This window comes from Lynx rufus, unplaced genomic scaffold (genome assembly GCF_022079265.1).
Source record: "Lynx rufus isolate CCGP_SWC_20201006 ecotype Redwood Valley unplaced genomic scaffold, mLynRuf1.p SCAF_9, whole genome shotgun sequence".
NCBI lineage: Eukaryota > Metazoa > Chordata > Mammalia > Carnivora > Felidae > Lynx > Lynx rufus.
The window spans coordinates 25,387,943-25,531,626 of record NW_025814897.1 but is presented as its reverse complement, the minus strand read 5'-3'; the positions used below and the strand labels follow the sequence as shown (position 1 = coordinate 25,531,626).

The following is a 143,684-nucleotide window of genomic DNA, read 5'->3' as shown; positions in this document are numbered from 1 at the left end:
GATTTCCTACTGCTGTGGCCTGGCCTGGTGCACCCCTCTCACTCCCCAGCCTCTCTGTCCTCTAGGCATCATGCACACCCCTGCCCCAAAGGGATATGGGTGAAAGGCAGTGTCAGCCTGCAGGGCTGGCCCTGTCACTGGGCTTGCGGAGGGTGGAAAGCTCCAGAAGCAGTCAGTAGCATGCTTTACGAAGAACAGAGCTCTCCCCAGAGTCCCGCAGAAAACTGTTCAAAATCCATTATCAGACTGAGATACACCCACATAAACCAAATGGCTATCCTTTTTTTTTTTTTTTTGTCCTCCGCAGAGACTGAGCATTTTTCTCTGGAAACTTCTGGGCTAGTGAGGAGAGAGAAGCCCAGGAGAAGGTGGCTGAAGACCCAGGGTCAGAGCTCAGCCTGACCAGTTTACAGGGTTGCCTGCGTCTTCCTCCTTATCTGTAAAACAGGGGCTTAAGTCGGTTAAAGGGCCAGTACGAGCTTTCTAATCTGTGTGTCCGTCTCCTACCAGCAGTGGCACGGAGGCCAGGGGGACGGACTGAAGGGTGGACAAAATCCTTGCGCTTCTGTGAGAAGGTGACATTAGCGGCCCACGCTTAGGGATGGGGTCACGCAACAAACCTGATGATTTCAAGCAGATCTTCATCCAGATCTGCAATCTATTCAGCTTCTCTGAGTTGAAAATCCAATGTACATCTGATCTGCTTTATAGTTTCGGCCTTGTGAGAGCAATTCATTCTTTCATTCGCCAATTCAACAACGACAACAACAACAAAAACGAATTCTCTGATGCCCCCTAGTCCGTCTTCCATTCTGGAGACACAAAGGTGAAAAAGCATAGTGCCTACCTTCAAACAGCTCCGAGTTTAGGGCGAGAGGCAAATGGAAACAGATGTTTATAAAACGGTGTGTTACGCCCAGTGATGGCGGGGAACACAGAGAAAGGGGGACACCCCTGGCTGCGGTGAAGGGTGGTGCAGGAAGGGTTCCTGGCAGCCAGAACTTCTTGAGATGAGCCTTAAAGCCGGAGGAGAAGCGGGTTGATAGCTGGGGAGCAGGAGAGCAGAAGGGCATTTCTATCAGATGTGATCATAGGAGAAATGGGGGGAAGCGAGAACTGGCACCAGGAGCTTATGGGAACAGCAGAGATTCCATCTTGGGGGAGCAGAGGTGCAGTGGTGTGTGGGGGCCATGAGGCCTAAGAGGTTGGGAGCGCCGCTTGTGGAAGCCAGGGCAGTGTCCTGAGGATAAAGCCACTTCAGACCCATTTATCCGCTGCTCTGGAGTAGCTGGTCCCCTTCAAGAAAAATGAACACAGGGGCGCCTGGGTGGCTCAGTCGGTTAAGCGTCCGATCTCGGCTCAGGTCATGATCTTGCGGTTGGTGAGTTCGAGCCCCGCATCGGGCTCTGTGCTGACAGCTCAGGGCCTGGAGCCTGCTTTGGATTCTGTGTCTCCCTCTCACTCTCTGCCCCTCCCCCGCCTCACACTCTGTCTCACTCTCTCTCAAAAATAAATAAACATAAAAAAATCAAAAAAAGAAAGAAAGAAAAATGAACTCAGGTCTTCAAAAGTCTGTTCTCAACCGTTCACATTATTTCTACATTCTGACAGGCCCGTGGCTGCTTCTAGGCTGGGTAGTAAATCTTAAGTCACACAGTTGTTTTGTATTTAGGTAATAAACATTTATAATGCCAAGACCAAAAAAAAAAAAAAAAAGTTGGTCCAGCTGATGTTTAATGTTACGTGGGAGGGAATTCTCTTTGGCCAACAAGTCAAAAAAAAAAAAAAAAAGTATCACGCAGACACTCCTCTTTCTTTTTCTGAAAGGGTTTATGTCCTAAGCAGCTGTTCTGTGTCACAATCTACAAGTGGAAAAAGGGTGAGTTCTTTTTTTCTTTCTCCAAAAAATAATACAGCAGTAATCCATTTCTGTCCCGGAGTTATTTCCTGAGATGAGGGCCCTCGAGTGCCCTGGCAACTCCCTCTTTTCAGCTTCCTCCCTGGGTGAAGGGCTTTTCCCCAAGGGAAGTGTCATTCATATAACGTAGCTGCAGGAACACAATCCCGCACAGAATGCACCATATGTGGGGCCGTAGGTTTCCTCCCTCACTCCGTCAATTGGAAAGAGAACACATATTTCCACTGAACCTTTCCCCAGGCTATGTTGCTGCGAGGGGTGTTGTCCGGCTGGCCTTCAGGACAAGGCTGCCACTTCCAAAAATCCCTTTTCTTACAAATAGGTAAAGAAAATGGGAATTCAGAAGAGTAAAGGTCTTTCTGCTGCTTGTGGGAGTATAGGGGTGACTCATAGGGCCGTGGGGTCACACATCACACTGTGCAATCTTCCACGATTTCCCACTCCCCACACCCAGAAGAACTGACTGCTTTTCTTTTTCTTCCATATTGTTGGTAAACTACTCATCACATGATATTATAGCCATAGGTAAGTCTGTCTTCTCTACTGCCTGAAGATAGAGACTGTCTTTCTCAGCTTTATTCTGAGTCGGAGAGAATGTGAGGTCCATGATGAGATCGGAGGTCTTTGTTTGCCCGTGGGTCCAAAATGCCCAGAAGAATGTCTAGCACATAGCGGGTACATAGTAGCTATTTGCTGAATGAATAAACAAGTTCCTAGCAAAGGAAGTCTTCATTGTGCTTGTTGAATGAATGGTGGAAGTCCGTGATATCTCCGGGGATCCGCGAGACTTTTTTTTGGAGGACCCTGGAGGGCTGAATGGCTGACACAAACGGTGACCCCATACCTAGACATTCCCCAAAGGTATAGGTTGCCCTGCAGGGCTGGAGGGATGGCCAGCTTTTCCCTAGGGAATCTGACCATGGTTAATCCATTCGAGGTATGACATACTCCATATTGTTAACTTGTAAATCTCATCTGGGAGTAGATCAAAAGTGGGGATGAATAGACTGATGATGTTTCATTGGGACCTTTGCACCAGATTTCAAGGTTAAAATAAGGGATGTTTCAGTAGGAAGGGAACAATGAGCTCGTTGAGATAATCTTCAGAACGTATGGTCAGGACCCGTCCATGTTGAGCTATGTTGTATGGACCTTATTTCATGGTCAGTGGCCAGCGTGCTCTGATACATAGCAGCTGCTCATTATTCTGAGGAATGAGCACTGAATAGGTGACCATTGATAACAGATATTAACAATGTCCTTGGACTAGCACACTTGGATCTTTTTCCGTTCTTCAATGTCACCACTGGGCGTTCTTCTGGGGGCCATCTTGCTGCAGTGGAGATCAATCCCCCTAAAAACAAGGGAACAAAATTTTGATTAATGTAGCCTAACTACCCGTAGTTGTTTAATTTTTTAAAATTAATATTATCTCGCCTGCATTTTTTTTTTTTTTTTTTTGGAGAAAACGCATCGTAAGAGAAGTAAAGTTTTAGTTAAAAGCAAATAAGCAAAGTCCTGGGGTAAGTTATGTCTTTAGAAGGTTTCTAGCTTACGAATCTCAACCATATGATATTAGTTGCTCTGTGATTTAGCCCTTCGTGGGTATAATTTTCTATTGCTGAGCCCGTTTACCTATTATCGTTTAAATACATTTCATATGAAGGAAGACCTGCTCACTGGCTGTCACCTGAATGCAGACGGTGAACCAACACCACAAACTGAACATAGGACAGGTAGTACTCTATTTTTCTTGAAATGTGCCAGTGGCTTTACATATTAGCAGGAGTAAAGGAAAAGACAAAGATGAACTGGAAAGCAGTGGAGTTGAAGCTAAAATGTCATTTCTTAAACAATGGGAATTTGGCCTTCGGATGATGTGCCTAGAAACTTCATCTCGTGTACATCATTCAAGAAAGACTTTTTTAAAGTATATAATGTTGAGTTTATGAAAGTGTGCGAACTAATGCACTCTAGAAAGCATTGAGATCAACAGAATATTTGATACATAAATGATTTTCCTGATGACCGACAGCCAGCTGGAAAATCCCTTCAGCCAGAACATTCCTCAAGCGTTCTTGACATCCAGATTTTCAATGTAGATAACAGCTCTGGACAAGAATTATTTAAAAGCATTTCTCCTCCCTCCGCCCCCCCCAGATGAATAATGTTCAATCCCTTTTTCAGGGCTTCTCTCTGTTTATCTGTGTCTTGAGGTCCTGGTTGATGTGTCTCTTAGATAGGGCTTTTCCGTCCTTCTTCCCCTCAGACCTTTCTTTCTTTACTCCTTTATCAATTAATTCACACCACACCTGTGTGCTGAGCTCCTGCTATGTGGCAGACCTAGTTGGGGTGGAGGGAAGGTGATATATGGATGGGGCTGTTACCAAAAATGACACTAAGACCTGGTGCTTGCCCAGAAACCCTACAAGAGGGTCTTTTTGTAGATGCTGTGACTGCTTCTTGTCTACAGCTCACGGAAGCTATCCCTGCTGCCTTGTGGTCAAGAGGGGTCCCGGTCTGGGGCCTGCTCATTCTCTGTGTGCCAGGGGTCCATGTACTTTATCTTTCTGAATTTTAGTTTCCTTCTCTGTAGCATAAAGAGGTGAACTCTATGGTTCCTTGGGAGACATCCCGTTGTAAGATTCGAACCCGCTGTGGTTCTAGCACACACGTTGGTGCTTCAGTGAAGACTTTCTCCCATGCAGGTGCTGAAAGCCTGAGGATGAGCTACTTTGTGGATTCCACAGCCAGTGGCCCTGCCCCTTATTCAGCAGTGCGTCCTGCGGTGGCGGTAAGTGGACCCCTCCCTGCTCTTCCTTTGCCCACCTGCCTCTCCTGTCTTCCCCTTCCTTCCTGCATCCTAACCCCTCCTGGACAGAGAAGCCGGGGACCCACCCCCAAAGTTGGAATCAGCCTTGAATCTTTTGGAGGAGCTAAAGTGTGAGATTATCTGTCTTTTTCTCAGCATATAAAATAAAAATCCAAGACTGATGTACTTGCTTACAAAGGTTTTATTTTAAAAAATATGTTTGTGTTTCAGAGAATGTAACTCAACCATGATCAATGGTGAAAGCCAGGTGATTTTTCATTACTCAGTTCATTTGGTGAAGATTTTTCACATATCGATAGAGCTAAATAACCCAAGCCATCTAATCACAGAATTTAAAACTAGGGAATGTGAGAGTAACTTTATAGGAAAATGTCATGTATCTCAGAATAAGAGAGGTAAAAGGAACTTTAAAATAGGACTGGATAAAATTTCTTTCCCTTAGGAAAGAAGACCAACCCAAGCTATGTGGTCATCAGTAGAATGTTTAGATGAATTTCTTTTTTTTATTTAAAAAATTTTTTTAACGTTTATTTATTTTTGAGAGAAAGAGACAGAACATGAGGGGGAGAGGACAGAGAGAGAAAGACACAGAATTGGAAGCAGGCTCCAGGCTCTGAGCTGTCAGCACAGAGTCCGATGTGGGGCTCGAACTCATGAAGCAAACCGTGAGATCATGACCTGAGCTGAAGTCGGACACTCAACCGACTGAGCCACCCAGGCACCCCTAGATGAATTTCTTATAAGTGTATTGTGAGAGCAATCCCATAATGCTATCATTGATCCACCCCAATGTTCAATGAATCTTTAATATTAGCTGATGTATTATTAACTATTCCTTCCTAATTGTGTATGTTTTCATGCAAAGACAGCCAACAGAAATGTTGAACTCTTTTCACTTCCTCTGGAAATGGACAGATACGTTTACTGTTAATTCTTTGCACTACATTTATGGGTCTAAAGAGACACCAGTAGACCAGAGCTCTTTTCTGACTCCAGTCCTAGACTGTCCTGTGTGTGGTTCTGAAGAATTTTTAACACTGGTAACCTGAAGTTAACCATGGCCTCTCGTTGTAATTGTCTATTGAAAGATGTTATGTACTTGAAAATGATTCTCTGTGTCACTGAAAAAAATAAGTGCTCAAAAGCTGTTCTGTGTTCAAGGAGTGATTATCACATTTCTCTTTCCTGGCTATTCTGAAACACCTGTTTGGGTGTTTTGTTTTGTTTTGTTTTCTGTTTTAAATGGCTTCGGTTTTCATAGAAACACCATTCACTTTTCTAAAAAATTAGAATCAGGACAAAGTTTAGAGTATAATGACCACCGGAAATTTGTTTAGAAACACGCACTCACACAAGTCCAGACCAGTGGTCTCTCAGTTCTGCTTCGTAGGAGTTGCCAAGAGCCTTAACTTGCAGGTCACATAAGGGGCTGGAAAAATCTCCGGGGGAGGGGTCCTCTTGTTTCTCACACAGAGGTTATCATCTGAGGTTGGCGCAAATTACACTAACTTATTCTTAAAGATGATATTGTAGAGATTTGTTAAAACAGATAAAGCATGCTGCGGTTGCAGGGCAAAATGTATCATTGGCTTTGGAAGAAGAGATTTAAACACCAGCCTATGTTAACTCTCTTTAGCGGTCCTGTAACCAAACGAAGCAAGATGAATAACTTCTCTTAAAAAGCAGTGCTATGAAAATTTTGTATTTGTTTTATTATGTTTTTGACACCAAAATGCATTTTTATGTTAAGGATTCAAGCCACAGGTATAAGAGTAAATTTTCCTTGACAAGGTATCTGGAAATTGTATGAAATTAGAAAACCAAAACCCAACTCTGGGTACATGTTTTCAACAAATGACCCCACCCCCAACTGCATACACTGGCTAGTTTTAATGCATTTTAAGTGGTTTCCACTGGTTTCAAAACAAAGAACGCATTTACCCCCAGCCCCAACAGCCATATCTGAAAAGCATTATCAGCGTGTGGGATCCTTTTCGCTGTGAATTTCAGAATTGCTTGGGCAAAAGCAGAAGGTTGCATAAGAGAACTGCTAAGTTACTGCCCTAGCACTTTCACGCATAACTTCTCTCTGGGCCTTAGTTTCTCCATCACTGGGACTAGTTAGGCAACCTTTCAGAACCATATAGCAAGCAGAGAAGTCCTGAAACTCCTTTGCGTATACTCTCCCTAATACAAACGAATGAATAAACAAACAAATAACATCGCTCAGTACACACTCAGGTTCAATAAACCAGCTCCTACAGATGACCCCCAACCTTAGCCTGCGTTATAAGAAACAGTTGAAGAATCTGTAAATTGCCTGCAGACTATAGCCTTGGGGCACTGGCATTAGCGACACTAACAGATCTCACACCCTCGATCCCAATCTAAGATTTCGTGAAGGAGTGAGCACAGATTCATTAACTTTCCCAGACAAGAACGTCAAAGCCGCAGGCGCCCGGGTCTAGTCAGTTCTGTTGGAGCCTCTCTATCTACAGGTCAACCAAAGGTACTTAATCCAATAATCCATATCCTCCTGCCTGGTGCCCTCGGCTCCAATTTGGTTAGGCTGGGCCACCAAGAAAAGAAACTCTGTCTCAGGTATGGGAAGCTGAGGGTGGAAGGAAAACTGTAGAGAAGTGAGTTTTTAATAGGGTTGCTTTAGCCGCCCCCCCGGGGACTATTTGGTGATATTTTTATTTTTTAAATTTTTAAAAATGTTTTTATTTATTTTTGAGAGAGAGAGAGAGAGAGACAGACAGACAGAGCATGAGCTGGGAAGGGGTTAGAGAGAGAGCAAGACACAGAATCCAAAGCAGGCTCTAGGCTCTGAGCTGTCAGCACAGAGCCCGACACGGGGACTCGAACTCAAAACTGCGAGATCGTGACCTGAGCTGAAGTCAGGCGCTTAACTGACTGAGCCACCCAGGTGCCCTGATTCGGTGATGTTTTTAACTGTCAGAACTTGGTGGTGGCATCTCCTGGCATTTAGGGCGTAGAGGACAGCGATGCAGCTAGCCAGCCCCACAATCCACAGTGCAGTCTCCCACGACCGAGAATTAGTCAGCCCCAAATGTCAGTAGTGCTGAGGTTGAGAGGCCCTGCTTGCAGCCGCCCCAGGATCAAGTTTGAAGGGAGGATGGTGTTACGTGTACAGGTTGGTCTGAGCAGGTCTTTGCCACTTGTAAACGATTGCTCTAGAAAGGGAAATCTCAGAAAAGAAAAACAAGTGAGGATATATTCGTGTTATGAGGGCTTCTGCTTAACACGCTGCTTTAACTGTTCGATCTAGAGTCGGCTTCGATCTAAATCAGAATCCGAATACTTGCCAGTCCCCGAAGCCTGCTAATTCTGATTCATTATTCATAAATGAGAGGTAGCATTAGCATTATTTGATCATGCCCTGTACCAGAAGAAGCCTTACAATAATCACAGCAACAGTTAGAAACTTCATGCCACGGTCAGGGAATAATCATTGTAGGGGGAACTCACAATATCTGCCTCAGGGTCCCTTTGTCCAAACCAGGATACATGCTTTCCTCCTTGTAAGGTCAGTCCTTCAGGAGACCATGGTAACGAATGAGGTGATGTCATACCCGGGGGATAGAGCGGCAGCGCTTTTGGGAGTTGTCTGGCCATTGTGTGGGAGGGGGTGACGTTTTTCAGGTACGAATATGGGTTGTGTGTCAGGGACCCTTTCATCCAAGGGGAGGAAGCGCTCCTTCCTGTTATGCTACCTCAGCAAGCCTATGGTGAGCCCTGGAAGTCCCCAGCAGTGCTGGTCCCTTTATCCTCTCCTGCGTCATCCTCTCAGGCCACCAGGGCTGCAGAGCTGGGGGAGGGCAGGAATGGGAGGGATGAGTCGCTCCTGGTTTTGACCAAACATGTCACAGTCTTTGGCCACCTTGAAAGCGAGGAGGATGTGTGGAGGAGGTCCACGGGGATTAATGACCCCTGGGCCATGCAAACTTTAGGAAGCACCTTGAACTATTCAGAGGAAAGGAACAGTCCTGCCCACTCAGCTCCTGTCAGAGCTCAGTCCTTTGGGGGTAGAGCAATCTGCTGGGGCGAGAGTGGCTTCCCGGAGGGCCAGATCCCCCAGGAAAACCCAATACCCAAGAGGGTGGTCTAAGATGCCAGAACTTCCTAGGCTAAGGCTCTGGGTTTGGGGAACATCCCATGCAGCCCTAGGTGGGGTAATTGCATTAAAAACCTGGCATTCTTTCACTCTTTCTGGATCCAATGTTCTCTTACTAATATGGCAACTATATTTCCTGAGTGAAAAGAAGTGTTTCAGAAACTGCCCAGCAAAAGACTTTTGACTCGTGACTTTATTATTTTTTAATGTTTATTTATTTATTTTGAGGGAAAGAGTGCACCAGCAGGGGAGGGGCAAAGAGAGAGGATGCCAAGCAGGCTCCGCACTGTCAGCCTGGAGCCCAACTCAGGGCTCCACCTCATGAACCGTGAGATCATGACCTGACCCCAAATCAAGAGACAGACGCTCTGCCGACTGAGCCATCCAGGCGCCCCCGACTTGTGACTTTATGATATGAGTGGTATGAATGCAATCATACCTACTGGACACTTGGTTGCTATAACTGTGTAGAATAACATGGTATGAAGCCAGGGGTATGTCAGAGACAGGATCACTGAATGGACTGATGGACATATGCCAGAGTCCGGGTCGAATACCAGCTTTCTAAGGGACAGAGGAAGGCTGCCAGCCACTGGCTGGTTTTAGGCATTGGCCTCTGTCCTTCCTGGGCTTTTCCAGAGGAACTTTCGGCGCTGGCCAGCCTTCTTGAGTCTCCACGGCGGTGCCTGCAAGCGGGAGTGGCATGGCCATGGGGCTTAGCTAAGCACATTGCAGAGATGAGCTCCACGCCGTGCCCTCGGACACAGCTGCCCGGCACAGAGACCTCTGAGGCTGAATCTTTGCCAATCACTTCGTGGCATGAGTGACTCCCTTTTGTACACGTTCTTTCTTCCTTTCATCATTGATTGATTGATGGATTTTTTTTTTTTTTTCGCCACGTAACTCTATTTCTACCTTCTGACACTTGGTGAGGCAGAAGGGCGACCCCACCCCCCTTGTTCCCGCCTCTTTTACAGGAGCCTCAGACAGAGCCTTCAGTCCTGGGCCAGGCAGCTGTGGAATGCAGCCCAGCCAATTATAATGGAAAGCACTTCAAGGAGTCAGAGAGATCTGGGTTCAGTTCTGGTCTGTTACTCCTTGGCCATGTGACCTTGGACAAGTTACTTAACCTCTCTGTGCTTCAGCGTCCTCTTCTCTTTAAAAGGCAGAGCATAACTTGCCATGTGAGGCTTTCATGATCGTTACATGAGAAAATGCGTGTCGAGAGCCTCCCACAAAGATGACCTCAGCTAAGCCTCTCTCCCTTATGCCTTTCTCTGGACTTTTCGATTGTGTTGGATGGAAGCATGGAGGGAGGAGTGGAGATGATTCCACTTATTGTCCGTGCAAGGGTGTTGCCACAACAAGACGGGGCTTCTGGGGTAAAGATGGAGACATTCTTATTGAGTAAACTCCTTGCTTCATCACTCCCCTGCCCTAGAAACAGCTCCCTTGCCACCAGATCAAAGTTCTCTTGTAATGGGCTGGTGGTTTACAACCCCATTGTGTAAACAGACCTGGTTCTCTTATCTTGAGTAATTGCAGTTTAATTGGGCCTCCTTGGGAAGCAATTCCCTCCTTAGCCAGGGCTGTTCGCACACTCTTCACCTCCACCCTACAGGCCTCAGGATTCCAGCCTTTGAGTGGTCATCAGGGAGTCTGTGCTGTCCCTGCCCTTCTTGGGAAGGGCGCGTGCTTGTCACTGACTGTGGAGCCCAGCACCGACGCCCTTTCCTTCTCTCTGCAAATCCCAGAGGACAATGGATGAAGCATTTTGGGATTAGAGAAAATGTGCGAAAGAAATTTGGAATATAAATGGATACTTAGGGCCGCTCAGAAAAATGGAAGGAAAGACCGATAATGTCTGTATTTTCCAGCATCTGAAAAAGTGGGGCTTTTCTAAGGTCCCGGGTTCAGTGGGCACAATCTCGAGGAGTTCAGAGCCAGGACACGGCCGAGAGGCCATCTCCCAATATCAGGAAATTAAGATCCTGAGAGATTAAAGGAGATGCCTGAGTTTACAGAGCTGGCGAGAGACCCAGATCCCCTGACTCCGGGCTAAGGACACTCCTTACTGCGGAATTCATCTTAATCACTGTTTAGATGTGTGGTAGTGTAAAAGAACTTCTAATAGACTCTCGTTCCTGCATCTCTATGCCTAATGAATGAGGAAGTGGGTCTTCCCCGAGTTAGGGGAAAAAAAAAAAAAACCCAAAACCCCAGCTTGTAGCGGACCACTGGGCACATCGGAATTACTGCCCCGTCTTTCTGCCAAGGCGAGAGTTTTCTATCCACCACCCAGCATCTCCTAACGAGGCTCTGAGTCACCACACCTGCTCTCCCTGCACCGTGGGATGCCTGGGGCTGTCCCCTCTGGAGCCACTGGGAGTCTGCAGGCTTCACATCGAGGGAGTAGAAGCCGACCAGTAACCCGTGTCTCACCGCTGGTCTCTCAACAGGAAAGTGTCCAGTCTAGGAGCTCGGACTAGTGGCAAGGTTCAGAGGCCCCTGGACCCTCAGCTATGTGACTAAGTGCTCGCTGTGGGTGGAGGGGGCGGTGGTCTCAGGCTGCCACGAGCAGGGCCGGTCACATCTCGGGGCAGCCTCAGCCACAGTCCCCAGAGGAGTTCTACGGGACCGTCTCACGTTTCTCCCTCAGGAACCTGCCGTGGGTCAGGCCTGCCCTTTCACCCAGCCCCAAGCCCAGTGCTCTTATTGTTTTAAAAAGAATTTCCTGGCCTTGAGTCTAAAATTAAACTGCCCTTTGAGAGTTTCCTATTTTGTCTGTTCCCGCCTCTCCTGTGGCGGCACCACCCTCCCCTCCCTCCTCCTTGAGAGTAGGCTGAGGAAAGCTAAATGGACGCGAAGGAGTATTTCTGTCTGCGTCCTTCCCTCTGCCTCTCAAGGGAGCAGGACACATGTGCCCTCCCAAAGCAGGTCTGCCCCAGCGTCCTGAAGGCCAGACGCCGTCTGCCCAGAACACCCCCCTTGGCTTCTTGTGGAGAGAGCTTCTCCATGACCCGCTGGACAGTGAGTGAAAGAAGACACTGGTTTGTCTGGCATCTTCTGAGGAGGAGGAGGAGGCCCAGACCTGATTAAAAGCTGCAGGGTTCAGCAGCACCCCCCCCCCCTTTGGAAAGGCACCTGCACGCAGTGATGCAATGGGCTGAGAGGGTCTAAGCTGAGGATTCGTCTCTTGGTCACACAACCTTTCCTGAGTATCTACTGTGCCAGAGCCCCTAGAGCTATTCCAGAGGTAGGCACTTCCTCCGCCTCCCTGTTCTCTACTGAAAAATGGGGGACGTGGGGTCAAAGCAGTGTTTGAGCATGGCTTTAAGAAAGAACGAGGACAACGCTGTGAAGGCTTTCAGAAATTTAGGGGGGACATCGTATGCCGTGAATCCAAACTATGACTACGAGCGACGTTTGGCTCTACAGGCTTCTCTACTCATGGGGGCGGTTGGTCACAGGTCAGGAGAAAGGATGCGGACAGGGTGGCAGAAGGCGAGAACGGAGTCGGAAAGGAGGCCGGAGATCAGTGCGGCTAGCCTCCTTAGGAAACAAAAGCTAAAGAGGTTAAGTGACAGGCTGGCGGTTACACAGCTCCTTAGGAGCAGAGCGGGACTTGAATCCAGGCTTCCTGGTTCCCAGTCTTCAGTCTGCCTACTAGAGCGCATGAGCATCTGTGACACGCCTAGAAAAACACAGTTATCTCCGCAGAAGCAGACATCCAGGGCTCACTTAGCTTCGCTTCTGGGCGTAAAATGTCTTTTGTTGTTGTTTTAATTTATTTTTGTAAACAGCAGCATCTAGAAATAGTTCTTGGGTCTCATATGCTCGTGGCCTCATACTAAGGCTAACGCCTAGGAGTCAGAAGTCGATCCAAGAAAAGACAGGTTTGCTTCCACAGAGATTGTGTGCTGAGCCCACATACAGAAGAGAAAGGAGGGAATTAGTAGGCAAACACTAGGACATTCAAGGTTGCTTGGCTAACGACAGAAATGGACTTGAAGAATGGATCACACATACTCTTCTTTTTTTTTTTAATTTTTTTAATGTTTATTATTTTTGAGAGAGACAGAGACAGAGACAGAGACCAAGCGGGGAGGGGTGGGGCAGAGAGTCAGAGACACACAGAATCCGAAGCAGGCTCCAGGCTCTGAGCTGTCAGCACAGAGCCCGACGCCGGGCTCGAACTCACAGACCGCGAGATCATGACCTGAGCCGCAGTCGGCCGCCCAACTGACTGAGCCACCCAGGCGCCCCTCACATACCCTTCTAAACATGAGAACTCCATATGTTTGTGATTTTGTGTTGTAAAAGTATTCCCCTATTCCCTCTTTTCCAATTTTGGGGGGCAGGGAGAAGGCAGACAACAGACAAAAGCTGTGAGGTCTGGCAGGGTTGGGTGGGGAAGGGTGAGGAGGCGGCGGTTGTGAAGAAGAAGCAGCAGGGAGATGTGGGCGGGGGAAGACAGAGGCTTCAGTCTCTGAAACTTTGAGAGGTGGAGCTCAGGAGAGGTCATAAAGTACATGAGACCTTGACCGGAGGGCTAATGGAGGTGGTCAGCTGCTGTGCTGGCCATTAGAGCTGGCTCACCACCGTCAGAGTAGAGCAGGGAGAGCGTGTGTCCATCGTCCTGGTAGTTTCTGCGTTTCCTGGTTTTTGTTTTATCTGTTCGCATTATCATAAAGGTGAAGCATGTAGGCTTGGCTATGTCCTCTGACAGCCCCCGAGAGGCCAGGGAGGAGTGCTGTTCCCCAGGCAGCTCGTCACCTTGTGTGTGGTAGAGCAGGGCAAAATGTGTGCTTTCCCTGAGACGCCTGGGGGAGGGGCCCCAATCCTTCCAAGGCTGTGTGGCTGCCATCTTTCTCTTGGTGGCCACTGGCCAACCGCCCTTGGTCCTGAAGCTCTGCCCTTGGCTTCCACCACTCTGTACACTTTCTTGATTTTCTTCCTCTGTCTTCAACAGGCCCTTCTTTGCTGTTGTTTCCCCTTTCATGTCTTGTAAAACTATAGGCAATTTTACAGACCCATTTTTGATCTCTTTTCTGTTTTGTCTGAATAGCCATTTTTCTTGACTCTGTCCTCTCACTGGACGTTCCACGCCTCCAGAGCTAACTGTGCCTTTTCTTGTCCTCTCCTATCCTGCGTTCACCTTTGGGACCCCCCGCCCCACCAAGCTGTTCTGTCATCATTCCATCTAAACACAGCTAAAGGTGAAATTCTCTTCCTCTCTCCTTACTTATGTGCTTAAACTCACCTTTTGCATTATTATATTATAAAAGCAAGCATTCTGAGCCTTATCTGGGATTTCCCCTTTTTCTTCATCTCCTGATAGTTAGAAAATCATGTTGATTCTCCCTTTGAAACATACTTACGTTTCTTGTTTCCTCTTCGCCTCTGCCCTCGCAACCCTGATCTAACTCTGCCCTTGTACCTGGACCCCTGCTCAGCACAAGAAATAGCGGGACACCAGTGATGCACTCAGGTGGGGGACAAAACGTAAGGGGTGCCCCAGTGCTCAGTCATCAAGCTAAATGAGATCCTAATGCAATATTTTCTTTTGTTTACAATCTTTTTTGAGGCTGATTTATTTTGAGAAACAGAGAGAGCGAGTGATGGAGGGGCAGAGAGAGAGGGAGAGAGAGAATCCCATGCAGGCTCTGCACTATCAGCACAGAGCCCGATGCGGGGCCCGAACTCACAAACAGTGAGATCATGGCCTGAGCAGAAACCGAGAGCTGGATGCTTAACCCACTGAGCCCCCCACGTGCGCCTTAATGCAACATTTTCAAAAATCAAAATTAATGCAAAAATTAGTATAAAAAATAAAAACTTTAAACAGAGTTAGGATTAGTAGTGCTGCTTTTTTTCTTTCGGCCTGTCTCCAGGAGGGTCCTGGTGAGGTACTCTCGTGCCTGTGTCAGCTTCTTCACCTTCTCCTGCCCAACCCATCCTACCTGGCACAGTCAAATGAGTCTTCTAGAACATATTGATGCACATGTCACTACCTCTAATGCAACCTCCGAAGCCTTTCTCCTGGAGCCAGATTCCTGTCTGGTATTTATGGCCCTCAACAATGCGATCTTACCCTGTCCCACCAGCTTTACTTTTCACTAATTACCCTCCATGGCAAGCGTCCACATTGTTCAAGAGCACACTCTTCCCACATGCTTATCACCACCGAACAACACGGTCTTTATCTCTCTAGATCACCTCTCTGAATCTTTCTTATTTCTTCCTTAAACAGATTATATGTTCCTCTTCACTTTAAGGTAGTGTGATCGTCTTTTTTTTTTGCTCTCTAGGCCCTCCACCAAGTGTTCTAGGCTAAATCTTACTCAACCTTTCAGTTACCTTAATTTGCTTCCTCCAGGAAGTATTACCTGCTGCCACTCCCCTCCCCCTGCACATTGGTACTTAACCCTGTCATATCTCCTTGCTGTAATTTCCTGTTTACTTGTCTGTGTGCTCATGAGGGTGAAGTTCATTTCTTGTTCATACTGTGCTCTTAGCATCTAACATAAAACTTGGCATAGACCAGGTGCATGGTATAAATTTGTTCCATAAATGCATGTTGTCATAATTTGTCAAGTACCTAGCCCAGGACAACAGTTACCCTTCTTCAGAAATCTGTACAAGAGCCAATAAGCTTCATGTTGGGCAGGTAGAAGCAAAGACAGTCTGAAACCAAATAGAACTGGGTGTGAATTCTATATTTATTATTTTATTAGCTGTGTGGCCTTTGGACATTTACTTATTCTCTAAATGCCTCAGTTTGTTCTTCTGTAAAATGGGGATACAAATACTCATCTTGCGTGATTGTGGTAAGGATTCAACGTGACCATTTCTGCACTATGTTTAGCACACCAACTGGCATAGGGCAGGTGTGTGATGTGCGTTAGTTCCTTTCGATAATTGCCTGTGGGATGAATAAGCAAGGACCCGTCAGATGGTTTTCTTCAAACTGTGACGGGGGCTGCAAATGGCACCTTCATCGCATGAGTTCAACCTCCAGTTGCAGCCAGGAAAGGAAGGTGTCAGCGAAGAGACTCAAACTCATTTTGGGTGGCACTTTTTTAAGGCAATGAGGTGGGGGCTGGGCAGCCCAGATTTCTGACCTGTTAATAACCTGCTTCTTTCTCCTCAACTAAGACAGTTTCATAATGAATTGGAACTAGCTATGTGGTTCTTTTGAGTAAAAACGTCATTTTCATACTCTGTGAAATAGGTATGAAGTCAGTTTGTGAAATGTCTAATAAACAAGCAGGTGTGTAGATAACGAGAATCATGGTGCTTCCAGGAGCATCTGTTAGTAAAGATGTTTGTGGTTCACGGTAGGCTTGGTGCGTTATGTCCTCCTAATTCTTAAAAATAAGGTCCTCTGGTTCCACTGAGGGCAGCTCAAGAGGAAATAACGTCTTAAAAATAGATTTCCATTTATAAAATAATGGATGAACTATCCCTGACAACAAAGAGCCTGGTTTCGGGCAGGAGGGATTCCTAAAAAACAAGAAACAAAAAACAAAAGCCAACCGCATAAATTCAGTCTGATGCTGCGCATGGTTGTTAATCAGAGGCTGGGAGTTGACTCACCACACCGCTACATTGTTGTCATTGCCCGGGTCTGGAACCTCATTGCTTTATCCCTAACCCACTAAGTACTCCTTCTGCCTTCCATCTCTCTCCTGCACTTTGCATCTAGATCATTTTCCTTCAGCACTTCTTGGCACTGTATATCTTGCCATCAGTGGCCTTTCCTTAGCAGAGAAAATCTAAACTTTTAAACCTGAAAAATGTGTCTCTATCCTATTTGCTATTGCATCAAAAAGAATGAAATATTTAGGAATAGATTTAACCAAAGAGGTGAAACACCTGTACTCTGAAAACTGTAAGGCATTGATGGAAGTCTTTGAAGATGACAAAAACAAATGAAAAGACATACTATGCTCATGGATTGGAAGAATTAATATTGTTAAAATGTCCATATTACCCAAAGCAATCTACAGATTCAATGTAATCCCTATAAAAATACCAATAGCATTTTTCATATAACTATAACAAATCCTCCTAAAGTTTGTGTGAAACAACAAAAGACCTTGAATAGGCAAAGCGATACTGAGAAAGAACAAAGCTGGAGGTATCATAATCCCAGATTTCGAGATACACTACAAAACTATAGTAATCAAAACCGTATGGTACTGGCACAGTACTGAAAAATAGACATATAGATGAATGGAATGAGATAGAGAAACCAGAAATAAACCCACACTTACATGGTCGATTAATCTACAGCAAAAGAGGAAAAAATATCCAATGGGGGAAAGATAGTCTCTTCCACAAATGGTGCTGGGGAAACTGGACAGTGACATGCAAAACAATGAAACTGGACATTCTTACACCACACACAAAAATAAACTCAAAATGTATTAAAAACCCAAATGTGAGACACAAAACCATTAAATTCCTAGAAGAAAACATAAGCAATAATTTCTTTGACATAGCCTTTAGCAACATTTTCTAGATGTGTTTCCTCAGGCAAGGGAAACAAAAGCAATGATAAATTTTGGGGTCTACACTAAAATGAAAAGCTTTTGCACAGTGAAGGAAACCATCAACAAAACAAAAAGACAACCCACCCAACGGGAAAAGATATTTGCAAATGGTACATCCGATAAGGGCTTTATATCCTAAATAATAAAGAACTTATACAACTCAACACCAAAAAAACAAAGTGCAAATAATCCAGATTCTTCTGGGAAGAAGACATGAACAGACACTTGTTTAGAGAAGACATACAAATGGCCAACAGACACATAAAAGGATGCTCAATATCACTAATCTTCAGGGAAATGCAAATCAAAACCACAATGAGATATCACCTCACACCTAAAACACAAGCGACCACAAGCATGGGCAGGGATGTGGAGAAAAAGGAATTCTCATGCACTTTGGCAGGAATGCAGACTGTGTTACATAATCACTGGGTAAGACAGTATGGAGTTTCGTCCAAAAAAATTAAAAATAGAATTACCAAAGGATTCAATGATTCCGCTACTGGGTATTTATTTACTTAAAGAAAATAAAAACCATAATTTGAAAAGATACATGCACCCCTATGTTTATAGAATATATGTTTATGTTATTTACAATAGTCAAGATATGGAAGCAACACCGAGTGTTCATGGACAGATGAATGGACAAAGAAGATATGAGACACACACACACACACACACACACACACACACACACAGGAATATTGCTTAGCCATAAAAAAAAGAATGAAATCTTGTCTTTTGTGACAACGCAGATAGACCTAGAGGGTATTATGCTGAGTGAAATAAGTCTGACAGAGAAAGACGAATACCATATGATTTCACTGACATGTGGAATCTAAAAAGAAAAAAAAAAAACCAAATGAACAAACAGAAACAGTCTCGTAAATACAGAAAACAAGCTGATGGTTGCAAGAGGGGAGGAGGTTTGTGGGATGGACCAATGAAGTGAAGGGGATTAAGAATACAAACTACCAGTTATAAAATAAATATGTCCTGTGGAGATAAAAAGTACAGCATAGGGAATATATTCAGTAACGCTGTAATACCATTGTACGGTGACAGATGGAGGCTATATTTACCATGGTGAGCACAGTGTAATGTACAGAATTGTCTTGTCACTATGGTCTACACCTGAAACTAATATAACATTGTATGTCAACTCTACTTGAGTAATGAATGTAAAAAAAGAAATAAGTGATATCAAATGCAGAAACAAAATGTTATCCTTAGGTTTCTACTTACCTTCACAGGGCTTATAACAGACTACCCACTACCTATCTATACAGATTCTCTCTGTACTATTGACTGCTGTCTTAGAAGGGTCTTGCAAGAACGGTTTAGGCAAACCATACACACACTGTCCCAAAAGAAAACAGGGCTAGACAACTTAGATTTCTCCTTTATATAATTTAGAATCAAAATTTCCTCACTCAAGACCCTATTCCTACAGCTCTGGTACTTGACGTTGAATTTTGAGAAAGACTCTGGGGAAATATCAAAAGATGGGGACAGATATTAACAACACACAGGGAGTCCAGGGAATATGTTTCAAATGGATTCAGCTGCAAAGGATTATTGAAGACTTACCTATTCTTGGGGATTCAAAGGCAGTTGCCTCAAGAGCTCACAATATGAAAATACAATGTCCCCAAAGTGGTTTGAACCAGAATTCAGGAAATGTTTTCTGACTGAAGCTTAGGGGAGTGTTCTTGCCAATGATTTCCCTAAATTTCTTGGTCCCAAACCCAAATAGGTAGTAGAACACCATTGCTCCATTTATATTCTAGTGGTTCTCATCAGGGTCTGGGAGCAGAAGCCAAGGACGTTAGCCTTTGCTACTCAGCAACTCAAGGTGACTCTGTTCAGTCCCAAGGGTATCACTACATTCTCAGCACCATTGGCCCAGTTAGAAGTGGAACAGCCCCAAAGTAAACTTCATCCAGCTCTACTTTGAATGATTTTTTGAATATTATGGAGAATGTTGTCCCAATTAACGCACGCAAAATGTCCTTTGGGCCTCAATGGTCATTTTTGTCTGTGCCACTATACTCTCTTCGTTGTCTTTACTGAGCTTAAGTGAATGGACAGTTGAAAAATGGGAAGAGAGTGTAGATAGTGAATGCTGAATCTAAAAGAATAGGGCTGAGTTTTTGTCTGCAGCTCAAGGGGAACGAGGGCATAGGAGATTCTCGAATGAGAGAATCTTACTGGAGGTTAGCAAACTACCCTTCAGGGATGAGAATACCACCTGTGAAGCTACTTTTGTTAATTAGCCCCTTAACATCGATAGATTTAACCACATCAAATTCTAGCAGAGTTTGATTCTCTTAACTGAGATTTTTTTATGGAGGTAGAAGGACCATGAGAGAAGAGAGAAAGAATGAAAAAGAAAAAGGAAAATAAAGGTTGGGCCAGTGGAGATTAGACTCCTCAGGAAATCTTTCTATGAATCTGCTGCTTCTCCTTTTGTGTCTTATTTTTTAATCCTCTTGCTCAATCCCAGGAATGTTAAGGGCCTGTTACATTAAAATAATATCTACCTTATATTAGGATTCACATAGGCTACGACATGGATTATATATATTTAATTTTTTAAATTTATTTATTTTGAGAGAGAAAGAGAGCAGGGGAGGGGCAGAGAGAGAATCTCAGGCAGACTCCACGCCATCAGCATGGATGTGGGGCTGGAACCCCACAGATCACGACCTGAGCCAAAACCAAGAGTTGAACACTTAACCAACCGAGGCACCCAGATGCCCCAAATTGCATTTTATATTTTATTTTGTTTTATATATAATTTTCTTACACGTATTTTATTTAATCCTTCCTACATATGAGGTAGATATTATTCCCATCTTATAATGGAGTAGTAAACTGAGATTTAGATACGGGAACAGGCCTCGGCCCTTCACTAGTAAGCGGTACAGCCAAGATTTGAATCCAGGTAGACGCAGCTTCAAAGAATAGGGTTTAAACATCTCCAAGCGTGCCGCCTACACAGCCCATTTGCCTTCTTTAAGGAGTACTGGGTAGAGGCTATATTTTATGGATTTCCTAAAGCTGATGAAAGGACGGCACAAGTCCCCCCATACGTTGGGAGAAGCTGGAAATTTCAGTCTGGCAATCGCTATCATCAAAACTTCTGCACAATTGATTGACTGAAAAATGAGTGATTATTATTACGTAGGCCCACTTTTTGGTTTTCCCTTGGCATTTGTCCCCTACTGGTTCCATGATAATGGAATGTCTTGTAAGAACATCCGTTCGAGGTGTTTTTACAGAGTAAGATCACATAAAAATTCAAAAGCCAGGATTGTGTAAAGACGGCCAAGATTCTGCCTTGCTGTGAATCTTGGGTCTTTATTTGAAAATTAGGAGGGGCATCTGTGTGGCTCAGTGGCTTGAGTGTCTGCCTCTTGGTTTCGGCTCAGGGTCATGATCTCCTGGTTCTTGAGCTCGGGCCCCGCGTTGGGCTCTGTGCTGGCAGCACGGAGCCTGCTTGAGATTCTCTCTCCCTCTCTCTCTGCCCCTCCCTCTCCCTCTCTCAAAATAAATAAATAAACTTAAAAAAAAATAGGAAAGGTCGTTGTCCAATGCTTAAAGAAATGGATGAAAGGCAGTGCATGCACAGTCTGAGTAAGAGACCCTTCCTCCCTGTGTCTGTTTTGGGGGGAGGGGTGATCAAGAGTTGGTTCTATTTTGTTGTCATCTATGGATGATTCCTACTCACATGCGGCTGTTTGATAGGAGGTTATTGTCCCATTCAGGTTAGAGTATAGAGATTTTCCTGCTAATATATTTCCGTATTTTTTTCCTGGTCACAGAGGCAGGGACCCATCAACTCCTACGAAGATCCCCGAATGGCCTGTGGTTTCCAGTCCAGTTATCACCCGCAAAGAGCTTACTACCCCTTCTGGGATGAGATGGCCACTCAGGAAGTTCCCACTGGTCTGGAACACTGTGGCTCAGGTAGGAGCATGAACAGAGGCTCGGGGTGTGGATACAGATGAAGGACAGCGAAGTGTGATGAGGGCTGCATTCTCTGTAGCAACAACAGCTGCCGCGGCTTATGTGGGGACAAGATGCTATTGTTCTCCGGTGGAAAGTCCCCGGACTTCTCCATAATTCTGAGTTGCTTTCTTCTCCAACAACAGGAAGATGAAACTCTAGGAATGAGCCCAAGAGGGGTTGCTTCAGGTCTCCATTCTGTAAATAGTTCTGTCCACTGTGCATTTCCTGAGAGTTACCCCTTGCAGCCTCATTTTTGACAAAGGGCCTAGAAGGTCTGTGGTCCTGAAGGAAGAGCTGGATAAACAGTTGGCCTTCTTACAAAACATCATTTCTTTCATTCGTCTTCTTTCCCGCATTGTCCTCGGCCTCTTCGCCTGTGCCCACCTGCATCTGGCTTCTTTTTGGTCCGCCCCCTCTCTCCCTCCTCTCAGCTCTCCTTTGCAGACCTCCTTCCTCTCCTCCCAGCATTCTCTTCTCTCCCAGGCTTGCTGCTCACGGTGCTGCCCCCTGGTGATCAGGAATCAAACTCCTCCAGAGAGTTCTCCCCGGGTCTTGTCTCCCAAAGACCCGACCGACAGGCTTTGAGCGTCCTTACCCCCATTCTGTTTTGCCGAAGTCACCGTGTATCTCACAAATTCCATTAGTCTGTGCTTACCTGCTAGCGTTTTTGTTAGTTTCTTTTTACTGCAAAATGTAAACCTTGATTTGGGGATTCTGAAGTGGTGGGTTCTGCTATTCAGTTCAATGGATCATGAGACCAGATTGTGTATCCAAACACCAAAAAGCCAGTTCAAATCTGTATTTTCTTCCAGGATGAATTCTTAGCCTAAGAAATCTCATTACTCTCACAAATGGAAAACATATAATTCCGGGGGCGCCTGGGTGGCTCGGTGGGTGAAGTGTCCAACTCTTGGTTTCAGCTCAGGTCATAATCTCATGGTTTGTGGGTTCAAGCCCCATGTTGGGCTCAGGGCTGACAGGGCAGACCCTGCCTGGGATTCTCTCTTTCTTTCTCTCAGCCCCTCCCCTGCTCACACACTCTCTCTCGAAAGAAACAGATAAACTTAAAAAAAAAATAAAATAAAATACGTAATTCTGAGGCTAACATAGGGAGAAAGCCACTGGGGCACTAACTTAAATGCAACTTTTTGTTCAATGTTTCTTTACTCCACATAACAATATGGTATACTACTTTTTATAATAGTGGAGAGAGAGAACACAAGTGTTAGTTTTGTTGCCCATTCTTTGTCTTTGACCAGAAATACCAAGACACAAAGCAAGATGCTGTAGCATCTTGGTGGGAGTTGGAAGGAAGGCATGTGAGTTGCTTTCCAGTTGCCTGGCTCTTCTCTAGGGCAGAATGAAATCAATCCTTGTGTTCCCTAGTCTCTCAAGTCAATAGCCATTCATATTTGTCATATTCTTCGGGGCACTGCCCTTGGATTTCAGACATCAGACATTATGCTGTCACTTTCTGCTTGGTTCTCCCAAGCATAAATACAAGTGTCTCAGTAACTATGTACCCATTTAAACAGGAGACAGGGAGGATTTTGCACCTGTTCACAGGTTAGACTTAAGGACTTAAAATTCTAAGAGATGAACAAAGTCATCCTTTATGATTCTAAACAAATAGATCTTTTTAAATAATTTTTTTTTTTGAGAGAGAGAAACAGGGGGAGAGGGAGAGAGAGAATCTTAAGCAGGTGCAGAGCCTGATGCGGGGCTCAATCATGACCTGAGCTGACATCAGAATTGGACGCTCAACCACCTGAGCCACCCAGATGCCCCTAAACAAATAGGTCTCATTTGTATAAGCAGAGGGTCAGAACGGCTGTGCCTCTATTTGTATAATTCTTGAAATTTACCAATGCCGCTGGGCTTAAGTCTTGTGTCTTTGAATGCAATCCAGGTTAAAGTTACCTTGCCTTAACCCTCTCTGTTCTAGACGGTGCTTCTGTTTGCTGCAAGTTACGCCGTATTAATAGCCGAGGTTATTCCACACTAGCCTCAAGATTAGATGTCCCTTCTTCATAGCTAAAAGACATGGTCCTTTTTTTTTTTTTTTTCCCAGCTAAGAACTACATAAATTCCCAAGCAAAGATGGTTTTTCATTCTTTTCCTTGTCAAGGTCCTCAAAGGCAAAAGAGGTTTTTTTTCGGAGCCAATGACACAGTGTCTGTGATGCATGGGAAGACCCTCTCAGGGCGAAGCTGCTTTAAAATGCAAGGATTCATAGCCATATGATATAGTCGTTTTCCCCACTTCGTCCCTTTTATTGTTGCAAGAAGAAGGGAGCTGGGGTCACCCAGACTGGTGGCTTTTTAGTAGGATGGGAAGATGGGTCCTAAAAGGACCTGGGTTGTCAACAACCACAGCTCAGAAAATACTAGAAAGCCTCCATGGGGAGCTGTGCCTTGGTGGCAAATGTGAGGTCCGCAGTTCCCTCTGCCCTAGGCTCCCTCTGATGGAAGTATCTGGCAAGAACCCTGAGCTTTTGCAGCCCCTCCTTTGCCTTTTGAGCTGTCCAGACGAAGTAGTTGCAGCGATTATTTCTGGGCTGTGGTCCAGCCCTCCTCAGTGATGGGTGTCCTTTGGAAGGAGATTTGGGGTTATAGAGAAGGGAAATGAAGATGTGGACCAACCAATGATTTCTCCAGCTGCAGCACATTTCCTTGGAGATGTGTTGAGTAAGAAGAAAGAGAGAAAAAAAATACGCTACATTTTTTTTTCATCTCCTTTTATCCTATTTTTAACTTCAATTTCCTTCCCGTCCTCCGTCTCATGGCCACTCCCCACCCCCGCTCCTGTCTCACGTTTTGTGCTCGCAGAAGGGATGAATGAACTTCTTTTCCAAGGACTCCACATCTGTCAGTGACTGGAATACCCAGCAGGAGGGGCACTCCAGGAACATTAGGCCCTTTGCTAATAATGTGGCTCCTATTCAAGGAGGGGCAGAGGCTGAGGAGGAGGAAGGGGGTGAGGGAGGGAGAGGGAAGAGAGAGAATGAAGCGAAGAGAAGCCGTGAGTGGGAGAGAGCCTGCCAGGTGAGTGGGGAAGGGGGGGTGGGGGGGTGGAGAGGGGGAGAATACTCAGTAACCAAGAGAGTCAAGAATGGGTTGGACAGAAGAATAGACAGTAAAAGAAGCTGCTGAGGAAGACAGTGAAGGGTGGAAATAGACAGGAAATAAAGGTATTGGTAGAGAAGTGGAGGAGGATGGGAAGAGAAAACGAAAGCTGAATGGGAAGGCAGACGAAGGGGAGCCCGGAAAAAGACAAGGCGAGAAGGGGAGGGGAAGATGATATGATATGAAAGAGCACAACAGATGAATCTGAGGACATTAACTATACGGCTAAAAAGGGAAGCCACATTTGCATGCAATTGCCTGTGCAGCTGTACATTTCTTCATGACAATCTTGTAGTCATCATTTTCTTTTATTTCTACCTCCGCCTCCCGTCCGCCTCTTCCCCCTCCTCCCTATCAGCCTGGAGCCATTCGCAAGAGCCAATGGGGACGGCGAGCTGGTGTTCTGCATGAATGAATGGCCCTTTCTGTCTCAGCTCTTCGTCATCCCTCTGTCAGGGAGCCTTGTGAATCAATGGAGCCCCTTACACGAGACACGGCCGAAATGTCTGTTACTGTTTATAGTCTGACTGGAGTGGAGCCCACTGACCCTGCCTCCTCTCTGTTCCCGTCCTCTCTTGTGTCCCCAACATCAGCCCTTCCTCTCAATCATCATAGCTAGAATCACTTTTTCTGTCAGTCTCTGACTTCTTGTCCCTAAGAACTCATTGACATTTCACTGCCATTAACTATTATGACTAGTTCCTAACCGCAGCCCTGTTGAGAAGGGACGGAGTAGATGGCAAACCATTTTGGGATAGGGCCAGTGAGCTCAGAGTGGTGCCAGACCCAGCTGGAGCCATGCCGTGCCTGTTTTCCATTGGGAACTAGAAAACTGACATCGGAGACCCAACTGAGCACCCAGGCCACAAGACCACAGTCCATCCCTCTGATTAACACCCGTCCATATTTAATGTCAGTATTATGAATGACAAGAGTGCATATCAGAAAATACGATGCTTATGGAGCACCCTTCCAGAGTGATATCCTATCAAGTTATTTTTCATTTCACGGGTGGATTTGTCTTGAATTAGCCAAACTTATGGATATGATGCTGTAACCGGGGTTCACTTTTCCGAAATAACTGCTTAGGGCCGTCTGTAGCTGCAGAACACAGTATACCCAACTTATACCCTTATGGGAATGAACCTATAGTGTCATTACCATGGTCCTTGATTTCAGAAGTAAGACAACGCTCTTTTTCTTCTTGTAGAATGCACCTTGGCATGCTTTTGGTCATCAAACACGGTAAAAACGTCACCTGCTCACATTTACAGCATACTTTCCACTTCTTAATTCTTCACGAGAGAGGAAGTATATAGAGTATGTTGGTAAAGAATCCAGATTCTGGAGCCAGATTGCTTGGGTTTGCACACCAACTCTTCCTAACCGGGTGAGCTTAGGCAACTTACTTTGTCTCTGTACTTCCGTTTCCTCCTGTACACCAGGGGTTCTCAAAGTGTCAGCATCACCTGGAGGGCCTGTTGAAACGCAGGTTGTTGGGTTCTATCCCCAGGGTTTCTGATTCGGTGAGTCTAGGGTAAGGCTGAAGAATTTGCATTTTTCACAAAGTCTTAGGTGCTGTTGCTGCAGCTGCTGCTGGTGCAGAGACCACACTTTGAAAACCACTAACTTAATCTATGTAAAGCTCAAAGCAGTGCTGTCACTTAGTAAGCACGATATGAATGTTTGCGATCATCACTCCTTGCCCCGAAATGTCCAGAAATGTCTGAGCATCATTGAGTCATAAAGTGACCCCACTGATTGGTTGAACACTTTGGGTGGTCGAGTGCCATCCACTGGAAACAGAGACGCACGGAGAAGGGGAAGACTCACCCCTTGTCTCGAAGCAACGTTGTTCAAGCGTGTATGGGGGGGGGGTACGTTTACACGATAGAAGAAATGGTTCCTGTGTGAAATATTATACTTATTCATAAGATAATGTTTGGCAGCGTGTGCGACTTTGGATCTCACTCTTTAATATTTCCGCGATAAATTCACTAGTAAAATGGTAGAACGAAAGAATGTCTTTCTCAAATAAACTTTGGAAGTTCAAGTGGGAGATGTGCCGGGAGACTGAGTTTCTGGTCTCTCCTGGGGCTTTGTCGGAGGGCCGGGGCGGCTGGGAGAGATCAAACCCGGGCCAGTGTTTGGAAAGGGCTATTGACAACCAGGTGGGAAGTTTCAGCAGGAGAAACATGCCTCCAGTTTGGCTTTTAAGCGTTGAGAACATTGAGAGAATGCCAGGCACACTTGTTGAATGGACATTCACCTTGCTCTGAAATGTTTACTCTCATAGCAGGTTTGGCCTCTCAACCGACTATCTCAGATGGCCCTGCGGTTTTAAGGAACAGTATTTTAAACACTGTCTGTTACACATATCTGGTCTTTCCTCATTCGGGGTGTGTTTTCCTTCTCTGGAGGACCTGTTTCAGTTTCTTGGTTCTTTAAAAGCAGTTCTGATCCTGTGTGTGTATGTGGATTTCTGGGCTGTTGTGATGTGCATCATTCCTCTGGGGGAAAATTCTGACCTTCTCAGATGCTGACTTGATAGATGCCGCCTTTGGGAAGGAGGAAGGTCTAACCGTGTCTTAGGTTTTGGCCATTCGCAGAAGGCTCTGGCTGGGGCCCAGCTGCCCTGACAAGTCACATCCAGGGGACAGGGCTGAGGGAAGCTTGATGCAAAAGTACCGTCTCCCCACCTGCATCCCATCTCTGAGAGGACCAGAGAGGACTAGAGGTTGCCAGGAGGGAAAGAAGCAGGGCCTGCCTTGCCCATGTAGTGCATTAGGAAGAGACTCTATATGCAAAAAAACGACCCTCCACCCTTGCTATATTATTCTGGTCTTCCGGTAACGAGATGTCTACAAATGCCTGACCCTCTTCTCCATAAACGAAGGCTATCGCTCTGGCCATGGACTCAATTTGCTCCTACTCGCCAACGTCACATCGCCTCCTCCTTTCTACTCCCACCTCCTGACCCCTTGGCAGCTTTCGAGCCTGGGCTATCTCATCTTCAGATTACAAGAACTGATCGGAAGAAGTTTGAGTGTAAGCGGAAGGGTGTTGAGTCCAAACAAAGGGTTTAGCAGTGGCATAATGGAAAAAGAGCATCGACATGCCTGGAATCTTGTGACCTCACCTTTTACAGGTGGGCTACGTGTGCTGATTGCAACCAGAAGCAAGGCAGACCCTGCTTCTTTTCCTCCTTTTAAACGGGGGTAACACTTAAAAGGCCATGACCTATAGCAGGTGGTCAATAAATGTTACCCTCCTTCTTGTGCATTTCAGCATGAGTTCAGCATGAGTTCAGCATGAGCCAAAGTAACTAGGTGCCCCGCCCTTATCCAATGAATCTTGCCCACTCATCTTGCCCAAGGGCAATTTCCTGACACCCTCCCATTTTATCCTTTATGTGTCTCCTTTCACCAGTGAAGGGAGAAGGGAGCCTGGTAAGGACCAGAAAGAGAAGCTCCACCCCCACCAGGGCCCTGAGACTTCTCTCTCTCTCTCTCTCTCTCTCTCTCTCTCTCATGACTTCAGCAGCCCAGGGCGGTAAGCAGTGGAAAGGTCTTCACAGATGTGAATCATCTCTGTAGGTGCTTGGGGAGGAAGGACCCCCGGAAGAAGAACCCGTTCGCGGAGTTACAATCAGAATACAAGCATTCTGTTGGCTACCCTCTCTGCATTGCTTCTCAAAAATCCTAGGATGTAACAACATTGCACTGAAAATCCCAGGGGGCTGGGGAGGAGGAGGGGGGAAAAAAAAAGTTCTCTGAACTTTTTCAAACCACAAATATTTGGTCCGAGTTGGGAAAAGGTCCCCGGGGCACCGAGTTCTTATTTGATTCAAGCAGTTTGACCCCTCTTCTGGCACTCCTCGAGTGGGGGGTGGAGGGTGGCTGGGGACGGTGGATGCTGCGCCTGGCGTCGGCCCCCGCTTGGCTCAGCCGGCCCCGCTGCACTCTGTGAATGGAAAGCTCCGGCCGGGTGAATGGTGTGGGAGCTGGAGTCCGGCAGGGAGGAGAGGGCCGCGTGGGACCGTGCAGGGGTGGGGGGCTGGATGAGCAGAGACAGCCTGTTTTTCTCAGTGTCTGGCCGCGGAGAGACTCTTACTCTCTCTCTCCAGATGTTCTCTGTGTTTATAGCTGCTGAAGCAGGCGACCCAGCTCCCTCATTAATAAGTTTCTTTCTTGCACTGCGGCCAGGGGTCTGAGCCTGGAGCCCGCAGCTGGAGGAGGCTCGGTGGGGGAGGGCCGCCCGCAGGGGGAGGCGTCTCGCTCCCTCCCCCAGCCTCCGCGTCCCTAACCCCTACCCCGCCTCCCTCCTCTGCAATCCTCCCAAAATACACGAGCACACAAAAAGAAAAACACCAGCAGATTTTTTATTTCAGAGAGTAAACACTTGGGCCATGGGGGTCTGGAGGTTATGGGAAAAGAGGAAACCATCAGGCTAATCAGGCAGGCACACACTTCCCCTGCTGAAATAAAACAGAAATCATTGCTCCGCAGGGCTGGCGGGTTAACCCCCGCGCTGCCAGCGAAGCTGGCGCGGGCGGAGAGAGCCAGGAGGTAGGGTGCTGGAGGACGAGAGAGTTTTTAAATCTAGATCCAGACAGGGAGGAGAGGAGAGGGGAGTGACCTCCCTGGGCCTGAATGCCTTCCATTCAGTCTGTGGTAGCACATCTGCCCATGGCCTGGCTTTGGAAAGAGACGGTTGGAACAGAAGAGATTCTGCACTGAGATGCAGTGTTGCAAGAGGTCGGAGGGAGTTCTAGGTAGGTCAGGGAGATAGAGAGATAGGTAGGGGAGCCTAACGCTCTACCCAGAGCACACGTGTGGATTGTTACCGTTTAGAAACGAGCGCGAGGGTTTTCGGGGTCAAGGTTTTGGCCCTGCTGCCTACAAGCTCTGTACCCAGGGCCAAATCACTGAGCCCTTCTGAGCCTCAGTTTGCAGATTTATAAGACAATAGTGCCTCCCTCACAGAATTAGGGTGAGGAACAAAACACCACACTGAACATGGAAATGGCAAACACCAAAGTCAATTTCATAGATTGCTGTAAATTGATCAGGTTCCTGTCTCCTTCTGCCCCCTCCCTTCCATTCATTCCTTCCCTTCTCTCTTCTTTCTCTTCCTCCCTTCCCCCCTCCCTTCCTCCCTCCCTTCCTTCCCTCCTTCCTTCCTTCCTTCCTTCCTGCCTTCCTTCCTTCCTTCCTTCCTTCCTGTCCTCCCCTCCTTTCTTCCCTTCCCTCTTAAATGCCTTGCTTCAGCTTGGACCTTCACTCCCTCGCCCTGTTGCTCTCTGTCTGGACAGCATAAATATCTCTTGGGCCAGAGGTCAGAGGCCAAACATGAGTCCTAATTGCACTGTGAGAGAAATTACCTTTCCGCTGATGTATAGGGCCACCTTCGGCTCTCCGAGGCTGCCAGTGTGAGTGGTCCGGCAGCTTTCCGTTCAGACCCTGCCCCGGTGTGGCAATCTAGTCAGTTGACCACCCCCTGTCCCAGATCACTGGTTTATAAAAATAGGGGCGTGCGTCCCCCAGTGCATTCCTGAACACCCCAGTGAGATGCACTTCCCACCTCTGTGAAAATGAGTGGCTCTTTCGGACTCTCTGGCTGCTGAAGAAAATAGACCTGTGGGACCTCTCATCCTTGCAGGGTGGCATTAACCAAACAAGACAACAGGGCTGATTCCCCAGGCTGTTCTGCCTCTTTCCCACGTCTCCCTGGACTCGATGCAGTGGTGCTTGAGAAACGGAGGTGTGGGCGATTTGAACAGCCACAGAAGCAGGGTTCTGGTCACCTTTGCTGTTCTCTGGATTTCTTACCCGCTTCATACATCGTGTTAATCAACCCTGACAGCTTTCTGCCAAGTCTCAGACCTGCAGATTCTCATAGAGCAGGGGTGCTTGACCTGGCTGAGACTCAGAAAGGCGTGGTGCCGCCGCGATTGCGTGCAGGGAGTTTTCCAAAGGGTCTGTGGCTTTCCTCTGGTTCTCCAAGTGATCTGAGACCCCCAAGAAGTTAAGAACTACTGCTGTCCAAGAGAAAAGGTACTTTTGTACCCCCTGCAGCATTCAGCATGCTGTACGTGGAGAGTATGCAAGGCCTATTTTGATGAACTGGACTGAATTCTGCGGTGGAAGCTTCCTTCCTATCAATCCTTTGTCACCACTCTGGCCAGGCCCAAGAGAGTGTATTTAAATCTGGAAGCTGAGTCTATCCCATTGTGTCAGAGACACTGGGCATTGAAGTCTTGGCTGAAGTCCAGCCACATCTCTCCTTTTTCTTTTCCAACACTCCCTTTCATTTCATGCTCTTTTAGAATGATCTCTTCAGGGCCACCCAGGTGACTCAGTCGGTTAAGCGTCTGACTTGATTTCGGCTTAGGTCATGATCTCAGGGTCGTGGGATTGAGCCCCGCATCAGGCTCCGAGCTGAGGGTGGAGCCTGGTTGGGATTCTCTCTCTGTGTCCCTTCCCCGCTTGCACTCTGTCTCCCACTCTCTCAAAATAAATAAAATAAAATAAAATAAAATAAAATAAAATAAAATAAAATATCTCTTCAAAAGTCCATGAAGGTTATGGATTTGCGGCCTCTCTCCTGTGAGGTGGAGATGGGGGAGGGGCAGAGCACTCCAGGCCACTTCCGATGCCGCAGGAGAGTCACCCGGTGATCTGCTTCTCACAGACTTGCCTCTGGTGACAGACCAGCACCGCTATCCTCCGGGGGGTGGAAAGTGAGCCCTGGAAACACTGCCTCCGGAGGGGGCGGGAGTCCAGAGCTGACACCCCCACCAGCAACGTGGACAGAAACGATGAAGGCCCACAAAACTCCAGAAGCTGCATATTCCCAGCCAACCGCCTCCCACTCTGGGCATTCTTCAGGGTCTCAGCCCTCATTTCTGACCTTTGGCCTCTTGTGGAACCGTTGGCTGTTATATCCGCACCCACAAACTGGCTTGGCCAAATGGAGACCTTTTTCAGAAGTCTTCCATCTAGGGAGAGAGATTACCCCACCCTGGGTCGGCTACTTTGAACGGCCCAGTGACATCTCAGCATTTTCTTCTTTGGTCAGTACAGGTGGACGTTCTTAACTGAACAGGGCTTAGGGCTTACATCGCGTTGATAAGTTGAATGTTGGGTTTTATAATGAAAGTGGCTGACATGCCTGCGGCCCTGTTCGTGGACAGTTGAGTAAAGACTGGAAAGAACAGAAGAGTTGTGTCTGCTTCAGCCATACCTGAAATATTCAGGCATTTCATCAGTACTTTGTGCTTTGAAAATCTGAGGTTAAAGTTACTGAACAACAAAGCCAACCTATCGTGATGCAAAATTCCTTTGACTCTTAGTTTTTATTTTTTAATTTTTTTTCCCCAGCATGGTTCAGCTCCCTCAGAATTTCCAGTTAGATAGCTGTGCCTGTCTCTATTTCCTGTGGCTTCTCTCCTGATTAATTAAAAGAATTAAGAACACAGAGTAAAAAATAGTCCATATCCCATTCTTGTTTAATTTTAAATATTCTTATTGTGCAAGAGAAGGCCTGCCTTCTTTCTAGAACAGATTGAGAGGACGACTAATTGCCACTCATTAAATACTTTCTGTATGCTAAGAATCGCACATATGTGGTGATTTCACTCTTCAAACTTTCTTGTGAGGGTGATCTTATGACCCATTTTGCGGATGAGATGAATGAGGCCTGGAGAGGTAACTTTGCTTCCCCAAAGAAGTCTAGCTGTAACTCTGGGAGGTAGGGAGAAGGTCATTTCAACTGGGATCCTACCCCAAAGCCCATGCTCTGAACCATGAAGCAAACTTGACCTGCCCCCAAAACGTACTTAGGACTTCACTGTTGCCTTATGCCTAGTGGCTAATGCCTGCCCTAGGGGATAAGAGAATGTAAGTTTCCTAGTTTTTCCACAAACCAGAGACCCATGAAAATCTTGGGGCTGAATAGAGACAGTGAGCCTGGGTAGCCTATCTTTCCGGACCTACTTTCCGGTTCCTTTTAGTCTGACATTGGGCACGAAGGAGCACGGTCATCTGCGAGGCCTCTTGGGAGAATGTGTTTTTCTCTGCTGGGCATTCACCTAGGGTCTGTCACCTAAGCATCACACTCCCTTCGCCCCCTTTCTCTTTCTCCACCAACTAGCGTTTGGAGCAGACAGAGTCGCTGAGCAAGACTAAACCCTAAGAAGTTTGTGAAAGGTTATACCCTTGAAGCTATCCACAGTGAACACAGCACGTGCTGAAGTTTACACAGACTTCTCAGACCTCTGAATAGAGGGACTAATTGTGGGGAAGCTGCTTTTCAGCACACAGGATGGGCTGTTCTCTGTGGGTTTTACTATCAAAAGGCTTTTAAAAGTGCAGTGTAGCCATTGTTGAATATTTCACAATGAATTAAATACCATTTTTCTCCTCGCAGCTGTTCCGTGTGAGTGAGCGTAGAGTGCTTTTTTTTCCCCCTGGCAGAAGACGTCTGCTGTATAAACCCAAGCGCTGGGGTAATGAGATTATTTGTGTGCGAATTCTTTAGGAAAAGCATTTCTTTATTTTCAACTCAATGTGATTCGGGGCTGCTGCTCTGGAGACGGGAGAGGGGGAGCCTTGGAAAAGAATGGAATGGAAATGTCTCTAAGCAGAATTGGGAGCAGGCAGGGGTGAGGGGCTCAGAGATGGGGCTTCTGGCCTCAGTGTATTTATCCACATTTCCCCCCGGGGCTGCCTGCCTCTCCCAGCCCTACTGACTGGGCTACGGAGGAGGGAAATTCCGTATACAATATATAATATATTAAAATATATAATATGTAATTATATATTATATTCCACATATAATATATAATATATAATTCCGTATATAATATATTAGATGTTATATATAATATGTATAATATGTATGTTTAGTAAATAATCACTTTTCCATCTGCCTTTTCAAAATTTCTTCCTGCTCTCACAAGTTTTAGTGGAACTGAAGGAACCCCGGTTTTGCTCTCTACCTATTTTTACATCAAAGAGCACCTGAAAACTGTGTTGTGAAATATATAAGGAAAACTGCTTTCCTGTACCACTTAGGGTGGTTTCCACAATTAGGACATTTTCAACCTTACTGGTGCTGTGCCATCAAGTGCTATATCAAGCGAACACTCCTCTTCCCTTGCTTGAATTACTTTTCCTCTTCAAATTTTTCACTGCCTTTCATAGAAATCGGGCTTCAGGTAAGCAGTGAGTTGGAGCTGAGTATAAAATCAATTAAGATTAAAAAACTATGAGGACTTCTCTCTTCTTTGTAAAGTATTATCAGGGAGTTACCAGGATCCCTTCAGATCCACTGGAGACTGAGGGGAAAAAATGGGGAAAAAATGGGAAAAGAGGGATTTAGATGAGCTTTGGTGAAATTTAACTCTGAAATCCATTATTCCAGGAGTTTGTGAATTGTCTATCCTCTCAAATATCTTTCTGGTTATTTCTGAAGTAGGTTGAGTAATTTTTTATTATCCTTCCACTTCTATAATGTAAGACAAAAATTTTGAAACCTTTTAAGGGAACTTCAAGGGAATTTTTAAAAAAAATTTTTTTTAACATTTATTCATTTTTGAGAGTGAGAGAGACAGAGCATGAGCGGGGGGAGGGGCAGAGAGAGAGAGGGAGACACAGAATCCGAAGCAGGTTCCAGGCTCTGAGCTGCCAGCACACAGCCCGAAGCCGGGCTCGAACCCACAGACTGTGAGATCATGACCTTAGCTGAAGTCAGACGCTTAACTGACTGAGCCACCCAGGCACCCCTCAAGGGAATGTTTTAGGAAGCCATCAAGTGGGAAAGAGCAGGTCAGGCATGAAAAGAAAGCTATTGACTTTGAGAACAATCTTTTAGAGTTTCTTCAGTGAGTGAAGCAAAAAGGGGATGCAGCGAAGCATGCCCTTAGGAGAACTCACCCAGTAAGATTTGGGGGCAAAGGCAGAAGGTTTGAAATGTAATTCTGAATCTTTTCCCATTGCTATCAGTCACTTACATAATCTTTACGCTACCCAATTTGCCAATATCTATGGCAGGTGGGCAGATGGAAATTAATCATTCTTCCCTCCCTCTAACCAAAGTGAAAAGCAAGAGGAAAGCAAGGGAGGCTGTGTGCAGTTTGGGTTGCTTTAAAACACATAATCATTTCCCTCTTTCTGGTGTGTGCTACTATTTCGCCATGAACATATATGCCCTGCTTATTTTCTTTGCAGTAATTATTATAAAAATAATACATCCCTTTAAAGAAGATGTGTCAGTTAAAGAATACTTCGGGGGAAAGGGCACTTTGGTTTCATAAGTTAATGGTTACCGTTAAAGTCTATTCTCTGGATATTTTTTCCTATGAATAGTTCACCTGGATATCACACAGTTATCCACCTGAGTTCATCGCTTTCTCTCCTGCCTCTGTAACCTAACCTACACCCTTCATCCTGTCCGACCAAGTGATCTACCAATCACCAGCCTTGAAAACTAGCTATTATTGACACCCTCCGTTCTGGGACCCTTGTGTTGTTTAAGGCTCTTTTGGTTTGCCCGTGGCAGAAATCTGGCTCAACTAACTTAAATTTAAGAGGGAATTTCTTAATTTACAGAACTGAAAAGTCCAGAAGAGCCAGTCGGGGGAACCTACAGAATCAATGATCTTGTCAAGTCCTTTGCCCTCCTCTTTCTCTTTCTTTCTCCTTCTCCTCCTTCTCTCTTAGCTCCTGTCTTGTGTTTTCTAGAAGGGAAGTGGGAGGGGTCCTGTACCGGAAGAAGAGGGGAAAACTATTAGGGATACCAAAACAGCTGATGACCACTATATCCTAATATTAAGTTGGGTACAAGTCCTGTCAATCTTATCTTCTAAATTTATAAGGATTATTGTTATTATTATTATTATCATCGTCATCACTGTCAATCTCTTAGTTCAGGCCCCAGTTGCATTCCCCCAACAGTGGTGAGTATCTGAATTGTAGAGATTACCCGACTGTATTGAGATCACTGGTTTTTGCCTTTCCTGTTAGTCTATATGCACCCTGAGTGTAGGCTTTTGTCCTTGTCCTGTTCCTAGTACCTAGTAGAGTGCCTGAATTGTCACAGGCACTCAGTTAAGGTCTGTTGGATAAGTAAAACAGGGTTATGAGTTTCCTCTGTCAGGAAGATCGTGAAAACTACCCAGGATTTTAAAATCAGTTAAGAAGTTACTAAATTAAAAAAAACAAACAAACAATTAAACAAAACAAACAAATAACCCTCCAAGCTTTTCAGACAAAATCCAAAGATTGTTCCATAAGGCTCTTTGTATTCAGTGTCTCTCCCTGTAAGGCCGAGGGAATTTACCATTTATTTCCATCTCCTCAGTGCTTAGCCCCAGTACCTACCATAGAGCAGAGGATGTGATGAATACCCGTATCCTGGTTGTCCAAGCTCATCATAGTTCCTGGTGGGGTGGTTGGCGTCTTGGTCCTCAATTGGACCAGAGGTAATTCAAGGTTTTTGAGTGGTTTAGGGTCTTGGTTACATTAGAGAACTTTTATTCTGTCTCTATCAATCAACACATATTTGCCAAGCCCTTATTCTGCGTGAGGTATTGGGCACACAAAGTAGGGTGGTACACTTAACGCTCAAGGAGCATCAACGTAACCTTGATGGGAGGCTAAGACAGACGTGACCACGCTGGGCAGTCAAAGGAGCACCGGGAGTGTGGGAATTGTAAGGAGAATATTCTTGCTGTATACCAGAGTGAGGAGACACCAAGGCGACCTGGTTCCTCCTGTGGCCTCTTTGCACGTGACGTGAAAGTGAAGAAACAGTGTGTTTGCCTTGAACAGCACTCACTTGTCCAAACTTGGTCAGCGGAATGAGGATGGACAGTTTGATGTGAACGGGGGTTGTTTTACTGATGTTTAGAATAGTGGTCACTCTTGCTCTGCTTTATGTATCCTCCCTCACTGTTATTCTTTCCTTCTTCACCCTGTGTTGATTTTCACCTCCCTGGCCCTAATCTGGGCCTTCCTGACCGCCTTCGGAGATGAGTTTAGACTCTGCTCGGGCCTCCCAACCTGAATGAAATGTTCCATTCGTTAGGTCTGCTGCTCCTCACTTCATTAGCGTTCCTGATGTTTATAAAGCCAGGAGATAATATTTTTAGGTTCCATTTGGAGTTTCCCCGGGCAGCCTCTCTCTGAGCCACTTAGGAAGTTTAGAAAAGAAGGTCATGGAAATGTTAGATGTTTTTCCACTGAACTTTGGCTAAGCAAATGGTCTTGAGATGATGTTCATTGACTCCACTGGGCAGGCTTTACTGGATGATAGGAAATTCTTTTTCTCTTTTATTTGTCTTGACTTCACCTCTGGAAAAGCAGAGGTTTTTTTGTTTGTTTTTTTAGAAAGTTTTGAGATGAACTTTATTGGGATATAATTCATACACTATGCAATTCATCCATTAAAAAAAAACAATTTAAGGTTTTAAAATACATTCACAATGTTGCACGAACATCCCCACAATTTAATTCTAGAACATTTTTGTTTCTCCTAAAGGAAATCCCATACCCATTAGCAGTCAGTCACATTCTCCTCATCCTTCCCACCCTTCTGCACTGGTGGTGCAACTTTTGTCTAGAACTTTGCCCATTCTGGCCTTCTCTTGTAAAGGCAGTCTTACAATATGTGGCCTTTTGTGACTGGCTTCTTTGACTCCTTTCAAGAGTTATCCATGTTGTAGCATTTATTAGTACTTGATTCTTTTTCATCACTGCAGAGTATTCCATTATATGGATATGCTATGTTTTATTTACCCATCATTTGATAGACAGTTAAGTTGTCTTCACTTTATGTCTGTTATAAACAACGCAGCTATGAACATTCATGTATATATTTTTGTGCCAAGGTATGTTTCCATTGCTCTTGGGTTTATACCTAGGAGTGAATTGCTGGCTTGTATGGTAACTCTCATGGAACTGACAAACCATGTTCTAAGGTGGCTTGCAACATTTTACATTCCCACCAGCAATGTACAAGGGTGTCAATTTCTAGGTAGCCTCTCTGACACTTGTTCTTGTCTGTCTTTCTGATAGCTCTCTTAGCGAATGTGAAATAGTACCTCGTTGTGGTTTTGATTTGATTTTCTTTAAAATATTTTTAATGTTTGTTTATTTTTTTTTTAATTTTTTTTTCCACGTTTATTTATTTTTGGGACAGAGAGAGACAGAGCATGAACGGGGGAGGGGCAGAGAGAGAGGGAGACACAGAATCGGAAACAGGCTCCAGGCTCTGAGCCATCAGCCCAGAGCCCGACGCGGGGCTCGAACTCACGGACCGTGAGATCGTGACCTGGCTGAAGTCGGACGCTTAACCGACTGCGCCACCCAGGCGCCCCTAATGTTTGTTTATTTTTGAGAGAGGGAGAGAGAGAGAGAGAGAGGGAGAGCGCACACACAAGTAGGGGAGGGACAGAGAGAGACACACACACAGAATCTGAAGCAGGCTCCAGGCTCTGAGCTGTCAGCACAGAGCCGGATGTGGGGCTCGAACCCACGAACCAAGAGATCATGACCTGAGCCAAAGTCGGACGTTTAACCGACTGGGCCTCCCAGGTGTCCCGATTTGAGTTTCTTAATGATTAATGATCTTGAGCATTTTTTCACCTTCTTATTGGCCATTTGTATTTGGAGAAATGTCTGTTTAAAACTTGGCCAATTTTTTTTTAAATTGGGTTGTCTTTTAACTACTGAGTTATAAGAGTTCTATATCGTCTGAATACAAGTTCTTTATCAGTTATATATGTTGCAAATATTTTCTCCCTTAACATGGGTTGTCTGTTACTTTTCAGATGTTGTAGTTTGCAGCACAAACACTTTTCATTATGATAGGCCGATATATCTATTTTTTTCTTTTGTTTCTCGAGGTTGTGAAGATTTACTTCTATGTTTTCTTGTAAGAGCTTTATAGTTTTAGTTCTTACATTTAGGTCTATGATCCACTTTGAGTTACTTTTGTGCATAATGTAAAGAAAGGGGTCCAATTTCTTTCTTTTGCATATGTATAGCTCATTGTCCCAGCACTATTTCTTAAAAGATTTTTCTTATTTTGGGGTGCCTAGCTGCCTCAGTTCATAGAGCAGGTGACTCTTGATCTTGGGAATGGGAATTTGAGCCCAGGTGGGGCACAGAGTTTACTTAAGTAAATAAGTAAAGATTTTTTCTCATCCTATCGTCCTGGCACAGTTAATAAACACATATTTTTAAATCCATAAGCCACCTACGTATTTCTTAATCTATGGCCTAGATATTCATTTGTATTAAGTGCTTTTTCAACATTGCCTGCTGTGATAAGTATTTTTTGATGGAGAGTAGACTTAGAGGGTTGAGGATACCTGAGTTCTCAGTCTGTTTTGGAGTGTAATTTTTAAATTTTGGAACCTGAAAAAAAATTATTGTTTATTTTGAACCAGACACTGGTTCAATAGATATTATGTATATTATCTTATTTAAATCTTAACCAAAAAATCCTGTAAGTTATTAAGTCCATTTTACCAAGGAGGGAGCTGAGCTTCATCAAGTTTGTAGCTGAACATAAAGTTGCACTGTTAGAAGTCGTAGACCCCAAATTTGAGCTCCTATTAGCCTCGTATTAAACCGGGTGCTGGACCTTGGGTAGGTTCCATGAATGATAGTCACCAGGAAAAGGCAGCAGAAAGCAGCCACTGTGCATACCATTTATGAAGAATGCAAATCTAAAAATCTCGTTATGCTAAATGGATATTAATTGCCTCACCTCTGAATGGGAACATAGCACTTTCCTCTTACCTCTTGTATTACAATTAAGCCAAAACAAACAGTATTTTCGTAATGGTTATTTATTTTTGATAAATAAACATTTTGCTTTGAGAAAGAGAGAGGGTGTGCACCAGCAGGGGAAGGGCAGAGAGAGAGAGAGGGAGACAGAGGATCTGAAGTGCGCTCTGCACTGAGCAGAGAGCCCCACGTGGGGCTCAAACTCATAAACCATGAGATCATGACCTGAGCCCAAGTCGGATGCTTAATGGGCTGAGCCACCCAGGAGCCCAAAACAAGCAGTATTTGATTTTTAAGTTACTTCAGTGTATTTCTTTTTGTCCTTTTTGATGCAATGTTTTTAACATTGTGGGGGATGTTAAGAGGATTCAATAAGGCAAAGGGTGGATAAATCAATCAATCAATCAAACTCCAAGAACTTCTCTAACTCCAAGAAGAAAAAAAAACAACAGCACGTTTTTCTAGGAAAATTTTATTAATTCATTTTATGAATTAATTGTGTAAATATCATTTAATGCATGTTTGTTTGCCCAGGACATCAATACTGATATTTATTTATTTATTTATTTATTTATTTATTTATGTTTTTGAGGGTCTTACCTTTGATAGATTTCAAAGAAAGTCACTCACAGTTGTTTTGAAAATATCCTGAGTCTGTAAGAGGTGGCCATAAAGAAGACTTTTCGTAAAATTAATACATTCGATTTGGGCATCTTGAAGGGATAAACATTGTGAATCTAAGGGAAGCTGAACTGCCTCTTGTTAGAGGTGTCAATAAATATCACCTCTGAAATCAATCCCCCAAGTTCTCTTCCCGTTTCTTTCCTCTCTCTTGCTTCTTTCGGGTGCTCACTTGGCCTTTGGTGAAGAATGGGGGTATGTAACTTTAGAAGGAGGGAACATTTCCCAGAAGGTATTGTGTGTGCATTTGTAATGAATGTCTTACTTGTCCTGAAATCACTATTGGAACACGTTATTGTAAAATCCCAATATACATATATAAATAGAAAAAAGACAATTAGAAATATGTGTTTTGTGACCAGCTGCTCTTACTTCTAATGCTTCCCAACATTTTCCTGCTGCAGCTGTGAGATGCACGGCCGATGTTGAGTGTTCTGAGTGCAGGAGTTTACTCCATGTCAGTTTCCCTTGCCTCGTAGTTCCCATGGGAAGGGAGCTGAGTCCTTCCTCCCCTTTCCCTTAATCCCAGCCCTTATTTCATTCTTCCTCTGGTTCATCCGTGAGCTCAGCCAGATGCATCACTTGGGATCCTACTCTATCCACCTCCCAATGACAGCTCTGCTTATTTCTATTTTGAGTGAAGATGGCTGGGAATTAATGCAATGATAATATATTCTCCACCACACCACGCCTTCCCTCCTTCTCCCCCTCACACTTTCTTGGTGGGAAAATAATGACTCAGATGGTTTATAGTACATAAGTGATAAAGGGTCTAATAAGAAATCCAACAAAGGAGACAAAGGCTTGGTGGGGAAAAAATGGCATTTAAAGGTCTCTGAGTGGTAGGTAAGAGCGAAGTGGGACATATGGATAATTTCAAAGAGTTGAGCAAATGTGTGTCTTCAGTATGTTGCACAGCTCTCGTAGATCAGAGTTGAGTGAAACTCTGGACCGACACTGGCATGCTGAGGGCTGGGATGCGTGCCCTCTTCCTAGATATATCTAGGAGGTGCTGGGACACGTTGTTGGTGGAAGTGTTTGTGACCTTCTAGGCCAGACCAGGGAGTCATTACGTTGCTGTTCCTTCAATCAGAGGAAAGGCACCATGCTTACTCATATTCAGTCCTGAGGTTTGGCACATAAACGATTGAAAATGACCCAAATTCTAGGAAGGTAGTGTGAAATGGATGTCTCCCGATTGCCCTCCTAAGGGCTCCCATTTGCAGAGATACATGGCCAGCTTACTCTGAAGTCATTGCTCAAATAACTTGCTAACTGGAATGTATTGACATGAACTATCAACACGGCTGTAATATACCATCAATTCTGAGCTCTTCCTCCTCCTAATGAGAAGTTCTTGTGTGTCTTGATTTGTCTATTTTATGGCTTTGAATATTGCTGAAAAACCTCAATTGGATTTAGAAAGCAGCCATTTCTATCCCACTTAAAGTATGCTATTTTCCAGGACCTTAATAATATTGTGTTTACCCAATGTCCTTAATCCTTGTACCCACTATCTCTGTGACAGTACTCACATCTACAAACACAGTTCTTACCTTGTGTTCCTACTCTTTGCTTAAAGTGCATTCATTGATTATATGCATTTGGTATTTCTTTTTGATTAATACGGTGGCATTCCCACTTACATTCATTTCCAATCATTCTTCTCTTGGTACCATGTTTTCTATTTATCTTCGTTGTAATAGTTTATTCCTGCCATGGAGCTTATTTGATCTGTTCTTGATAAATTAACAGGTGTGATTTTTACACACTCAATGCTCAATGGCTGCTTTGTATTCACACTAAGCTGTATCTTGAGGAGACAGATCCATGTAGAAATGCAGGTCTAGTTTTCTTCATTTATTATCCTATTTTTACATACCTTAGAGGTCTTGGATGCGTCTTCCTTAAGGCAAGATCTGAGAATGGGGGCACACTGTGGCAAAGGCAAGTAATAAAGAGGTTATTGCCAGCCAGAATCTAATTTGATGGCTTTCAATCCGTTATGATCATTATAAAGTGGGCATTCCACTTTAGCAAGTAGGAAGTTTGCCAGAATAAAGTGACTGTCAAATGAATGATGGTGTTTTCTCCCTTAGTTTCAGGTTGGATGTTATAAATTCTTTTGCTGAAATGGTCACTTATTGCTTCCGTAAGATCGTGGAATCTTCCTCTGTGTCTGTTGTTTTTTCTTTTTCAATTTTTAAATGTGTATTCATTTTTTGGGACAGAGAGACAGACCGCGAGGGGGGAGGGGCAGAGAGAGAGGGAGACACAGAATCTGAAGCAGGTTCCAGGCTCTGAGCTGTCAGCACAGAGCCCGACACGGGGCTTGAACTGGTGGACCACGGGATCATGACCTGAGCTGAAGTCGGACGCTTAACCGACTGAGCCACCCAGATGTCCCTCTTCCCCTGTGTCTTTATGCCTTGATTTCTCTCTCTATGGAAGGCACCCTCAAATACTAGAAAAACATCTTTTTAAAAATGGAGATTGTGGTGGCAATGTAACAAGGAAAGAACCAAACCCAAGTCATCATGTTCAGCTGTGACTTTAGGGACAAATCATCCCGTGGTGAGTTTTGCTATGGGGCTTTACATTTGCGTGTTTGTTTATTTGTTTAATTTTTTAAAGTCAGCTCTGCATTCAACGTGGGGATTGAACACATGACCCTGACTGAGGTCAAGAGTCACATGCTCCACCAACTGAGCCAGCCGGGAGCCCCAAGGCTTTATGGTTTAAAGATGGGAATCATTCCATGACTTTGGCTGTTTTTTTTAATGTTGGGGAATTTGGCAGAGTTCAAAATCTCTTTTGCCACATGCTTTAATTTTTTTTCTTTTTCTTTTTTTTCTGCTAATTTGGAAGCCCATTTGTATTTCATGTGCAACTTAAATTGTATATGGGACTAATTTGTAATTTAGGCATCCACTCATTGGCATAAGATGCCCAAGAAGATCGGTGAGTCTTAAAAACACTTGGGAAGGAAGATTTATATGGTCCAGTGAACAAATGAGCTGGGAACCTCAAAGACTAGAGTGGGTTTGAAAAGCTGAGCTGTAGAACTATGAAGCAGATTCAGAAAATGGCTTGCCTGGTCTCTCTCCATTTTATTATTTTAAAAAATTGTATCTGAAAAGTATGTGCATGGGTATGCATGTGTGTGAGGTCGGACCATTTAGGAGAGAGGGAACCATGTCATAAAACAACAGCGCCCCTTGTCAAGCACACAGCGCCAGGCACAGTGAAGCTGTGCCCAATTCTACCATCTCAGATCACATTTAATGTCAAATGGTTGTTTTATTCATTTACCCACTTACTCATTATTCCATTCACTCACTCATTCAGGTTTTTTATTCTTTCACATTTATTAAGCATTTAGGATGTCCCTATGTCCAAGTGGCTGTGTTTTCTGCTGGAAATTAACATGTGAAATAGAATATGGTTCCTACCCTCCAAGGGCTGAGGTGTATTTTCGGGAAGGTTGAATGTGCTCAGTCAGAAGCCTGTGTGTGCTGACTCAGAGGCATTTCGCAGTGAGAGAGCAGAGGAGGAAGTGTTGGATTTTATCCTGAAGGCCCAGGGAAACCTTCACAGGGGGGGGTATGTTTGCTGCTCTGTCTTGACAGATGGGTGGGACAGGTGGACCAGGGCTTTCCAGAAAGGGCCAGGCCTGCAGAAATGCACAAAAGGGTGAAGCACTTGGGTGTGTTCAAGGGATTCCAACCAGCGCAGGTGCACTGGAGAGCAGCGTCCCTCTGAGAGAAAGAAGGTGAAGGGTGCTTGGAAGGTGGGCAGGGGCCAATTTTGGCCTCTTGGGCGGTGCTTGGATTTTATCTGGTTAGCAGTAAGGAGACTTTGAAGGAGTTTATTATTTCTACATCATGTTTAAAACATTTTGGTTGAAGGGGACCCAGGTGGCTCGGTCGGTTGAGCCTCTGGCTTCGGCTCAGGTCATGATCTCTCATGGTGTGTGAGTTCGAGCCGTGCGTTGGGCTCTGTTGCTGACAGCTCAGAGCCTGGAGCCTGCTTCGGATTCTGTGTCTCCGTCTCTCTCTCTCTCTCTCTCTCTCTCTCTCTCTGGTCCCCCACCCCTGCTCACGCTCTGTCTCCCTCTCAAAAATAAAAATAAACATTTAAAAAAAATTTTTGTTTTAAAAACCATTTTGGTTGAAATCTCTCTTCTTATTTCCGCTTTCCTCTCTAATACCTTTTCGAAAACCTTGTGCTTCATCTGTCACACACGTCTGCCTACTTCCGTGGTGGAGAACTGCCCGTGGCCCCTTTTGGCCATGTCTTCCCCAGGCTCTGAGACCTTTGTCGAAAGTCCTTCACACTCACTCCACTCCAGCGGGTGGGATGGTGGGGGGTGGGGGGGGGGTGGGCAGCGCTTTCGGTCCCACGTGGGTGGGTTCCCACCGAAGATTTTACCTTGGGACACAAATGTTGCCTTCCCAAATCATTCATGTATTTGTTTGTTTGTTTGTTTATTTATAAATAATGTTAAATAATACTAGCAAATACTAACAACAGGTAACAATCAATTTTATCCATTCCTCTAAGCTGGAGGTGACTTAAACCTGAGCTCTGGATGAATGTGGGCCATGAACAGAGTCGACGATACGGATAAGGTGGCTTTTCCAAGGGGGAATCTTAGGAGTGGTACGTTGGCGTCTATCTCCAGGCGCCTTGCAGAGGTTTTGGACAGAGGAAAGCTAATCAGGAGACCTGCATGGGGAGAGAGGCGTGTTATTTAATTAGCTTTACAATGGGCTGACTTGAAGGCACGTGGTGGCTTTAATAGAGGGAGATAGATGTCCTTTTTTACAGGGCTAATTGTTGGGGAAAAGCAAGGTCTTTGTTCAGACCCAGCATGAGGGCTCTGATCTCTTGGAGCCTAGGGCTGCCCCTGCTTATAATTTTAGACAGAGCTATTCAAGGCTGCTCTGTAGAGAAAAGAAGAACAAGAACAGTATTGTGCCCGCAGGACCAGTGCCCAAACCTCCCCAAAGTCACTAGGAAAAAAAAAAAAAAGAACGACAGGACCCAGCCATGTGCATGTTGGAGTATTTCCCCATCATTTATTTGCCACGGTCGTTGGAAAGGGCAAAGCTACACTTTAATCAAGTTGGAGCTGAGGTGGGGTGACTTAACCAAACACCCCCAGAAAACCAGTTCAGTCCACTTTTCCAATGATACGGCATTCATCTGGCCAGAACGGAGCAGGCAGCTAGTGAGGACACTCTGTGTGTTCTAATGTGCCAGCCTTGATGGCTAGGTGCCAAGCACTGGTGGTGCCAGAATACAAATGATAGCTGGTGCCCCCGAAATAGCAAACTCTGTGTGGCTATTGGGCAACGCAGAGCAACGAGGGTTCCGACGGGCGACAGGAGGGGCGGTGTGAAATACCTCTCCCTACGGTTCTTTCGGGCAACTGGTCAGTGCAGGTTGGCGATGCCAGCAAATAAAACACTTCTGAATTCTGGGTGGCACGTCTAAGCTTGGAGAAGTGCAACACGGGTCCAGAATTCTGTAACTAAAATGCACGCGTATGGCGCCACGGGTAGTTTGAGGTTCAGATTTCCAGCCCAAGTTCAGGGGGTAGAAAACTCAGAAAAAGAGCGAGCCAAGAGAAATGTAGAATGGGTAACATACGAAAAGACTTCTGCGAAGTGAATGCAACGGCGTACTGCCCGACGGGGACCGGGTCAAGCAATGTCTCAAACGGTATGGTATGGGGTATATATTAGACAGTGTGGAAGGTTCTGCCAAGTCACTGGCCAGCTTGAGAGCCAAATGGCAAAGCTCTTTGCTTATGGTCTTATCGTGCTCCGGCTGTACAAGTGGGTATCAGACCTGCAACCCCGAGTGGGGACGACCCGATATTGGAAGGAATCCCAGGGGGTGAATATTTCTCTTTGCTGCTAATATGTAACATAGCTGTGAACATGTGACAACAGCTTCCATAACCGTACGTCACGTCTACGTAATGGGCATCAATCCCCTTTCGTCCAAGAGGATGGTGTCAGACTTCGTGTGGTTTACGTACCCAGACCTAAAATTATATTTATTATTATCTCATGATTTAATGGCACACAGCAAGCGGACCACCATGTCCCAAGCTCGTCGTGGAAACGCTGTGCACCACAGCTTGGATTAACTTCTATGAAAATGGTATGCTCACTAACTCCAAAGTCATAATTCTGACTTTTCATATTGAAAATAGGGGCAAAGTGTTGTTGAGTGCTCTTTCTGCATCAGACACAGGGCAAATTACTCGGCACAAGTTCCTTCCATATTTAGTTCAACTCTGCGAGTGGGGCATGATGATCACTTCCATTATAGAAGAAGAAACTGAGGCTTTCTGAGGCCAAAGGACTGACAGCTGGAGGGTGGCCAAATAGAAACTCAAACTTTTGTTCATCTACCGCCACATCTGGGCTCTTAACCACGCTATTACATTGCCTCCTCAGTTATTTGAGAGCTTAAGAGCCTTCTGTGAAGTTAAGAAATCAAAGCCTGATAGTCGACGTGACAAGAAGCTTCAGGTCTTCGCATGGGCTGTTTCGAAGCAGGAACACTTGTTTGGAATCGTCTCTTTACCTCTGCACCTCAGTTCCATTCGTTCCAATTACCAAAATACTCTCCACGAGAGACAATGTTAGCTCACTGAAAAGGAAGAGCGTGTGTGGACGCGGGAAGGGCCGTTGCCAGCCGTCTGGTCTCTCTCACTGTTTTGGAATGCCCTGAAAGAAAAGTCCGTAATCTTTTTGATATTTGACGATTCTCAACATTATTTAGAATTTTTAATTCCTGGAAAGGGATCTCTCCGGGGAACCTGCCACAAGAGAGCTGCCTGCTGTTTATTCTTTCTCCCACAGTCTGCAGCCAGCTCCCCGCCCAGCTGCACCTCCCTCCTCCCCTCCCCAGTAGGTCTCTAGTGGCCCTTCCCACCCAAGGCCTTTTTGTGATGAAGTCTTTCAAGATGGTTTCCCAGTCTGGGGAAAACACGTGTTTCTGATCAGTCTGATGAAATACATTCCCATTAAGAAGTAACTTCTCTATTTTCTACTTTCTTCATTCTCCACATTACCTATCATTACCTATCATTTCAAGCCCTGGACGCTTGAAAGTGCTTCACAGGCCTGACTGATTAAATGGCGCCTTCTTGCACGTCACACACGTCAGATTTGCTTCCCTCCTCTCCGCTAACTCCAAGGAAGAAAGGTTTTTATTGTATAGAAGCCAATCCAGATAGATGAGATGTGAGCTGGGGTCTGTTCCACCTCATGCGTCACCGCCGGGACCATCCACCACATTCTGACTCCTTCACGTGAGGTGATGTAAGATGCCGAGCGAACACAGCTGGCTTCCTGCAAATGAAGGAAGGCTCCATCTCTCCTTGGCTCTTAAGAACAGAGAACTACATGTGAGCTCTAATCCCAGAAAGTTGACATGTCCCTCCTTGAGGTTGTTTCAACTGTTGACTTTCTATCAGTGGCACGTTGGGTACTGGGTTCTAAAAATGAATAATTACGCAGGACACCCTGGCGTTGTTTTCATGGGTCTACGGTCCTGAATGTGTGCGAAACTGGGACCCTGTGCCCATTTTTCAGGGCAGTGCACATACCAAGGGACATCCGAAACCGCAAGGGAATTTAAAAAGTCCTCTGCATTGCACGGTTCAGCAGCGGCAAAGGTGGTATTCGTGGTAATTCATTCTGACGCGATAACGTTCAGTGAAGGATGCTAAAGGTAAGATAGGGATACATTCCTGAGTCAGATGTTTGTAGATGCCCACGATGGTGGTACCCAAAGGATGTTATTGTTATTAGCTAGTAAGATGTTCTCAGTGTGACAGGTTCCATTTTTTTTTTTTCCCCTTGGGCCTGTTGTATGGACCGAGGTCTGGATGAAGTGGTATAAAATAATGTGTGGTTTATGATCCTCACCACAGCTTGGTGGTAAAGGTGGACCTTAACCACACCCGTTATTTCCTTGGTTTCTATGGTTTAAGATCAGCCTGCTTTTCTGTTGCGACACTTCCATTATCCGTTAGCAGACATAACTAAGTACAGAGAGTGGTAGTCTGTCACAGTCCAGCCAGCAAGAGGGGTTAGGCTTTTTTAGTGTGTTTTCTTGTGCCATCTGTTAGGTGCTGGTGGCTCAGTTAGCCTCTGCCTTCCCCATTCCCATCACCTGTCACTCTGGGGGGATGCCTACAGGAAGGCCAAAGGATGTTTACAAATGTAGTGCTTCGGGGAACCTGACCAGTTCGAGCAAATTTGAGAAGGTAAAGGAGATTCGTAACAGGTACTGGCCTCCCTACAAGCATCTGACGGTCCATTCTTCCTAACGAAGATGGAGAAAATGAGGCCCATCGCATGCATTCTCTTGTCTCTTACAAATAATGGATGTAACGATTATATATCGTACCTTCATGACAATCAGTGAAATAAAATTCGATTCAGCTTGAAGTTCAGAACTCCCTAAAGAACTACCTCTGGGCAGCCGAGTGAGACTATGGACCGTATATTGTATAAACGTTCAGACTTACGACAAAGCAACCGGTTGGCTTTGTGGGAAGCCAAGTGCCATCTTTTCACAAACAACTATCCCCAAAGGCTCAGATGAGAAATAAAAAGAATATGAGGACCTTAAGCAACATTTTCCTTTAAAGGAGGTGGGAGATGACAGGAACAGAATCAAACTTCATGAAGACCTTTTCCGTTGGAAAAGAGTCACATGGCTAGGTCTTTAAGTCTTAAATTTTGGGGCAACTTTGAGTCTCGCATTCGACAAAACTGAACAAACGAGCAAGTCAGTGAAATGAAATCAAAGACTGATGTCTGAGTTCAAGATCCATTTGTAGAATGTTGGGAAGTCACCTGTTCATCAGTGAAATAATCAGTGTAGTTTAGTAAGCTCCTCCCATCCTGAGCTGGGCACCGGAAGTTATGATACTGAAACTAACTGGTTGCTGCCTTTAGGTAGAGGGGGAGGTGGATGTGCACATTCAAATATTCACTCGGTGTTTGCACCGGCTGCTGAGCACAAGAGGAGCACCTCGTGGGGATGAGGAGGGAAATTCTTTGCATATAGCACATCCATATCCACAAGGGGGAAAGTCTGTGTTTGGTGTCGATTTTCAGCTTGACCTTCCCTTACATCTTCTGTGACCTCCTCCCGAGATCCTCTCCCCTTGATCCCATTCTATATCCTTTGCAACTCTTCCAGCTTGAGAACCTCCTATTGATTTGTTTTATTGTCATTCCATGACTGTCGGCCATGCGGGACAAGTAAATGGACTCTGTGACAATACTGGGACACATTACCGGGCCTTCATTTCATTTTGAGATCTTGGGGCTTTCAGTCCTCAAGTGACCAGGACACAGAACAACTGTCACTGTACCTCCTCATGCCTGCCCCCGACCCCAACTTATCCTTTCCCTGTTCTCTGAGAAGATTCCTTCCTAGCACTTCCTTCCATACCATTTTCCTTTTTCCCGTCAGGACTGTTTCTTCTTCTGGTGCTATCTACTTCCTCTGCCTGCCTTACGACATCAAGAACAGGATGGAGAGATTTTTCCACCCTATCTCTGCTCCTTCATCTCTGGGGTGGTAACTGGTAGTCTTTTGGGGGCAATTGTCTTGGCATTTTAAAATGGAAGGCAGGGGAAGGGGGGGAAAGGGGAAGATTCCACAATGATATTATCTTAATTTAAGATTCAGACCACAACTGCAGAGAACATCTGTTTTGAAGTCTGCTGTTGTCTTTGTAACCCAAGAGAAAAGCAGGGGGAGATCAGAGGAAGGCCTTAGCCTTCCTCCAGATGAAACCACCTGCAGCCTCGGGAGGGGGCTGGGATTCCGTTCTCCTGGGGCGCGGAGCTCCTCGCTAGGAGCCTGGTTCTGTGCTTCTGCATGTTATTAAAGAACACTGGTTCTCCTGCCACCTGTGCTAATGCTCTCCTCCCTCTACCTCCTCAAGAGGCCAATTTAGGACAATTTAAGTGGGAATCCAAATTACATGATCCCCAAAGGCTCCTAGGGTAGCCTGCGTTCTGCATTATCCAGGCCCAGGAGGGAGCAACAATCCCAGGAAACAGGGTCAGTCTGGGTGTGGAGGAAGCCTCAGAACCCTGGAGCCTTGATGGGCAGCTCTTCACCTCTTTCTGCGTGAGCAGAGCCTGATTTGCTGCTACAGGAATACGTGATGTCTAAACTGGTGGCTTTTATAATGTCGCTTGGTCTACGGATGGGGCCAATCCATCCCGCATTGTTGGGGCTGCAGATGCAGCTGAATGGTTCTTAATTACAGTCTAAAGAAACTGCAGACAGCAATAGAGCCAACCCAGACCCTTTTCCTTCCTACCGCCCGTGCCAAGCTGTCTCCCGCAGGGAGCGCTAGTGCGGTTATCCTGCGCTAGGCTCGCCCAAAGACGACACAGCGGGTGCGGAGAACACTGTCAGGTTTCTAGCAATGGAGTCGGATCATCATCCATCGGTGCCTGTGTACGTGGGATCCTGCTTTGTGTCTCCAGAGTGCCCGGTAACAGACCACGCTGAATGGCAGTGGCTTCTGCCAGCGTGGTATCTGTAAACCCAAGGAGAGGCCACAGACAGAAGTGCAGTCGGGATCCTGGACTGCCTTTGTCGTTTTCAGGCCATGTGGCCTCGGGCAGAATGACCTCTTCTCTCAAACTCATGTTCTACCCCTGGTAGGAGCAGGAGGGCTCTGGACTTGACCGTTTCTGAGAACCTCCCACCTAGCTCCGACATGTGATGAAGCCAGGACCTAAGATTTTGTGTCCACAGCGGCGCCACAAACACGATCTTCCTTCTGCATTTGAACTACCGTTTTCCTATACTCTTAAAACAAATACAGATCTGCGGTTTTTTCTTCTAATCAGGTAGTGCTGGAATGTCTCCAACGAGGCCAAAGCTGGGCAGGTTCCCAGATCAGGAATTGAGGAGAAGGGGTCTGCAGAGATTTTTTTCAATTACACACGATCGCTCGCCCTATCTCTCCCCCGAGGACAGTTCAGGTGAAGAGAGGATCCGAGTTACTCGATAAAGGGGATGGTCATCGAGGTTCAGCATGATTTCTTGGCTATTCTTCCTCATACTGGAGACGAACACCAGTAACAATATGTAACTTTCACTGAGCACGTCTTCTGACCTAGACAGACACTGTGCGAAGGGCTTGGCATGTGTCATCTCATTTAATCCTCCAAAGAGCCTTAAGGGTGGGCGCTATTATGGCCTCTACCTTAAATGTGGTGGAGTTGAGGCTTTGGGGTTAGTGATTTAGGAGTAGTAATTCAGCTGGCTGGTTGGCAGAGCTGGAGTTTGAACCAGAGTCCTACTCCAGAGCCTCCACTGCTCACTCTCCTCTTTGTTTTATTGTGGAAGCTTCCCCCCCTCCACCCCGGGGGCCTACCAGCCCCTAAGTCCTGCCCCTCCCTGCACCCCGCCCCCACCTCCTGCCCAACTCCCGCACCCCCCTCCCCCAACTACAGCACTTCTTATCGCCCATTGTTTATTGTACCTTCTAAACAATAGCTAATGAGCCTGTATTACACGGTAGGGAGAGCCAGGGGTGATTTTATTCCATGAAACAGAGAGGAGGTTGTGACACAGAAAGGTTAAGTGGCTTCACTGAGGTCACAGAGCCAGCCTGCAGCAGAGCAGTCCTGAGCCCGCGGCTGGGGTTCTTGAACTGACCCTCAGGCCTTCTGGCATCAGAGTTTAATTAGGAGAGTTATTTTCATTTTCCTTCCCATCTCCAATTTGCCATTTTATTGCTGCTTGATGATGGTAGATATCGAAGCCCCAGGCCTTTTTCTGCCCCGGTGTGCTTTTTTAATGACTCAACTTATCACATAGAAACCACTTGCTTTAGAGTTAAGCTTTAGACGCCTGTTTCTAGGTCCCTGTGTGTGATGGGGACTGTTGCCTTTTCTCAGAGAAAAACAACCACAAACGCAACTCAGACAGGTTGTTGAGGACCTTTTTTTTTTTTTTTTTTTTTTTTTTAAATCTTACATTTAAACCAGTAAATCAACATCTGTGAGTCATAAACGTGTTCTGGATCAGCCGTTAGTGGTCTGAATGTTTTTGCACCTACCTCCAATACAGCATATTTTAGCTCAAAACTCAGAGGTTCTTTTGTTTGTTGAAGCTTAAGATTCCAGAAATAGACAAATAACTTATTCCAGCACAGTTGTGGAGAGGGGGAGTCCATCTTCCACGATTGTTTGAAATGGGGTGTATTTTTTATGTTTCTTTTTTTGTTAAGGCTGGCGTGGCATTGAGGGGGGAGTAGAAAAGAGAAAGGTTATGTTTTTGACATCTTCTATGTGTGTGAGAGAATTCTGTGTAAAAATGTGACTAGTTCTTTGATACCGTTAACATCTAATCGCATTCCCCGATGCCCCAACCCCTGCAGCTTTGTTTTGACCCTTATTGACACGATGTTCCTAGTTTAAGGAGTTTTAGCCCTTGAGGGATGTAATTCCCTAAGTTTCAGGGATGTTTAAAGATACAATTCTGTTTTCTCGCAAGTGCAGGAGGAACAGACTGCTGCATTACAAACAAAAGCGAAGAATTCCCTTGGATGATTTTTCTTGAGTGCCTCGAAATCAGAGTCTTGAAACAACTTGCCAAGTAGCTGGAAGGCAAGGCCCAGCTGATCTTGTTTTGCTGGTGGGAAAACTGAGGCACAACTGAAACTAAGTGGACATGAACGCTGGGGAACAGGGGTTCTGCTCTGCCCCGGGGGACAAGGAGCAGACCTAGGGGCACAGTCACTGACATTTTGTAGTTTATCTTCACAAGCCATAGCACAGCCAACTCACTTAACCTTTAAATTAGAAAGAGATGGTGACAAAGTAGGTGCCCACAGTGACCAGGCGGTTGACAGTTCATTACTGCGTACATATTGATTGTCTCCCATGTGTCCAGCACTGGGCCAGGTGTTTGTTGGTTTTTAGGCTACAGTAAGATAGAACTGCCATCGAAAGTCCATAGAACATTTACAAGAATCTACTTGTGTCATAAAGAGAATACAAATTTCGTTTATCAAACTTGATTGGATACTTGCAAGCTTGATTGGATTATTAATATCCCAAATATGTAAAAAATGTTTTAACTTGTCTATACTAGCGCCCCTTGTCCCAAGTGAAGTTTCAGTTAGGTCCGAAGTTAGATGCATAATTTCTGATAACTTCACCATTCACAATCAGTGTCAGGCAGAAGTCAACTTCCTGGAGGTCCGTGGTGGTCTTTGGCTATCTCACCCTCCTTCTTGTCTTAACCTAAACCCCTTCCTTGATTTGGACCCTCAGCTATTTTGAGTTTCTGTGCTCCAGGACTGGGTTAGAGAAAAGGATGACTGACAAGGAGAGATGTCATTTTTAAGGAACCGAAATAATAAATTCCCCCATTGCCAGAGTGGAAAGTATTTATGGTTTGATCATGGTGGCTTCTTTTAGTCTCTAATGGTGAGGGGTGTTGGCAGCAGGAAGAAAGCTGAGGAGAATTCTGGGGAAGACAGAAAAGACTGGCTCCGAGGAAGCTTCCTTTGCAAATAGAGAAGTACTCACACTTGGATTTTAAAAATACCAGCATTTTCTTAACACAACATCAATAAAACAAGATTCCCCAAAGCAACTCTTGATTTGCTCAGTTGTTTTGCTGATGTGTTCAGAACGGGCAAGGCAGGATTGGTTCAAGATCCTCTCCTTTGCGGCTCATTTGGACGTGTAAATGTACAATTCATTCATCAGCGGTTTCCCCCAGCTTTTCCCGGGATCAGAAGTGTCTGTTCTTGTCATCTGGAAGCCAGCATTGTTTTCTCACACCTTTTGGAAATCTAACAGCTGGATTACAACAATCCTTCAAAAATTAGGATTATCACATACAAATATTTTCCTCTTGTTACTGAAGGAGGGGCATCATCTGAAGTTTGAACCAAGAGCTAGAGATTTATTTTCTGTTCCTGGCTCCTTCTCTCATTTGCTGTGGGAAACCTGCAAGTTACTAATGCTTCAAGGAGACAAAACTGGGGTTAGGTAAAGGTAAGCAGGTGTGTTCAAATTGATGGGGCGGGGGGGGGGGGGGGGAGAGTGTTTGTCAGCAGTTACATACAGTTAACAGGCAGGTGGTGGTAGTTCAACATATGCTTAGAAATCAGGAAACAGTATTAAAAATAACTTTTTTCTGAGGTTCAGAAAGATATATGCCTAATCTTCTAGTTAACTAAAGGTAGATCTCAATGTCTGGCTCTAGCTATACCTAAGCGTGTCTATGTACGTACCTCTATATTCACTGGTTGCTTTGTTACTTAGAACCAACTACTTCCACTTATGATAACCAATGTATTAGTGCAAAACCATTAATTATTTGGGATCGCGTTGGGGTGTCCGAAGTGTCCGAAATTCCCAAGTGGAACAGGGGTTGTGCATTGTTGATTGTGTCACAGCTGTGAATGATGTACTCCAGAAATTCAAAACCACAGGGCCTCTGCATTTCTCTCCGTGCTGGTGGTAGTTGTGGGGTTTCCAGTTTTCTCTAGTGGAAGAGAGTCTGTGAAAGGAAGGGCCCGTGACTACATAATTAGAAGAATAACAGCTTCCCCTTCCACTCAACCACTGCTATAGGTAAACTGGAAGCTTATGGAAGCCCATGATTGGATTCCAGTTTGGGGGCCCTGTTCTCTGCTCTCCCAGTAACACAGAAGTATTTGGGCCTTTGTCTAGGGGTCTCCAGGAGGCCGCCTTGAGCTTGATCCTTCTCAAGGACGGCGAAACAAGATTTCGGCTCTCCAACGCTGCCTCGTCTTAAGTCATTTCGTAACCATGATACGGGTGAGCTCTGAAAAGTCGAAGGCTCCTCCAGAAACACTGAACCGATTCCTGACTCACAAACCGGCTGCAGTCCAGGACTCATAAAGCCCTTCGAGGACATTGGCTTGAGAACCCCCTGCGCCCGCTCGCACGCACGCCCCTTCCTCCGCATGCCTCACGTCCTGTGTGTCAGTCTTTGTGAATGAATGATGTACACGCACTCGGAAAACTATGCTGCTACTGGGGGGGGGGGGCAGGAGCGGGTGACCAAGTCCTCAAGAATGCGTGGCGAATCAGACGGACTTTCCCCAACGGCCGTGGCAGCCTCTGCACCCAGCCTGCTCGCCGGCCCTGGGCCCTTCCCAGCGCGGCAGAGGGCTCAGCGCCCCGCCGGCTCCGCGCTCAGCTCTAGGCAGCAGGGCGGCTGGGCCCCGGCAGGCAGCAGGCAGGGGGCTAGGGCGCCGGCGGCCGCGGAGCCCCGCCCCGCCTTCCTTTCGTTTTGGGCCGCCGCCGACAATTGGCCGCTGGCCTCTGGCCCCGCCCCCGGGCCGCCCCCGCCCCGCCGTCCCCGCCCCTCGCTCCTCCCCCCTGCCCCCCGCGGAGAGCCTGGGGGATGGGGGGGGGCGGGCGCGCAGACCCGGCCGCCGAGCCTCGGCGCCGCGAGAAACGCCCTAAAGAGGAGGGAGAGAGGGAGGGAGACCGCGGCTCCGGAGAGCGAGAGCGAGCTGAAGCTGCCTGCCGGCGGAGAGGAGGAGCGGGGCGAGGACGAGGAGGAGCGGGGCGAGGCGCAGGCGAGGCTGGGACCCGGGGCGCGCGCACTTCTCCGCAAAGTGCCAACTTCCCGGGAGAGTGCCGGGCGCGCACCTTCTGGGCGCGGGGAAAAGTCAGCGGCAATCTGAAATCTTAGGGAAGAAAGTCGGATCCCCCCCCCCTCCCGTCCCCTTTTCCCCTGTTACTAATCCCCATTAAAAAGACAAACAACAAGAATAACAGCAAACTTGCCATAATCCTGTCTGCCCCCCACTCCTGGCACCATGAAGGCGGCCGTCGATCTCAAACCGACTCTCACCATCATCAAGACGGAAAAAGTCGATCTGGAGCTTTTCCCCTCCCCGGGTGAGTGGTGACTGTCGAGGCCCCCACGCCAGCTTTGGGCCGGAGGCTGGGGTCCCCTCCGCTTCTCCCCCCCCCCCCCCCCCCCCCCCGCTTCGCTGTTCCCTTCCAGGCAGTTCGTTTCTGCCTGAGCAAGGCGATGCTGGGAGCAGCTGGAAGCAAGGTAGAGAAGACTGTTGGTGGCCTGGGACCCTTGTTTGGGGGGTGGTATTTATTTTCACAGCTGTGTTTTTGTGAGTAATGGGAAAAAGCTTATAGAATGTCCAGCACCCCCATTCCTGCTTTCTTATCTTTCCAAATGAGTGAGAACGCTCTGGCCTTTTCCCGTAGCTTTGTGGGGGGGGGTGGACACTGCCGCAGAAGACATCATCCACTGGCCCCCGCATTACCAGAGCTGGAGCTGGATGGAGGGCCCTGGGCAGTGAGAACCGACATAGTGTCTAACTGACTGGCCTGCAAGCACGTTTCAAACATCTTGCCGTCCTGCGCCCCTCTGTCACATGTCCCTTTGCTATCTAGCTCCTCTTTTCTGGGTTGAGGGCAAGGACATGGGAGGAGAACTGAAATGATCGTCTTAACTTCTGGAAACATCCCGCTTCTATTCCTGCAGGTTACTTACTTTACCCATCTTCCTAGTCTGCCATAAATTTGCCCTCTGCCACCAAAGATCTGTTACAAGAGGGAACAACGTCCTGACACCAAACGTGACTTTGTGTCTTTGGTTGGTGGTTGGTTGTCGAATTCCTTGGTTTGAAAGATTTGAAGAAGAGGATAGGAAAGGAATGTGATTTTGTCTTGGAATCCAGAATCCCTGGGATAGATGCGCTTTGAGAAGAATAGATGTTTTCTTTTAGGATGGGCAACAGCCAGCTATCTTTTAGAAATTAGTGATTTTAGAGGTAAAGGTATATAATAAGATACAGTGCGAAGGTGATGCCATCTGGAAAATAATTCGCAGAAGTAACCTGCTTCTCTGTGGTATCTGATTATCAATAAGTTTAGCTGCTCCCGCCTGTGGTTCAGGCTTCTTTGCCTCTGCTGTAATGAGTTGCTTAGTTTAACCCTTTCTTAATCTGCTTAAACTTCAAACCCAAGCCCAGCTGATGTTTTGTCATTTGGAGATCATTCCGAAATGTTCATAAAGACATGGATGACCATGTCCTGTCCTGTTAGACCCCGTCACATTCAGCCCCGGTACTGGGGGTTCCACTGGGAGGTGCACAAAGAAGGCTAAGACTGTTTGTTGTCACAGGGATGTTGATGGTCAGAGCAACGCTGAGTTCAGCTAGAACCGTGGAGACATTTCAGGCACTTAGAGCTACAGCTCAGAAGTGATGCTGCTGTGATGGTTGTGTTTGGGGTTCAAGGAAGCCAGAATAAATTCTGTTAGTCACAATTGCACCAAACCATGCATGAAAGAAATGATAGTTCGCAGCCAAGACATAAGCTCATCTCGTAGGTTCTTTCCTTAAGAATGGCTTGTTTGTATGCATGCCTATGGGGAAGAGACAGATTCGGCTGTCTGGGAAATAGCATGTAAGCTGGTCAGTTTTCATACCTACAGTGGATTTCAGGGGCTAGGAGTGAAGAGCCCCTGGCACCACGTGTTTTGGGTCACAGTGAACAGCTGAGGTGATCTGGGGGGTAAGTTAATATTAACACTAGAGATTTTGAGCATATGGCGCTGTTATTTTGGTTATTGATAAAAAAATAAGCCCCTGGGCAAGTAACTTTGCTTAGCTTTCCCATCTGTAAACTGGGGACAGGAAGCCCTAATGCTACAGTCAGCATCTATTATAATAGGAATCTTTACAATGCCTCTCTTTTCCAGAAAAGGTTGACAAGCCATTGGTCAGGTTTTGTAAGCATCCTTCAATACAACAAAATGTCAGTGGATCAGAGAAGTTGGGCAACCTTGTGCCATTTATCGTAAGGAGGTTTGGTCTCTGGCACTATCTTGGGAAAGACGGAGAAACTTGAAAATATATATAGAAGTTTTTGGTTTTGTTTTTTTTCTGGATTTTTGGTAGCATATATGTGAATATTGTACCCATATCTTAGAGAGGAAAATAGAGGCACAGAGAAGGTAAGTCACTTAAGAAAATCTAGTAAGCCCGTGGCTAAGGTAAAATTAATCCCTTTTCTAACTTCTCAGTGTACGTTGCCTTCCTTGAGTGATACTGCAAATTACATTTGAAAAGCTCAGCAAAGAAACGTCAGTTGAGGCTTAAACTTGCAGGTGCAAGGATAGAAGAAACATTCGCCATGGCTGCTGCCTTTGTTGGGGGGTGGAGAAGACACTGGCTAAGTGGGGATTTGCTTTGCCCATCAGACCATATAGGACATGTGTTTAAAGTTTAACTTCTCACAGCGTGGCTTTGTGTCCACAGCTGTGACTTAAATATTTTTCACAATGATTCTTTGGGTTGTTTAGTTTCTTATGTGTGGAGACAACTAGTGTGGGATCTTATCTGCCTTAAATAATTAAACCAAGATTTTCCCTCCCCAAATCCAGGAGCCAAAGAGAGGCAGCAGGGAAGTAGGTGCTGAAATGGGAGTCCTGGGTTTTTTGCCTGCCTTTTGTGGCTAGGACCTGATCCTGAACCTTTTTACACTTTTCTTCTAGATTGAGACCTCCCAGATTTCCAACAGCTTTAAGTACCAAATTAACCTACGCTTTGAAATAACATTGGAATTGCATATTCCTTGTAAGTGTAAAGTGGGTATGCCGTTCTGATTGCAATATATGATGGCAAGGCTCTCGGGTCTTACATGGGCTAAAAGAAACAAAGCCATGGAGAGTCCATGAGTTCCCTCTTGGTGTGGAGCTCACTGAGAAGGGTGGAGGCTGGGTGCCAAAGCAAATACATTCCCAAGCCGCTTAATTTTCCCCTCCTTCTCCACACCACCTTGCTGGTGAGGTGAGCGAAATGCTCAGGGAGGATCAGGAGTGCTGATTCTCCATGTTTGCTATTTTACAAGAATGAAAGGATCACCCCCGTCCTCCATCAGACACCCACAGAGTCCTCAGAGACAGGAAGAAGATGTGTTCCTTCGGTCGTCCCTTTGGTCAGTCTTTATGCCGTCACCCGCGTAGACAAGAAAACGGGCAGCGTTGCCCAGGCTATTAAGCTCACTGTGCTCCCAGACCCCCGAGGACCACACTCCGTTAGTGACTAACAAGCCCAGTGGTTCAGAGCCCGGAGTCTGGAGCCAGCCTGTCTGGGATTGAATCCCAGCTCTGCCACTTACTAGCTGTGTGACTTTGGACAGATTGCTTCATGTCTCTGTGCTCTCGCTCCTGCATCCGCAAAATGAGTGTGATAGTTGTTCTGTCTCACAGGGCTGCCAGGAGAATTGTGTCTATTGAGGTGTACAAAATCTTAAAGCAGTACTGACCCCAAGTAGATTCTAAACACTTAACTAGAAAACAAGTCAACAGAAAACCAGTGTAGAATTTTCAGGGGCCCCTTGAAATGTTTAATAGGGGCTGTTGCTGTATAATGTACTTCCCCTCATCTCCTTTTTTGGGAGAGAATGTAAAGTTGAAGAGAACTTTTTCATCTCCTTAGCTGAGATCTCACACCAGTGAGGTTCCATTCTGTGGCCCACGGAGCAAACACAGTGAACCAGGTAACTTTCAGAGTGTCCAAGTACCTCGAGGTCCCAACTCTCTGCTAAGGCACGGGGCTTGGTCAGTTACTTTGGGTGATGGGGGTTATCAGTGCTATCTCTAAGCAAGCAAGAGAGCCACCAAGACTAGGAGTCAGGGGGACATTTGAAGGGCTGACGGAAAAGTAGTGTTTCAATGATGCAGAGTTGAGAAATGCATCATGTCTAGTTATTATAAAGTATCTCACATTTTATTTATTTATTTGGTTGGCAAAGCTTGCATTCCTGGCATTTTTGGTTGGTTTGTATTGCTGTGTTTTTTTTTTTTTTTTTTTTTTTTTTGTCTATGTAACTTTTTTCTTTCTTAAAGAGACCAGACCACCCTGTAGGAGGGTTCCCGCCCCCAGGAGACAAACCAGCCCATGGGCAGCCTCCCAGAGCCCGGCTTTCTCTGGGCTCCAGCAAAATCTCTACAAGGCAGAGAGAGCTGGTTAGCATAGGTCAGGATTTTTCAGGAAGGCAGGGCTCTCTATTTCAAAGAGCACAGATAACTCTACAATGGCTACAGCAACAGCATAATTACAGACGTCTCTCTGGTTTGCGGAATGAATAACCGGTGGCTATCATGGCATTCCATGAGCTTGCATTGGAGGTAGTCTCTTGCCGTCCCAAGTTACAGGGATTTCTCTGAAACATGCATGGAGCCTGGACTTTCCCATAAAATAACACTGTGACCCTTCACCCGGACTCAGGTGGGGAGAGCTATTTTTTTTTATCTATTTTTCAGATGAGGAATGGGAAACTCAAAGAGATACATAATTTTGCCCAAGGCCACACTTGTTAGAAACTTACAAACTGATGAGCTGTTTGCAGGCATGTTATACCTAAAATAGAAGCCCCGTGTTATTCACAGACACTCTGGAAATTAAAAGGGGGTGCGAGAAAGCAGTGACGGTGGGTGCTCTGGGGGCTGAGGAGATACAGGGCTCCCTCCTTGCATGACTCCTCTGACCTTAGGGAAAGGGCCTATTCTGCAGACAGTCTCCAGGCCTGCCAGTCCGGATGTGTTGCCGTAGGAAGATGCTTGAAGGTTCGAGCAATGCTTGCCTTGGACCACCACGCGGAGAACCCGGGTTCTTGTTTGTCTGATGTCTTCCCAGATGTATTCTGCTCTGTCACAGGTGGCCAGGTGATGATGGTCACTTCCAAGTTCACATCCTTCCTGGAGTCTCCTGATGCTGCCTGTTTAGGCTCTTGTATCACACACACAGCTCTGCAGAGAATCTCACTCACAATCTGGTTGATGAGAGACATAGATCAGCAACTAGTGTGTTTTCTTAGTTCGGTTGTAGTTTAATTTTCCTGCTTCCGGAAGAAGCCATAGGCGCCTACATTTTCTGTCTATGCACCAGATGTTTTATTTTTTCCAACTAAAATGTAGCATTTTCAAGTCCGTTCCATGGGTCAGGGGACTGTTTGTAGTTACTTTGGCACAGGGAGGAAAGGCGAGCTTTGGGATTCTACCTGAAGATTCACCAACCCTCTACGACCCAGGGTTAATAGGGAACAAACAGATGTCCTGACCACTTGTCCATGGGGTGGGTATTGTTCCCTCTATCACTGCCTTATGGGGAGCATTTTCTCCCAAGTAAGTAACATCCTCTGGCCCACACAGTCATCGTAGAGATGGATTTGTATATTGACAACACAGTCTCCATCTTTTTATCTGGCTACTCCAGAATGAAATGTTGGTCCCACTTCTCCGCTCAGACAGAATCTCTTATAAGATTTGCTCTCACGTTCACAGCCTTTTAGGCCCACTCTTTGCTTACAGCTGCTAAGCTCTTAACCCAGCACTGGGAACATCAAGACAATTCCCAAATGCATCATTTCTGTTGGTCATGTGCCTATGGCTTTGCTTTTTTTCAGTTGGGTTAAAGACATCTTTTTTCAAAAGGTCGGTAGATGTTTTTCAAATTGCATTAACAGGCTATTTCTACTTGGCTACTTTTCGAAGCCCTGTGCCTATCTGCGTTACCTTTTTCGTTGTGTAGTTTGGAGTCTCTGTGCAGATACGAAAAGAAATTGGTCTGTGTTGGAGGTTGCAGTATATCCAATTTCATTGGCAGGGAGCCATGCTTACAGACACACTCAAAATACTGCTGGTCAAGCCATAAATATTTATTGATTCTTTGGCCAATTTCGTCATATTTCCCAGGTGCTTTCCAGTTTCTGCTGCTTGTGTCCAAGCCTGTCACTGGGCACTTCTTACCGTCCTATCACCTCTTTTCAATTGTCCTTTTCTGTAGCATTTAGTTTTGTCCCTGAGATTTGTAAAATATTGATGCAGATGGTGCTTGAAGGCCCAAAGTAGTATTGGCCAGTTTTGTATTGGGTTTCAGATCTTGATGTTGTACAGGTAGTGAGTTCATTTAATTTACCATCTAAACTGGGACGCTTTTGAGAGTGTGATGGGCACTGTGAATAATGATACTAGAATGATGGACATAAACTGGGACTCTCCCAGCAAACGAGGGTCACACTACTTAGACACTGAATTGAGATGATAATATTCTTTATGATACCTACTCTCAGACGCTAATCTTGGGGGCTAGACCTTCCAAACTAAGCTACGAGGACCAGATAAAGAGTTTGAAGCAATTCAAGTTCAGTGTGGTTTCCCCCAACCATGAGTTATATTTTTAAATGTGTTTTTGACGCATAATATAATATTTCTCAGAGCCTGAGAAACAACTACAAATCAACCTCAAACAAGTCCACCTCAGGCATTTGAAACCTCTTGGTAGCTTTGGGTAGCTATGCTAAGCTGTTGATTTTTGCTTTGCAAGGTTCTGCAGAGGAACTGTAAACTTTCTGCATGTAGTGTGTGTGTGGTTGTGTGTGTATGTGTGTGGTGTATCTGTGTATGTGTGGTGTGTGTGTGTGTGTGTGTGTGTGTGTGTGTGTGTGTGTGAGAGAGAGAATGAACTTGCGAGTTGGGGGGAAATGTCATCATTACAGAAGCAAAGACAATTAACATTTTTGCTTTGCTTTGTCTTAATGCGCGTCCATGATGAGAAGTTTTACTGGTGGGATCAAAAAGGGCAAGGAAAAGAAAAAGAGTTTTTTTGGTACCATTAAAGTGGATAAAAACAAAAGCAAAAAGCAAGCCCTCGGTGCTTTAGGACAGGAGGAAGGGAGTGGTGGATTCAGTTGCAACATCCCTTTTGGCTAAAAAGGAAGAGACAGAAAAACGAATGAGGGCAGGAAGAGAGTAAGAAAGTAAGAAAGAACTCATAAAGGAACAAGAAGAAATACTTAAAGAAAGAAAGGAATGCAAGAATTCATGTGATTATTTCATAGACTTTTGGAAAACTCCTCATAGGGACCCATCTCAGGTGGTCAAGTGGGTGACCTCAGCTCTGTTGTTCCCACTCTTAGGCCGTGGAATCTTTTCAGAACCCCCTAAATCCCTCATAGATGCACGGCTGGTCAGGGATAATCAGATGGAATCTTTCCTGTGTTCCAGATGCTTCCATGGCTAAACATGCAGGAGAACCATTGTGTGAATTTATGGAACTCTGTGTGGATCAATGATTATTTCTGTTTCCTGGGCCCGTTGGGTTCTTTCTTCCAACACTTCTCAGCTAGAATAATTTCACGGGTCAGCTTTAGAGAGAACGTGGCTATTTCAGAAGCATTGGAAGGGGGCGTAAGAACAGGGAAAGGATTATTTTAGATAGAACAGTGTGGGATGAATGCCAAAAGTTTAGAGTTAAAAGAAAGGCTTACATAAATATGAAGAAAAATACCTTGATTGTAGAAAGGGAAGAGAGAAGGAAGTGTGAGGCCAGGACCCATGTAAGAACATTTTGAATCTCAGGATGAATTTTGCCTTTGAAGGTAGGGAGATTTTAAGGACATAGAAGTGTTACATTGAATAGGCTTCTGAGAGGGGTGAATTTTTTTTTTTTTTTTTTTGGTAGCATTACTTTACCTCCTACTCATACTGTTAGTTGTTAAAACCTCTGTATCAGTTTATCAGAATAGGCGTTAAACCTCAGAGAAGATGACAGAATCAATCAGGTACGTATTTTCAAGGTACGAATGAAAAATAAAGAATCTAGGTCAGGCAAGGGCATTCCTAAACCCAGGGAGTGTTTGCAGATCATGGTTTTTGAAGCATTTAGGAACTCTAAACTGGGTGCCAGGTACTGTAACGGCTCCTCTCTAATGACTTTTTTGTGTGATGACAGTTTAGTGCTGGGGAAATTCATTACTTCAGCGTTCAGGTTTAAAGTAAGAGTGTTTTGGAGTCGGATTTTAAAATAGCCTTCAGAAACTCCATCACAGGAAATTTTTGGTGGAAGAGTTTCCATGCGATGACCTTTATACTTTCAGTATTTATGTTTTTGCTGTCTATTGGCTATTCCTTGCCTAAAATTGAAGTGAATTCTGTACATGAGGCACAGGTTGTCTTATATCCTTGAAATACTGGTTCCATGGATGGAACAGGAGACGCATCAGCACAGTAGGAATACATATTGTGTGTCGAGTGAATAGGGTATCCTCTGGGGGGCCCATCATTGGTTGGAGAGTCCACAGCCCTAGGTGCTCGCCATGGCTTTGCACCTGTTTGTGTGACCTTGGGCGAGTCATTTCATTTTTCTGGACCTCAAGTTCTTCCTCGGTCAAATACATCAGCTGGAGAAGATGACCTATGAGGTTTCTCTTAACACTGACATTTTATTTATTTTTTATTTTATTTTATTTTATTTTATTTTATTTTATTTTATTAAAAAATTTTTTTTCTTTATTTATTCTTGGGAGAGAGACAGGGTGTGAGCAGGGGAGGAGCATAGAGAGAGGGAGACACAGAATCTGAAACAGGCTCCAGGCTCCGAACTGTCAGCACAGAGCCCGACGTGGGGCTTGAACTCATGAACCGTGAGATCATGACCTGAGCCGAAGTTGGACGCTCTACTGACTGAGCCACCCAGGCGCCCCCGCACCTTTTTCTTTTAACGTTTATTTACTTTTGAGAGAGAGAGACACACACAGAGTATGAGCAGGGCAGGAGCAGAGAGAGAGGGAGACACAGAATCTGAAGCAGGCTCCAGGCTCCGAGCCATCAGCACAGAGCCCGACGCCGGGCTCGAACCCATGAACCGCGAGATCGTGACCTGAGCCGAAGTCGGACGCTCAACTGACTGAGCCACCCAGGCCCCCCATTAACACTGACATTTTATGACTCTAGATAACACGTAAGATAATTCAGGCGCGGAGGGAGCGTAGAATGTCATTCAAGGGGTAGGCCAAACGAGGATGCTTTCCTCCTAATCCTCAAATTCTGTTCCTCACAGTTCCATCAGTGGGAGAATTTGGGATACATCTGCGAAGGTGAATAACTTGCCTGCAGAGAGGTGTCCGGGACCATTCCTGGCCTCGTTTGCAGTCGGAGAATCCGGGCACGTTGCCTCAGGGGTGACACTGGGCCAGGAGTCGTACCTTCCTCTTGGTCCCCCTCCCTGAGACGGCTTCCTCGTTCCAGGAGCCTTCGCTACGTTTGTAGCGGAAGGCAGTTCCAGGGTGGGGTCTCATCGGGAGGGAGGAGATGGAGGTTAGGGGTCCGGTAGGTGAAGCAGCCGGCCCCAGCTGCCTCCCCAGGGCTGAGCATGTGGTCTGAGCCCTGAGCTTATTTCGTCTAAGCTGCCACTTCTCCGTGCGCTGCTCGCTCAGTAGGTAAACAGTCCCCTCCTGCAGCAGGAATGTGTTCTGCTGAAAGCCACCTCAGTGCCTCTTCCTGACATAGTCAGCGAGTCAAGGCCCCTGCCTCCTGTTTGTACAGAGGGAAGGGCCCCGGGCCCGCTTGCTTCTGGCCTTGCGGGGAATGGTGTCTGTGCAGCAACCGGCTGACCCTTCCGCGGGGCGCAGGCCGGCCGGTGGAGTCCGAGCCAGACAGGACACCACCTGCTTCAGTCTCCACAGCCGTCCAGGAAGCTGCGAGTGTGTGTCGGGGTGTGGCGAGCACAGGCCGCCTGGCTTTGCAAAGGCCGCTCTCTGCCGCCGTGGAAGAGTGTCACCTGCACACAGCTGTTATCTGAAAATCGTTTTTCTTTTTCTTTCTTTTTTTTTTTTTTTAAAGTCAACACCTCCCTGCTTTCCTTTTTTTGTCTTACATATTTTTTTAGTGTTTATTTCTGAGAGAGAGAGGGAGAGAGCATGAGCAGGGGAGGGGCAGGGAGAGAGAGGGAGACACCGAATCGGAAGCAGGCTCCAGGCTCTGAGCTGTCAGCCCAGAGCCCGACGCGGGGCTCGAACTCACAAACCGCGAGATCATGACCTGAGCCGAAGTCGGGCGCTTAACCGACTGAGCCACCCAGGTGCCCCGTGTTATTTCTACATTTTGAGAAAAGCCTGTCACAGTTCGTCTTTTCTGTCAGCAGCAGGCAGACCAACAGTGGCATGCCAGTTTGGGGAAAAACAAGAAAAACTGCCACTGGTAATATAAGGTAGACTTTATCTACTGCTACGTGCATAGGGACAGAGTCTCTCCATTCCTCTTGATCCTTTTCCTTTTTTCTCTATTAGTTACTAGGTGCTAACTTATGAATGTGTCAAGATATTGATGTGCCAGGGACCTCATTATTTTACCCTAATCTCTACTAGCCGAGTATTCTTTCCATTTCACAGATGAAGAAACTGAGAGGTCACACAACTTGTCTGAGCTCACACGGCTGGTGAGTGTAGGGGTTCGGATTCAGACCCATGAACTCTGAAGTTCTGTGTGTGCTGCCTCCAGAATTTGCATAGATCTTTGGATGTTTGTTGAATTGGGGGGAAACACTACAGTCTGTCTGGGCTTAGGATTGACCGGTTCACTTGATACTTGCTTATCATTTGGCAGAGATTTTACCGGGAGACACGTGACTTCACCACATTTGACGCTCACTCGAGGTAATTCTTTGGGTTAGGAACATTTTACAAATGGGGAACCTGCAGGGCGGATCCTGAGTTTTCTTTCGCCAGGTTACATGGTAGAGTTAGGACATGAAGCTGTCTTCCTCCAAACCTCCTGACTTTTCCATTCAGCCACATATATTTTCACTATTTCTATGGTACTTGGTAAAAATACATGGCTAATGACAGTAATGGTAATGAACACTAGCTCGAGATCAGAAATGCCAACAGGACACCCTCTTCTCTATTGCTAGATATAGATTTCCTCCACATATTTTATATGTAGTTAGTGGGTCCCACACAGTTGGCTCATTATTGAGCTCTGAGTGGGTTTCACCGACGACTCTGACATAGGATCTGAAAAATCTGCATAGCTTTCCAAGATGCCAACCCACTGGCCAACTTTTAAGTAGGATGGCAAGTAAGTTTCTTCTCCAGTAAAAAAAAAAAAAAAAATGTGAGTTATTACTCCACAGGCTTCTAGACAAATCGGCAGTTTCCCTCTGGGGTGGCTTGATCTTAGACTTCGGGAAATATATTATTTTGTTCAATATAAAGAATTTTGAAAAGAATTCCTGTCCCGCCTGTTTCCCTGTGTTGAAATATATAATCTTCTGTGCCTCTGTTTACCCATTTTAGCAAATGAGGTCCATCTTAATGACTGGCAGAAACCTCAGGTAGCCGGAGGGGGAAAAAAACCCCTAAAGCCGAAAAACAAAAACCTTTGAATCTCCTCCTGCATTTTATGGGAAAGAATTGTGCCAAAGAGCCATGTGAGAAGTGATGACGTCTTAGATGAGTGGATTTTAAACCACCCCCCCCCCCCCGCCACCTCTCTGCTAGTTTCCATTTGGGGCAGGGACATTTGCTATGGCACCAGGTATAAACACTTGGAGTTTAGCAAAATTATATTTGATTACCCCTCTAATACAATGTGTTGTTCCTTAGCAGTAAAAAGGAGGCCCCTCCCTCCTTGTGTTGGTTGTTCAGGAAGCTAGAGCATTCCAACGTGGAGTGACAGGTGATTACACTGAGAAGTGTCCCCCTTGGCATGTTGTTGTTTTCTTGGGGGGGGAATGTAATCCTGAGTAGCCAGCAGGGCCCTTGGGGGGCTCTGGATCATAGGGCAAGAGGAGTTACTAATGGGGAGGAGAGGGTGGTACCGTGATTGCACCAAAAATGGAGATAATCACATTATGTTTGGTCCTTTTGAACCTTGGCACTTGAACTTAGTGCTTGCCAGGAAAATGTAGTCTCTAAGGCATATCTTCCTGTGGCTGCAGCGTGTCTCCTTCTCAAACGGGATTGGGCCTTTGGCTCCCTGCTCTCCACCGGTGGGTAGTTTGGGTCAATCCTAAGGAGTCCTTGGTCTTAACCTTTTCCTGGTGTGCACATTTTCTGGTCTGAAAACTGGACGGGTCCGCTTATAGGTGGTCATCCTTTACGTTGTATTGCCTGGGGTATCAGAATGAGGATACCTGTGTCTGTTTTTGCTCTGGGCTGCCAGATTGTCGCCACATCTCAGCATCATCTCTGGATTCTTCTGGAAGAAGGGTGCTCACTCCTAGTGAGCTGCCTCTCATTGGGAGAGAGTAGGAGAGTTAATGAGCTCAGGTTTGGAAAGTCTTCTGGAGTCATTGGTGATGCAGGGAATGTTATTAAATTAGTGGGAGAGATGATACAGACAGAGTTGCAGTACTGAATACATAGGAACTGGGATGAGTCATGTGTGTGAGTACAGGAAATGCTCCTTGATTTTGCATAAGAACAAGAGTTCAGTGTCACACCTTCCTTGCCTCCGAATGGCAACCGAACGTTCTTCGGAACTGGCGGGTGCTCGTTTTTGGCCTTTGTGTGTATCTGGGCTTCAGCTTGGAGAAATGAGACAGAAGTAAAACTAATATTTATAGGGCACCCACTATGCGCCAGGCACACGGCGGGGTGCTTTGCACAAATAATCCCCTTCCTTAAACAACTTGGTGAGGTTGGTGTTTTAATCCCCATTTTGAAGATAACAAACTGACTCTTGGAAAGGTTCAGTTCGTTTTTTGGAGGCCTTAGAGCTTTCGAGTCACAAATTTGAGCTTAGATCTCTCTGATTACAAAGTCCTGCCAACTTAGAATCTGTTGGGAGAGCAAATTTGCTAACATTCTTATTGAAAGCTGTGATTCTTGGCACATCGTTTTGTGCTTTATGCTCTTTAGGCTCCTCATTATTACCAGGGTAAGGAAGAAAACATTCAGTAGATCTATAAATATCTACCGCTGGTATGTGTAATACAGGGAGAGAGAAAAAAAAAATAGTTCCCAGAGTTTTCATTGTGCATTTTCAAATTCAAAATACACAAATGAAAAGTAGCTAACTGAACTGACCAAACTCCCATACAGAATTGGCGCCTTGGCCCCCATTTTTCAGATTGGGAAATCGAGGAATGAAGGAGGAGCTCCACCCTTCCTTTAGAATTCTCCAGGGAGGGGATGTTCAGAGGTACAAGTCTCGGCCTTGAGGCCACTTGATGCAACAGGAATGTTTGTAGATAAATAAACACACATGGAATGAATCAATGTCTACATGGAAGACCTGGCGTTAACCTCTGATTCAGTTGGAGATTTTTTTTTTTTTGTTTTTTGAAAAATCAAGTATCTGTTTCTTTATTTCTGGATTTCTGAAGGCTTCTTTTGGGGAGCTTTGTGGCTTTTCTATGCCCTCACCTATACTCTTCTGTGATGGATGGGCTAATGGGGGGGATATGGAATTCCAGGCTGGCTTCAGTGTCTCCAGAGAGTTGGGGTGCTGGATGAACAAAACAGCGATGTTGGTTTTTTTCAATGAGATTGGGCCCTGGCAACTTGCCTCTGGGTTCATAGGGTTTGGTCACGTTGTGATGCTCACAGACGTGCTGCAGACAGTGAGCGAGGAGCAAAGATGAGTCCAGTCTCTGGTGGCCCTTGGCTGCCTTGCTTTCTAAGAAGAGAATATTTTCAGTGTTTTTATGGGCAAACTAATTCTAAGGACTTAATATTTGAATTTCTGAAAGCTGGGGGTGCCTGGGTCGCTCAGTCAGTAAAGTGTCTGACTTCGGTTCAGATCATGATCTCACTGTTCGTGAGTTCAAGTCCCGTGTCAGGCTCTGTGCTGACAGCTCAGAGCCTGGAGCCTGCTTCGGATTCTGGGTCTCCCTCTCTCTCTGCCCCTCCCCCGCTCATACTCTGTCTCTCTCTCTCTCTTAAAAATAAATAAAACGTTAAAAAAGTAATACAGTAAAAGCTGGTGCGAGATAAGCTCCTCCTACACAAACGAGTCATTAATCTATTTGCAAATCTTTTCGAAATTCCTGCGTGTACTTGTGGACCCTCAATGCACTGCACCCTTTTTTAGTAATTTTATTTGGTTCTTCTCTTTGTCAGGTGGATTTGTTTATGCCATGAGTTTCTTCCCCTGATCTTCATATCTATATACCTATATACCTATATATATTTTATACACACACACGTGCGCGCGCACACACACACACACACACACACACACACACATTGACACATTCCCTTTTTCCCACATCCCATCTGAGTCAAAGGGAAGGGGTTTACATTTAGGTTGCTCCATAGAGAGGAATCTTTGTCCCCAAATCACAGTCTGTCATTCATGATGTGGGTTTTAATGATGTCCCTCACTGCAGGCATCATGGGGTCCTGGAAGGACAGGGTTGAGGTGAGCCGGCCCTGGGTTTGAATTCAGGCTTTCTGCCGACTTATTTGTCCTTAGGCAAAGTGTCGAAAAGCCTTGCTTTTCAAAAATGATCCTTACAGTGGAGATCCTAATAAAGAGCTTTCAGAACTGTTGTAAGGATTTGAGGTGATTCCTGTAAAATACTTTTCCACTGCCACAGGGTCTCAGTAAATGGTATTTTACCATTATCTCCTAGGCCACCGTGCTCTGCACACATCTTCCCTGCTGACAGCGCTCTTATTATTTCAGCGGTTGTTAAAACTGTGGTTTCTGTTAACCTGGTTACAGAAAATTTTCCACTTGACACCCCCATAACCATTGGGCCAGAGCAGTCCCTGCCTCCAGTCACAGTATTTCCCTGCACTCACGCATACTTAACCAAACTTGAGGTAGGACTTCGGTCACGTTTCCAACTCAGAAGCTTTATTTTCAGGCATTGCCCTCGCCTTGCCAATAGGGACGTTTCTTAGAATTGTCATAATCAGGGCATAAAATTATTTTGACTGCCGAAGGACTCTCTTCTTTGCCCTGGGACCCTTTCTTTCCTTGGGAGCGACCTCAGGCATCCGAGGTCTGGGACAGAAACACTTCTGCCTGTGTATACGGCAAACCAGGGGGAAACGTCACTCTTGCCTGTGAGGGTCCAGGCCCGCAGATGCATTTGGCAAACCTGCTGGAGATCATAAGCCTCAGGACTTGAAAAAGCCCACTGATCTTTCTTTCCTCTGCACCCCGTCCCTTCTGTCCCCCAGCAAAAGCCTGTGAGACCTTCCCAGCTTCTAGCCCACTTTCCCTAAAGTGCTTCGCAGCTAAAGACGTCTGTGGGAACCGTGAAGCTCTGGGATGTGCCACTTGCCCATTGCAATGGTTGATTTACAGCCAGAATCTGGCACCTAGAGAAGGGGATCCTGTGTCTTTAAACAGCTGTGTGCCAGTGTGTGTAAATGTGCTTGCTAATCCAGTGACTAATTCAGTATGTTATAAAGCAGCCGTGAGCAGGCTGCCAAGGCAGGGCTGTATCCCAACTGGAGTGGGGTGTAAGGCTCAGAGAATATTCTTCCTTGAATTCTGCCACACCACCCGTCTCTGGAATGGAGTCAGAATTTCATCCATCTGTCCCCTGCACCAGACTCGGCACTTGCCTTCTCCTGGTTCCTGTCCTGCTCTCAGCCCCGACTCTTCTCTTTCCTCCTCCCCCTCCCTCCATTTCTTGGGTCAGTTTATTTACTCATCTGAGGGTGGAGCCCGTGCTCATTCTGAGTCAGGGCCACGGAACCAATCAGAACTGCTCTGGGGCATTCCAGGGGACAGAACTCATGATCCCTCTTGGAAAAGAATTTTCCAAAAGATCTCTTTTGGTCACAGTGCTGTGACTGCACCTTCTTTGGTTCATGTCCAGTGAGCCCTGGCCGGGTGTTTGTTTGCCTGAAGCCCTGTTCTGTCTGCCCTTCCTTTGTCTCCCTCCAGGGGTTGGGAGAGAAACCTCCAGAAAGCACCAGGTTCTGATGGAAATTTCTTTCTCTTGAAAGCCTTGTAGGATAGGAATCTGAGTGTTTGGGCAGCATCTCCTGGGGACATCTTGGGGTTTGGGGAATGTGAGGTGTTCTGGAGTCTGTGGCCCTCCCCTCAGTGTTTATGTATTAGTGGCTCCGGAAGTTGTAGACATCACATGTCTGCCTCTGGAAATGGACCTTGCCCGGCCTCTTCCGTGGTCTCCAGTGAGCAGAGCCTATCTGTCATCTCAGAAGGCTTTCCTATGGCAGAGCCCCAGCCTCTCCATCTTCCCTTTTCTCTATAATGCCATCCATCTGCCATTGGAGTTGGCCTTCGTACCTTGACCACCCCCTGCTGCTGTCTCTCACCCCCTACACACAGGACATCAGCAAGCTGTTTCCTGCCCTCTTCTCCAAGGCTTCTGGAGCCCAGCCACATCACTTCGTCTCCATTGCAAAACCTTTTGTCTTAGTCATTGTTGTATCGCCCATCATGAGATGTGACTCTGTGGCTATTGCTTGGGTGCCTATGTGAGGTTTGTTTCCCCCTCTAGAAGGGAAACTCCGAGTGAAGGCTCTGTGTCTTCCCATCACCAAGGCATTGAGCGGCTCATAGCAGGTGGCTCCCTAGCTCTTAAAAAAATGGTGATGTATTAAGACAGAGATTTAATTTCTATAATATAAAACTCACCATTTTAAAGTGTGCCATTCGGTGGTTTTTAGTACATTCACAGAGTTGTACAGCCATCACTGATGTGTAATTCTAGTACATTTTCATCAGCCCTGAACGGAAACCCCATACCCATGAGTAGTCAGTGGCTCTTTTTACATAAAGGAATGCCAGTGAGGCTGCCCCACAGAGGAATGAAGAAGTGGATCCGTGTGTCCTGAGAAGAGCCCCCGCTACTCTCCCTGGTGATCCAAGCACTTTCCTGGAGGGGGGGGTGCTCTCTGCATGTCCACAGTCGCTAAAGACCCTCCCATCCCCTGGCGCCTCACCAGGCAAGCCCCAGCCTTATTCTGGTGGCTCCCTTGGTTAGGTTCCACCGTGCAGAAAGCCAGTGGATGTCTGGGCAGAGTAATGAGTGCTTTCGCCAGCTGCATGCCGACCATTCAGTCCGAGAGCGGGGGGCTGCGGTGGCTGCAATTTCCTAATGGCTTCCTGATGAGGCAGAGCCATTTATTAGCAGCGGATGAGGGCTGAGGGCTGTGCATCTTTGTCTCTCTTTCCCACCTGACGCAGGCAGATGGAGAGTGGCTTCTGCTCCCTCTCCCTTCTGCATCGATCACTTGGTCACTGCTCTCCACCTATTGGCCTATCATACCCATTGATCTGGAGAGCAGGTCTGCCTGGAGACCTCAGCCTCTGGGGTTTGCCACCTGGAGAGACATCCGGTGCCTTCTGCTCTGGGCCGGTGTGGGTGGGACTCTGGGGCAGCAGTGGGCTTGTCGGAAGGTTTGGGGCCATTAGGAGAGAGAGGCCTGTTCCGATAGGAGAGAAACACACAAACCAACCAGCGCGTGGAGCCTGAGAGATCACAGCTGGGTGTATCTATCCCTAAGTCCTTAGCTCCCTAAATTTAAATGGATTTCATTTAGGACTGGAGCTGCCTGTGTTCCTTTGGGAGATGGCCTCTGGAGTCAGACATGTGGTCTGACTGATTCATTAATTAGAAGCATCAGGTTCAACGTACAGGCCCATGGCCTTGATTTTATGTTCTGGCTTTTTCAGTGGCGTTTGTTGTATCCCCTCGACCCGATCGGAGGACCAGCAGGACTGGAATGTTATAGAATCTTTGAATGGCATGATGGTGATCCGTGCTCCTTTCAGTGCTTTTTAGGTCGAGGTTAACAGGTCACTAAAATTAACTGCTGCCTTCACTCTGGATTCATAGGAATAGCACCCTTAAATTTTAAAGCTGTTACATACAGCGGTATCACGCAATTGAAGTTAGGCATTGAAGGTTGCTTGCTTTCGAGTTCCTGGTATTCAGCCGGACTCTCATCAAAGGAAACGCTTCTGTATTAGAGCCTGACCATCGATATTGTAAGCTTACAGTCTGCGCCGGGAACAGGGAGCATCGTGGGTCTGTACCATCCCGTCGTGTGTATTGGATCTTCGTTTAGATTGATCCTCTGTGATTTTTAGGAACTTGGGGGAGGGGGAGCTGTGGTTGTCCAGAATGATGAACCTGATCTTGATAGTAGCAAAGTTGTGAGGGAGACCGACTCCTCCCAGGTCCACTGCCTTAGTTAAACAGCAATGGTGTAGAGAGAGAAAAAAAAAATACTGAACAGGGAATCAAGAGGTCTAGAATTAGTAACCCTGTGACCAAGGGCACATTGATGTCACCTCCCTGAGTTTCACCTTCCCTGTCTATAAAAGAAAGGGTTTGAATTAGCTGACATCTACAGGCCCTTCTGATTCTGGGTACTGAGAATCACGTAGGACCCCAGACCAGTGACAGAGCTCAGCCCCTCCTCCCCTCTACGAACAGCCTGCTTTTCATTCATCTTGTAATTACGTCGAGTTGCCAGGAAGGAGAACATCCCTCTAAGGAGTTGTTAAAGTTTTATAGCAAATTCTATAAATTCCTCTTTCCTGCTTTTTGGCCCCAGATAAGGCTTTATGTGTCATATCGCTATAGTGAGGTCGGTATAGAGGAGGAGAGACAAGGAAAAGTGTGAACACACAAGTGGGGTGGATGGGATGATAGTTACTGCTCAAGGCCATAAAAAAGGCCAAAGTTGAAGATACAGGGGCCAAAATTATAGATTAGGTGGATCTAAACAAACCTTGGAGTGGCCTCAGATGATAGGTTTAAGCAGTGAACCTAATGATTTAGGGAGAATACCCATAATCCCTTTGAGGCAATCTTTCTTCATCCTAAGTACTCCTTTAGCAGCTCAGGGAACCTGAGCTGGTACTCTGAAATTACTACCTAAATCCCTCAAAGCAATAGGATTTCTGATTCCTCATTAGGGACGTACAATCACGTTTACTAAACTGAGCGCGGCCTTTTATTTCATGAGTTGTTGAATACATAAAGCCTGATGGTATAAGCTCCAGATGTGCTGTGTTAGGGCAACGCCGTCGGTTTTGGTACATTTTATCGGGTGTGCAGGCATTTTTGAAGACCGATAGGTCTTGGGCAGGGCTGTCCCAGCCACTTGCCAAACATACCTTGGGTGGCAACTTTTGCATCTTCTCTGATGTCAGCCCCGCTTCAGGATGAGAATTTGTGTCTCTGACTTCTCCCTGCTGCTGCCATGTGGCTCCCATGTGGCTCTCTAATTTTTTTTTTTTAATGTTTATTTGTTTTTGAGAGAGACAGACAGAATGCGAGTGGGTTAGGGGCAGAGAGAGAGGGAGACACAGAATCCAAAGTGGGCTCCAGGCTCCGAGCCGTCAGCCCAGAGCCCGACGCGGGGCTCGAACTCACAAGCTGTGAGATCATGACCTGAGCCGAAGTCGGACGCCCAACGGACTGAGCCACCCAGGCGCCCCACCCATGTGGCTCTCTTGAATTTCCCTGGGATGGTTCAGCAGAGCCCTTGGAGTAGAAGGCAATGTTTAGCCTGTTGGGAGCATGGGTGATGGAGTCCAGGAAGCAGTGTTTGAATGAAGCAGTGGGTCCGCTCAGGTGGCTCACGCACCTACTTCCATCCTCAGAGATTGGCGTATTTCAGGTGGTCCGATGTTTCTTCTGCATTTCTGTCTCCGCCATCTGCCTAGAAAGAAAGATGTGCAGGAGTGTTTGCATGTTGTGGTACATATCATCTTAGCCTGTAATTCAGGTTTCTTAGACCACCCTCAAGTGGTCTAAACCCTGGGCATCTTGACTCAGGGACTTCTGAAGTCGCCAAAGAGGGTGTGGGGTGGTGAAGGAATACAACGCGTCACTCTTAACCATTTGTTGTTTGCACCGACTGCAGCCATGTCCGGCACCTGTCTGCCCTGTGCTTAAGCTTTTAAATTCCAAAACATTGTTTCTAGTTCCCTGTGAATGTGGTGACATTACCTGGGATAGTTTCAGTGACACGTCCTAAGCTATTTCAATATAAAGGAGGAAAAGGATCTTAATGTTTAGGCTCCTTTCTGCCTACTTCGAGTTGGTTTTCTAGGAGCAAGGAGGGGAGTTGGTGACAGGAGCTTGTAGGCATGAATGGGAAGCGGAAATTACTCCTCGGATTAATTGCTGCTTAATCTCTGTATCAGCCATGAGTTTCTTGCCTTTGGGAGATACCAGCTTTGCATTTAGGATTCTTGAGGCTGTAAGGTTGGACCGGATAGGGAAGGTGCAGTCGCTGGCCACCTGTGGCTCGTGGATGCTGAGGGCTGTCTGTGGAGGGGTGCAGCAGGGTGACTGTGCCCGCAGGGCTCACTGCCGCGTCCCTACCCCTCCTTCCTTGGCTCGGCTGTGTCCGTGTTCATTTCGGTGTCAGTGACAGGCTGAATGTGGCTACTGCCGGTTCTTTTCAGGAAGGATTGGAGGATTCAGAATATAAGTAACACAGTAACTATTGTATACCTGAAACTAATACAACACGGTATGTTAACTATACTGGAATTAAAAGAAAAGAAAACAATTCAAAGAGAAGCGGAACCATATAAAAAACGGAATATAAGTAACACGGGAAGGATTAAGATTGATGATCACTCCAGGGGCGCCTGGGTGGCTCAGCCGGTTAGGCGTCCGACTTCGGCTCAGGTCATGATCTCGCGGTTCGTGAATTCATGCCCCTCGTTGGGCTCTGTGCCGACAGCTCAGAGCCTGGAGCCTGCTTCAGATTCCGTGTCTCCCTCTTGCTCTGCCCTCCCCTGCTCATGCTCTCTCTCTCCTCAGAAATAATAAACAAACATTAAAAAATTAAAAAAAAAAAGATTGATGATCACTCCAAAGTAATGTTAGAGCAGAAGATGACCTTTCCAGAAAAGAGAGAGACTGTTCGAAGGGGCTGAAATTAAAGGGGAGGCAGAGATCGTCCTGAGACGTGAGACAGACGTATTTGTGAGTTTCAGCTCCTAGCCTCTTTCTGCTAGCTCCAAAGGAGTGAGGAGGGAACTTTCCTGCAGGAAAACTCACAGTGCCCCGAGACATGTGTACTGAACAGATCTGATAGGACTCCTCTGTTTCAGGAACCGTAGAGTTGACCTCCATCTACTGGCTAGGCTTCCCTTGACATCCCCACCTTCCTTTGACCTCTATAGAGAAAGGCCTTCATTGCTTTGGCCTGGCTGAGCAGCAGTTACACATATGACCTACCCCTTCTCAGTGATGGCTGTATTTTAGCAAGTAGGCAAGCAGACTTCACTTGGCAAAAGAGATCCTTTAGGCTAAGAAGAAACTATGCAAGCAAAAAGGAGCCCGTTATAAGCAGGCAGCGTTCTTGGTGACCTCATCTTCCTCCCAGCTCGGGTCCAGTTGGAGCTGTGCATACAGGGCAGACTTCCAGTTCCTCCTGTCTGGGACTCACAGTGGCAGATATAAATAGACCAAGACTTTGTCTGTAGCCATTGTTCCCTAAATGCCCATTGTTTCTGGATGCAGAGTGGCTGCAGCTCCCTCCCTCCCTCTCTCCATCTCTCTCTGTCCCTCTTTCTCTTTCTCTCTTGTTCCCTCCCTCCCTCCTCTCCTCTCTCCCTGCCTCCCTCCCCCCCCCCCCCCCGGGTCTCTCTCTCTTTCTCTCCTTGTGTAGAGATCTGAATCCCAGCTCTCATTCCCTCAGCTGCCTTTGCACTTGCCTGGGCCTTAGTGACAAACTGGGAGAACTGGCTTCCTGGGCAGAGCATCTGAAAATTGTAGCCTCAGGTTCTGACTCCAGTGAAGGTTTTGTCCAAGTGTTTCCATGATATATCTGTGCTGAAAGTGAGGATATGGGGATCCAGCGGTGGTAAAATCAGGAGGATTTGTAACCGGTTGAGCAGCTGTACCCAAAGGGTCTTGTTGAATGCGCCCGTGTCAGAATGATGCATGGTCTCTGGTGTTATGGGGCTCAGGACTTGGTCATTGCCTTTTCAACATTTTTATCGGGGGGTCAGATTGGAGAAGGACACAGAAAGCATACTGACTGAAGTGCACATGGCACAGAGCTCATAGAATGAGGACAGATTCGTGATATAGAAATGATCTCCGCACGTGGCAACATGGATCCAAACAAACGAGGTCAAGTTCCATGAGGATAAACGTGAAGCCTGACACTGAGGTTAATAAGATTCAGTCAACGGGTGCAGAACTGGCTGAACTTCAGTCCCTGTGGAAGAGTAGGCCTGGGAGTGCACTCTGAGTGGCTTCTGTCGTGTGGCTGTTGGAAAACCCCGTGGCCGGCTGGGCCCACAGAGGTGGACCGTGTAGGGTGATTGTGTCCTTCTCTCTTGAGAAGTATGATGTTGGCCTGGCTCGATGCTCTGTGGGAACACGGGCCCACAGGAATGCTTCTGGGTAGCGGGGGGCAGATGGGCAAGAACCATACCGTCGTGAATGGTTGAAGGAACCACCAAGGAATTTGAAAGCCTGGATAGAGGCGGTGACGGTGGGATGTTAAAGCCGTTGGTAAGCCGATAGATGAAGGAAGTTTAAACCTGTATGCGTGGCTTCAGCCTCCAGCACGAGGGGCAAAGGCTAGAACTCATTAGAAGGCAGACGTGAGCTCAGTGTGTGTGATCACTAAGAAATCATTACTGTGGTCCGGGAGGGAACCTGAGTGGTCCTCACAAAGGACCAAGCGACTGCATGTCTTAGGAAGTCAGGTGTTGTCCTAAAAGACCGCCGTGGGCCCTTCTGGGAAGCCTGGTGATTGGGTCTCCGGTCCAGCCGTACCTCTGATTGCCATTGCTCCTTACCACACAGTCCCTTGTCCACCTGGGGAGCCTGGGCAGGCTACGTAGGTAGAGCATATAGCTTTACTGGCTGTGGTTGGCATGTTGAGAAGCTTTGTCCCTGCACTCGGCAAACGGGCTTACGTATTCTTATTTTTCACTGCGGTTTCCCTGGGTTGAAGGCAGACAGTTGCACTGTGTGAATGTGTGTGCGTACGCGTTTTCCTTCTGTGTCCAGATTTATTTATTAAAAGAAAAACACATCTGCATAAAAAAGCCTTAGAACACAGGAAGAATGTCCACTTTGTTTTTCTTTCTGTAGCACCAAGACATGTGGGGTTTCAGCTTCCTCTGAGGGGTTTTTGAAGACCGGCTTTCATCTCAGACAAGGCTTTTTCCCATTGGAAAAAAACGGTCCTTTTTTGGTTTAAAAAATGTATTTGTATAATGTATAAATAAATAAGAAAGTCGAGGGAGAATTTCCTTTCAAAATTGATGGAAAAATGCTGCTTTCTGAACATCATTAATTGGAAGTTGCTGGATCTTCCCAGCCCACTTCTCCTCTGCTCTCTGGCCTTTATGCGGGTTTAAGATTTCCCAGTATTTGCTTCCTCTGCGTTCTCCTCTCGTTGCCTCTCTTTTCCGCCTCTGCCCTCCTGCCTTCTGTCTTCCCTGCCAGCTCTCCCCCTCCTCCTCCTCTCCCAGCTCCTCTCTGTCTGCTCCCCCTGTGCACCCTGCCCCCCACCCCTTGCCCCTCTTCCTTCTAGCCTTTGCCGGGCTAGCCTTCAGCCACTGGAGCCCTCGCTGCAAGAGGCCTGTCTCTGTGTTTGTTTCCTGCGTGGGAGGGAGAGGCAGGCCTTGAGAAAACAGTTCAAAAGTGCAGAAAAACTTTACCTCTTCCAGCCTAAATAAACGGGCTCTACTCCATTTGTTTGCCCAGATTTTTCCTTTGCCCGTGGAGAAAACTCCTCATCCTCCACCTTGATCAGCCTGGCCTGCCTGGTGATCCTCGTGAGCCCCCGCCATGCCTGTCTTGCCCCCAGACCCAAGTGTCAGGTGGGCCCCGAGCCGGGGGATTCTGGGTAGGTCGTGCGGTAGAGCCCCTAACAGCTCTGGTGACGTGACTGCTCTCTGCAGAGGGTCTCAGGGATTGAGGTGCTTTCCTTCTCCAGGAAGAATTTTCTCTCTAATAAAAATGATGGGGGAAATAGAAAGACATGTCCTTGTGCTCAGCATTTCTCCCTGCCCGGCTTTAACCTCTGCTAATAGGTCTGGGTAGAAAAAACACCTGGCTTTAGTGTCCGAGGATCTGGGTGCGAGTGCTGGTTAGACCACGAGACCGCTTGACTGTCTCAGCTAAGTCACTCGGGGTGGTGGGGATGAGAGTGCACGCTTCGTTGTTTGCAGGGTCATAATGGAGTATGGGAGCAAACGTTCTGCAACAGGGGAAATTCTGTTCCGATAACCGTGCTGGAAATTAAGAGGCGGTGCACTGGGGGGGGGGGGGGTGGGGGGGGCAATTGAAGTGAAATAAATTGGTCAGCCCAGTTAACCAGCATCTCCGGGATCTCAGGCTGTGAGGCATCGAAGACTGATACGTAAACTAGGAGTGGTGGAAGCAAGATGTAGGATGTCACATATTTCCCTGGGTCATCTTGGGTGGGGTTATCTTCTGCCACATGGGTACCAAGAGCCAGTGGTCCTGTCATGGGGATTTCAGTTGAAGGCAGGACAGGAGTTTGCCCTCACAGAAGTATGAGACAGGAGAAGAGCCAGTAGGATCTCCTGTAACTGTCTGCAAAGCCTTGGGGTAGAAAGGGGCCGGTTCATGCTTTCGTCCTGAATAATGTGGAAACACGGCTGTGTGTTTTTCTCCGTGGTGTTCATGACAAAGAAGTCGCACAGTTTGGGGATGTTCAGGACTTGTAAAACGTGTGATATGGTGGGAATCAAGTGTGATCCTGCCCACAGGAAATGATATGAAACACGTGACGCACTCTGTAAATGGCTTTACATGATCATTTAAGAACTTTTAGTTTTTCTTGAAAACACTCTACGGAGCCGGGCCTTTTATGCAGGCATCCTAATCTCAGTAGTTAAATCGCGAGAGAGTCAGTCCATTTCAGGGCACGTGATTGGGGTCAAGTGCAGCTTGGGTTTGGGCAAGCTGCAAACCTACAGAAGAGAGTTTTGAGCACAGAATTACCATTTTGTGTTGTGGCACATTGGCTCTAAAGTGGCACTCTTAGGAAGTGCTGAACACCAAAAGGCATCTTCGGTGCATTGGATCCTGTAGCTGTGAGGTCTTCTCCTGGCAGGACGCATTTGAGAGGCTGTTGCTACAAGAAAGATTCTCTCGTTTGCAGATTTCCTGCTTAGTCTGGTGAAACAAAGAGCCAGATTCAGGAGATGTCAATTTCCAGTGACCTCTCAGAATCAGATTTTTTTGCAATAAGTTTTTCATTTTCTCAGTTGCTTCCTTGTACCTGGCGAAATGGCCAGAGGCCTTCTCCTTGCTGTCTCTTGAACATCAGGAAATAAAATTGTGTACATTTTTTGTTTGTTTGTTTTTGTTTTTAGTCTTGGTATTTTACAAGACACTTTTTAGTTCAGGTCACCAAGAATTTACTGAGCACCTACTATGTAGTAGGCTCTGGCATTTTCACACACGTTTAATTTAATTTAATCTCATCCTCACTGCAAGGAGGGGAGAGAATCCTGGGTAACGAAAGAATGCTCTGTCTCAGTGGTCTTGGAGACCCTGTCTCTGGCACCTTCACTTGGCCAGGGCTGCTAGAAACAAACAAACAAATAAACAAACAAACAAACAACATGTGATTTAGGAGTCCTTCCACTTGTTCCGATATTTCCTCTTTCAGGCCATATGCCCAACGTTTAGGGTAGGAGAGTTGAACTATTCTAAGGAAAGAGCAAGAAAATTTAGCTGTAGGGCCCAGGGGGCAGTTCTGTTTTCTGGCTCAGATTCTGGAACGGAAGAGCCTCTCTGGGTTTCCCTGAACACCTGGAATTAATTTGGGTTTTGCTCTGACTTCGAAACATTTGCTGAGGTGGAGGATGGTGGAGGGGGTAGGAAAGAAATAAATCCAGTGATTAAAAATAGCTTTGCATGTCAGGTGCCTGAACGGATTTGGGAACATGCCTGCAATCCCTTTTGTCTGGCAGGTCTGAACTCCGGCGCTGCCGAATTACAACTGCTTTCATTTGTTTTTCCTGCTCCCCTACCATGTAATGGTCAAGGGCTCATTGGAACCATGTGTGAGCCTGGTGAGTCACCAAATCCTCAGGACTTCGGCGGTAATAATGTGTTAAAACTCCTTTTGGGGGATGGGGCAAGGGTGGATGAAGGGAAGAAGGGAGCGGACTGAAGTCACTTCCTACAGATGTTCGATGTTCGGGAGTCCTCTCTGCAGGCTTCTTTTCCCAGGCCCGGCTGCAGGACCCGAGGCCGCTGTCCCAGTGCACTTGGGAGCGTGCTGTGCCTGGCCCAGGACCATCTCTTTTGTCCCGAGGCGGCTTCCCCCTGAGAAGGGGCGCCTACCTCTGCGCTGGCATGTCGTACCCGAGAGGTGTGCACTCCCCAGTGGCGGTGCACCTTGGCAGTGGAGCCGAGATGCTGTCACTGGAGACTGGCTTGCAATTTTGGTCACTCACGTCATTGGAGGGTGGATTGGGGATTTTCTGTACAACTTCCCCCCCCCCCCCCGCCTTTGGAATGGTTTTTTATTGGCCGGTGACTCTTAGGAGATTGGATATGTAAAGAGAAGGGCGGAAGCTGTGAGAAGTCTGTTTCAGAGCTCATGGTGTCCCATTACTTGGGGGCAGTGATGGGCCGTTTGGTAGGGATGGATGGCTCCACAAGGGCACCACGCCATATGTGCTTGCTGGAGCAGAGTCCTGCTTGCCCCTCACTGCCGTCACATCATTAGGTTTATGACAATGGAGCCGAGGGGCTGAGGAGGGACATCGATTTCCCTTCATTGCACTAACCACAGCCGGAAGCTTTGTGGATTATAAGATCTAGGGCCTGCTACAGGCTTTAGACTCAGGAGTGTGGGAGAAAGAGGATCCTTCCAGGTCTCTTCATGCCCAGTTCCAATCCACCCTTCCGCAAATGAGAGAGAGGGCCGTGGAATGGGTTTTGAGATTCCCTTTCACATTTTTCAGAGATCCCAGTATCTTCACTGGGGGAAGTCCTCTGAGAGACCAGAGACAACTTTCCAGGAACAAGCTGCTCTGGAGTCAGTTATCAGTTGCTGGCCACAGCCAGTTTTTTCTATTTCTATTGATCTAAAAGAGCAAAGATGCCTTCCATCCCACACTGGGACTTTCTAGGCGGCTTGGCACTCCCTTTTGGATGCTTCCCAGGAGCTCAAGCCTTTTCTTGCACACTCCAAAGTCACAGTTAGAAGTTCATGCGGACATTAACCATCAGGAACGATGATCCCTGCAGTCTCTTCTGGTAGGACACAGGAGTCAAAGGCACTGGCTTACCATCCCAATTTGAGTTCCTCTCTCTGATCCGACTTCCTCACGTTCCAGATCATGGTAGTGCTGCTTGAAAACAAGTTCTGTGGTTCAGATGGGCCAGTAAATAAAATGTACGCACCGTGGAACTTAATCTTTATCATCTTTTTCCAGGAGTTTATCTGTCTCACGTAAGCTTTCACATTGTGGTCCTCCTTTACCTAGAGAATGTCTTCGTGACAATAAAATATCTGTGGGTGAGAGAACGTGTGGCCTGGGATGAGCTTTACATGTCTTCAGTGTGTGAGGAAGGAGGCGAAATAGAATGCGTAGTGTTTTGATAGCTTTTGAATGGGATTTCATTGTACTAGTCTCTCTACTTTGGTGTATGTTTGAAAAGTGCCATAAGGAAAATTCAAAATGCTATGAGGGATGTTAGACCTATCAACAGATCTCTGTAGCAATGCACTGATTAAGTGACTTATTCAGGGTGATTATGTTAGTGGCAAAACTGGGATAAGAACCCAGGGATTTTGAGCAACAGGCTGGGTCAAGCCCCCTGCACACCCCCCACGCCATCTTTCCCCCTTGTCTTTGGGGCTCTCTTTCCGTTTGGGACTGTCGTTCTTATTTCCTCCCCCTATGAACCGGAAGATTTCTTCTTGATTTCCTTCACTTTAAGAAACGTATTTCAGTAAGACCTTATGTAACTAATGCACCTTATATGATGTGCATGATCACACATCAGGGTGACTCAGGGGTGAACACAGACAGGGAAGGAAGCCAGGTTGTCATTTAACTTGGGTACTTTGTATGGAAGGAAGGAAGCGTCCCTACCCGTATTCCCTCGAACAAGGACAAGACTACAGTTGATTCTGTAAATGGCTTTTAATTATGTCTTTATGGGGCTAGTTCATAGGTCTGTAATTATTTCCTCGAATGTATCTAATTGTCAAACTAAGAAATAAACTTTAAGTTTATAATTATTTCCTCAAATGTGTCTAATTTTCAAACTAATAAAAGTCCAAAGAAAGAAAGAAAGAAAGAAAGAAAAAAGAAAGAAATGCAAGTCCCATTTTCTCTCTCTGAGCTGTCAGACTTTTAGTTTTCTTGGATCTCTGATCTGTTCCTGTTTGCTGCAGCAGTGGAGTAGAGTAGAAAGAGCTTGGATTGAAGAGTTCAAAGAACGGCTCTGTGGGGCACCTGGGTGGCTCAGTGGGTTAAGCGTCCAACTTCGTCATGATCTCACGGTTTGTGGGTTCGAGCCCCGCGTTGGGCTCTGTGCTGCCAGCTCAGAGCCTGGAGCCTGCTTCGGATGCTGTGTCTCCCTCTCTCTCTGCCCCTCCCCTGCTCCATTCTGTCTCTCTCTCAAAAATAAACATAAACATTAAAAAAAAGGCTCGCTGTGTGGTTTCAGCGCCAGTCTCTTGCTCCCTTGGAGCTCTGTTTCCTCATCTGTAAAATGGGTATCCTGTAGTATCTTCCCAGGAGCCTCAGAAGTTTCCCGGGTGATATTGTGAAATAGTGTTCGTGGAAGATCTTTGTGGACCAAAAAGCAGCTTTTGGCTGTAAGGCATGTTACTCATTCTTGGTGTTTCTTTCAGGCTGCTCTTCCTTGGGACAGCACTCACCACACACAGCTAATTATCATGGTAACCTGCTGGGGTTTGGCCAGTCTGATGGTTGTGCGAGACTGTGCGAGACTGGAATAACGCACCTGGTTGTTTCTAGCGCTTGGCTTCGTCTTTCATCACCTAACCCTTCCTTTCCCGATGCTCCCCTTTTCTTCTGTAGTTTGAGCACGGTGAGGGGAGAAACATCTCAGGTCAGTAAGGCCATGGCCTGACTTTTCCCAGAACACACATCACTTCAGGCTTGGATTCTATGTAACACGGTTGATACGAGCCATTTGGTTTCAAACGACTTAAAGGGATGGTATGAAAAGTCACATGAAAACATCTTGCATGGGTTCTTGGACATCGAACAGCCCTAAACTTTGAGTTGCATATGAGTGAATCGAAACCCTTGTTCTGCGTTTGACTTAAACCATCCATGGGGTGTGTATAAGCTGTTGTTCACGGGTCAGGCCGCAGTGAAAAATGAGCAGATGTTTCCATAAGTTCAGAAGGCCCCTGGTTCGTTATGCCCTTACTGATTCAAGTAGTGCTACGTGCTCATTTCCGCCCCGATACTGTACAATCTTGGTAAGATGGGGTTTGGGACTATTCCTTATTCCCTAGCTTCTGTACAACTCTTTTCTCCAAAACTCACGGTGATTCTTATAAATATTAACCCACATGTAGGGTCCTGAAGGGTAATCACTGGGTTAGAAACCTGATACGCTCATAATGTTTTCAATTTCTAATGCATCCTGTTTAGTCTTCACTGTATTGGCATAATATATCTTCAGGTCAGGTTCTCAGCATTTGGAGACAAACGGGTTATTTAAATTCAAGATACTGCCAATACAAATATTAACATGAAGGCCATTTTAGTACCTGTCCATGAAATATAATTAGTTAATTTCTCTGGGGGGGGCATTGATTAATTTCTAGATGGCATTCCTAAAATTAGAAATATTTGGTACCTAGTGCAAAAATGTTTTAATGGGTAATGAGACCAAATGTGGCAGGAATGACAGGGATGCCTGCTTGGGCTACAGCAGGTTCGATTCTCCACCCGTGTAATGATGTCATTATTATTGTTGATCAGTGTAATTAATAGAACTGCTGCAGCCACGGATTAGCAATGGTGGGGGGGGGGAGATTTTGCGTTCGTATTTTATACAAAAAGAGTTTAATATTTGAGATTAATGTCTGCTTGGGAATGTTCATCGTCTTTTAAACACAGCGCCCATCCTCCTAATAAAGATGGGCCTGGCTGATTGTTCACTCGCTTGCAGAGGAGGTTTGAATTTTTTGAAACCAGCATTCCACCCGTTTTAACAAGGGAGAATAGCTCTGACTTTTCTGTCTGAATCCTTTGGGTCCAGGAGCACTGACATGCCTTCTGCTGAGCTCATCGAGTGCAAGTGCAGGTGTCCCAAGTTTGTGGGGTTGGCCTTTGCCAGCCAGCTGGGCTGTGAGCACTTTTCCAAAGGATCCAGCACTTTGTGTCCTGGGCCAGGGACAAAGCTGATGGGTGCTGTACAGCTGCAGCTGACAGCGTGTGGACCAGGCTTTTGGAGATGGCATTGAGGTGGACAGGTGAAAGTAACTCCAGCTGCTTCTCTTGGAGAGAGCAAGCGAGAGCCTGAAAAGGCTGGTTCCCTAACAGGAAGCAGGAACGCGCAGGGAGAGTTGTCAGCCCAGCAGTCCTGTCCAGGCCATACTTCCAGAGTGTGTGGAGTTATAGGAAGCAGACTCCAGGAAACCTCTTTCTCAGGCTTTCTGCTGTCATCCTTGGCCTTCACATCACCTTGGCATCTTCTGTTTAGAAAATGCCTGGGGCCTCCTAGCCAATCTCCTCCTTCACTTCCAGCTTGCAGCAGAATCACTTTGTCTGTTTGGCCTGGCCTGTATTTTCCACATGGGTTGTCCCGGCCAATATCCGCCATCAGTTAAGTTCTTTTCATCGAATCATAAATCAGTGGAGGGAACAAACACACAAAACAAAACCCACACCGTTCGACTTCGTGGGTTTGTGTTGGACGGGCGTGAAGGGAAGGAAGGTTGATTCAAATTGGGACAACACTGAATTCACTGACCATTTGTTGATTGACTCGCACGTTCTGCGTGCTGGGAGGTAAGGATGCTACAGTTGGTCGTCCCTTTCAAAAATAATGCTCTGGGGTTAAAGAAAAAGTTACTTTCTCTGAGGTAAAGCTGACTTCGACTCTAAGTGGAGACACTTCTGGACCTCGCACTTAGCTGTTCTTGGGTGTGTGGAGTAGGCACAAAGGGGCGGCATTGATGTCTTTCTTGGTGACTCATGTGATTACTCCATTGTTTGAAGGGCTGGATGTTATGTAATCAACATTTGATCCGCTCCCCCCCCCATTTTTCCTTCTTAACAATCTGGGATTTTCCATCATTTTGTCAACCTTCCTGGAGGCATGTTGGTTTTTCCACTAGATTACTAGATGTTTGGGGGCATTGTCCCAGGGCAGCCCAGACTCTCCACTCCCTAGACCTTCAGATTCACCCTCCGTGGCAGGGCCTGGGGAGCGGCTGCAGTGAACCCTTCTGTCCTTTCAGGGCAAAGCTGGACCCCAAGCTGGTTCCTGACAGCAACCCCCAAAGCAAACCAGAGGGCAAGTGCTGGCTCTCCTTTCTTATAATGTAGTTTCCATTCATTTTGATATTCAGAGGCAATATGTTTGCTCCTTTTTGCAGAGGTCATCTATTGTCATCTTTTCCCTTCCGTGTTTCCATTTTATTCAGCCAATAACACATTCTATGTGTCCAGGGAAGTTTTTTAAGTGGCCAGGGTTTAGAGATGGCTAGTCGAGGAACTTCTGCAGTAGCCGTGCCTGGAACTCAGCCATTGAATAAGTCAGTTTCGTATGATACACTCCAGATTCAGGGTGAGGAAGAGGGCTTCTGGAAATTACTGCAATAAAGTGTAATCACTGCCTAAAGATCACGGACGGGATGGCTGGTAGGAATTCTCAGGTCATTTCTTTGCTGGTTGGCTTTTATATAGGAACTTGTGCCTGCGGTGAATGCAGAGAATTTTTACCTTGAGCCATATTTGTGGATCTTTGCTTTGAACCTGTTCTCCAAGTACTAGAGGGATTGGACATAGAGATAAAAATACAGATGGATGTAGCCAAAGATGACATGTTTGCAAATGTACAGATTTTGATACCTTACTCTTCCTCACCACCTACAGAAATCAGGTTTTATAGATAGTACCTCCCATATGCACTTCAACTTTGTCCACCTACTTTATCTGTAACACCGTCTCCCTACTCAAAGCCACCATAATCTTTCACTGCAACTAATGCAATAACTTTTTACCAAATTTTCCCATCTCTATTCATAGTCACTGCCTCAACCATTCTTTACAGAACAGCTAAGGTGATCTCTCTCTCTCTCTCTCTTTTTTTCTCTCTTTTTTTTTTATTATGGTAAAATACACCTAACGTAAAATTCACCATCTTAACCATTTTTCAGTGTACAGGTCAGTGGTGTTACAGACATTCACAATGTTGTACAGCCATTGCCACCATCCACCTCCGGAACTCTTTCCATCTTGTGAAACTGAAACTCTGTCCCCGTTAAACTCCCCCGATCCCTTTCTCCTTCCAGGCTCTGGCAGCTACCTTTCTGCTTCCTGTCTCTGTGAATTTGATTACTCTGAGTACCTCATATAATTTGTCTTTCTGTGATTGGCTTATCTCACTTAGCGTAATGTGTGGGTTTGTCCCGCGGAATAAGACCACATTGCGTGTATACACTAAATTTTGTGTATCCATTCATCTCTTGATGGCCACTTGGCTTTGCCTCCACATTTTAGCTATTGTGAATAATGCTGCTGTGAACAGAAGGATACGAATCTCTCTTTAAGACCCTGTCTCGACTCTTTCGGGTATGTAGAGAACTCCTAAAACTCAACAACAACAACAAAAACCTCAGCAACTCTGTTAAAAATGAGCACAGTCTTTGAATAGACCTTTCTCCAAAGAAGATACAAAGTTGGCCAGTAAGCACATGGAAAGATGCTAGACATCATTAATCATTAGGGAAATGCAAATCAGAACTATAGTGTGGGGCCACTTCACATCCATCAGGACCCCTTAACAGATTCTGCGCTTGTCTATTTCCTCTCTCAAACAACTGTCCTTGGGGGTTCTCTGCTCCCACTGCATTCATTTTTTTGATACTAAAACAGGCAAAGTTTCCCCCATTTCACAGCCTTTATTTGTGCTTCTCCCCCTTGTCTAGGACCATGGTCATCAGGATCCCCTGGATTGTGTGTTAAAAGCACAGATTTCTGGGCTTCCCCCTCTCCCCCAGAGGTTCTGATTCAGGAGGTCTGGAGTGGGACTGATATTTGCATGTGTAACAATTTCCACGTGATGATGATGCAGCTGGCCTGGGGACCACCCTTGGAGAACTACTGGTCTAGAGTACTTTCCTTTTTTAAACTAGTATGCATGGTTTAGATCTCTGGTCATGCACGTCTCTTCTCCTAAGGGAGACCCTTTCAGGTTCCTCCAGCCTTGACGGAATTTTTGTTTCACGTTAACATCTCATCTCCTGCTTCTCCTTTGAAGCCCTTATTGACATCTTCGAATGTTTAATTGGGCAAATGGTTTTATAATGACTGAATCCCCTGCCAGAATCTGATAACCCAGCTCCGGGAGGGTAGGGATCATTTCTGTTTTCTCTTGATTCCTTACACATGACAAGTGCTCAGTTTTGTCGAATGAATGAATGTTGTTTCCTCTTCATAGGTAACTGGAAGTATGTAGTCACAATAACACTCTCAGTGAATGTGAAGTGTGAGTAGGGACTCTGGGTGAATTAATAAAGCTACACAGAAAGAATAAGCTTTTTTTTTTTTTTTTTTTTTTTTTTTTTTGTGAAGGATGCACATCATTCTAGGCAAGAGTCAGGCTTTTTTTTTTTTTTTTTTGAGGGGCCTAGCACACTGTGGAAAGCCCCCCAAATTTCACCTGCCCTGGTGAGGATGTTAGTATAGTTATTTCTCAACTTGCTTTCTTCAGACCATTCATGTCCTATTATGTCTTACGGGTGGTTAACTACCTATTAGTTTTTTTAAAATTGAGATATAATTGGCATGTATTAGTTTCATGCGTACAATATAATGATTTGATATTTGCATATATTGCTTAATGATCACCATAGTAAGTCTAGCTAACATCCATCGCCCGTGTTGTTTTTATTATTCATAGGACATTTTTTTTTTTCTTCCAGATATGGAATGTGCTGATGTCCCACTGTTAACTCCAAGCAGCAAAGAAATGATGTCTCAAGCGTTGAAAGCTACTTTCAGTGGTTTCTCTAAAGAACAGCAACGACTGGGAATTCCCAAAGGTATGTTGTTGATAGAAAAAGAGATGGGATCAGGCCTTTAGGTGAGGTCAGTTTTCTCACCTATAGAGTGAGATAGACGTGATTGCTAATCATACTTTGGTCAGTGCCTCCATGCTAATGTTTTCCCATCTGCCGGGTTTGACAACTGCCATCTTGGTCTTAGGACAGTGGTTCCCAAACTTATTTGCACATGAGGTTCAGGATCTTCAAAGAATCCCTAGCCGGGGGCCATGTCTCAGACCCATTAACATGCAATTCCTTGTGGCATCAGTATTTTTGAAGCCTCTCAGGCAATTCCAAAGCACAGACAAGCTTGGAAAACACAGCCTTCAAGTCATTCTGGGCCATCATTGGATGAACTCAGCGAGCTACATTCCTTGGAATTTAACTGATCGCTCTTTTCTTTTCCATGTACTTTGGTGAAATGTGTTTATACTTGGGTGTTCTCATCTGAAAGGGTTTATTTAGGAATGTAAGGGGACTGGAGTTGTCAGAAAGGACAAATGACTGGAGAACACTTAAGCCTTCAGCAAGCAACATTTCCTGAACAATTGAGAGCAGAAAGAATACTTTTCTGTTGAGTAAGGGTAACACTGTCTATTGCTTCCAGCCCAGTCAGACCCCCATGTTAGATTCTGTGAATGCGTCTCCAAACCTTCTCTCGTGTATGTCCTACTTTCCCACAAACCTCAGCTGACAGCAATGTCCAACATCTTATCAAGAACATAAAGCAGAATATTCACAAAGGGAATTCTGACCACTGGCTTGCCAGCATCTCATAAAGTCATCTGCTAGATTGAAGGGGGTGACCTTGACAGCAGGTCTGGTGTGAGCACCACAGCCTGCCGCCCTCTGAACTCTTTGAGGGCCACGCTGATGTACTCACGTTCCACCTCAGGCCACGTAGGAAGAGTATGTATTGTCTGTTTTCTGATGCTGTTCCAGCCTTGCAGGATGTCTGGTGTGATGAACACAGGCACCTGATAATATTGTTATTAGCAAATACCGTTTGACTTACTGTTACTAGTTGCTATGATTATTACTAGTTGTAATTAGCCAAGGTAAAAATGATTAATGATAATGCCTCAAGTCAGTTATAACGGTGAAGAGCAGAGGCAGGTGAGTGCAATCTCTAGAACAGACTTGACTGTCATTATTGCTATTAAAGAAGCCATTTTGTTCCTTTGTCCTGGACTTAAAAAAAAAAAAAAAAAAAACCTAATGAAAATAAGGCAGTGAGAGAGGAGCTTCGTGAATTTTTTAATGAAGGGTGGAGAATACTCATGTATTACTTTTTTGGTCGATGATAGTGATCTCCTAACTGGCGAGATAGAGAAGTTGGGGATGTTGAGTGTCGGGGGGGAGTATTATAAATGGTGCCCCACAACATGCCTTTATAGGCGGGTGCTTCCTAAATCTGTAAATGAGAGAACATCCTCAGGACATTCAGATCCTTTAATGTCCTGTCTGGGGCATGGGCAAGAGGTAAAACGTGACCTGCTGGATCTCCCTTTGCTCTCTTTCCTCAGACCCCCGGCAGTGGACAGAAACCCATGTTCGGGACTGGGTGATGTGGGCTGTGAATGAGTTCAGCCTGAAAGGTGTGGACTTCCAGAAGTTCTGTATGAATGGAGCAGCTCTCTGTGCGCTAGGGAAAGACTGCTTTCTCGAGCTGGCCCCGGACTTCGTCGGGGACATTCTGTGGGAACATCTCGAGATCCTGCAGAAAGGTAACGGTGTGGAGGCCGGGTGGGGCTGCTGCAGCGGCAGGTGAGGGAACACACCCAATGGTGGGACATCGATGCCATGATGTGTGGGTGTCCCCTCGAGGTCTTAATACGGGCTGTGGAGGCATGTCAGGCTGGCGTGTGGCAGGTGCTTAGTAAATGTTAGTTTCTCTTTCTCCTATGTATTAGGGGTCCAGATTGTAATATTTCACAAGATTGCACTCTGGACGCTTCTTGCGATGCAAAATTCTCATCTCCGTTCTTACCTTAAACTCATGTTCTCTTCGAGCAGTGTCTTCGGCCAGCTCCAAGACAGATAGTTGTTTTTTTGGTTTTTTTTTTTTTGTTTTTTGCCTGGCAGTCTTCATACCCATTCCCTTGATCCATGCCAGTGTGGTACCTGTCCACATCCCGCAAGAAAGCTTCGATGCTCGGAGCTAACTAGTAAGACCGGCTTCCCTGCCCAGTAACGGGGTTGGGGTTACAGCGGTGTGGTATACCTTTGTCATCCAGAACAGACACCGGGGTCATGTCAGGATACCATGTTGCAACCTTGTAATGACATGGCCTCCTCTACGAGCCTCTTCCAACCTTTTTGGACCAAGTGACTCATGTACCACAGTCCTGGCTGAGTATAGAAACAGCAGCAGGCGGCAAACTTGGGTGTTTTTGCACTTATTTTTCTGAATTTCTTCTTAAAATAAATTGCAGTTACCAGCAGTCAGCGGTGCCCTCCAGCTGACTGTAAGCCTAGAAGCCCGGTGGCCTCTCTGACCCAGGCCCACCCTTTCCCTGTGGTCACCAGCTCCAGCCCGTGGCGCAGACGCTGGGGGCGGGGAGCAGAGCTCCGGATTAGAACTTTTATTCCATATAATACCTTCCTTTGTTCGAGGAGATTTTCCACTCCGCGATGCTCAGGAGAGCCCCAAATTAGATTCCTCTGGGCCCAGAGGTGTTATCTTCCTTCTCCTCCGCCTCTGCCGGAAAATAAATAAATAAACAAACGCAGTCAAGAACTAGGTGAATCTCGCTGCGGCTACCACGCCTGAGGCCTGAGGACGGCCGGGCACAGGCTTCCCGAAACCCCGACATGTCCCTGTGACTGCACAAACACCCACTCCTACGTGTTGACACGAGTGACCTGTTTATAGAGGGAAGAGATGGGGCAGGCTCATAACAGATCTGATGTAACCATTGGCGTATAAACACAAAGGTGGATTCTACCAGACCGTGTAACCCAAATTTATTCTACTGATAACGCTGTTTCCCTCTCTTGAGCTCCATGGAGTTGCCAGGTGTTTCTGGAGCGTTTGTGATCACAGCTGTCGTTAATAACTGCGCAGCACCTCCTTGTTCCCGGAGTGCTTTCAAATACGTGTTGTCTCTGGATTCTCAAAACAGCCCCGTGAGATGCGAAGAGTAGCGCGGGTGCCGTTGGTGTCCTCATCTGTAAAATGAGGGCAGATTAGGTGGTTTCCTCTAGATCGCTCATTTCCTTAAACGTAGGTCTTCTTTGATTGAACTTCCTGCCCTGCCTTCTTTGTATAATAATGTGGACTCCTGCGGGAGCCTCTGGGTCCCTGAGACAGGTGTAGCTTACTTGCTCCCCGCCAAGGCATAATGGAATAGAATTTAGGCAGATGGGGAAATAATTGAAGATGTTTGCGAACACGAGTCCTCTCGTCCTACCCATTTTCTACTGGGAGAGGCAGTAAAGAACCATCTCCCTTCAGATCCTTGAAGAGCTGAGCAGCGTGTTTGCATGGAGGCTATGGCTTTTGTTCTGTAATTAAACTAGAGCAACAGAACATAGCTGTTTGGGGTGGGGTGGAAGGCCAAAGGTACAGGGATGTTTCAATCTGATAAACTGCTAAAGCAGAGTTTAATCATTTTATCTCGACTGGGAACTGTTTTTTCGGTGCAGGCATAAACTTGTTTTCCCAGCAGTCTCTGCTCCCAACAAGCTATCAGGTATCTGAGGAAAAAACCCAAACCAATACTCCCTCTTTATGTCTGATTCTTACTGTGAAACAGAATCAGACCCCTCCATACAATGGCTGAGGTCACGGCACTGGATTCCAGGGTAATGAGAGGATCCTGAATTTACCTTCGTTCAGCGGAGACCTTGTCTGTGCTTAGTTAATTCGCCTACATTCCTTTCTCCTTCCAAGGGGAGTTAGCACCAGGTCACCAGCAGCAGTTGGTGATAACTGTTTTCTCTCTTTGTATAAGCCCTGCCACATCCACCAAAGAGTCACCTTACCAGTGTCCTGTTCTCCTCTGGGCCCACACTTGAAATGTGGGGGCGATTGAAAAAACACAACACAAAAACCAGACTTCTGTTAGAAGAAGTTAAAATCAACCTACCTAAAGATTGTAATATGTTTCCGAAAAGTTTTGGAACGCATCAGCCTGAGTGTTGGGCTGGTAACTTCCCAAGCCTCCGATGGTAATGTGGTACACGCGTCCATTAGAATGAGGGTGGAATGCCTTCCCAGCCCTTGGAGATTACTCACTGGTGTTCTTTCCAAGATATTAAATACCATTTTGCAGCTACTGAAATAATAGACTTAGCCATACTTTTGTGATCTCATTTCTAGACAAGGCCCCAGTCAGGGTAGACTCAGACACCAGCTCAGTTAATGAACATGCAGATTTCTTAGAAGAGGGACTGAGATCATTGCAGTCCTTATGTCCAAGGTCCTTTTAGGCCAAACGTTACTTGTGCGTTGACCTCTTTGTTTTGTTCCTCGCCCTGTCTGTTACAGAGGATGTGAAACCATATCAAGTTAATGGAGTGAACCCTACCTATCCAGAATCCCGCTATACCTCGGATTACTTCATTAGTAAGTTCGTCTTTCACTCGTCTCCTGTGGTTTTTTCTTCCTATGATGGGGACCTAGGAAAGGATTCCTGTCCCAGATGATCTCAGGCTCCTTTGTGGTAATTCTGTGGAAAATAATATTTTCTTAACTGTAGCCTCTATGTTATTTATTTTGTTATTCCCACAAGGCACAAGGCTTCAACCTATTTACATGTTGGTGTTTTTATTAACCTGCAAACTCCTTCATGCCAGGATCTCTCTCTCTGATATCTTCAGCATAAAAGTCATGCAGAGAGACTACAACTTGACCCCTGAACTTTGACCTTATTTGATCCCGTGCACCATGCTGGCCATCAGAGGGTTGGGTTAGAGATATGGCTGTGGCCCTTTCTCTTTTCCTTTTACTAGCAGATATGACAACCCAACCATACTGGAGAGGTGGCCAGAAGAAGAGAATTAGGGTAGGGCTGTTCTTATCTGATGGCCTTGCTTTGGAAGGGAGTCTTGAGCAGGTTGTTTTCATTTTACGGGTTTATTATGATTTTTATTCTAATAACAACAGTGGTATTCACTCCAAGATGGCAAGTGTTGGTAGGCAGTTTACACATACACTCTCCTTTGATCTTTATCACAACGCTCTGAGGAAGATTGCAATCATCCCCATTTTAGAGATGTGTAAATTAAGCCAGAAAAGGGAAGTATCTTGTCAAGGAAGTATCTTGTTCAGTAGTAGAGCAAGGTTAAACACCCAGGCCCTCCTGACTTAAAATATGTTCCTTTCAATCTCTAAGGTAGTAAGCTTGTTTTCAGCTTGTGGGGCTATTGTAAATGGTGAAGATGTGCTTATTTTAGGTGCAAATTGGCCCTCTCTCCAATGGCACACGCTCTCTGTTTCCAGGTTATGGTATCGAGCATGCTCAGTGCGTTCCTCCCTCGGAGTTCTCAGAGCCTAGCTTCATTACAGAGTCCTACCAGACTCTCCATCCCATCAGCTCAGAGGAACTCCTCTCCCTCAAGTATGAGAACGACTACCCCTCGGTCATTCTCCGGGACCCTCTGCAGACAGACACTTTGCAGACGGACTACTTCGCCATCAAACAAGAAGTTGTAACCCCAGACAACATGTGCATGGGGAGGACCAGTCGTGGTAGGTCCGATTTCTTCTCTAGAGGCTCTTGGGTTTCCGAGAAATTACCTAACTTTGTGAGTTTTCCAGGTCCCAAGAATAGGTAGATATTAAGGGCTTTCCAACCTGGAATTTTAGCCAGGTCCACCATCATGACAAAGACCATGGTGTCCATGCTGGAATTGGCATGGTGACCAGTCACATTTCTTACTTGGGTAAGATATTTTATTAAATAATAACTGGTTGAATGTGGTGGTTTTTAAAGGTATGATTTATCTTCTTTGGGAGAATTTTGCTTCAAGAAGACACAACCAGTTAAAAATGGTTCAGGTGACCCTGCTGGAAAGCCCTGAACTCCACATGTGCCCTAGTGTTCCTCCTAGAGTATTTCTCCATCAGACCGTAGACCCTGGCTTGGTATCTGAATGACCTCTGCTTCGCCTGGGCTCTCTAGCCTCCGGTGACTTCTTTGGTTTGGGAAGACACAAGATGGTTAACCAGTGGATTATTTGGAATCGGTCATCAGCAGTGTGGTGGAAATGTGTAATACTTAGCTAGAGGACCAGGGAACAAGGTGGCCAGAGGCTTCCAAAAGAAGGTACTCTTGTTGACACGACTCTTAGGACAATGATAAAACATTCACTGACAGGGAAGTAAATGTTTCAAAATAGAGCTGACTGACTTTATAAAGCAAAGAAAGGTCAAGCACACCCGAATTTAAGATCAGGACATCAACACTCAGAGGCACACGCCCACCTCGTGAAGTGTCCAGATTGTTTTGTTTCTGAGAAAAGTAGTCTTCTGTCAGGAGATATTTGTTCATCGAGGAAGAATGAGCTGATTTCTAGAAAGTTGGAAAAAAAAAAAAAAGCCGATGGATAAATGGAGAAAAATTACAAACAGGAAGAGGAACAGGAGAAAGCTCCTCGAGCTGGTGCTCTGAGCACTTCGGCCACAGAAGACAGGCTGGGCTGGCCTGGGAGTGATTTCTGCTCAGTGATGAATCCCTCTGCTGCCTCTTCTGAGCCTCAGAGGGGAGCCCAAAGACATCTTCACTTTGAAGAATCATTCTACAGGCACCAGGGGCCATACACATTGTCATCTTCTTTGAGTGTGAGGCTTACACTTCCTCCCAGCAGGCACTTAGGGTAGGCAGTAGGCCCTGCAGAGGGAAAGTCCCTAGCAAAATCTGAACCTGTAATCTTCCGTCTTAGGGCCCCAGGGTGTTTGTGTTTCAGACCGAAGGGGATGGGTGGAACCAGTTTTGCCTTCCCCTTTCTGACTCTTTTTTTTTTTTTTTATTTTTGGATGCATGTCTATTTAAATACATACACACACATGTGTTATGTGTGCGCTTTTTTTTTTTTTTTCCAGGCAGGTCAAAGCAGTAGAACTCTTTCTCATGGGGCTTTCTGTACATATATGCGATGAGGCCGAGTGTGAGGGCTGGGCTCTGCCGTGGCATAACTTCGGGTAGCTCTGCCGTCACGCTGTTTTTAAATTGCGTCTGGCTTTGCGTTTGTGTGATTGTCCCTTCTCCCCCTCCTTCTCTTGTTCTTGGTTTTGGGCCCCAGCATCCTTCCGACCCCACGGTCAGTGACTGTGGACCGGAGAGTGACCCGGACGAAGGGGCGCGGGGTGTTTCTCTCTGGCCTCGTTCTCCTTCCCTTACGACAGACTGACCACACGAACTGGGGAGGAAGACCATTTTGCTCATGGCTGCTTTTTTGCAGTTGAGAAGTTCCGCAAACATGACATCTTCCAGGGGCTGATGGAAACGGCCATGGTGTGATTGGTTCGAATGAATGCATCACTGTTAGCGGATTATTAGTAGTAATAATCGTGGTATTCGTGTACAGCATTATAGTATACAAAGTGCTTCTGTGTCCCACTTATTTGGACTCTGAGTACTGTCTTTGTGTTAGTCTGTGCAGCGGGTTGCTGTGGGGCTACCCCATCCACTGTTCAGAGTGCTCTGAGGTCTCTTTGGTGGAGTCCGATAGCTTTGGAAGGAACTTGCTCTGAGCCATTTCTCCGAGAAGCTTGCCAGTGGACGTCTTCGAGAGCACATGCTTCCCTGCATGAGCACAGTAGCATAACTGAGTGCCTAATCCAGTTGGATTCAACCCATTTTTGGAGAAAATACCCGTAAACGAAGGTTCCCAGCTCCAGGATTGTGAAATAGAGCTAAAAGAAAGCAGCCTACTGCCATAAACCACAACCCTCCACTGAGTTACATTTGGCTCATGTTTGAGAGGCTGCCAGAGGGTGGTTATGGCCTAGTTTAGTGCCCTTGCTTTTTGGGGCTCCTTGGAAACTCAGCTCTCCTGCTTGTGGAAATTCCATTCTCCACGGCCTCCAAATATAAAAGTGACTGACAGAGGTAGGATCGGCTCAGAGAGATTTACGTATCAATACCACCTAAATACTGGCGACTCGGGTGGGGTGTTCTTCATGAAAAATTCTCTTTCTTCGGCTTTCTATCGGTGTGTTTGTCTCACAGAGAAATTGAATGACCATTAAGATGGAGAGCTGGTCTTAGCCAACACCTTTTTATGAGACACCACAAAATTTCCTGTTCTGTTCAAAAAAGGCTATTGCATTCGCATTGTAGGCTGTTTTCTTGAGTCTTGTAATGTGAATTTTCTGGAAAAGACAATTCTTTCATTTGTCATAATAATAAAGACTTGCAAACGTGCCAGTGGACTGGGTAGGCAGAGCCAGTAACCCATGAAGCTCTTTGGTTTGACTTCTGGAGATTACTCTTCTTCGAATGGATGATTTGAGGAAGGAATGAGATTAAGTAGGTAAATAACTACCTTTTGAATGGATGGTTTGAGGAAGGAATGAGATTAAGTAGGTAAAGCAGTATTGGAGGGGATAAGGGGCTCAGGAAATCTGTAACAGTGGCTTTACAAAAAAGTATATATTTAGTTGAATACCTTTTATCTTGGATTTTTTGGTTGTTTGTTTAAATTTTATGAGCAACATATCTTCCTTCCCAATTAGTATATATTTAGTTTCAGTTTGGATACCATAATTAAATATTTGAATTACACTGTGCTAACCACAACCCCCACTATTATGAAGGGGAGAATACACCAGAAACCCACCAGTATTAGCTTGTATAGGCCAATCTTACTCTGGGCTTTAAGCTTTCTAGTAGACCAGCCACCTCTGAACAACTGAGAGTTGACGTAGTATTTCTGCATATACATTTGTCACATCCTTTTGCCTCTTGGCTAGTGCTGAATCAAGATGGCCATTTAGTCTCCCGTGATTTAGTTTAGGTTGTCTGAAAACTGTCTGGAAGGAGAACATAGAACATATTCCTGTGAGCTTTTTAGCTTTTAGATACATTTATTTTCCTCCAAATTATTTATTTTTTTGGTTAGTCTCCTTTTTAATGGCATTTTTGCCAATGGAAATTTCTCTAGGAGCTATTATGCAATCACAGCAGCTGTTTATAACCTGGTTTGGGAAATTAATGAACTTGCATGATCTTGTGGTCAGTTAAGAATGCCTGAAGCAACTCCTAGAGTAAAGGATTTCTGACATTGCTATGGACCTTAACTCTTTAATCAGCTCCTTTGTTTTTTATTGGCCACACTCCCCCAGTGAAGTATAAATTCCAAGTACAAAATTGTACTTGGAGAGGACAAAGAACATGGATAGAAGAGCGATAGTGTTTTTTGTTTGTTTGTTTGTTTGTTTTTTAATCTCTTGGAAAAAAGCATCTCGTAACTTATTTCTGTATTTGAGAAGGCATAGAGGCATTGCATGTATTTCATTTAAAAATAGTATTTGGAAAAAATGCTAAAAAATAACACTTCAGTTCCAAGGTCAAGGAAGGTGAATCTGCTCTTAGTCTAGTGGAAATTTTTTTTTTCTTATGACCAAAGTATTTTGCCAAATTGGGCCTTTTGAAATCATCTCATTGGCCTGATTTGGAGTAGGGAGTTAAGCCTGACACTGCTCTGATTTCTTTATCTCTTCGTTGAGTCTACTGCGTCAGCCAGAAATTCTGTAATACCGTGTATGATGCTCTGCTCTTGGATTTCTGGCCCTGGAATTCTGGTTCTGAACACTCCTGTGCCCCTCTGACTGATAAGAGCAACATACAGCTGAGTCTCTGTCCCGGGGGCTGTAACACAGGACAACACGGTGGCGGTGGGCTCGCGGACGGGGCCCAGTGAGGCGCCCTACCCCCCCGGACACCCATATGCTTCCGTTTCCACTGGCCTCTCCATTCTTCCATCCCTCCTTCGGGTCTGATGAGCAGTCCGTCGTCACTGAGAGGGTTTTTACAGTTGTCTTTTCCCAATTCCTCTCCCCCTGCCCTCTTCCCACCTCCTTTTCCCCCAGGTAAGCTCGGAGGCCAGGACTCTTTTGAGAGCGTGGAGAGCTACGACAGTTGTGACCGCCTCACCCAGTCCTGGAGCAGCCAGTCCTCTTTCAACAGCCTGCAGCGCGTCCCCTCCTATGACAGCTTCGACTCAGAGGACTATCCAGCCGCCCTGCCCAACCACAAGCCCAAGGGCACCTTCAAGGACTATGTGCGTGACCGTGCTGACCTCAACAAGGACAAGCCTGTCATTCCTGCTGCCGCCCTGGCGGGCTACACAGGTAGGCGCCCTGCCCCCACCTCAGCCGCCTCTGTGTGCTTATTGCCATGGGTGGGTTCAGTAGAAGGCACCGTGTGCATGTCCCTAGAGACTGAAGTCAGCCTCTTTCTTTTTTGCGGGGGAGCTGGGACGAACAAGCCTCTAAGACGTCCGATCCGTCTGTCCCCCCATTCTGTGAATAGCCATTGACTTTTGGAAGTAAACAGTGTCATTCTATCCCAAGGGATCATTTCCAAGAGTGGTAGGGAAAACTTCTCCCTCAGAGGCATCATGGAATGGCTTACACTCTAGATTGTTCTATAGGGGAGTTCTCAATCGGCTGGCCGTTCAAATGGTAAAGGTGCCCTTGGTCACCCTACACTGTCCAGATCCTGGCCTCTCTGTTGGGAAACCCTTGCTTTTTTCCTCACTTAGCTCTATTACTGATTTTCTTCTACGAGTGAATGAAGAAAGAGCATGGGATGTGGGAGGTGGATATTGAGAGCTTAGGCTTTGATGGAGAATCTGGGTAATCAAACAGTTCATTGTCTGAACGTGTCGTAGCCCACGTGCTGCCTAACCTTGGAGGCTTTTGAAGAGGGTATCTGTGAAATATCCGAGGAGCGTTAATGTATTAACTGTCAGATCCTTTCTAGAAGACTGTAGTGTTTTCTAAGAATTAGAAATTGTGTTGCTTGAGTGGAGCTTATTTTAAGCTTTGATTACTCCCCTGTGTAGGCCACCATTGTCTTGCACTTGACCCCACCCTGGACAGGTTGACATGGGGGCACCCTTCGTGTGGATGGAGGCAAATCGTCATACCTGTGTTTCTAGGGCGGTGCCTGGCTGATCTCAAAAGCGGGCTTGATCCTCATTCTTCTAGCAGGGAACTCTCAGGGTTTTACTAGGGAAGCCAGCTGACCTTTGAGAACGACTCAAAGGCTGAGAAAATTTACTCCACCTTTAAAGTTCAGGAGTGTGTCTTTCGTGCTGTCTATTCCATTTAGCTCCTGGTGCAGTTCCTTGCATGAAGCGGTGGCCAGGAAATATTATTTCTGTGTTTTAAGGTAGCAACAAGGTCTGTACAGAGTCAGGACCCAGAAAGGCACCCTGTTCTTTCTACGGTAGCTTCCCACAGTCTTTGCTTCAGTGTCACTAGCATGTGGAAAAGTGCTGCTTTCCAAGGGAGTCCTCTCCCATCTCCGGACAGCAGACTGTTAGAAAGTTTGCCCCTTTCCATTGATGACTTCTGGAATGAGGAAAAGTGTATTCAAGGTGTATATTCAAAAAATATATTCAGCCTCTTTCAAGGTGTATAAGAGTGCTGGCTCCTGTAGTCTCAGCTCCTGGGTATTTTAAGCCCCGGACTCCAGTTGGATACTGAGGAAGGAGTGGGGAGTCATGCAGCTTAATTAGGAGGAGAAAGGAAAGACCCAGGAACCTCCAGCATGACTGTATGGGCTTGGGAGGTGGCGGGGTCTCTAGCTGGTCACGCTTGCTTCTGTTCTCGCGGCGCGGGGAGATCCGTGCTCTGCCATTTGCCGAATGTAAAGGCCAGCCCTTCTTCAGCCTCAACCCTGACTTCCGGTACCAAGTCCTGAACTTAGTTTCCCCTCGCTGAAGGTGTTTCTGTATTCTCTCTGGCATAATCACCCTTCTCACCACCAGCATCCACAGTCAATGTTTCTCCTATGGCAGTTTTCATCAGTCTGTCTTAGCTAGGTATGTGATCATGAAAACTTGGCTTGGGAGGGTGGTTTTGTGGATAACGAGATTAAGGAAACTGACCCCTAAGTTCTAAAGTTTGGATTATGGCCAGAGAAAGCCTGATGGTTTCGGTCGCCCTTCATGGGAAAAGATTCTGGTCAGGATCTCTGGCCGTTACGCAGATGTAGGAGTTTCTGGGAGGGGTGGCAGCCCGATCTCCGCCTCTAATAGAAACCCCTCTGAAAGTGTTACGTGTCTTAGTTATTGGATTTCCTGTGTGGGAGAAGCCTGCCGAGCTAACAGTCTACAAGAGTGACTGAAAGGGTTTTGACTGAGATGATCTTAGTACCTCGAAAGAATTATCTGAGAATCTTTCCAAGTGTCCCTGTTTCAGGGAGAGACAGGAAGGGATGAACTGTGAATTCAGAATGAATGTGAAATACAAATTAGAGACATGAGCTGCCATCAAGATAGCCCAGCATCAGCCTGCTGCCCGCGAGGCTTCCCTGGAAGTCCAGCTCAGAGCCAAATAGATAGGAGCATCAGAAAGTTCTTTCAGCAGAAATACAGGTGTGCTCTGGAGGTCTGAGTTATGGCTGACGTCACCCCTGATTTGGATGGATTTTTTTAAATTATTTTATTTTAGAGAAAGAGAGAATGTGTGCGAGAAGGGGGAGGGGCCCCAAGCAGGCTCCATGCTCAGCACAGAACCTGACATGGGGCTCAATCCCACAACACCCTGGGATCATGACCTGGGCTGAAATCAAGAGTTGAACGCTCAACCGACTGAGCCACCCAGGCGCCCCTGAGTGGGTTGTTTTTAAAAGGTGCTCTTGCTTTCTTCCTTCTTTTCTCTGTCTCTCTCTCTCTCTTTCTCTAAGGGAGTATAACACCCAGTGAGTGGAAGAAGAGGGAAGGTGACTGTCAGTTAAAGGCCTCGAAGACTAAAGCAGCCGCTTGCATTTAAAAGCACGTTTTAAGCATCTCACCATCCAGTTTTGCTTTATGGCTGGGGATACAGCTTTTCACCCTGTCTCATATGGTGGTGAGAACAATAGCCCAGAAAACAGAAGTCCCCTGGGCTGCCCCCCAGCTCTACCACACTGTGTGATTTTAGGCAAATTTACCTTGTACCCTTTTCTACTTTTAGTAAAGTGGAAGGTGTTCATCCTTATCTTGGTGGTGGGAGATCTGGGCAAATGTAATTGAACTAAATCAGTTAATGAAGCAAAGGAGTGCTAGGTATGATACTAAGCATGGGGGGTGTGGGTTGGGAGCTCAGTTGTAACAAACCAGTTGTTCCAACAAATGTTTCTGAGCACTGTTGAGTGCAGATAAGGGCCAGGAGTAGCCCTTGAGGGTTCATGATCTTGTCGAATTTGTGTAATGAGAATTGTCCTTAGACTTGGACTAGATTTTTTCTTCTTGCTGTGGTCTGCATGAAGGTCAGGATTTGTTAGGCGTATGGGGGGGGCAGCCCAAATTTTGGGGACATTTTTCCTGGGCTCAGTGCTTGGTGGAGATCTGTCCACACTGCAAACGAATGCTCTGTGGTGGTTCCCTTGCCCTTGCCCGCTCATTGTGGTCCCGTATCATTTCAGGTCCACTCTAGGGGATGGGGAAGGGGATGGAACATACCTGTTCAGCCCCCTCCGCCAGCTGCAGGGCGTGCACGTGCCTGGGATTCCTAGAGATGGGGCTCTGGCCTTATGCAGACGTGTTAAGATGAGCTGAAGTTTGGAAGAGGCCTTTGGCAAGCAGAAAGCGTTGTATGAGTGTTGGCAAACTTTCTATTGCCTGTTAAAGTCACACCTATTTTCTCTCTCCTTTTTTGTTCATTCCCTTAAAATTCTGTTACTCCAGAGTATGTGTGGCCACACAGGAGGAGCCGTGTTCGTTTCCATCACCAGTACTTGGCTTCAGCTAAAGTGTGTATGTATACGTCCTCCGAGCTGGGAAGAGAGTCATTTCCCTGCCATTACGCACAGGGAGCTTGGGTCTTTGTCTCTCTCACCTTCAAAGGACTGCATTTCACTTCTTCATGTGATGTCTTAGTTACTGCACTGTACGTGTGGAAATCAGTTAGAAACTGAATTTTCACATTCTCTTGCACTGTTACATTCTTCCTCCGAAGATAAGAAAATTGCATCAACCTTCACTGGGCTCCCATGGCAACTTGTTAAATTAGGTCAAGATGTGGGGGCAGATAACGTGGCTTGAAAGGCTGCCTGTTAGCTGAGTTAAGAATACATCAAATGCAACGCTGGCTTCCGCCAAAATGTACCTTCTTACCTTACTGTGAACTGCTTACGGTTATCAAACTGATACAATCAGAAAGCTCCATTTTCTCTTGTTTGAAGATACATTATGAACCCCGTCCAATTACAAAACAATCTGAGAGAAGTGGCCCAGTGTTTTCCTATCTGTTTGGTAGACCTAAGCAAAATGCTTCCCAGATCCCTGAAAAACATAGCAGTCTCTGATTATTTTTTCAATTGCAGTAGCTACAGAGGAGCATTCTGTGTTGTCAAATAGTGTTCTCTCCTCCTCTGGCCCCATTTTGTAGATGAGGAAACTGAGGCACAAAAAGTGACCGCGTCATTGCCACGTGCCCAGAAGTAGCTCCCGAATTGAACCTCAAGTGCCAGTTGTCTCACTCACCTCTGCAGTCCTTGTCCACGTTAAGGAACGAGAAGACTCGTTGCTTACCTCAGTTGCTTTCCTACAGTAGATTAGAGACCTTGTCTCCCACTTGTTACCACTTAGCACCACACGTATACGAGTTGGGGCTCTTTGGAGGACATAATGCTAGCCTTTGGCTTCAGTCTAGAGTCGTTGGCCTGTAGGTCACCTTTGATCGAACTTCATTCCGGATGGCCAGACTTTATGCCAGATAAGGCACCCTTCCTATCACTCGTGCTTCTTGAGCAAGCCTGGTGGCAATGCTGTTGTTGTCCAGTGCCTGGGTATGTCCCCACCCAGAGTTGCAATTGTGAATGAAGTGGTTCAGGTCTCTTTTTCATCCTGAAGGCTGAAAAAGGCTGAGCCCAAAGCCGTTCATTAACTTTCGTTTCATTAACTGTAACGAAATGATGGAGTGCTCTGCAGATTGGTGAAAATACGGTCCCTCATTTTCCTTATGGCTAAATGTGGGACTGTCGGGAGTTCAACTTTCAAATACTTTTGCATGAGACATCACCAAAAACAGGAGTACTAGTCTTGTAGAAAACGAAGCCCCATGCAGTGCATTCCCCTGGAACCCTCTCGAACTGCTTCTGGACTGAAAGACTTCTTGCTATGTCATAGATGGCCCTGGAGCCAGTCTAGAGTCATACAGTAAGAAAGTCCCTAGGCCAAGCCCAGAACCTTGGAGTTCTGGCTCACAGTTAAGTTTTAGGGTTCAGTAACCCAAAGCTACTGCTAAAACGTGTTTTTGAAAATAAACAACTTCACTGCAAAAGGAAGTGCTTCAAAGCCCTTCAATTCAGAATGAAACCCGAGATTTGGCAGTGTTACCTGAAATCGGAGTTTTCTGAAGGAAAATGGGATTGCAAAACAATCTCAAGGTACTCAGGTACAAATAGCAACCTAGGAGACCTTTGGTATAAGCCCAAGTTACCGATAAGGAAAGGGGAGAGGGGTCACCAAAGCAAATTCCTAGTGTGGCGGGACTTTGTGCGGGAGATTTCTACAATTCTGAATCCAGACGGGTATGTTATTAGGAACAGCATAGAGCTTTTTAATTTGGGGGTCAGGGGAGGGATAACTACCGAAGCCACGCTCTGGAATATAGTCTCTGGGTGAAGGCCATCAGTGTAAGAGTGTGTGCATGGGCTGTAGGTGAGAAGAAACAACTTGTGGACTTGAATATAGAACTCTGGTCCCCATTTTGGGCAGTGACTGCCTTCTCCAGGTGCCCTGAGGTTCTGGGGGCAGGCAAAGGTGGAGCTGGCCCGCAGGCTTGCAGGCGGCCAACCACAGTCTCAGTGTAGAGCATCCTTGGGTAGCACCTGAATGGGCAGGAGGAAGCGAGCTCAGAAATGAGAAAGGCAGCAACAGAGAGTGTCTCCCCTTTCTGGTTCAGAGGCCCTGTGATGAGCAGGTTGCAGGAAGCCAGGCAGACACCCCCCTTGGCCTAAAGCGGGGCATTGCTGCCAGCCAGCATCTCAGAAGCCGGGCAGGATTCTGATTCTCTGTGCTGTGTTTCGCGGTGGGTCCTGGGTTGGGGGAGGGGTGCGTGGAATGGTTTGGGGGGAGGGATCTCCCTGGAGTAATGGGTTAACATGCCGCTCAGTTAGGAGACTGACGGGGAAACACCGTGGGTCATGGGGGAGGGAAACTCCTTGGGAAATTTGAACTGGATGAGAGAGGTCCCTTTCTCTGGTCTGCAGGGCCCTTTTCCTGCTTCTGCCCCCTGATTCACTTTGTGGTAGTTCTTCGTAATCATCTGACACGAGTAGAAAAGGATCACAGGGGAGCGGGATTCGGCTTCATTATTAATTTTCTTTTTTTCTAAATGTCTTTAAAAAAAAAACGTGGAAAGGGAGGCTCCCTGTTTCCTCCAGTTGTTGATGAAGGCCACAGCTGACTGAGCCACCTCCTCGTCTTGATTCAGTTGCAGTAATACCTTGCAAGCTGTCTTTGCCCATTTACCCTTCACACGGTGTGCCCCAGTCCCTGGTGCCGTCCCCAGCTACCCAAGGCCGAGCGGGTACCCGGATTTTGGATGGCAGGCGACTTGCAAGTTGACCCCTCTGTTTTGGGGACGGCCCCCCCTGCCCGTTTTGGAGGAGTCCCGAAGTCTCCGATTTTGTGGGTCCCTGTTTCTTTAACAAAAGCTAACTACAAATGATGGAATTGGGTGGTGACTGTTCTGGAATTCCTGCTCTGTCTCCAGTTTGAGGCTCCACCTTTTTGGTCTTTGAAGTAAAATGTTTCCACTGAGCAGAAGTCAGCCAGCACGCTGCTGAGGCATCCACACAGGTCCTCGTTGCCTTCAACCAACAGGCCTTGGAAACTCCCCGCAGCTTCTGTTGGGAAAGGCCCTGCCAGGCGTCCCAAATATTCCTGCTTTCGTCCCTTGGCATCTTTCTCTTTTCCTTGGATGGCCTTCACTGCTCTGGAGCATGAGCAGTGAGTGGTTCCTTGGTATAGAGACTCAGTTCAAGAGCAGCTGTACCCCTTCCGTTTCTCCCTAAGGCGACTTCCATGTGACACCCCCAGGTTGGTAGGTCTGTCACTTGGGAATGCCTTCCCATTTCAGTCCAGGCAAAACGCCCAAGAGGGAGGCCTTCCTAGGCTGTTTAAGCCCTGGTTATGTTTCATGGAGACGTCAAGAGCTGGACTCGGCCGCCGGTCGGCCTGCGTGTGTGCCAGCTTTGCCACTGACCGTGTGTGACCTCAGGCAAGCAGACGTCCCTGTACCTCAGTTTTCTCATCTGCGAAATGATAGCAGTAATAGTTATGGTCTCATAGGACGGTTGTGAGGATGGAAGGAATCGTTTGGGGAAAGCGTCCAGAAGCCTTGCTAGGTACATAGCAGGTTACCACTGTTCCATATCATCCTGCAACTTTTGTCTTTCCGGTATAATTCTGTATTCCTTGAGGCCAGAGATTAATGTATTTTATTTAGAGAATTCCAGTAATTGGTGGCAGTGACTTAGGGCACGAAAGATACTTAATATCAGATTAGGTCATTCTGGCCATTCAGCTCAAACCACCTGTGCTAAGCTCCTACTGTGCACTCGCCTCTTTCATGGACATTACCTTTTTTGAACTGTCACCAATCACCGCACCAGGTAGGTTCTGTGAGTCTCACTGTACGAATGAGGGAATCGAGGTTCAGAGGGGGAAAGAGGTCTAGCCCAACGTCGCCTAGAAAACCACAAAGAAGATGCCTTTCAAAGTTTTTCACGGTGTCGGGCGATTAGTAGGAAAAGATCCACTCTTAGTGGCCGGGTTAGTGTCATTCTGGGTCTGCTAAGACGTAGGTGTCAAGACGGGATTAGACTTGCAAGAAATGTCTTGGTGTGTGAGGGAGGTCCATGAAGGACAAAGTGGGGGACAGCACAGGAAGGCCGGGGAGCTTTTAGACCAGGCTGCAGGTCTGACACCTGTAAAAGGAGAGAGGGAGGGCGGATTTGGGTGGGGAAGAGCCTCCATGAGCGGCTCAGTGCCAAGAAAAGTCTGGTCGGACTCCTGGGGACTCCTCATGCCAGAGTCGCCCAGCGGAGCAGCTCTGTGTCCCCCAGGAATGAACCTCATGCCTCTGGGGAGCGGCCCCAGATAGTGTGGCCTCAGCGGGGACATGGTGGATCCCGTCAGTCCTGCTGCCTGCAGTCGGAGGTGTGAGTAGCACCTCGTCACGGCCGCTGCAGGTCTGCTGACCGGCCACATCAGCCCCCCCCGACGAACACGGGTTGTCGGGTAGGCCAGCGCGGCAGGACTCAAGGCCAGGGTCCCGGTGCTCTTGGTGGCCCACGATAGGCTTCAGAGCTCTGTGCCTGTTGTTGCCCTCAACAAAGCCAAAATGGCATTGTCTTCTGTGTGACTCACCTCTCCCTGAGAATCACAAGAGTGAAAGTGGTCCCGAGTGAGTGAATGTGAAACGTTGACGGGAGGCCAGGGCGCTCCTCGCTGGAGAGGTGCTCGCAGGGTGCAGCTCTGTGGAGGTGGTTGACATTCAGAGCCGAGGTGGGTGCAGTTTCTCGGGCAGGGCCCCTCAAGGCGAGGCTCTCGGTCCTTTCTTCTTTAAAGACAAGGCGTAGGTAGGACACAGCCCATCACACGATGGTGGAACAAAATGCGTTCCTTTGTCTACCTCCTCACTGTTGTTCACGTTCTGTTTGCTACCCAACCCGGTCTGGCTACCACACCTTACATCTGAGGGGCGTTCGGTGGTTGATTGCTGGATAGAATTGAAAAATTCGGTGCTTCGATGGTCCCTTGGGGTCTAGCTCACCTCCCCGAGAATTCTAACAGACTTAGCTGGTCATTTCGTCGCATCCTGGACACGCAGGGGGGGCTTTGCTGCTAGGAGAGAATAAGTTCCAGAGATTGCCCTCCGCCCCCTGAGAAGCACAGGCGCCCGACTCCTCCAATTCTGTGTTCTAATCCTCATCAGTGAGCACACCTTTCTTTCTTCCTGTTGCCCAGATACATCATTCGGGAGGCATTTTCTTTTGACATTTGCATTGGTCCCACAAAGCGTCTCTTGGGTTTCTAACAAGATTCTCACCCCGTACCCTCAAATCCAAACCCAGCCTGTTTCTGGGGACTTCGTAAGAGTCCGTTACCTAGAAGACATCAGGAGGAAAAGCTCTGAATAACCCACTTCCTGACTCGAGCTTCCCCCTCTCTGTGTCCGAGTCTGTGTGTGAGCGGTGGGTCGAGTATGGTCAGGGCCCTTGGGTCTGGTGGCAGGAGTGGCTGTATTTGAATATAGGCGGCCCCTTTAAGAGAAGACCCGTCTCCTTTCTCCTTCCACCCCCACGCAGGTGTACTTGAGCACATGCAGGTGTGAGGAGCCCAAGCAAAAACAAGGGTCTTTCCTCTACACCCTAAAGCGTGTGACTGTCTCGTTCTCAGGACCGAGACAGACTCGCCTGGGAGCCTCGCCGACGTCTGTTCCAGGTGGGGCGGCCCGGCAGACCTGTGGCCAGCTACCTCGGCTTGCCCCCCGGTCTGTCTTGCACACGGATGAGCTGGACAGGACTTTCTGCTCTACCTTCAGGTCATGCTCATGAGATCCGCCTCCGGGTCCGACCCACCGACATCTGTGGGCAATGCTGCTGAATTCCTAGGTCAGCCCTACAAAATAAGTAGGCAGAGCGTGCTTTGTGAGGAGCATAAATGATTAGGGAAAAAAAGCACACTGGGGGAAAGAGGATCTAAGTCTGTCTGTGGCCAAGATTTCCCCAAACCATAAATGTGTGTGATACTTTCACTTGCAAAGCAGTATGCATCTGCTCTTGTCTGTGTGCACCTACTTTGAATCAGAGCAAGAACTTCACAGAGTAATCCCTAACTTTAGCAAATCTTCACGGGTTGTTCTCATGTGCAGTATCTTTTAAAAATCACGCATTTATATACTTGAACCTTCCTTTCAGCCTGCCGCTTCCTCCTTTTCCAAGCTTGCCATGTAAAAGGCCGGTTTAATTCTCGGAAGAATAGTTGAGTTTTATCTTGTGCTTTGCTGTGTGTGTGTGTGTGTGTGTGTGTGTGTGTGTTTTATTAATTTCATCTTTTTTGCTTGTCTTTCTCTGAAAAGTCTGTTTTTAAAAATATATGTTCTAGGGGAACCCAGGGTAGCTTAGTCAGCTAAGCGTCAGACTCTTGGTATTGGCTCAGGTCATGATCTCACTGTTTGTGGGTTCGAGTCCCCACTTGGGATTCTCTTGGGATTGCTTCAGATTCTCTCTCTGTCTCTCTCTGCCCCTTCCCTGCTCATGTGAGCATGTGCTCTCTCACAAAATAAAAAAATAAACTATAAAAATATATATATTTTTTGCTGTGTTGTTCTTCTGTTTAATTCCACTGCTGTGTTTTATGTTGTTCCCAAACTGTTCAGTATTGTGGTCACCTCTTTATGTACATACATAATATGTGTGTGTGTATTTATATTTCTATATTTCTTAATAACAGGAACTTAATTTATGTCTTTATAAAGTAGGGAGGAGCAGGGATAGCTGTTTCCATTTTAGAGATGGGAAAACTAAAGCCCAGAGAGGTTCAGTTAGTTGCATAAGATCGTGCAGTGAATCAGGGAAGTGCCGAATGCTTGAACTCCACTTGGGGCATCCCATGGGCATATGTTATGTATTTTTTAATTTCGTAGGATGCTCTCTGCTCTCCTCTCTCGGTTCGCCACCGCCTGACACGTTTGTCTGTTTTTAATTTTTTGAAATTCTCCTTTCTTTTGGTCTCACGTGCCAGAGACATGGACTTGACATCAAAGGCTGGTTTTAATTGATTTGAGAGCGGTTTTCTAACTTGCTTCCATTGTTAGGTACTGGCTCTTTCAGCAATAAAGTTCACGGAGTTATTGTGCGTTATGTTCGTGGAGTGTGTTTTTCCAGCCCCTGTCAGAGAGTGTTCTTTGTGGTTGTGCATTGAATTATTAGAATTTATATCCCCCAACTGCTGTCCTTGAGTTTCTAGGCACTGATACGGGAACTCACTGATAGAACATGTGATTCATTAAACCAAGGCATTGTTGGCGAGTTATAGAACGTACCCTATCTAGATCATGTTGGAGGTGAGATGCGATCAGGTTGGGGTTGGGGGGCAAGAGATGGGCGTAACTCAGAAAAAAAAAAGGGGAAAAGATACCTTTTTTGGACAGAAAGCCAAGCCAAAATATCAAGCAATCTCTGCCCTTCCTTTTCTTTTAAAAATCTTCCCGGTGCTTTGATTGTCAAACTGCCCAGCAGTTACTCATCCTCAGGCAGAAGATGTCAGCTGCCTCAGGTGGCATTGGGTCCAGGGAGCAAGAAACTGTCAGGATGTTTCCTGGTCATTCCTCAACTTCATTTCGTAAGGACTTCGTGGAAATAGAGACATTTTGGAATCTTTCGTGAACGAGAGCTTAGAAGGGGGTTGACAGGAAGGGGTGTGATGCTTAGGCTCTGGGGTCACCCCGTCTGCTGCCAGAGGTGGGCACCTTTGCAGTAGTAGGAGAGGAAGATAAGACTTGTGAACAGATGGGTCATTTCTGGATTTGAGGGTTCTGTTTTTGCCATCATCGTTTGGCTGTGGGTAGAGACACCTGGGTGGAAGGGAGGGGCCCATCAGGCCCGTTCCTCTGTTTTAGGACCACCTGCCAGATGTGTGTTCTTAGGGCAGAGTCTGCCCTTTTGCAAGGGTGACCAACCATGAGAGTTTCATAGGTTAAAATAAATGTGGTGTCCTGCCCACACTGAGGTATTTGATTTGACTTTTAGAGTCAAGCTGAAGAGATTAACTTCTCAAAGTAGCAAATCAATCCCCAAAGGGCAGGCGGTGTGGTCGTTTTTATTTTGGGGAACATGTTGATGAAACAGCCCGGGAGTCACTCATGTTGATTAGTCCCAGATCTGGTTTAATAGAGAGAAGCAGGTGGGGTGGTTTTTAGGATCCTTACCCCTTTCTTCAGAGGACGATTGTTTGAGCAGTACAAGTCAGTAAATGTTTACTGAGAAGCCATACCTGCCATCGAGAAAATAAGGATCAACGAGGGGTAGTCCGTGCGCACAGCGAGCCAACAACTGGGGTCATTCGGCAGCAGGTAGCTTTTTGATTGTCGGTATTTGCCGGTGAGGCACCATCTAGGCTTGGGATTGCAGCAGTGAAGCAACACAGTGTGTGTCCTCAGAGCATATATTCTAGTGATGAGAGAGATGGGCTTGGAGCTGATGGCCTTGGTATAAATACACCATAATGGACGGCTACCAGACAGAGCGACTGCTCTGTGTTGACTTCTGCATGGAAATCAGCTCCGATATGTCAGCCTCGTGCTGGGGCGCAGATGACAGGGTGAGACCTTGCGGTGGCAATGAAAAGGAAAAACTCAAGTCCAATCCTGGGCCCTGTTCGCTAGCAGTGAGTCCGTTGGGCAGATAGCCCCCAAAGCTAGAAAATGCGAAGAAATCGACTGACAGATCGGCAAATGGAAGGCATTGTTACCAGGAGAATCTTACTGAAATTTGGTCCTAGCCCACTGCCGTATATCTAAGTCGCTCACTTCTTGGGGCGCCTGGGTGGTTCGGTCGGTGAAGTGTCTGACTTCGGCTCAGGTCGTGATCTCGAGGTTTGTGAGTTCGAGCCCCGCGTCGGGCTCTGTGATGTCAGGCTCGGAGCCTGCAACCTGCTTGGGATTCTGTGTCTCCCCCCTCGCGCTGCCCCTCCCCCGCTCACGCTACGTCTCTCTCTTTCTCAAAAACAAACATTTAAAAAAATTGCAGTTGCTCACTTCTTAGACTCAGAGTAAGGGAACAACAACAACAACAACAAAAATAGAAGGGGATTTTTAACAACCAGCCCTCATCAAGATACGTGGCAGGCCTTCCAGTTCCTAGACAAGGAGAAGGGACTTAACACATCACCAGAATGAGTAGGAATTTACTCGAAGCTGTACCTCAAAAAATTGTAGATTGGCGCCTTGGATTTGAAGTAAGCCTTGAGGGTCCCCACCTGATACCTCTGCTTCGAAGATCGTATCACATTCTTCACATCAGGACTGTCACTGTTGTACCTTCCTCTGGCCCAGAAGCTGAGAAGAACAAAGCAGTGTGAGGAACTGAGGAAATCCCCCTGCTGCAGCCAGCGAGGGAGCTGGGGGGTGTGCAGGCCCAGCGAGAGCGTATGTGGGGCCCTCCCTCCTGCACTTCTTTGCCGAGAGCCTCCCTTCTAACAGGGACCCCTCTGTTGTTGTGGCTGAGAGTCTCTACTTGAGAAGCATAGTTTCCCAGTGATGCCACCGGATTCCTGATGTGTGACACCCCAGGGCAGCATGGTGAAGGACGCCGTTGACTGCCTTGGGGGCCCCAGACAGGGACACCATTGTGAGTCACATTGAGTCTGTGAACTCCCCCTTCCCATGACTGGTACTATTCTTAGCACCATCCTCTGCTCCCTGGGACAGAGGTCACTGGGAGCACCTTCGAGTTGGGTGGGTGGATGGGGCTGGGCCCGGGGTGAGAGGAGGTGCAAGATGGGGCAGAGCTACGCTAAGCAATACAGAAATGTCCTGTGGGAGATGTGTCTCTGGGAGCGCTGGCCTCCTTGCAGCATTTCAACCATTGTGGGGCCGCAGCAGTTCCCCAGGGCCTAGATGTGGATGCTCTTGGCAGGGGGCCACCATGCATTCCAGCCCTAGAGCTGCCTCCCGGCGGTGTGCTTCCCTCAGGTGGCCCTGCTGTGCCTGCCCAGATCTGAAATGAAGGTGACACGTGGTTGTGGAAGCAAGCTCCCGTGTTAAGTCTGGCCGCTGGTTCTGGCCAGGGAACGAACCCCCCCAGGGACCAGAATGCTTGCCCTGACCAGCGTTTCTAGCCGGATGAATAATTCCACGTCCTTCCTCTTTATGGCTCCCTGCAACCAAAGGGCACTTTGGGAATCAGCAAACAGGAGGAACCTTGCGAGGGGGTGGGTGGGTGGGGTCTCCTGGATTCCTTTCGTTTCGTACCACGCGCGAGCCTTCCGAAGGGGGACACAGCCACTCCAGGAAAGCCACGGCGAGAAGGCTGTGTGTGCCTATCAGTGCTGGGTGGGCTTATTCGATCTTTCTCCCAGAGTCGGGGGAAGGAGGCTTGAGCTGACATCACCCTGTCTTGACTTCCTTGCTGTGACGTCCCCCAGAGACATTTCTCCTCATTCGAGTGTCTGTGCTGTTGTTAGACATCTGGTTTACCTCTTTACGCTCCCTTCTTCCCTTTAGTGTAAAGACAGAAGAGAAGTTTGAGAGCCCCTCCCCTACGACCTGGGCTCCGCGTTCCTAAATGTGTCAGTTTTGTATTCCTTGTGAACAGAGGAAAATTCACAATGAGCAAAAGAGGAGACCCGTGGATAAGAATATACCCTGCCCACCACCCAACCCGGCCGTTATATGCAGACGGGGGTCAAATGCACACAGAGAAAGAGCTGGAGCAGGCATATAGAACCCGCGCCTCTGACATTTCAATTCGGGAAATGGCCCTGCCAGGAAAAACAGCAATAATAATTCTGTCTGACGTCCCTGCCTCTGAGCTGGTTCCACCGACATGACTTAAACTCCCCCTTTGCACTTTCTGGCTGCCCCATCTCAAGGGCAAGGGACTGTGGTATGTTCTCTGGGACCTGGAACAGGCTAGCGTCTCCCTGCCAATGACTAGGACTTGCCTGGGTAGAAGTAACCTGGTATGTCCTTCCTTTCCCTTCCTCAGCTTGGTGTGACTGGCCCTTCACTCCCCAAAGGGATGTTAAGATGAGCAGTGTGAAAGAGGTTTGGAGGCAACCGAGGGAGGGAGGGATAGCGAAGTAACATTAGCCTAATAGTTACCGGGAGGGGGACTGACTCACTGGGCTGGAAATACCACCTGTGGAGGTGAACACCAAGGTCACCAATGGTCAGATCGTCTGGAGAACCACTGGCCGTCCAGTGTCTTGTGTCTGCCGTGAGAGGTGAGGAAGACATATATATATATATATATATTTTTAAAAGCTATGTTATCATGTGGTCACCTCAACCAGCCAGGCTGATTAGATGCCAGGCTCTGGGTTGTTTTTGTCTAATGGCAAAGCAGTGCCGAGGCAAAGGGGTTTGGAGTGCCGGACTGCCTGGGTTCCACTCACGGCCATTTTACTTCTGAATGGCCTTGGACAAGGCCAGTGGACACAAGCCGCACAGTGTAGCAGTTTTCCCTGTCGTAAAAATGGTAAAAGCAAATTTGGTAATAGTATCTACTCCCTGGAGTGATTGTAAGGAATAAATGAGATCAGCATAAAGCAGCAAACGTAGTATCGTGCATAGTAGGTGTGCAACAGCTTAACAGCTCTCGCTTGTAGTTTTTTCTGTCCAGGGTCTCGAAGCAACTCCTGTCTCTGTCTTGTGTCCGCATTGTGTGGGTCTGGCCCAGGAGAGGGCTGCAGACTCCAGGGCTCATTTGCCTAGCTTTGGAGTAGTTGACTTTTCCTTTGTTATGTCTCTCTTCAAAACAAGAGGAAGACAGCGGTGTCCTGTTGGGTATGGAGCCATTCTGCGCCTCTTCCAGAAATCTGTTCTTTTGCAAGGATTCTGAAGTTCTTCACTGCCAGAAATTCCATAGCATTTCTTAACAGAGGTTTGTTCACTTAATGCCTGTCCACCAGGATGGCTTCTCAACGGATTCCTCGTATAATGTCACATCTCAGCAGCCCGTGAGCCCAGGCAGGCAGCGGTAGCCGGTAACTTGAACTCCCCTCCCAAGAAAGTTGGAAATGTGTCTGAGTTGCATCCGAAATGGTGTTTTAACAGCACAGGGAAACAGGAGAGGCTAAGGCTTTACCAGTGTCACACTCTGGGCTGTTTCTTTGAACATCCGGTTATTTTGTAGGGCCCACTGAGTCATTGTATTCTAGAACCGGCATAAGGTGTTACTTGCAGGATGGTTTTAAAGAGCTCCAGGTGCATTCTTGGAAGGATAAGGCAGAGCTGTTCCATCTTCCATATTTAGCCTGGGCTGTGCTGAGGAGACCGAGACTCGCCCCCCCGCAGGCCGTTACTGGGGTGGGGGGGGTGGCCCTTTCTTTGGTTGCTTAATAAGAGTCCATGCCAGTCGCTGTCGCCTTGGTACTTGGAGTGAGTCTGCAGGCCAGGGCGTTAGACCCCACACCACCATTTTCTCACTGTGCCCTGGAGCAAAGTCACATCGCTTTCTTGAGCATTTTTCTTTCTCTGCCTTAATAGGATGGAAATAGTAAGACCTGTTGTGCCTCGCCTATAGAGAGAGCCGGGGGGACGGAGTTTAGGAGTAAGCAAAATGATGCGTGTGAACATACCTTGTGGAAGTATAAGGCATAACAAGAGATCACCCTTCTAGATCATAAAGAGCATTGCCTTTTTTGACAGAGAGAACCTAAAGCTTGTTTTCTATTGAATCTCACTTTACTTTGGATCAGATGAATCTGAAGCTCAGATTAAGGATGAGGGCCTTAGAAAGTCAAGTTTTTCTGTATGAGTTAGAGTGTCCCTGGCTTCCTTCATCTGCACAGACTGGGTCTTTCCCAGCCCTGCTCTGCCAGATGGCTTCTAAGATGGTGTTGTGAGTGTAGACATATAACAAGCAGCAGAGACAATTGAACCCATATCTGTTTCTCTGGCTACACCCATAAATTAGATAGGAATCACTGGCAGCATTGTCATATCTGAATAGAAAGTGATCTTAAAAGGAAATCTATTAGCAGAAGTCCTTTAGCGTAAGATAAATTGAGTATCAGAGTATGCCTTGACTTTTGATAGAACTAAGATCTTGGCAGTGTTGATGGCTAAGATAAGAGGGGTGTGTGTGTGTGTGTGTGTGTGTGTGTGTGTGTTTAAGTTAGAGTATACCATGGGGCACCTGGGTAGCTCAGTCGGTTAAGCGTCCGACTTCAGCTCAGGTCATGATCTCACAGCTCATGAGTTCGAGCCCTGTGTCAGGCTCTGTGCTGACAGCTCGGAGCCTGGAGCCGCCTTCGAATTTTGTGTCTCCCTCCTGGTCTGCCCCTCCCCCGCTCATGCTGTCTCTCTCTCTCTCTCTCTCTCTCTCTCTCTCTCTCTCTCTCTCCCCTTCAAAAATAAATAAACATTAAAAAAAAATTAAGTTAGAGTATAGTGAACCCATGAGGAATTTCTGAGACAGTCCTCACCTCACCTGTGAGGATTTCGTGGGTGGCAGGTTAATCACTTACAAAGTAATGATGTTCTCGTTTCTTAGTTTGGGTGCCTGCCAGTGGCCTGGAGGAACAGGATGGTGGTGGAGAATATTATGACCTTATGACTAAAGAATATCTAACTTCTGTGTCCTTGTTAGATGGCCCCAGGGTAGCAATCCTTGTCACTTACAAATCAGGGGCCAAGAGCTCTCAGATACAGAGAAGCGTTTATGAGCTCTGACTTCAGATTAGAACTGGCAAAGATATTCCTTAGTTAACATCCTTATTACGAATTAAGGCAAAAATAATGACTTGGTTCTTGAAGGCAGAAAAGACTGTGCTGCCTGAGGATATCTCAGAGGATGGATCCAGTATTTTCTTTCTAGAGTTTGTGTAGCAACAAAAATGGACTGACCTTTAAGCCAATCAAGATGAGATTGATAAGACCATGGTATACTATGTGTGGTTTTTTGTGTTTGTTTGTTTGTTTGTTTTTGATAGAAAGTTTTTCACCTTTCAATCCATTTGAACTCTTAGCACCTCCTCCAACACTTGTGCTACATGTTGCCTCCATTCTCTCTAGGCTGGATGGACTGGAGAGGAGGCAAGAGGGACACGTAAAACGGGATTCATTGCTGGCAGTGCTGAGCATCTGGTGTAATGATTCACAATGCCTTGTGTTTCCAGGCAGTGGACCAATCCAGCTGTGGCAGTTTCTTCTGGAATTACTCACTGATAAATCCTGTCAGTCTTTTATCAGCTGGACCGGAGATGGCTGGGAATTCAAGCTTTCTGATCCAGATGAGGTATGAAGGAATCGACTTGTGAGGACTCCTGTTGAGGGGGAGGAAGGTGAACTCTGGAAAGTGGTTATGTGGGCCTGCATGACCTGTCCTAGGATTCCAGTCCCACCTCTGCCCCCGGGTACTTCGTGACCTCGGTCAGGCCAGTTACGTAGCCTGCCTGAGCCTTAGTGGTATCATTTGGAAAATAGAGAAAATACCCACAATGCCCACTTGCTTTCCAGGACTCACAGATACGATGCACAGGGGGTGCCTGGCACATAGCAGACCCTTCATAAATATGTCTTAGCATGTGTTCTGGCCCTGTGGCTCTGTGAATCTGGAAGGGGTCGGACAATTCAAGAGGTGTTCGAGGATTACTACAGTTCATTCATTCCATTCATTATTTTATTCGACAATGCATATTGAGTGCTTGCTCTGGGCCCACTTCAAGAGAGAATCAAAGATGCTGAAGAAGAGAGACGATAGCTCTGTCCCGGCAGACATGAGACATGGTGCCCCCGTAGATAATGGTGCCCCAGTACAGGAAAAAAGCTTCCTGTGGATGAAAAGCAGGTGTCCTCTGGATGAAAGGCAGCTTAGTTCTGCTCCAGTCGCTCACGTTAAATTTCACGCTTTCAAAGCAAGGATACTCTGCCAGTAACATAAGGAAAGGAGAGTCTCTAGTGTTGTTTGTCTTTTCTTCCTTTCAGTATCAGGTACCTCTATCACATAGAGATACAGGGTCGGTTGATTTTCATTAATTTAAAGAATCACCTTGATCACCATTGTTGCCCAGCTCTTGAAAGTGGGAATTTAGAAGAGACGGGTCAGAAAAAAAGATCTTCGGTGCGCGGGAATCTCCATCGGTCCTACTCGAACGTCATGGGTCCCCATGAGTACATATGGAGGCATATAAACACGTCTCTTTGGAATATCCTGTAGGTGTTCACCCCTTTCTCGTCCTTTAATTTCAGGTGGCCAGGAGATGGGGAAAAAGGAAAAACAAACCTAAGATGAATTATGAGAAACTGAGCCGCGGCCTCCGCTACTATTATGACAAAAACATCATCCACAAGACAGCGGGTAAACGCTATGTGTACCGCTTTGTGTGTGATTTGCAAAGCCTCCTCGGGTACACGCCCGAGGAACTCCATGCCATGCTGGACGTCAAGCCCGATGCCGACGAGTGACGGACACCAAAGGGGTCGGGGCACCTCTGCTGAGACATTTCGAAGAACAACCACGTCGGTCGGACTCTTAATTTTTAATTGTTATTCTATTTTTAATTTTCCAGAACTCATTTTTTTTACATTCAGGGGTGGGCGCTAAGTGGGCTGCAGCTATAATCAATTGTGCGCAGTTGGAAAAGGACGGCCAGGACTTGAGGGGTGGGGGGGGGACAAGAAATTCTTGAGCAAATTTTCAGGACAGAGAGAAGGGTCTTCTTAAGAAGCTTGAAGAATCTGGCTTAAGGGAGGAGACTAATGTGTCCCATTACTTTTAAAACTCATCCGTGAAAACAATGCGTCTCGAGTGGTGGACCTATTAGCAAAAGAAGTTGACACGTCAGGAGTCATGAGACCCATGAGAGACAATTTATTTGCTTTTGTTTTTAGGTCTGGGAGGGCAAAAAAGAGGGAGGTGGGATAAAACATTTTGTTTGGGGGATGCACTAAAAACCAAGGACTATTTACCTTTTACTCTACTTTCAAAACAAAGATAGACTTCAGTGGGGAGGGGCCAAAACTGTTTTTGTGTTAAAATTTTATTTTATTAAATTTTGTGCCAGTATTTTTTTTCTTAAAAAATCGTCTTAAGCTCTAAGGTGGTCTCAGTATTGCGGTTTCATGCGAGTTTGTTTTTATTTGCCGACTGAGGATTCTGTCACAGTGAAAGGAAACTGTTTATATAGACCCCACTGGAAACGCAAAGTGCTGTCACTCAGATCGGGGATCCCAAATTCATGTGACTTCTATATGAAGGAAAAAAAAAAAAACAATGCTGATTTGGGTACAAGGGACCTGTGCATGTGAATTTCATCTGTATTTTAAAAACTGATCACACCCCTCTACTTACTTGTCATTAGCGGATTCTCGGGGTTTGGGGCTTAACGTTGAGTTAAGAAGCATTAAGTCTTTGAACTGAATGTATTTTGCCGCCCTGGTTTTGGACCCCAGTAAATGTAGGAGCACTGTTGAAGTCATAGAATGGATATCGAAGGAGGAGGACTGACTTGGTTCTTAATGGGTTCTATACCTGTAACATACAGAACTTGGAAGAAAAGCTGTGTGCACGGGCATTACCCCTCAGGTCTTAAGAAGTAAGTCCTGAATGCATGTCATTGCAAACCCTACACTTCCTCCTTTATGTCTGATTTTCCCGGCATCCCATACTTACTGCTTACCCACCCCCCCATGACTCAGTAGAGAGAAATGTACAGCTTTCCAATTGGTGAGTGAAAGAGGAATGGCAGACGTGACGTGAGTTGAAGAGTGTCGGACAAAGCCATTTAGACGTACTGAGTTTGGGGAACAGTGGAGACTAGGGTTGCATAGGAGTAAAAATGTGGCTTGGCCGTCTTTGAGAGAAGTACAAGGCTTTCCTTTGAAGAGTTTGAGCTAGTTGAGTCAGACGTCAGGTGAGGCTGTGCATGCAGAGTGAACAGTGCAGACACTAGGAGAGCCCTGTGCTTGGATCAGGGTTAAGTGAAGGGTAATAATTGCAGAAGAGAGAAACGACTTGAAGGCAGAGGTAACATAAGAAAAGGAGCTTGGAAAAATAAGGTGGTCTGTGAGATTCGAATATGCTATACTAAAAACTATAGTTTTTAGCTCCTCCAAAGTTTAACAAGAAACTTAATCACCTGGGGCAGTGGTGAAGGGTGGTCTGAAAAATGTGTGGATTTTTTAGGGGGGCGGGAAACCAGCATCTAACCAGTGAGGAAAAGTGCCTAATACAGTTGAACCCCGGCCCCCCACCATAGATGCCTGATTTAAAAATTTTTTAAGTGTTTATTTATTTTTGAGAGAGATACAGAGTGCAAGCGGGGGAGGGGCAGAGAGAGGGGGAGACACACACACACACACACACACACACACACACACACACACAGAATCTGTAGAGGCTCCAGGCTCTGAGCTGTCAGCACAGAGCCCAACGTGAGGCTCGAACTCACCAGCGGCAAGATCATGACCTGAGCCGGAGTCGGATGCTTAGCCGACTGAGCCACCCAGGCGTCCCATAGATACCTGATTTAAAAGGATCATGACAGAGAGTTAGCTCTCGCGGACCAGTGGGCAAGGCGAAGAAACATTTTAGGTGGGTTTCTCAGGGGCTAGCCCTTCTTGGGATCTGGCTGAGAAACTGGAAGTACTAACTACCTGCTGGCTTATCTTCGAGAACGTGGATCGTTTACTCCCAGGTCCTCTTACAGACCCTGAATGATCAGGAACTTAGCTCTGTGATTCATGAGTTTCCTCATACTGATAAATCAGAGCATCCACTTGGAAAGCAAAAGCAGAATTGGCCCAGCTGTGTATTTTGATCTTCTTCCGGATGCAGGTGCCTTAATGAAGCTCTCGAAATATTTTAGGAGCTGCTCAGGGAGTATTAGGCGGAACTGTCGGACTACATTGTTTTCTCTTAGATCATGTGATCTTTCTTGGGCACTGGCAAAGGTGTGTGTGTGTGTGTGTGTGTGTGTGTGTGTGTGCTTGCAGACATGCAAAACTACAGCTGAGATAATACCTGAGTTTTTCAGTTAAGTCTTTCCACATTTCAGTAATGAAGGGGCAAGAGTAGAACCAAGGCGGGACATCGGTCATTGCTTGCTGTTCGCAACCAAGCATAACATCACTTTCTCCGTGCATCAACCTTTCCTGTTAAATTTGTGCTGAAAACTCCCCTTGTGTGAGTGTGTCTAAGTCCTGCAATCATTCCATAGCAGATAAGAGATAAGAAAGTGCCTCCTTAATGCTCCTCAGCCCGCTTGTTTGCTAAGATGCCTTTCTCTCGAGGTCAGCCGTTTTCAGTATTTGTAGATAGTGTGCTAGTTAAGACAGCTTTGTCGATCTGGCCAGATGCTTTTTCTCCTTCTGTCCAGAGGCCAGAGACCATCCCAGGAAGAGTGGTGGGTGGTTTATACACTGGAAATGTAGCAGAATTGTTGCATTTATGCTTTTTAAAAACACATTAACTTCAGAGGAAGGATGGGCAAATCTGGTTTAGCTGGTGAAACCCTTATTTTCCTGGAGATGCCATAACCCATGTTGGTTTTGGCTGTAGGGTTCAGGGTCACTTTTGTTTCCTTCTCCATGCAGGGGAGGGACTTCCCTACACAGAGCCCTGGTTTTGTGGCTTTGGGGATCGGAGGTAGCATTCAAAGATCAGATATGCTTTTCCTCACTTTGGAGACGAACACTCTGGGTTTTAAAGCATTAACCTGCCTAATCTTCGTGGTGAAAATTATACCTTCTCTGTTCTAGTCATGCTGTGCATGCTGCTTTCTGTTGGGGTCTATATAAATGTGTTGAACTCATATCTACATTCCAAAGAAATTTCAAGGAACCATAAATATATGTATACATATACATATATAAAGTATATATATTAAAATGAAATTATCTCTATCAGGAATACTGCCTCAGTTATTGAACTTTTTTTAAGAATACTTTTTTTTTTAAGCTGAGAAGTATAGGGGTGAAAAAGATGTTATATTGTGTTTGACTATTTTCCAACTTGTATTTTCATATAATTTATATTTTTTAAAAGCTGAAAATTTAAAAGCAAGATGAAAAAAGGAAAAGCAGGTGCTTTTTAAAAATCAGAACTGAGGTAGCTTAGAGATGTAGCGATGTAAGTGTCTATGTGTTTTTTTTTTTAAAAAAATGCAAAAAAAATTTCTTACGGGGGAGTTTTTTTGTTTGTTTATTTTAGTAGCTGATGCTGGCACATCATTTTGCTGGAGAGTTTTTTATATACTGTAGCCTGATTTCATATTGTATTTTAAACTGTGTGAGATTAAAAACAAAGAAATTCATTCATAACAATGTGGGTTTGGCTCGATTCTTTCCTGTCTGGTGCATGTGTGAAAGCGGGACAGACTCACCAACCAGAGACAAGCACAGGAAGAAATCAATGCAGTTCAGTCTCACTGATCTCACTATCTCAGGACCAGTTCAGCTAAAGATTTCCTAATAAACTTACAATGAGAGAATACAGGGAAGTATAAAGTAAGGCCCCGATTATTGACTATAATATGGTGTCATCCCAGCTGGATGTCCGTGGCCTTTCACAACGCATTTCGCTCATGTCTGAAGGAACTAAGAGCCACGTGAAACAAGTTTTAAATGACCCAACACATAAACATTTGATTTCAACTGGATAAAGTTCCTGATATTAACACAGAAAGATGGGGCACCCAGGTGGCTCAGTCGGTTAAGCATCCGACTCTTGATTTCAACTCAGGTCACGATCTCACAGTTCGTGAGTTCAAGCCACACATCGGGCTCGGCACTAACAGTGCAAGGCCTGCTTGGGATTCCCTGTCTCCCTCTCTCTGCCCCTCCCCTTTTTTAATAAGTAAAAAAACAAAAAAAGTTGAACATCTTAGTTGGTGCTTTGGACATGAACAGTGTTCTGGTTTCTTCTTTCTGAAACTAATTTTGCTCTGTGCAAATTTGGACCCATCACATTCACTTCCATGGCCCCAACTCTTTCATTGGGACTGAAAACTGAGAATGATGATAATCTGTCAGAACTCCCAGCAGCCCATGCCATAAATAAAATCATATTTGTAAGTGCTTTGGGGACGAGTGCTTGGGAACACATCCTGCGTGGAACTCCTCTCTTGTTGTTGAAACTGTAGAAGGTGGATGTTTTTAATTAACACCAGCATTTGCAACACGAATCCCAAGTCACAGCTGGAAAGAGAATTTTTGCTGAATTGTTCACAAAGAGAGCTCTGTTTCTGGAAAATCTATTTCTTCAGGCCTGGAGCTTGAGGTTTGCTGAGTGCATGCTGAACGCTGACTGTGTGGTCTAGTGGTTAGAGCGCTGGACTGGCCACGAGGGGGGCTCTGGGTCCTACACCTCAGACAAGCCACCACCACCCCCTGGGAGACTTTGGAAGGTGGCTTGAGGTCCTTATATGGTTTAGTCTTCAGCTGCAATCCCAAGCAAAGCCGGAGTTCCTGAGCCAATCTGAGGCCCCATCGGAGCTATCTCCCCTGAATAAACACTACACAGAGAATGGATTTCTGCCTCAGTCAAGGAGTAGGTCAGAGAGCTTTCCTTTGGTGCCAAGTTGCTCTTCTCCCCCAACAAATCTGATTTAATGCTGACCAGGTTAAGAGATACAAGATATGCTTGAATGAAATAAGCTTAGACCTCTGTTTCTCAAACTAGGAGCTAGAGTTTAGAGAGCAAGTCTCAGACAACTTGGTTTGGGTGATTTCTCTTAATGATACTGCCAAGACCACCATACTGGAGCCGTGGTGGGAGCAGCTGGGCCAGAGAGACAGTATCTTCTAAAACAACTACAGGACCTGGAGGAATAGGGTAGGGTGAGGATAGAGACGTGGGAAAAGGGGGAGTCGTTCAGAGAAGCTGGTCATCAAAAATCTCTAGATTTGACAGGCTTTCAGGAGGTTACGGGATAACGTAATTGCCCAAGGCTAATCTGGCTCACCACTGCTATGGCTTTGGAGCAAATTGTAACATTCAGGTCACACATACAAATACATAAAAATCCTGTATAATGAGGTGTAGTTTTCTAACCTAAAAAGGAAAAGGATTGTGATTTGCGCTTTGGGTAAAATGAGGCAGGCCACGTAGACGAGAAGTTACGTGGGGGCCGACCGTGGGCTAATTGTGCACCATAAAGATGTTCAGTTTGGCCTTCATGGTGTTGGGACTCACCTATGCAGCTCCAGGGAACAGTGTGCTGCAGGACAGTCATGGGTGGTCTTCGAATCCCGGCATTCCTTTGTAGCAGACACCCGTGGACACCGAGGGGTAGGTGCCCCTCAAGGTGAACATGAATCTCCTATTCTGTCTCTAGGTCAGCCCCACACATTTGCACTCCTGCCTGGTCCCTGTAGAATTTGACTTGGTGACCCTTATGAAGCTATCTGTCCAGGATCTACGCTTAACTTGGCATGAGACCCATTTTATTCTAGAACCTATGGTGGAAGGGAGTACAAGAGGTCATCACATTCATCAGCACCCTCTGACGTCTGAGCCCTTGTTCTTTCCGTTACGTCCCGTTGCCACCCAGCAGCTCCAAAAGGTCTCCTCTGATGATGTTGGCTAATGGCCCTCCATCCATGGGAGCCACAGCCCCGGTTACTAGGAGGTACACCTCATACATCAAACACGGGACAAGGGCAGTCTTCTTTCCATGAGGAAGCTTTTCCATTTCCACAACCAGCTTTCTAGCCTCTGCTTTTTCCCAGTGGTAGCTCTGGGAAGGTGGTTTGTAATGCATTTTCAGTTGGACAGAGGCCTTTCTCTGGCGCGGCTATAGGGAAACTTGACCTGGGTAGCTGGCCCTTGCCATTTTATGGGTAAATAGACTCAGCATGCGGCTGGTTGTTCACTGCTGTTTGGAATCCCTCTGCACCATGAGAACCCTCCCCTAAGAACAACAAGTAACAAAGAGCAAAGCATTTTCCTAGCACCGCTGGCAATGAGGCAGAGATTTAAGGATTCTGATGAAAGCAGGTGCCAGTCCATTGGTGAAAAATTGAAAAGGCTCAAGATGGAGGTACAAACCATTCACTGAGAATTTAAAACTGCAAATTTGGGAGTAAAGTGGCTCTGCCCCTGCCCCTTGTCCAGTGCCATTTCCTCTTTTACTCAATGTTCTGATCTCTTTTCCCTTTCCCTGGAAAATATTTCTATCCCCAGAAAGCCAGTTTCGTCCACTTGCCTGGTCTCTCTCCGTGTGCTGACGTCCAAAGTAACGATAGTGACGACCATCTGCCCATGGCAGCACTAGAGAAGCAACAATGACCCCCAGGTCTCATGACATGCTGTGCAGTCCCCAAGCCCTTTCGAGTTCCCAGTCTGTCCCTAATCTCTCATCTCTGCCACTCAGGCTCTAGTGCTCTCTCAGCCACGACATTTTTACAGAGCTTTGATGTCAGGTCAGCTCTGGTCATTCCATGAGATGCCACGTGGAAGACCAAGGGGGTTTTCAGCAGCCACTTGTGGGAATTACAGAGGGTCAGGAGATAGCTTGACCACTACCTTCTCTCTGCTCCTTCCATGCTGTGAGACTGAGCCACTGACCCTGGGCAGGAGCAGGCCAGTTTTAATCTTTCCACAGGCAAATCCCGAACTTTCAGCTGCAACTCTTCTTCTACCCTTAGAAGGGCTGTCCCCCAGATGTGCCTGGATATAGTAAGTGGCCTGAAGAGGTGGCAAGACTCTTCACAAGGCTAGAAAATTGATGATGACTATTGGCTTTGATCTGGGATTGCCTTTTGGAGGCAAGAATATTCCAAATATTAGAAGGAGAGATGAGAAATGGGACTGGGAACTTCAAAAAGCTTTGGGGGGGCACCGGGTGGCTCAGGTGGTCACACATCTGACTCTTGTTCTCGGCTCAGGTCATGATCTCACAGTTCGTGGGACTGAGTCCCGCGTCAGGCTCCACGCTGATAGCGTGGAGCCTGCTTGGGATTCCTTCTCTCTCTCTGCCCTTCCCTGCTTTCTCTCTCTCTCAAAATAAACGAACTTAAAGGAGAAAAAGGCTCTGGGAATGGTTGTGCTCATATGAACCAGTCCTTGCTCTTACAGATGTCAGGGGAATACAAGTTCAGAACCTCAAAAGTGATTGAACTGGGGAATCTTCTCTACTAATCTACTTCTTGGGTAGACTGGTTTTGTCCCACGTGTTCTAGTTTCCACGGGAATCAGAAAGTTTACAATTACAGTCCAGCCACTGCACCTTTTATTTGAGATGTTTACACGTATCAGAGGAAAGGTAAGAGTGATGGTAAAGACAACGAGCTGTGTTTGGAGGGTAAATAGATATTTCATTCAGGGATCTGTTCTCTCTGTGGTCAAGTTTTCAGAGTGATGGAGCAAAGCTGTCCATGAGCCCATGGGGATTTAAAGTAGTTTCTTCACTGACTTTAGACCACTGGGGTAGGGGATGGGCTCCTCTGGGCTCAGGCTTCTTGCTCAGGAGCAGGTAGGGGAACCAGGTGGGTCAACTGCATGATGGCGGTGAGGGGGGAGGGGAGGAATCTGTTAGCTGTTCTGGGCACCCATGTGAGCAGCCCGCTTGAAATCCCAGATCAGAGGCTTTGGCACAAATTCCAAATTGTCTTCTCTGCCACCACAAACAACAGCCAAAAGCCTGAAACCCTGCCAACAAAGACGGAATTAAGACAAGGGTGACCACAGAGCCTGATATACCTGGGACAGTCCCAGTGTCTACCCATTGTCTGGGATAATTCACAGCAGTTCCTTCCACTTTGATGATATTTTATATGGTCTCCTTATAAAAACCATTAATGGCCTAGAAGCTGATGAATGAAAGAGTGAACGCCATAATTCAAAGTTCTACATTTTCAAGTTAAAAGGGGCCTTAAAGATTATCTAGTCCAGCCTCTTCAACTAGGAAGGCATGCGTGAACTCAAGGTCCAGAGAGGCCAAAAGACTTGCCCAAAGTCACCCCATTAATGACAGAACTGGCACTAGAAGGTAGATCTGATTCTCCCCATGTCCTCCCAGCCCTTATCCTTCTTTCTCTACTGGACTGGATCTCATCCAATTTCCAGACGGCACATCCTCGTTTCAAGTTGACCGTAGTTGATTCGGAACTGATAATGACAGTTCTTTGTATTAGTTCTGATGGATTCCAACAATCTGCGAAATGCGCACGTTCAGGTCGGGAACCGAAGATTCCTGGGGTGAAGGAAGGTCGCCAGCAGGATGTGACTGCCGGAAGGTACCCTATGTGACGATACTAGCAAACAAATTTATTCAGGTAGCGAACATTCATCGACGACCTGCCATTGGCACTGGGTTCAATATCAGGGAAACCGTAAGGAAAATGTAGGCACAACTCTTACCTTACTCTGCTCTTCGTAAATTGAGGCTGTAGACAAGTAAAGGGAGAAGGAGCATCCAGTGCAGTAACAGTGTAATTTGACATCTAGGAGGAGCACTCAGCCTGGAAGAATTTATATCCTGAAGGTAAGTAGCAGTCAGCCAAGTGGAAAGTGGAAAGCGGTCCAGGCTGAGGCCTAGAGGTGAGAAAGTTCATGGACGGATTGAGAAACTGGAAGTCGTAGTGTGGAACCAGTGCGCACGGTGAAATGGACTAGTGGTGAGTGGTGCTGAGAGGGAGAAGGGATAGGTGATTCAAAGCCTTGTGTCCCCTGCGATGGGTAAGGTGGAGGCCCGAGGACCTTCCTGCAGGCCAAGCCACGTGATCTGATCTCTGCTTAGAAAAATAGTTCTGTTCATCAGAGAATGGATCAGAGGGCACGAGGATGGAGGCAAGGGGAGCAGTGGGAAAATGGCTTTATTTTTCCAGAAGAGAGCCCTCCGAGAGAATCAGCAGCGAGCAGATCAGAAAGGTACTTGCGAAATGGAATTGCTAGGACCAGGTGATTGGTCGGTGTGGATGGGTGGTGAGCCACTGCTAGGAACAGGACTTGGCGGGGGTGGGGGCGGGGGTGGGGGCGGGGTGGGGGGTGGGGAGGGATAGAGGGGGCTGTATGCCAAGGCGCCTTGTCCTTCGTCACAATGTCACCATTATACAGATTTTATTTTTGATTTATTTTTTTCAATGTTTATTTATGTCTGAGACAGAGAGAGACAGAGCATGAGTGGGGGAGGGGCAGAGAGAGAGGGAGACACAGAATCTGAAGCATGTTCCAGGCTCTGAGCTGTTCAGCACAGAGCCTGACGCGGGGCTCGAACTCACAGACCGCGAGATCATGACCTGAGCCGAAGTCGGACGCTCAACTGACTGAGCCACCCAGGTGCCCCCGTTATACAGATTTTAGATCTGGAAAGAACCTTGGAGATGAAGTCCAATCCTCTCATTGTATAGACAAAGGATTTAAGGTAAGAGGGTGTAGGTGACTTATCTGAGATCACCTTGCTAACCCGTGACAGGGGCAAATTAGGTCTTAGGTCTTCTGACTCTAAACCCAATTTTATGTATCTGATGAGGGTCAAGGGCTCCTCCCTCCAAACACAGGCCACCAATAACCTATCTCTTCCTTCCCTCCCTTCCTTCTTTCCTTCCTACCCTTCTTTGCTGGGAGGACAAGAGCTATTTAGCTTACAAATGGATGTGACAGGCCTCCCCACTGGGCTGACATAGGCTGTCTCTTCTCATCAGGGTGCTAATCTCTCCCTGGAACCCTGGGCACCTGCCTCCACCCCAGGCTGTAATTGGAAGAGAAAGAGAAGGTGCTCATTTCTCTCCTCCAGCTGCCTGCTCTCCAGCCTCCCTGAGAGCTGTTTGAGCCCCATTTGCTGAGTGATCTCTGAGTATTATTTCCAGAGTCCTATTTGGGGCTTACGAAAGAGCAGGTGTCTGGCCAGTACCATCATGGCTTCCATTTTCAACGCAGCTTTTCCTGCCATGTGCATACCTTGGCCTCACACGCCTTCTCCTGGACTGACAGCTTCCTGCCTTTTTTTTTTTTTTAAGTCTTTCTATTATTCTAGTCCCTGGTGATTCCTTCTCTCTCTTTCTCACCCATTCCCTTCATTCTTCATCTGAGTTTCCTTTCTCTGCCCCTCCTATCTCTTATTCCTGGAGAGAAAATGCATGTGATTGGCTGAAGACAAGAGGCAGTCACATTTAAGAACACAGGTTCTGACTCAAAACGGCACGGTCCTCAGTCCTAGCCCCGTTCGCTTTCGAGCTGTGCGGTTTGGGCAGGTGATTTAACCTCTCTGTGCCTCAGTTCCTTCACCCAGAAAAACAGGAATAATAATACCAACCTAAAGGATTGATACGGTGATTGCCAATTCATATCTGTTGGTGTTCGACACAACAGTGTTGGGTAAGCGGGAGTTATCAGTAAATCTGCAACTACGGTTCAAGAAAGTCTTTTTCTCCCTTGAGAACCCTTTTTTTTTTTTTTTTTTCCTCCCCGATTCCCGGACGAGAAGACTTCAGCATTCGGTGTAAGGGCTCTGGGGGGTCCTGTCTGAAGAGACAGGAGTGTCTGTTCCCTGCCCTCCCAGCCGTTGGACGGGATGCTGGGTGCCCAGGCCTCCCTGCTTGCTGTGGGTCACGCTTGCTGTTGCGGCAGCAGGTGGGCAGAGAGACTGGCTCTGAGCGTGGAAAGGCAAATGCTGTTCCGGCCAGCTCCAGGACTCAGCATTTTCCACTACTCCTTGCTCTGTTTGCTTTCCTCTTTGGACTCCCCCCTCGGTGGAGCGGGGACTTCTGAATGACGTCCAACAACAACGCTGGGCCTGCCCAGAGTCCTCTCCCAGGGCTGGGCTCCGAGCCCACCTCTCGTCTCCTCCCGTTGGCCGGCAGAAGGAAGCAGGGCCTGGCCGGCCCCTGCCGAACGTTCTCACACAAAGTGCCATTGTATGGGGCTGGTCTGTGGGAGACAAAGGAAACCGATTTCAAAATCAACGGCAAGTTATTTTTATCCATGGAAGGGCTGAAATGCCTTTATTTTCCATCTTGGAAAACAAACCTTAAGGGGTCATTGTGCTGGTGCGTGTGTTTCCATTTATTCTGGTATTCAAGCATTTAGGAGGGAGGCCTGCGAAAGACCTGGATTCAGAAAGGATGAGATCTAGAAAACCAGGCTGTTGGAGCCGATGGGCCCTCCTCAGAACGGGGGGGGGGGGGGGAAGTGTGCGGGGATGGCCCAGAACCCACTTCTAGTGGGGCCTTCACGCCCCGGAGCTGTTCTGTTGCCTGTGCTCAGAGTGTTTCCTGTGGTCCTCCAGCCTGGGCGTCCTCTGGTCCCAGCCCCACGCACTGACTCCCCACGTCCTGACAGTCTGCTTTTCTCATCCAAGCCCTCTGCCTTCTGTATCTGTATCAGGAATATAGCATCGGCCTCCTCGAGGGCAGGGGTCTCCCGGGGAGGTCTTGCTCGCTCCAGGAACTGCACAGACGGCATGGGGTGCGGCAGAAACCATTTAAAACCTTGAGGCATATTTACTTTTAGTCTAAATATAGGCGATGCATTTTTATTTACTAATATTGAATATGCATATGGACCCTGATGCCTCCAGTCAGGCTGCCTTGGGTCATCCGCACATATTCCAAGCATGATGGGGGGAAGCAGGAATTATGCGATGTAGAAGGGGGGGGTCTACTCTGGTGCTCTTACTTCTTTTTTTCCCTTTAGCATATTCTGGTGTGTTACCGTGTACAAGGCACACAATGAGCAGATTTATAAACCAGAATATCTAATTTTAGCCAAATAACCCTCACAGAATGGACAAGTGGCTTGCAATGTCTCCGGCAATGAAACTGGACTGCAGATTCAGGAACAATTCAGGCACATAAAGACAAGAAAAAAAAAGCCAGGGGCCCCTGGGTGGCTCAGTCGGTTGAGCGTCTGACTTTGGCGCAGGCCGTGATCTCAGGGCTCGTGAGTTCGAGCCCCACATCAAGCTTGCTGCTGTCAGTGCACAGCCCTCTTCGGATTTTCTGTCCCTTTCTCTCTCTGCCCCTTTCCCGCTCACATTCTCTTTCTCAAAAATAAATATATCTTAAAAAAAAAAAAAAAGAAAAAAAAGAAAAAAACCCAGATTACTTCTATTCCTGGAACAAATTCTTTGTCAGTCACATGTTGAAGTTAAAACAACAACGATTTAATTAGATTTGGTAGAAAGATGTCCAAATTATCAACATGATATTAAATATAGACTTACGATTATTGTCATGAATGAGAATTAATGCCCTGGGGTATTGTATTATCAATCAATTCTGATAGATATTAACTAGTGCATCTGATTTATAAATACATATGCCCGTATTAGAGGTGGTGCTTAAAGATATTTCCTGATGGGCATATGGGGTCAGAAAAGTTTGAAGATGACTGTTCTAAAGGAATATTTTCTGTGGGCCAGCAAGATTTCTGTTTATGGTGGACGAAAGTTCAGGATTTGCAATCAGTTAAGATCTCAGTTTAAATTCTGACTCCACTGCTTAATAAAGGATGTGGCTTTGGGAATAGATATCGTTTCTCTGAGCCTCCGTTTCCACAAAATCACAACGAGGGCACCTCACAGGTAGAATTTGAGGATCAATTAATTTATATTAAGTGCCTAGAATAGTACTTACTGTATAGTAAGCACTCAAGAAATGTTTTGCTTTTTCGGCTCTCATCTTGCTTCTGCTGAGAAACTCAGGAGGACCCAAGGGTTTCAGGTGAAACTCCTTCTCTATGAAATCCTACCACTGCCCGTCGGAGAAAGTTCCCTTGTGGCTGAGAAGGTAAGCCTGTGTTTTTCAAAACAATCACTGATTGGCTGTTCCTGGCTCTAAGGGGAAAGAAGGTTTGAGCGTGTATGTTTAAAAACCACTCTGGCTAGGCCTTCCTGGTGGCTTCCTAACAAGTGTGCAATAAATGGTTGTATGTTGGTTTTAGCCCAGTTCCCAGCAGAACCATTTTTTTACGTCAGAAGGTAGAACACAACAGTTCCACAATTGGCAGTAATTAGCCCCCCATGATGCAACTCGGCCAAAGGTCTCAGAAGTGAATGAGCCATGGAAACTAGGAAGCCCCCACTGAGCCTGGGGCCTGGCCTTTGGCAGAGAATTTGGCACAGCCCGGCCCTGTTACAAAAGAGGCAGTGTTGGTGCTGGCGTGGGGAGTGAGGCTCAGTCCTTCTGGTTCCTCTCCCCAGCTGCCATTTTGCACACACGGTTACAAGGTGAAGAATGATGGAGCCATCAGAGTGCGAGAGCCATACTCTTTCTCTCTGCCGGCTCCTGTCCCTAGCTGTGGCTCAAACTAGGATTTAGATGATCTCCTAACAGTCATATGCTAGCTTTGAGAGAACACACACCGGTTTGCACATACCCGTCAGAGCCCCTCATTCTAAACAGAGCTTTAGGTTCAAGTCAATCCCAGATCCCCCCGCACCCCTTGCAATTGGACCTGGGAGAGCTTTTTGGGAATCAGAGATTCTCCATCCCAATATTTAAGAAAATGGCTGATGAAAAGAAAGCAAGTGAGGTTTTCTAAAGCCCAGCAGTCAAAGTACGTTGTGTAGTTATTGAAAGAGACTACCTACACAAAGAAACAGTCTTCAGCAAAAGGTGAGTGAGCTGGTGTGGCCTGAACAGGTTGACAAGGAAACTGGTCTGGCCCACTGCTCTCCGCGTGACCTCACTGGTGTGCTGTCCCACAGTCCATTCCAGACAGGTGACCAACCTGTGAGTCAGGCTTGCTTGGGCAGGAGGCAGCCAATATAGGGAATACCCGCGTTCCTGTAACCTGACAGCCATGACCCTTGACCTTAGAGGGGTTATCCCATCTGAGGACAAAGCGGGCTTTGTCCTTATAAGCTGTTGACAAATTGTTAGGAAGAAGCACATCGCTCTCTCTCCCACCATTAGCCACGCAGGGTCTTAGATTGTTTGGAATATCTCTGAGCCACCCAATTCTCTTCTTGTTTGAGGCCAGACTTCCGAGTTTCAGATTAACTATACTTGATTTGTGGCTGCCTTCACTTTTCCATGAGAGTGAACTCCCAGAGCTGAGGGTGCCAATTCCTAAGCCGGCAGACAGTGATATATTCCTGGGACTTTCCCATCCTGCCAGGCATTCTTTATTCTCAGAATTGCAAAAGTCCATACCGGGAGCTTCAGTCTCTTTTTAAAATCCAAATGTGGACTCCAGAAGGAGGCAGACCTAAGATCAAGTTGGGGAACCTTGAACTAATAACAATCTGCCTGAATCACCATTTCTTCTTTTGCAAATGGGATAATACCTACTTCATAGAATTGACATGTTGATCAAGTCAAATAATGTAATAAATTGCCCTGTATGGGGCTGATACATGGCAATGCCCAGTAAACATTTTTTTCCTCTCCTTCATCGATTCCACACGGCAAGGAGTTCCCCCAAAATACTTTCGTTCTTTTTTCAATATTAGCTTTATCTGTGTTTTAAAAAGATTGTGCATTTATTGAAAATTTAAGTAATACTGAAAACCATTCAGAGGATAATTTTACAAATCACCTTACGTGCTTCACTATTGAATATGTGTATATTTAGTACCAAACTTATGTTTTTATTGAGGTAAAATTTATGTACAATGATATTCACAAACCTTAATTGTTCAATTTGATATATCTGTGTATATAATGCTCCAGAAAGTTCCCAAATCCACCCCCTGCAGTCAATCACTGAACTCGACTACCATAGGTTGGTTTGGCCAGCTCTCGAACTTCATAATTCATAAAGCATTGCATAGAGTACTGAGAAAGGTTTTGCATCAGTCATGAAACAAAATTAGGCCTGGACTAAATGCTGTGTACTCCTGCCTAAAAAAGCTTAAAAGCAAGACTCAGAAGGGTCAAACTATTTCCAAGTAACATAGCTCAAGAATATTTTTAGTAATACAAAAATATCCAACAAATCCATAGTGTCTGGCATCCCATAAACAATTACCAGGCATACAAAGAAGCAGAAAAATATGAACCATAAAGAGGAAAAACATCAGTGAGGAAATTTCCCAGAAATGACACAGATACTAGAATTAGTACACAGCATATTAAAGGAGAGTAACAATTTCATAGGTTCAAATAGCTACAGGGAAGACCGAACATGCTAAGTAGAGATGCAGAACATGCAAAAAAAGAGACACAATTCACACTTCTGGAGGTTAAAACTATAACGTCAGAGGTGAATGGTACAGTGGATGGGATTGATGGTAGATTTAACACTGAAGAAGAAAAAAAAAATAGTGAACTTGAAGTCATAGCAAAACAGCTAGCCAAAATAAAGCACATGAAAAAGAAGGATTAAAAAGAAAATGAGCAGGGTACCAGTGAGCCGTGGGAAAAATTTAAGTGTCTGCATAAACATGTAATTGGACTCTCCACAGGGGCAGGGAGTGTGTTAGGAAAAAAAAATATATTTAAAGAATTATTACTGCCTGAAATTGTCACAGATTTGATCAAAATTACAGACTCAAAGATCCAAGAGGTAGAAGTCCACCAAACTCCAAGCACAAGAAACTTGAAAACAATTATGGCAAAGCACATGATAATCAAATTTCTTAAAACCAGTGATCAAAAGGAAACTTGGAAGGCAATTGAAAAAATATATATACATAGAATAAAAAGTAAGAATAATAGCAGATTTTTCATCAGAAGCAATTGAAGCAAGAAGACAGTGTACATCTTTAAAGAACAGAAAGAAAAAATAAGTCAACCTAGGATTTATACCTAGTGAAAATATCAAAGACAACAGCAAAACAAAGACCTTTTCAAACATAAAATATTGAAATATTTTATCATCAGCAGAGCTACATTATGAGAGATCATAAAGTCTTAAAAGTTGTTCTCATAGGGGCGCCTGGGTGGCTCAGTGGGTTGAGTGTCTGACTCTTGATTTCAGCTCAGGTCATGATCCCAGGGTCATGGGATTGAGCCCTGCCTTAGGCTCTGCACTGAGTGTGGAGCCTGCTTAAGATTCTCTCTCTCTTTCTCTCTCCCTCTCTCTCTCTCTCTCTCTCTCTGTCTCTGTCTCTCTCTTTCTCTTTCTCTCTCCCTCTGCCCTTCTCCCCTTTCTCTTGTCTGACTCTAAAAACAAATGTTGTCATCGTAAAAAAACAATTTGTAACAATATGTGGTGATAGATGTTAACTAGACTTACTGTGATCATTTCACAACCTACTGAAATATCCAATCAAGAATAAAATAAAATAACCTCACACCTGCCAGAATGGCTAAAATAAAAAACACAAGAAGCAAGAAGTGTTAGCGAGGATGTGGAGAAAAAGGAACCTCTTATACTCTTGGTGGGAATGCAAAATGATGCGGCCACTCAGGAAGACAGTATGGAAGTTCCTCAAAAAATTACAAATAGAACTACCCCATGATCCAGTAATTTCACTATTAGGTATTTACCCAAAGAATATGAAAACACTAGTCTGAAAGGATATATGCACCCCCGGGTTTTTGCAGCATTATTTATCATAACCAAGATATGGAAGGAGCCCAAGTGTCTATTAATAGACGAATGGATAAAGAAGATGTGATATATATATTATATATATAATATATATATCATGAAAATTATCCAGCCATAAAAAGAAATGAAATCTTGTCATTTGCAACAATGTGGATGAACCTAGAGAGTATAATGCTAAGTAAAATAAGTCAATCAGGGAAAGACAAATATCATATGATTTCACTTATATGTGGAATTTAAGAAACAAAACAAACGAACAAAGGGAAAAAAGAGAGACAAACAAAAAAAAACAGACTCTTAACTATAGACAACAAACTGATGCTTACCAGAAGGGAGAGAAAGGGAAATGGGTGAAATAGGGATTAAGAGTGCACTTCTCTTGATGAGCACTGAATAATGTATTGAATTGTTGAATCACTATATTGTACACCTGAAACTAATGTAACACTGGATATTAACTACACTGAAATTAAAATAAAATTTAAAATATTTTTTAAAAGAATAACATAAAATAAGCAATTAAAAAAAAGATATCACAAAGGATATTTTTTAAGCACATGGAAAATAATACCAGATGGAAATCTGGATACACACAATACAATTAAAAGCCTTGGAAGTGGTAATAATGAGCAGAAATATAAAATACTTTTTTTCTTATTATTTAAATCTTTCTGAAAGAACGCTGATTATGTACAGCAAACATAAGAGCACTGAAGAAATAAAATGTATGGCAACAGGTGTCCAAAGGTCAGCAAGTAGGGAATGGAAGTGCATTGTTGTAAGTTGCTTTTACCGTATGTAAAGTGGTACAGTATTACTTGAGAGCTGACCGTGATGTTGAAGACATACTCTATGACCATTAACATAATACAAGAGACAAAATGAAATAACAAAAATATGCAGCTAATCGAAAAGAGGGCACAAAGAGATTGCAAAGAGCACCAAAAGACAGATGGCACAAATACAAAAAATTAGCCAGCTGGTAAATTTAAAACCAATCGTGTACATAATGTTAAACAGAAATAGTTTAATCACCCCAAAGTGAAAGTCAGAAATATCAGAGTGATAAAAAGAAAGACCCAGCTATATGTTAGCTAGAAAAACGTGCTTAAAATATAGAGGCACAAGTAGGTTAAAAATTAAAAGATGAAAAATTATATACAATGTTAATACCAGTCAAAATAAAGCTAGAGTAGATGTATTAATATCAGCAAAAGTAGATTTTATTTGTTTGTTTTGTTTATTTCTTTATTTACTTATGAGAAAGAGAGAGAGTGTGAGCAGACAGGAGCAGAGGGGGAGAGACAGAGAGAGACAGAGAGAGACAGAGAGAGAGAGAGAGAATCTTAATTAAGCAGGATCCATGCTCAGTGCGGAGTCCAATGCAGGGCTCGATCCCACGATCCGGGGATCACGACCTGAGCTGAAATCAAGAGTTGGACGCACAACTGATTGAGCCACCCAGGCACCATAAAAAGTAGATTTTAGAACAATGAATACAACCAGGGGTAAAGAGGGTCATTTAATAATGATAAACTGGTCAATTCACCAAGATATAACAATCCTAAATATTCATTCCCCTAGTAACTGAGCTTCACTAAACATGAGACAAGAAAGGATGAACTGATGGGTGAAAAAAACAGATCAAAGATTACGGTTATAATCAAAGATTTCATTAACTGATAGAAATTATAGACAGAAAGTCAGTAAGTATCTAGAAGATTGGAACAACACTATTAATCAAGTTGACTTAACTGACAATTACAGAACACTGTACCCAAAACGGCAGAATATACTTTCTTTTCGAGTATCAATGAAACATCTACCAAGACAGACCATATGTTGTGTTGTAAAACAAATCTAATTAATTTAAAAGGAGTCAAATCATAGAAAATCTGTTCTATAACCACACAGAATTAAATTACAAATTAGTATCAGAAAGATAGCTGGAAAACCCCCAAGCAGTCCTAAGCTACGTTATAAATAACTCATGGTATTTAGAATAAATCAAAAGAGAAACTTCCAAGTATGTTGAACTGAACAAAAATAAAAACCAACACTAAAAAATGTGGATTTAAGTAGTACCTAAAGGAACATTTACGGCACAAATTTCTCATGTCAGAAAAGGGAAAAAAAAGGCCTCAAATCGATGCACATGGTGTCCACCTTAAGAAGATATCCAGATGGCCAACAGACACATGAAAAGATGCTCAACATCGCTCATCATCGGGAAAATACAAACCAAAACTACAATGAGATAATCTCCTCACACCTGTCATAAGGGCTAAAATCAAAAACACAAGACACAAGTGTTGGCAAGGATGTAGAGAAAAAGGAACTCTCATGCACTGTCGGTGGGAATGCAAACTGGTGCAGCCATTCTGGAAGACAGTATGGAGGTTCCTCAAAAAGTTAAAAATAAAACTACCTATGATTCAGTATCACACTCCTGGGTATTTACCCCAAAATATGAAAACACTAACTTAAAGGGATACATGTACCCGTGTGTTTATTGCAGCATTATCTCCAATAGCCAAATTATGGAAGCGGCCCAGGTATCCATCAACAGAAGAATGGATAAAGACGATGTGGTACATATATATAATGGACTGAATACTCTTCAGCCACAATATACTGAATACTATTCAGCCACAAAAAAAGGAATGAAATCTTGCCATTTGCAACAACGTGTATAGAACTGGAGAGTATACAATTCAATGCAAAATAAGTCAGTCAGAGAAAGACAAATACCATAGGATTTCACTCACGTGTGGAATTTAAGAAACAAATGAGCAACGGAAAAACAGAGAGAAACAAACCAAGAAACAGATTCTTAACTATAGAGAACAAACTGATGGTTACCAGAGGGGAGCTGTGAGGGGGATGGGGAAAAAAGTGATGGGGAGTAAGAGCACATTTACCATGATGAGCACTGAGTAATGTACAGAAGTGTTGAATCACTATATTCTACCCCTGAAACTAAAATAACACTATGTATAACATGTGAACTGTACTGGAATTAAAATAAAAAGCTTACTCAAAAATAAAAAAGAAAGAAACTAGAAAAAGAAAAGCAAATCTAAAAAAAGACACAGAAAGATCAGAGACCAAATTAATGAACTAGAAAATAGAAAACAATTGAGAAAAATCAATGGAATAAGGAAAATCAATGACCTTCTTCGAGAAGGTCATTAAAACCAATACATTTCTAAACTGATCAGGGGGGAAAAAAAGACCCAAATCACTAATATCAGGAATAAGAGAGGTGGCATAGCTCGTTTCTAAAGATATTAAGGGATAAAATAGCACCTGCCGTATGATTCCATTTATATAAAATTATAGAAAAAAGCAAATTATTTAGCACAGAAGAAAGCAGTTCTGTCGTTGCTGGGGACGAGGGGGAGGGAACAATGGGTTACCAAGGGGCACAAAGGACATTTTGGAGTTGATTAAATATTTGGCACTTTGATCGTGGTGATGGTCTCATGAGAATATACATATTTCAAAGCCAATCAAATTATACACTTTACACATGTGCAGCTTAGTGTACTTTAATTAGAAACCATTTTTAGAAAATACAGTGCTCTCCATTGCAGCCAACAGTCTGCTAAGATCCACTGCTTTGAAACAACTTACTTGGAGAAATTCTATCTTACTTATAGTAATTATGAGTTTCCTTAAGCCGTTCACATGGTAATTCAATGACCTTAAAGTTTAGGGAAAATACAGGTGCATTTTGTTGCTGCTGGAAATAGAGCAACTAACTGGCCTATAGATAACTCAAGCTCATGGTCTTGGCCTCACTGACATTGGACATCAACCAACTGAGCTAACCAGCCACTGATAACATTATAAAGAAACTTTATTGAGGTTTTTGTGTGTACTAAGTTTTCAACTCCTTTGGGTGATTGCTGGATTGTATGGAAAGAGTGATATTTATCTTCACATATATATAACTTCACACATCCGCAACTATTTCCTAAGGTCAAACTTTTAGTGTCTTCTAAAAACTTTTTGTTGAGGTATAATTGGCTTACAACATTATATTAGTTTCAGGTGTGTAACATAATCCTTCGATATCTGCCTATAATGCAAAATGATCACTGTAGTAAGTTCAGTTAACATCCATCACCATCCAATGGGATTACTGTTGAGACTTGTTTAGTTACAAGTAATAGAAGACATCTTGAGATCTCCTAGGGAAAGATGCATTTTATGGATTCGGGGGTGAGTGATGGGCCTCTGTGACTGTCAGGAAGGCAGCCGGAACTGTGAAGTTTCCAGAACCAGGGACTGAAAGATCATCAGGACTTCCCGTTCATCTCTTGTTTCTGCTTTCTGTACTTCTGCAGGTTTATTCCTCCTCTTTGTAGGCAAGCTTCCACTGTTTTTCTTTTTCCATATGATAGGAAACATGGCCTTCCAAAAGTTCCAGAGTTTCGGTGGCATGGGTCCAACCACATAAGAAACCAAATCTCTCTCTTTCTCTGTCATAATTTTAAAAATCCCAAGGAAAGGGCTCCGATTAGTTCAGCATGGGTCAAATTCTTACCTCTGACCATGTAGCAGTGGGAAAGATATCCTCTTTCTGGGAGCTTCTCTTGTGGGTAGGGCAGGCAGTGTCTAGAGAGGAGTGTCTGGGCAAACAGCTCACTGTTTCCACTCTATGGGGTCAAAATGTATGCAGGTAACTATTTTAATGTATATTACCATGTTTCCCTCCAGAATGGTCTACCTTCCCACCAATGGTGCCTAGGAACAACTATTTCTAAATCAAAATAACACCTCTGCAGTCTGTCCCACTATATCGAAGTCTTTCAAATGTAATATTCAATTTAGATAGTTAAAATATTGGAGAGGGACAATCTAACGTTATATCTTGTTCCTTCTGTGTCTTTAACTCATTCCCATACTCCTTTCCTAGAGTCTCCTTTTCTTCTGCCCCTAATTTTGGGTGACCTCAAAGGATCTGGGCATGGAACTCAGGGACTACACCCTCTCAGGAAGCTTACCAATTCTCATAATTTCATTTATCACTTTTATAATATTGATCTCCAATACCTATATCCCCTTCTTAACTGCTCTTCTATTCTGTCATTAGTAGCATCATCTCCTACAATATTCATGACCAGAAGCTGAGGCATCAACCTGGACTACTCTTCTTCCCCCCTCTGCTGTGTCCAGTCTCTTGCCAAGTGTTTTGGCCATCCATGGAAGCATCTTTCTTCCCTATCTGCTCACCATCAATCTCTAGTATTCAGTCCACACAAAGGCAAAAGATGGTGGATGTTCAGCTCCCAAGTTTAGATTTTATAATTTAAGTCTCATAAAGGATGAACTAACTCAGCCCCAGTTCCAAATTCTCTGCATGAGTCAAGTTCCTATTTCTGAACCAGTTAGGTATAGTCAGGGGTCAGGGTCACACAGCAGAAATATGACGGGTGACCAGCCCCTATGTGTGGGGTGCATTGTTCCCAGAAAAGAGGGTCCAGGGGGAAAACTCTGTAGGTGGTCATTACATGAGTCACTGAAACACCATAGAGTTTCAAGTATTGTTAGAAATCAAAGTTTGGGATATAGTCCACACATTGGTGATGAACTTTGGGTTCAAACGTAGATTTCCTGAGTAAAGGAAGCTTAATTTTCGGCTGGAAATTTTTATATCATTATTTCATGAAAAAACATCCTGAAAATGAAAATAAAGGAAACATCATCTTATCTGCCTGGCTTATTTAAATAGGAAAATTGTACCATCTGCAACCAGCAGCCTTTTCAGACTCTCATTTTTCATCATCTAGACATGCAGTATGTGGTTCCCCTGATGCCAAGGTTTGTGGCCTCTTACTCGCTGTTGCTTCATACTGCTGGAGTGACATCAGCATTCTGGGTTTTCCCAGATGTGAGCCCAGAGGCTCTTAGTACTCTAAGTAGGAGTTGTTTTTGGATCAGGGAGAGTAAGCAGACAGGTCTAGAGGAGGCTTCCCTATAGCTTAAAACATGGTCCCGACTGTACTAATGATCAAAATTAAACTCACAGAAAAAACAATTAAACTCAAGGAGAGAGGCACCCTTTGGCTGCTAAATTTTTAGGTATTTCTATGAAGTATTCCAGGGCGGGGGAACACATGAAGCCCTTCCTGCCTCATTCTGTACTACATTCATATAGGATTTTTTAAATCCAGAGACTTGCTATGCAATCTCATGCCTGCCTCTGGGTTTATGCAATTGTTGTTGCCTTTGGCTTTTTCTATGTAGGAAGAGTCTCCATATTTGCCACAGTCCAGCTTAGATATCTCCTCTTTTAGGAAGAGTCTTCCTTCCCATTTTTCCTCCTATTTTTTTCCTTCTCCTCCAACTTCTGCTGATAGAGCCGTTCCTGCTTAAGTGAACCCACCACACTTTCGCTCTTCACTCTTCAACATGTTTAACAAATAGGTTGAGCACCTACTTTGTGTCAGGTATAAGTATTTGACTTGTAGTTATATAGGATAAAAAGGCATGTTTCTTGCCTACAAGTATCTTTTAAATCTCATGGAGAGACAAGAAAAGACTAATACCATATAACATATAGTGTGTATGTGTGTGTAGCAGAAGGGATAGGCAATTTTCTTCTCTGCTCCTGGTGTTTTCTTTAATGTGGATGGAACGCCATCAGTGTAACCCTCCTAGCCTTTCTCTGCCCTTTCCTTACCCTACTCCAAGGACTGATATATTTGATGACTGAGTTTTGAAAGAAGACATTAATCCTGCTCATAAGGGATTCATTTTTTCTTCTGTTAGCCCAAGCTGTAAATCTTATAGTGGTAGGCCCTCTAGTGAGGTATACTGACCAGTCCATCTGAGCCTGTGCCTTGACGGTTAAGTTAGCCCCATTCTAGGGTCATTATTAGGAAGGTCGTTTGTCTAGTTGCCCATAGCTATTCACTCCTCATTATTATGTCAGCTTTATCACTAGGAAGGGTAATATTTTGGGATCCCGTTCCATCTACCTTTTTTTTTTTTTTTTTTTGGTCTTTCCCAAAAATGCATTTCAGAGCTCATGTAGGGAAAATGGGTACTATGTTCTGACCACTCAAACTCTCCCCATCGTGTAGTTAGATGCAGGTTGCAAGGAAATTTGATGAAGGAGGAACTGGAGGATTCAGGGAATTTGTTACAGAGGATGCACACATTGTTTAGTAAAGAAGGAGGATGTGCGTTGCTAACAGGGAGAGCAACATGCTCACAGAGAGAGCACAGTAATTCCACAGAAGGATGTGTCACCTGGGTT

General features: G+C 45.8%; 1 protein-coding gene across 4 annotated transcripts; it reads left to right on the top strand.

Annotated features, from left to right (window-relative positions):
- The first annotated feature begins 55,574 nt into the window (after window positions 1-55,574).
- Window positions 55,575-120,057, top strand: ETS1 (ETS proto-oncogene 1, transcription factor). 4 transcript variants are annotated; one of them, XM_047072282.1, is made up of 9 exons: window positions 55,576-56,030; window positions 81,823-81,924; window positions 90,009-90,128; window positions 91,658-91,858; window positions 94,624-94,701; window positions 95,578-95,826; window positions 100,171-100,431; window positions 118,152-118,270; window positions 119,224-120,057. In XM_047072282.1, exons 1-9 carry the CDS (start codon window positions 55,949-55,951, stop codon window positions 119,437-119,439), a joined length of 1,428 nt encoding a protein of 475 aa, XP_046928238.1. In that variant the 5' UTR covers window positions 55,576-55,948; the 3' UTR covers window positions 119,440-120,057. The 4 variants fall into 4 exon arrangements, with proteins under 4 accessions (XP_046928240.1, XP_046928238.1, XP_046928239.1 ...); XM_047072284.1 differs by lacking the exon at window positions 100,171-100,431 and having other exon boundaries at window positions 55,575-56,030; XM_047072283.1 differs by lacking the exon at window positions 81,823-81,924 and having other exon boundaries at window positions 55,580-56,030.
- Window positions 120,058-143,684: the final 23,627 nt, after the last annotated feature.

What these genes read in the sequence shown, in the direction of transcription:
- ETS1 (XM_047072282.1), top strand. Translation starts at nt 55,949, where the DNA reads ATGAAGGCGGCCGTCGATCTCAAACCGACTCTCACCATCATCAAGACG. An exon ending in TGGAACCATGTGTGAGCCTG is followed by an intron (nt 81,925 to 90,008) that starts GTGAGTCACCAA and finishes TTTTTCTTCCAG; the next exon opens with ATATGGAATGTGCTGATGTC. An exon ending in ACGACTGGGAATTCCCAAAG is followed by an intron (nt 90,129 to 91,657) that starts GTATGTTGTTGA and finishes CTCTTTCCTCAG; the next exon opens with ACCCCCGGCAGTGGACAGAA.